The sequence below is a fragment of the Rhipicephalus microplus genome, chromosome X (genome assembly GCF_043290135.1).
Source record: "Rhipicephalus microplus isolate Deutch F79 chromosome X, USDA_Rmic, whole genome shotgun sequence".
NCBI classification, from domain to species: Eukaryota; Metazoa; Arthropoda; class Arachnida; order Ixodida; family Ixodidae; genus Rhipicephalus; species Rhipicephalus microplus.
Genome location: NC_134710.1, coordinates 41070988 through 41215166, shown reverse-complemented (window position 1 = coordinate 41215166; position 144179 = coordinate 41070988). Strand labels below are relative to the sequence as shown.

At 43.6% G+C, this 144179-nt stretch overlaps 2 protein-coding genes across 4 annotated transcripts in view; both read left to right on the top strand.

Annotated features, from left to right (window-relative positions):
• Slik (Sterile20-like kinase) overlaps positions 1-57937 on the top strand; it is a 127809-nt gene extending 69872 nt beyond the window's left edge. For 2 of the 3 annotated variants that reach the window (XM_037426854.2, XM_037426853.2), the window contains exons 14-21: positions 18040-18163; positions 33800-33928; positions 36084-36227; positions 36298-36427; positions 41560-41882; positions 45549-45674; positions 47206-47319; positions 56169-57937. In XM_037426854.2, the coding sequence (XP_037282751.2) occupies positions 18040-18163; positions 33800-33928; positions 36084-36227; positions 36298-36427; positions 41560-41882; positions 45549-45674; positions 47206-47319; positions 56169-56324 (1246 nt within the window). In that variant the 3' untranslated portion in view covers positions 56325-57937. The remainder of the gene's footprint in view (positions 1-18039; positions 18164-33799; positions 33929-36083; positions 36228-36297; positions 36428-41559; positions 41883-45548; positions 45675-47205; positions 47320-56168) is intronic. The other variant, XM_075876285.1, reaches the window with a different exon arrangement.
• A 22875-nt stretch (positions 57938-80812) lies between these two features.
• Got1 (Glutamate oxaloacetate transaminase 1) lies at positions 80813-136088 on the top strand. Its single transcript, XM_037426852.2, has 9 exons — positions 80813-81076; positions 84975-85156; positions 89511-89619; positions 96442-96554; positions 111914-112018; positions 116258-116408; positions 117647-117812; positions 132537-132679; positions 135436-136088. Exons 1-9 carry the CDS (start codon positions 80968-80970, stop codon positions 135579-135581), a joined length of 1224 nt encoding a protein of 407 aa, XP_037282749.1. The 5' UTR covers positions 80813-80967; the 3' UTR covers positions 135582-136088.
• The last annotated feature ends 8091 nt before the right edge of the window (positions 136089-144179 follow it).

Genomic DNA, 144179 nt, shown 5'->3' with positions numbered 1-144179 from the left:
TTGGAGCCTTGAAATTGATGAGCAAGTGCACGAGTTCGGTCTGCCACATCAACAACTCAATCTGGACAAGCCGGAAAACTGCTTTATTATAGGACGAATAGCGGATTACGCGCGCACATTCGTCGCACATAGGTTTCACCGAACTGGTAAGCGGCATAGTTGGCAGACGAGCCCAAGGCGACCGCATCAGCTCGCAAGTGTGTCTCTGCCGAAAACATGCAGCGGGCATTGAAAAAAAAACGCCATTTAGGTGACGCAAAACAGAAGGACTATATGCCTGGTGCCTACTGAGAAAGCTGAATTTGCAAATCATTGTAAATAAACAGCTTTTCTATGCTACTGTCTGCCCAAAATGGACTTGTTGTGTTTTTGCATGATTTCTCAGAATTCACATTTTGCTGCAGTTGCAAACTTGTCTAAAATATATCTCTGCCTCCAGAGCAGCTAGGACTTTCATTTTTGTTGTGACATGTACCTAAATCTTATTCACACCTACACAATGGTAGGTGTGAATGTTTGATTAAGATCTTCAAAAATTTAATTTTTGCCAGAAATTGGGGTGTAAAGTAGGCGTGTCTGCAACACTTAAGTGCAAGGTGGAACAGACCTTCCTAAAGTTATCAAATCAAAAAAAGCACTCCTATCGTTGTGTAGCTTATGTTCATTAGTATACAGGCATGTGCCAATGGTAGCTCTGCAATACAAATTTTCTGTCTCATTATACCGGCAAACAATAGTTAATTTTAGGATATCTCAAAAACTAATTGGTTTAGAGGAACAGTAATTGCATTTTTGAAATCAGCATCAAAAACTCAATCACAAACGCATGAAAATATCTGACATTTCGTCTCAAGTACAGTGTCCCTCCTTAAGCAACTAGTTCCCACCACCACTTTTGTTTTCATGAAATGGGTAAGCTTTCTATTTTATCTTAATTGTCTGCATCACCCAGTACAGTTTAGACCGCTTATAACATGAGTCGCGAATATCCGCACTATAAGCGACACCGCACTAGAACCAAAACAACCATTTTCAAGGGCCGCACTTGCGCAACATGTTGAGCATACACTATTGCGTGTCTGAAAGTCTAAACATGGGATGCGTGGTGCTTACAACCATTTCAATTCACGAATGTTAAAAAAAAAAAGGTTTCACCCCCAAAGACATGCGTTGCCTCCGAAATTAAATCGAAAGGGGGTGCGGGGGGGTCTAACAAAAGAAAGCAGAATTGCGGAAATTCACCGACCACCTCTCGAACCACCTCGATTATGTGCATGACACAGCAACTATGTCGAACCACGTTTGGAATTTCACGCACTGAAAGGCACGAAGCATTTGATTTCATGGACGCGCACCCGATTTCAAGACGTCGCAATCGAATCGCGAACCACCATTCAAGCGTTACACATGCTATCCTCGTTTTCATTAACGATATATATCCCTTTACGTCAAGTACAGCCACCGCAGAGTTTCGTTGATTCTTTGCCGAACCGCAACTTAGATAGCACGCGACCTCTACAGAAACACAACGAACACCGCTTTGGCCGAGCGTGCCGTTCGTTATGCTGTTGTGGGAAGTTTGTGCAAGACATGAAGATCTGGTGCAGAAAAGATCGCACTCAATCACTAAACCAAGAACAGCGTGCGTGATACGAAGTTCGCGTTCGTGCCCGGGAGATCAACAACGAAAACCTGCCAATCTTACACAAGACAGTGCTCTGGCAGCAAAGGCCAAAGCTCAGGTCATAAAGCCGGAAGAGGTTTTAAATTTACAGGCAAGTTAGCAAACGCGATATTTGTGGCAAACTCGATAACGACGATGCTTTTCCTAATAGGAAACTGTTAAGCGCAGTTGATAAGTACGGGATCGCACGTGCCAAGTTGAGTTGGGCACGGCCAGAGTCACGCTAGTGGCGCTAATGCACTGTAGTCACGTCGACACTGATACAAAGGCTTATCCGTCGCCGAGGCAACCACCCAGCCACCCTCCTTCCATACTCAACGGGCACGAGCAGTGTGCCGCGGTCTTCTTTTTTTTTTCCGCACTTTATTCACTATGTGTACCCTCCTCCTCCGAAACAACCTTGTCTTTCTCTCCGCAGCAGGGCACCTACTATGCCTCCTTTATGACACATATCCACTACCGCGTTTGTCCCAACAATTTTCCTGCACCTTCTTTATAAACGGTCTTTCATCTTGGGGGACTGCACAATAATTGGCATGCGTATGCATGGGGTTCTATGGGAGGGTGAACGGGAGTCGAAAAAGACCGCATTGTAACCGATTCTTCACTATAAGCGGTTATGTTATAGCTGGTCTACTCTGTATATAGCAGCACCCTTTTGGCACATCGAAATACGTGTTTATCACTCGATTTTGTTGTGGGTAAAGTAGTAATTGACTCAGTGTAGTAGTACTTATCTCAAGTCTGTATTGAAGCTTTACTGTCATTACACTAATGCACCTGAAGCGCAAGTCATGCAGGAGAACTCTTCATTCATCTGTTATACACCGTTTAAATTACTAATATTGTCGTACTTTGGCAACAAGAATAGGCCAGCCAGACGCTTTGAATTGTGAAATGGCTCCCAATTTTCCAAACATCCAAATTGATTCCCTCTTGAACATTACCAATCATTTTCAAGGGCATACTAGCTAGCGATAAATTTATTTGAGAAATTTATGCTTACAGCGTGAATTTCTAGGGGTATAGCATTTGATTCTATAGCATTTGATTGGCAAACACAATAGGTAGCTTTCACCATGGTTGACAGCATGGTGAGAGCTATCAATCAGAATATAAAATGCTCTCCAGACCAAGACATGTTTAGTAGAATATCAACGAATGGAAATATATTAGCTTGTGTGAATATTTAAATGCTTCAAATATTGGGCAAATATTACTCGGGGTTCGTACAGGTCCTTGAAATCATTGAAAACCCTTGAATTTCAAAAATGCATTTCCAAGGCCCTTGAAAGTCCTGGCATTTTTTGCCATGCTTGAAGATCCTTGGAATGTCCTGAGCAGTGCACTTTCATATCGATATCGCAACCTTTTAAATGTGGTACATCAGTGTGTGAACCTGTCTAACTCCAGATTTCTGAAGCAGTAATGCGTCGTGGGTGCACATGATCCCACTTTGCAAAGGTGCATGTGAAAAAAAAGTTGTTTCTGGTGAGGGTGACACAGTGAATGTGATAGCAAGAAATTCGAATGTCACACAAAGAAGGGCAAGCAACCTCATACATGCAATGCACCGCCCAAGGGCAAAGGACGCACGAAATGAAAGCTCATAGGAGTGCTAATGAACGACTGTCATAGCTCGACACTGGAAGCGTTCTGCTTAAAGAAAGCAAGAATGATGCTAGAGAAGAACACACATGTATCCACAGGATGAGTGTAAATTAACCACTGTCCCAGTTGTTACTTTTTAGTTGTTGAGCAACGTGCCACGAGTGTCAACTGTTCACAAGCTGACACTCTTGATGGAATGATTCCATCAAATTTCAAGGCTATAGCAAGCACCGTGTGTGTTTAAGAATATGTTTTAAGTCACTTCCCAAGTGTACCTAAATGCTCATTCTCCTAATTGAGACCTACTGCGAGCACCCCCAACACTGACTTAGCTCTACAGGAAGGGCAACAAAAGTCCTAGGGATGTCACACCAGATCTGTAGTCAGCTGAGTGACCTCTGGGCTTCCCCCGCAGGGGCGCCTGCGCGAGTAGGCGTTTGGTGTGTAGCGACACCACGGACCCGAGCTAACGGGGGAGTTTTGACTCCCTCCCACGCCTAGCCGTGCGTGGCTTTGCCGTGTCCGGGGAAAAGGGGATCCTGGGGGTTGAGCCAATGCTGGGTGATTGGACCTTTAGGGCCCCCCAGTGGCAGCAACCCACCCCTTTGGCCCCGGCTTCACGTAGACGGCACCCCTGGGCTGACCCATCCAGGGGAAACCGGCAGTCGCCTTTTCCTGTCTCTCCCTCTCTTCATCTTCGTCTTTCCCTCTCACTTTCAATCTTTCCTATTCTCTCCTCTCTTCAATTTACTTCTGTTTTTCCTGGCGGCAAGGGTTAACCTTGTGTGGCTATCCAAACTAGGGTAAACCGTATTGGGTTATAGTAACTGCGTACTGCTGGCGTTGCGCAGACGTGCCCACATGCTCTGCCACGTCCCCTTGTTGGACTCCGTGGTGGGTGGTAGGCGCTGTTACCGAAAAATACACATTTTCCCATGGGATCCTCGACCCCCTCTCTAACTGATCGTGCCTCGAAAAGGGTACGCACCGACGCAACTTCACTACTTTGGCCCAAAAACAGAGAAACTTTCCCAAAATATCATGTCCTCCACTGCGAACAATCATCTACAAAAGCTAGAGCAATCTCACCCTTCCTTGTGGCCAAGTGCTTGAGAGAGACCATTGGAACTGGTTATAAGGCTACAAAGATGGCAAGTGGAGATCTGCTTCTCGAATTAAAGGACAAGGAACAGTACAATAAACTCTCGCACCTTGTAGCCTTTGGTAACATCCCCGTCTCTGTGAGCGCACATCGTACCATGAATACAGTGAAGGGCGTGGTATCGGACGAAGATTTGATGACACTGAGTGAAGAAGAGCTTCTTGATGGATGGAAGGACCAAGGTATAATACATGTCCAGCGCATCAAAATCAGACGCAACATCAACGAAATAGCAACAAAGCACTTAATACTCACCTTCAACTCAACCACTTTACCTGAGACTCTCGAAACTGGCTATATAAAACTCCATGTCCGACCCTTCATTCCAAACCCGAGGTGTTGTTTCAAATGCCAGCGATTTGGTCAAGCATCCCAGAGCTGCCGAGGGCAGCTGATCTGTGCTAAGTGTGGCACAACCGGCCACAATGCTGATGAATGTAGTCATGGTGAGGTCCTCTGTGCTAACTGCGAAGGTAGTCACCCCGCATACTCCAGAGCATGCCCAGCCTGGAAAAAAGAAAAAAATAATAACTATAAAACTAAAAGAAAATATCACATTCAGGGAAGCAAGACAACGGATGTCGTTAACATTGGCACTAAAAACACCTTTCGCCGAAGTGGTGCAACGAGGGGCGGCACCACAAAGGCCCTTGGCATTTGCCCGGACCTCGCCTAGCGTGCCGAGGTCAATGCCACAAGCCCCTACGGCGGGAGCAGCCAGCACTGCCTTGCCCACATTCAGCCTGTCCATACCAGTGACCTCTACAAGCTCTGGCAGCAGCCAGGGCAATCACGAGGCCAAGGGGGCTTTATCGGCCCCCAGCTCGGTGGGGACAAAGACTTCGTCGATCGAGGCGAAGTCTAAGCGACGCACAGATCACTCTGCAGAGCGGGCATCCAGTGCCTCGCAAGAGGCTATGGACACCAGTTCAAGCCAAACGGCGCAGGAAGCGCCGAAGGAGCGGCGACCTTCTCTCGACCGCCCCAAAAAAGACAGAACGCCAATTACAGGGCCCGACAAAGGCCCTGTAAAATGAGCTAATCTCCGTCTTTTCTGCACACAGCACTTCTTCCTTTTTTTTTCTTCCACTATGGACAACATCATACAGTGGATCGTGAAGGGAATACTTAGAAATTTAAACGACGTCCAGAAACTTCTGAGTAAGTTCAACGCGAAAGTGCTATGTGTACAAGAAGCGCACTTAATTCCTAAGCACAAGAACTTCCTACAGCAATATATTATTTTCCGAAAAGACCGGGAGGATGCTGTCGTACCATCTGGCGGTGTGGCCATTATAGCTGATCGAAGTATAGCATGCCAGCGTTTGAAGCTCCAAACGGCCCTTGAGGCAGTGGCCATTCGAGCTGTACTTTTTAATAAACTCATTACCATATGTTCTGTGTACATACCACCGCATCAACAGCTACACAGACGTGATCTAGAATCATTAATAGATGAAGTCCCAGAGCCGTTTCTGGTTCTAGGTGATTTTAATGCACACAATGTCCTGTGGGGTGATGCTCACTGTGATGCGCGAGGACGTCTCATTGAGCAGCTTCTTTTCTCTTCTAGTTTGTCTTTTAAATATAAAGGAGCCTACGTATTTTAGCCTTGCAAACAACACGTACTCCTCCATAGATCTTAGCATTTCATCACCGTCCCTTTTACCTGTTTTTAAGTGGAACATTCTTAAAAACCCTTATGGGAGTGACCACTTCCCAATCATCCTGAGTGCGCCGAACAAAGATCAACTACCCCCGCAGGTTCCTCGATGGAAGATTGACTCAGCTGATTGGGAAGGGTATAGCACTCTTACACATATGACATGGACTGAGCTGTCTGCGCTGACCATTGATGACGCTGTCACGTATTTTACAGCTTTTATACTTGATGCCGCATCTAAATGTATTGCCAAAACGAGCGGTATGTCTTCTAAACGGCGAGCCCTATGGTGGAACGACGCATGCAGGAAACCACGGACCACTCAGAACAAAGCATGGGCGTTGCTTCGCGATTCCCCTACAGCTGAAAACCTGGAAAATTTCAAGTGGGTCAAATTGCAGGCAAGGAGAACGCGTCAACAAGCTAGACGAGAGAGCTGGACAAAGTTTATATCGAGTATCAACTCATACACAGATGAGGGAAAAGTGTGGAATAAGGTAAAGAAAATTAAGGGCCAACAAACGTATTGCCTTCCACTAGTAAATAGCCTCGGGGAAAGCTTGGAGGGTCAAGACAACTTTCTTGGCACACATTTCGAACACATATCGAGCTCCTCACACTACTCCGAATCCTTTCAGAATTACAAGGCACGAATAGAAAAACAAAAGTTAGAAAGAAAATCCACAAGAAATGAGGCATATAATGAACCATTCTGCTTAACAGAACTGCGAACAGCACTCTGCTGCTGTAATACATCTACCCCAGGTTCTGACAATGTAATGTACGCGATGCTGAAGGAACTACCCTCCGAAACTAAAGAAACCCTCCTCTCTCTTTATAATCGCATATGGTTTTCAGGTGTGATCCCCTCCTCCTGGAAGGAGACTGTTATAATTCCAATTTTGAAGCAGGGGAAGGATCCCTCTACTGTATCAAGTTACAGACCTATAGCGTTAACAAGCTGCCTCTGCAAACTATTTGAAAAAATGATCAATTGGCGCTTACTCCACTACTTAGAAACAAATTGCTCGACCCATACCAATGCGGGTTTAGAGAGGGCCGATCTACCACCGACCATCTTATACGTATCGAGGCACACATACGTGAGGCTTTTGTTCATAATCAGTTTTTCTTATCTGTGTTCCTCGACATGGAGAAGGCCTACGATACTACGTGGAGATTTGGAATATCGAGAGACCTTTCACACATAGGTATACACGGTAATATGTTCAGTGTCATTGAAAGCTATCTGTCTGATCGTACATTCCGCGTTAGAGTGAGCAATGTTCTGTCCCGAACATTTGTACAGGAAACCGGAGTGCCACAGGGTGGGGTGCTCAGCTGTACGCTCTTTATTATAAAAATGAATTCTCTCCGTCTGTACATCCCACGTAATATCTTTTATTCAACATATGTCGACGATGTGCAGATAGGTTTTAAATCGTGTTCTCTTGGGATCTGTGAGCGACAGGTTCAGCTTGCCCTTAACAAGGTATCCAAATGGGCTGATGAAAACGGGTTCAAACTGAACCCACAGAAAAGCACCTGTGTCCTTTTTTCTAGAAAAAGAGACTTGCACCCTGACCCTGAAGTGGTCGTTAAGGGTGAGCGTCTACCCGTAAACACAGAACATGAGTCCCTAGGTATAATTTTAGATGCGAAGTTAACCTTTGTACCGCACATAAAACATATTAAAAATAAATGCTTGAATACAATGAATATCCTAAAGGTGCTGTCACGAACAACATGGGGCAGTGACAGAAAGTGCCTCATGAATCTGTATAGAAGCCTTATACGCTCACGCCTTGAGTATGGGGCAATAGTCTATCACTCTGCCACGCCAAGCGTTCTGAAAATGTTGGACCCTGTTCATCATCAAGGCATCTGCCTGTCCACAGGCGCCTTTAGAAACAAGCCCAGTTGAAAGCCTTTATGTGGAATCGGACGAGTGGTCACTCCATCTGCAAAGAACATATTCTTCCTTCATATATTTCCTTAAAGTAAATGCGAACAGTGAGCAACCCGCATATTCCACTATCAACGACCTGTCCAGCTCTCAACTTTTTTGCAATCGGCCCACAATGGCACGCCCTTTCTCGCGTGTTAGAGACCTAGCTGAAGAAACAGATGTCCCACTGCTTGAATACCACCTCAGCCCCCCTGCTCTGCGGCTCCCGCCAGGGCAGTGGCAGGTTATAGACTGTGACACATCTTTCGTAGCTGTCACAAAGCATGCCTCCCCCATACACATTCAGATGTATTTCTTAGAGCTGCAACATAAATACGACTGTCCAGAATATTATACTGATGCATCCAAGTCCCATACTGGCGTGTCCTATACGGTGATCGGCCCATCCTTCTCGGATGCCGGCGTTCTGTTCACCAACACAAGCATTTTTACAGCCGAAGCTTACGCGTTATTTGTAGCCGTTAAACACATCAAAGAATTGAATTCGCCAAGGGTAGTTATATACACAGACTCCCTGAGTGTCGTAAAAGCGTTGAAAAATCTAAAAAAACACAGAAACCCTATAATTATATCCCTTTATTCAATACTCTGTGCGGCCTATGCTTCCAAGCAACATATCGTCGTGTGCTGGGTGCCAGGACACCGCGAGATCGAAGAAAATGTGTTGGCCGACCAGCTCACCAGGTCAATTACCGGAAGCACTGCTAACTCTTCAGTTGCTGTCCCTATAATGGACCTAAAACCAACCATACAAAAAAAGCTCAGGGCTTACTGTCAGAAGTTATGGGATCTACAAACTCATAACAAGTTACACTTGATTAAACCATACCTCAATAACTGGCCACCCATGTCGAAAACACGCCGTACAGAGGTCAGTCTCTGTCAGCTTAGAATAGGACACACACACCTTTTGTCCGGTGGTGACCCACCCAGCTGTCGCAGATGTGGCCTTCCACTTACCGTACTCCACATACTCCTTGAATGCTCTGAGCTAGAGGCTTACCGGAAAAAACATTTTCCACTAGCGTACAAGGAACACCATACCCCTTCACCCAGCTACGTTTATTGGTCGTGAACCTCTTTTTAAATATAATGCATTGAATTCATTCATAAAGGAAGTAAATACTTTCCATGTTATCTACTCAAGTGATCGGTAGCACGGCCTCTGAAAGGAGGCTGCTGCTGCGGATGCTACATCCAAAAGAGCACCTGTCTCCCGGCCATTGGGACCAAGGGCGCTGGCGAGAAATCGGTGTTAATATAACGCTCATATTTTATAATGTCATGATAACTAAAGACTCATTCTCGCCAGGCATGCTTCACTTCACTCTCATTATTTTAATAAATATATGCCTTATGCATCTTTACAGCGCAGAATTTTGGGCCCTTTTACAGCCATTTACCATAACCATTGCTCTCATCCGATATCATTTCCTGGCGCTCTTTGGCCATCAATGGCCCTTGCGCCATTAAACAACATATATCATCATCATCACCTCTGGGCTTCCGCCCCATTCATACTGGCAAAGTATCACGGCTGCTGCAAGTAATGGCGAGTTTGTTCTGCAGGTGCTTGTGTGGCACATGTGTGCGATAGCTGACAATACTCAGCATGACGCGTGCAAAGCTTTGTGATCACGTGACTAAGTCAGCTACACTGCTATGTACCTGCACAACTCAGTCCCCCCAAACATGAACTGAAAGTTATCCATATCAAAAAGGCAACAAATTATACAGCGACAATTAAATGAATCTGGGGCGTGTATCGTGTTTATTGGCGCTCTAATTAAAGCTTGCAGGAAGGGAGCGCGCAAGCCACAAATATTGTGGCACGACCCCTTTAAGGCCTGACTGCACATGTGCGTTGAGGCCCATCAGCGCGTAACTTTCCGGCATGACATCGTGCCCTCTCTCTATGGAGAGGGTGCGAGAAGTTATTAAGACTACGCTCTTTTTTTATAAATGTGTATCTATATATTGTAAGTGCAATAAAATTGGTCATCTTTGAACATTTTAGAGAAAAATTCCAACTTCGCAAGCCGCTTTGAGTCTTTGAAAAACTTGCAACAGGTCCTGGAAAGTCCTTGAATATCCTTGAATTTTTGTCTTGGAAACCTGTACGAACCCCGATTACGGTATTTGAATTCACATGGATTCAAATTTAAATAATTGACAATTTTGAACTATTTGAATAATTTGAAATAAATTACAGTTAAACCTGGATATAACGAAATTGACAAAATCCTGGAAAAATTGGTTATAAAGAGGATTTCATCACGTGCAGGTTTTGTATGACAATTTGAAAAATAAACACACAAAATAGACAAAAGGGGAACTGAAGGCAGAGCTAACCCAAAACACTAATTTAGCAGTAAAAGATTATGTTATTATTGCGATAGTAATTGTATAGACACTCTCGGCGGGCTTTTGCTATCGCTACCATGTTCCGTAACAAGTCTAAATTGATAATATGTCCCAGTGCATTGTTACTTTCACGAGCGGGTAAAAGTGCGCGAGTGCTGCTGAAGCAAGGATCAAATGAGCAGGCCCATCTCTATCGCCCGGAGGGCCCATACGATAACATCCCCCTGCATGTTAGAACTGCGGTGGAATGCTCAAACAGAAAGGAAACCACCCGTCAGTGCACTTTCAAAGTGAAGAGACTGTGTGAAAAGAGCACTTCCTCCCGGAGCAATCGTATTTGCTTACGCCAGAATTTTGTAGGAGTTGCACGATATAGGATCCGAAAGGCTTGGCTGCCAGCCTTACTTTGTAGAACATTACAATTTGTTGTTAATGCAGTCATTGCATTGCAGTCGAAGCACTGCCATGTTGGTGCCAGAGCTAATCAACTAATCGCGAAGGTTACAGTCCTGCAAGCTAGTGGCGTGGCACAAGGAAGGTGGAAGCGCATTACAAAGTGATTGACTTCCGAAGATCCGTCGTCATCGTAGCCTCTGAGAGTTTCCATCAGTGCCTAATCTGACGTCCCCTCGGTATAGTGACGACACGGTTGTCTGCATTAAATAAAAGAAAAAAAAGCGGAGAGCTGAACGTCGTCAGGGGCCACATCATGTACTCGCTGTGAAATCATGCATGCGTGAACGGCATGTAAAACGAAAAGCGACCGACACGGATACTACGAGAAACCATTCGCAGGGGTGGAACAGCTGCCCCATTGTGGGCCAAACTGGCTTACCTGCTGTCATCCTGTGCCCAACCACACCTGCTGCGCTAAACTTGCCTATCAGCGCCATACTGCGCTGTAGCACCAGAATTTAGCCACAAAGTGCGAAAGCCATGAAGCGCCGTGCCCAGAAACAAGGCTGAAACTTTGTCTTCTTGGTTTCATCGAAACGGTCACATTTCGTACAGGCTGTGATCGCTCCAGAAGCAGCCGTGAACTTTGACCCTAAGGGCATGGTCGCGGTAGCTACATGCGTGCCATCACGGCAGGCATCAGGGCAAAAGCTTGTGAACCCTTCTACGTGCTACACTATCAATGTGAAGAGACTGCGAGAAGAGCATTTCTCCCTGGCACGGCCGTATTCTCTTACACCAGTGTTTTGTAAGGTTACATGATATCAGATTTAAAGAGTTGGCAGCCAGCTTTACATTTTCTTGCTATCCTTTTATTGCTTCACTATTCTGTTGAACCTATGTTGTTTTTTTTAACATGATGGCAATGTTTGAAAAAGAAACGAAGGAAGGCAGTAACAGTGCTCGAAGGTAGTGTCAGGTTCCCGAAACAGCCTAGGAAAGACTAGTGCACATCACTGCTCATCGAGCGTATGCACGTATTCTCATTTCATTTGGCCGCTGTGCTCGCACTTATCGAGTCGGCGGCTGACGCTCACACGTTCAGGTTAGAAAATAACATGGGCGGCTGTACATAATTAAAAATTATGGACCATCTCCTCCAAGGGGACCCTGATGGTATGTGAAGCGGCAGCGGTGCACAGGGCGTTGACCCCGTTGAAACGGGCATCGACGCGGGTGCTAGAAGAACGGTTTGAAGCAAAACTCGGTGTAGCGTTTTCTCCAATAAACGTTTGTTCGAAATGCAAAGACATAGGAGGTGAGTTGGGTTTTGTGTAAGTTTCGTAAACAAGTAGACAGATCTAGTTACGCGTCTGCAGCAGCCGTACAAATGCAGCCTCCCATTGCAAATGGCCGGCAGGCTGCATCTGGATGGCTGCTGGGGATGCGCCACTAAATCTGTCTAGTATTTCCACCCGAGGTAGAGGAGAGGGTGAAGCCAGAGAGAAGTGTGGTGCGAGTGGGCGGAGGGGCCCGCAGCTCCTGCGGGTGAAGGAGGCAGTGACATCAACGCGCAGCTGTGATTTGCCCATACTTGGCACCGCTCCAACACGTGCGGCCAAGGTGTTCAAACGTACATACGGGACAGCGTTACACAGGCTAGTCTAAGAGCTGTTTCCCATCTAAAAAGTCGCTATTGCACCACAAGGGTAAAATAATGAGTGCGATAACAGCAAAATTTTAACGTCGTATGAAATGAGGCTTGCAGCTAGCACTTTTGGATGCGATCTCACGTAACTGCAAAACGCTGGTGTATGAGAATACGGCCCCTTCAAGGAGAACACCTTTCATACAGTCTATTCGTGATGAGAATGTAGCACATACAAGTGTATGCGAGTCGCCCACTGATGGCTGCCGAGCTTGCGTGCACGCCAGCGATCAAAGCCACACCCTTAGAGGCAAAGTTCATAGTTCTTGATCGAGCGACACCTGGCTCCTTCCTCCCTTTCTTTTTTTTTTTTGTGTTCTTCGAAGACAGGTGGAAGTGCTTCCTCTCAGATTCGACCTCGGGTCTCCCTGGCAGGGGAATAGGATGTTATGGGGTATCGGATGCGATGGGCCAAATGGTTTTATCTCTGCTTCATCCGCGTTTGTCGCCCCTGCTTGTGCACTTTTACCAGCGAATAGAGCATACGATGCGTGAGGGTATGTTATCAATTTGGACTTTATACAGATCACAGCAACAGCAAAAAAAAAAAAATGCTCCTACCTCCCCAAAGAGAATCGTGAGTAAGTTCGAATGCATTTCATAATGTCCATAACTGCGTTTTGCACGTAGAACCCAGTGTTAGAAGAATAATGTTTTCTTTTTTTTTTTTTTACGCCATGCAGCCAATAGCGCCGTTCGCCGCACGTGGCATTTTTCTGTCGTGATAAACGCGGTAAGCGTTTCCTGCTTCAATAGCTAGCGTGCACGGTTAAAAAATACTATGAAGTGAACAAAACAAACAGCATTCTCGTCTAGGCGTTGGCGTTTCACAATGGGGTCTCAAGCACACATTTCAGGATGTTCTTGAGAGGTGCCCAGCCAGTGAACGGTCAAGAGTGAGGCGCGAGCAGATGGGAAAGTGGTGTGCATGGAGGAGAGAGAAGGAGCAGCGAAGCAATGTACCTACCCTCTCCTACACTCTCGCACCACATGCTCCGGTTGCTGAGGGCGAGGATAAATGCAAGCTTCCGCAGCTGTTGCTATGGGAGAGGGCGGTGGATGGATCCTGATGGACGCCTGACATAGCTCGACTAAAAGATGCATTTGCATTTAAACCCATCTGGAGTGTCCATATAATTTTTTTTATAATAATGAGGATATTGCACAATTTAGCTGAGTGTTTGAAAAATGCAACATTGAACAAATGATGCTTCACAATTAAAGTGTTTTGAACAAGGCTAAATCTGTTGTGAATGCTCTTACTGCTCTGAACTTGCTCAAAAAGGCCCTTGTGGCTACTCTAAGCCTGCTCCAAAACATTTTTTGGCTATTCCAAGCCTGCCACAAAAAAACACTTCTGCCTGTTCCCAGGACTGCTCCCAAATCTATGTGCCCTGTCCCACTCCTTCTATTTGGTAAAGCGCCCTCCATATGCAGCGCGGCCTCACATGTAACCCCAACTAAAAGCGGGGCACTGCCAACGCAAAATTAGTTTTTCTCTGTATTTTGTTTTGTTATGTTTGTTTGACCGGAGGGGGCTCGTGGACATCCGCGCATGCACCCGTGGCGGCAAGAACGGCGACAACGCCGGCTCGTGAGGCAGTGGCTCACCTTGTGCACACCTGTGCACAATAACAAGCGCTTGCTCTTAAGTGGAAGTCATCGAGGCTACGAGAACACCTTGTGCTTTGGCGGTGGCAGGACAACCGCGGAAAAGGATGCATGGTCGTGCCAGAATGACAAAATCTGTGGCAACATTCCTGATTTTCCCTGGCAAAAATTCGTTATATGAAGAATGTCTCCCGCTGTTACTTTGTGGCTTAGAGGTCGCAAATACATGAGCTTTTATGGGGTAAGGGTGGGGAATAGAAAGACTTTGTTATATGGAGCCCCGCCACGGTGGTCTAGTGGCTAAGGTACTCGGCTGCTGACCCGCAGGTCGCGGGTTCAAATCACGGCTGCGGCGACTGCATTTCCGATAGAGGCGGAAATGTCGTAGGCCCATGTGCTCAGATTTGGGTGCACGTTAAAGAACCCCAGGTGGTCAAAATTTCCGGAGCCCTCCACTACGGCGTCTCTCATAATCATATGGTGGTTTTCGGACGTTAAACCCCACATATCAATCAATCAATCAAAAAACAGCACCTTGTGATGTCTGGAGCAGCTTGAATTGTATACATAGTAACATCCTGTGCAGCTGCTGAAAATGCAGCCGCCGCATTGCAGCTGCAGCTGCAATGCGGCGGCTGCATTTCCTATAGAGGCGGAAAAGTTTTAAGCCTGTGTGCTCAGGTTTGGGTGCACGTTAAAGAACCCCAGGTGGTCGAAATCTCCGGAGCCTTCCACTACGGTGTGTCTCATAATGATATGGTGGTTCTGGGATGTTGAACCCCACAAATCAATCATCAATTGTTTGTTATATGGAGGTTCGGAATAAGTAGGTTTAACTGTAATAAATGTGTATTAGTCCACTTGTAACCCCTGTAAAGGTGGTTTCGCTGCTGTGAAAGGGTGCTAAGCAGTGAAAACACCTATTTATTGAAAATTCACATTGCCACGAAGCCCCACTTCAAACCTAAATCAACATATTAACCTCACATTGATTAATCATTTTTGATGTTTAGAAGCTTGTTATATCGGCTGATATACTCTAAGTATAGAAAATATTAAAACCTAACATGTTTTACAGGTTATCACGTGTATTCTATTAAAAGATAAATCCTACTACTATTGAACGTTGTTTCCACTTCTCTTAAACAAAATAAAAATGGCATTTGCGCAGGCCTTGTTTCAATTTTAAAAAATGTATATATTGTGCAGGTGAGTTAGGTCATGACAAATATGCCCATCTTTATTTATAACATGCCGTGATGCTACCATTGCTCCAAACTGTGCCAAATTGCCCTGGCTGCTACATCCTGCTCATTTCCTTAAAATTCAGTGTGTGCACGAGGCCTGCATCAAAGGGTATTTTCTTGCTTTCAGAAACAAAACTAAGTACTTGTGGTTCTTTTATTGAAAGCGAGGTTGGGGTGGACTCTGCGTATAACACAGTGCGAGCCTAGTTGAAGTGAGCAAAAAGTCGCTGTTGCAATATGTTCAATGTCCGATTTCATGGACTACCTTGGGACCACAAAATCATCTGAAAAGATAAATTCGTTGTGTTTTTATCCTGCTGAAGCAGTCAGATCACCACAGCCACAGCCAAAATAATTTCAGTGCCTCCTAGTAAACTTATCAGGTATTTTGGTGCACGGCCAAGCTCTCGTCAATGCGTTCGGGACGTGCCATAAACTCCTTAACCACGAGCCAATCAACAATACCACATTGGCATCTTGTGATAAGTGCTTGTAATGAGGTTCTTCAGAATAGATAGACTGATGAGAGCATATTGTGTCGGGGACAGCAACGCGTCTAATAAAAATGGCGAGGCTGTTTTCTTTTTTTTTTTTTCACTTTATGAAGACACGTACAAAAAAAAACGCACAACAAGGACATTATATGAGGACACAACACGTTATACCATGAAAACAAAACTCCAGTAGCAACACACAAGCCCAAGCTGAGTCTCAACACGAGAATGTCTGACCGGCGAGTGCTTGGAACGTTTGCGAGGCACATTTGCATAGGCGCGATATAATTCTAGGATGTCGCTCCGCAGGAGTTCGGTGAAGAGCTGGGCAACACTAAAGTAGATGCGCCGACGGAGCAGGTGGGTGCCAAAGACTGAAGTTGACGAAGCCACCCAGACTTCTTTCTCCTCGAACGCGTGGACCAGAGGCCGTCGACGCTTGAGGCCAAGTTAAGCAAGCTGCTCCGACCCTTCGTCTTTGCCAGGCACTCGGGACAAAACCACTACCACGACCATAAAACTGTCTTCCTCGCTGCTGTCCGAACCAACGCCACCTTGCCAACCACGTGCGACTACACTCCACGCACTCTCCTCTCCCCCTTCTGTCGCCGCCCCTCGTTGTCTTAATCTTCGCGCTAGTTTTTCCACCACACTTCTGCCTGAAGAATTTGTTTGCTATGTCCATGTCTGCTTTTCCACGACATCACACGACACACGCACACTTCTCCTATCACAATGCTGCCGACGCCAGCAAAGCGCGAATTAAATTATGGCTGTTGCACATGGAGCATTTCGAAACAATTACTCTGCAAACAGAAAAGTGGACGACTGGTTCGAATTGTTTGTACTTACCTGATTCGTGTTTGCTCGTTAAGAATGCTAAATCTTCTCCGGCTATCTAACGAACTTTTATGGGTATCTTTAGATAGACCAAAACAATATACAATTTCTGCGAATGATCAAACAGTGCTAATACCCACTTGAAAGAATTCTATCCTCGAAGCTATTTTGGGAATTCACTTTCCTTAGTTCGTCAGAACCCTACTGATACATTTTTCAAGGGACCAGATGAAGTAAGGGTAAGTAGCCAGAAAATGCAAGAGCCGAGGAACAGAAAAAATTAACAAATATTTAGGGGTGGAGAATTTTGTATCAGTGCGTGCACTCATGCCCGTGCAGCATGAAAACATTTTAGAGCACTTGCAGTGTCACATCCTTTTAATGAATATAGTGCCATCACTGCCGACACCCGGCTAGCAATCACAAGTGGCGATACCTTTGCGAGATTGTCGCTAGGTGTATCGGCATCTCCGAGCTATAATGTAGCACTGTTTACATATTGTCGCACAACCGCAATTTCTAGTAGACAGTCAAAACGTCGCGCAAGTGAAAGTACTCCCAAAAGCTATCATCGAAAAAAAACTACTCCTGCTCTACCCATGCCTAAATTGTCACTAGTACACTCATTGGCGCTCTCTCCCCTGATCTAGTCAAGGTATGGAAAGCCGGAGCTGGGAACGATGTCATCTATAGAAATTTTAATCAATGTATGGGATTCTTTGTGAACTCAATTGTTGTAGGCATGAAAAAAAAATAAGAGCACACTTAATAGACCAACGGGACGAGTCTTATCGCTGGCTTGACCAGCTCCAGCTGCTGCGGCAAACACCAGCATCAAAGGCCTTATTCTGGTGAGCAGTTACATCATAGACACCATCTTTGCAGTACGATACTTAAAGGCTGTGCTTTTGTTGGCAGCAACCGAAAATACCTGTCACTTGCGTCTCTAATGCGCTCATTTTACGGTCAAACCAAACGAAGCCGCGAGCAAAGTCAACATGGCCGCCCTCCTCTGTGGTCACTGAACGGGCTTGGAGCACATTTCATGACATATCATACGAGAATACATTTGATCCTATGGGAGCTATGCCGGGACAGATGGAAAACGACTTAACAGCCAGGAAAATGCAACAGTCAGGAACGTAACAGTGCAGTTCGGCTGTATAGTAGCAGATCACATTTTGAACATGAATTTTTATAAAGAACCAGCATATCATGAATATAAATTGTTTTTATGTATGTTTTAAAAATATTTACTCATTATTGAGTGCCTTTCTTTGCAATTTTCAGGAAGCAAGAATTAAGGGAGCTAAAGATGCTCCAGAAGATGGAAAACAAGCAGTTCCAAGACTTGGACATGAAGGAGGAGTTCGCCAGGGAACAGCAGCAGAAGAAGTTTGATCAGGAACTAACGGTACTAGGCCACATTTTCTGTGTTAAATTAAGCATGCTCTTTCATCACCAAGTCCTGTAGCTTACCAACATATGCAGTTTGGGCCTTTGTCAGTTGTATATTATTATTTGAAGGTGTCCAAATATCTTTTCAAGTAATCATTAAACTGTCTCTGTATTGAAGTTTAATGCCTCGCAAATTGATTGGCACAAACATTTTTTGCATTTGTTAAGAACTAGCAGAGTCACAAGAATTTGTTTCGTGCTCAACTTTTTCATTACTGCGCAAAAATGGTTGTTTTTCATCTCGATAATATCGTTTTTGCAAATTGTAAAAGTACTCCAGCATGCATTGCAGCATTCTAAACTTTGCACTATAAAATTCTCTTTCCAAAAAGTGTATGTTGTAGAGCAACAAAAATATTTTAGAATGAATAAAAAAGTGAAAAGTGTAGAATTTTTGGTCACAAGCTGGTAAACAGTGCAATAAAAACACTATATGGGCAAAAATAATCAAAACAAAGAAAATTCAAAATATACGTTTTGTAGATAAATGACCCAAGGAATAGCATAAAAAAAAATGTTGTACAAAAATGTTTCTCTTCACATAGACAAAAAAAATCAGAACCGAGGTGCTGCTTCGTTGCTCGTGCCCTGCGATGAAGCATTGCATGGTTTTTTGTGAGACACAAGTGCACTTGTACACTTTTTCTCAGTAAATTTTTGTTGTGTTGTGATAACAGTCTCCTGGTGTTGCAGTAGAGGTAGATGAATGCCCATGATGTGAATAATCCTTCTATAAATGAGGTGCCCAATGAACTTCGCTACTTCATTTAGCGTCACTACTTTCCATGAGCCACCTTACACCGCATAGGTTGGCGTTCCAATATGTGCATCCATGCGTGTGTGTTTTTTTATTATTTTTGTGCATATCATATTAAAGAAAGGACAGTATCAGCGGAGCTCTAAAACATTTTGACTGTTTCTTAGTCAGGGCCAAGATGTGCACCAGGAGCCGTCTAGTTAGGAGAAGCTCTGCAGACAGCGCCAGCACACTGCACCCCAGCGAAGTGTAGACCAAGCACGTAACCAGAGTAGCTATAAGATTGTGCGCAAAGGTCAGAAACTATACGCACTTGTGGTGGAGGAACCTACTTGAGGATGTAAACAAAACAAACCCATGAACGGCTGTGGATGTATCAGGCTTACGCAAAACATCGCCATAAAACTTGAAGCTAAGGTGCTGTCATCTTCGAACTCTAAGCTCGTCGTCACTCAATTCAGGTGAGGTTGAATACAGTTTCGGGCAGCGCATGTGTTTTTCAGTGCTGATGCGCACCCATGCGCGCGTGACGACGGCATCATAGGAGTGACTAGTGACACGAAATGCGACCCTGTATCTAATATAACAATGCAAGCAAAACCAAAGCTGCTGGAAACTGTCATAGAAGGCCACCTCAGCACTTAAAGCACGTGGCGGATCTTCACAAATATTTTTTGTAGAACAAATTTTTCTTGACTCATGGGAACAGCTTTCTATTGAAGATATGGCATAAATTTCTGGCTATCATTGCTGCTCAGCATAGTTAAATTGCAAAGCTAACTCTTTAGTTTGATATTTGGCTTGCAAAGGTTCTTTTCATTACAGAACTTTGATGTTACTGTACCATAATCACGAGGTGCACACACTTTTGTCAAGTTCGCCAGCCTAGTGCACTTTTCCAACAATACACGCAGATTGGTTCACGCAAAGGTCTGTCAAAAATCACTGTGTTGCCGAAACGGGCAAATTAAAATTGATTCTGAAAGTTCAGTGTCTGGAATAACTACTAGAAAGTGCTGGCTGCACAAGAAACAAATTTAACGTGCGAGAATCGATGATCCTAAAGAGTCGATCACTGATGATCGACTTCGATAGGCGTGGTATCGAAAGAGTCAAGTTTTTTTTTTTCTTTCATCCAGACGAGCGCATTGAAAGCTATACAGAGAGGGAAGGGAGGACGTGGAAGATATATACTGTTTGGGCTTTGACAAGTAGCTACAATAGTGCATGTCACGAAACATGTTTGCTCACTCATCAGTTTGAATGCGCCAGCTGGTCGCATCAAAGATGTACAGCCATGACAGAGAAATATTGGCACCAGCGACCATTCTGGCCAATGGTCACTTGTGATAATCTTTTTCTGTGGTCACAGTGCCTGCAGCACGAAACTCTCATTAATTTGTGCATATTTTGGCGTACTTCTGTTGATCTGCTTTTTGCAAAGTGCCGTGACACATGAGCACTTTCCCTAGAGGTAAAGTCACGAAACGCCTCTTTATCAAGGGTGCCGCCTTTGTTCTGGCAGGCCCCGCCGCGGTGGTCTAGTGGCTAAGGTACTCGGCTGCTGACCCGCAGGGCGCGGGTTCAAATCCCGGCTGCGGAGGCTGCATTTCCGATGGAGGCGGAAATGTTGTAGGCCCGTGTGCTCAGATTTGGGTGCACGTTAAAGAACCCCAGGTGGTCGAAATTTCCGGAGCCCTCCACTACGGCGTCTCTCATAATCATATGGTGGTTTTGGGACGTTAAACCCCACATATCTATCTATCTTTGTTCTGGCAGTACTGGTTGTTCCGGCACCTGCATAAACTAAAGTTATGTAAATATTTAAGCTTTGTAATATTTTCTAATAGCATTCGCTACTCTATTTTATTCGCACAGGAATTTTACTATTCAAAGCTCACATTCAAACTTCCAAAAAATACCGTATTTACTTGCGTATTGAACCCACCTTTTTTTTTCCCCCAGGAAGGTCAACGCCTATAAATGGGGAGGGTTCATTATGCGAGAGAAACAAAAAAGTGAAAAAAGTTTGTGGAGATCTGAGGCGTGCCCGCGACCATTTCGCGGGCATTCCGCCACACGGCCACACCCTTTTGCTTTTCTGCTCTGTTAACACCACGTGGCGATAGATGGCGCCACGTGCGGGCACGGCACGCGGTACGCGCGCGCCGAGGGAGCGGTCTCTTTTCCGTGGTCGGCGCCGGGTAAGCACTTGTTTTTCTTCGTCCGCGTCCCCTTTGGGACTCGCGGTCTGTAGCCTGCCTGGGGTGGCCTTGGGCACCCCGGCAGGCGTGTTTACTTGAGTGCTGGCTTCGGTAGCGTACGCTAAGCCCAGACCGGTGCCTAGTGCTTGAAGTGGTCGTACCACAACGAGCCGCACTTGCCGTAGGCCTACGCGTACGAGGTTTGCCCTAACACTCGCGACCAGGCCCATTGGCCATCGTGAGAGTGCGCAGCATAGCCGCGAGGGACCTTTTCCCGACCGGCGTGTCAAAGCTCGCCATTGCCAGCTGCGACGTGCTCGCGGTTTTCCCCTTATTGTGAACATCCGCGTGCGGGTGCCTTTGCTACCCGCGTCCCGGGAGCGGACGTTGTACAGTTGTGCGGGGTGCCGCCAGAGGCAATAAAGTGTTGTGTACTTTTGCATTAGAACACTGTCTAATTGCCGCGCCGCGCTAAACGCCTTATTAGTTGAGCGCGCGCGGAGCGGTGCGCTACACGCAAGTGAACGGAGTAGCGGCCCTGTGGCTCGCTAAGCGTGAACCCGCGGTGATCGTCCGCTGCAGTTAGTAGCGGGGCCACCATACTAGCGCCCAACGCGGTATCAAAGGCTCATTAAGCTTTTGATTAGTCTTAGCCGAGTCAGCCCGCCTTTGCGAATCAGACTCGCCGCGTTTACCCGCGTTATGTCTGCTCCGCGTGAGTTCTGTCCGCTGACGCTTTTAGCAGATACCGCATTGCTCGAGAACAGGGCCAGTGCCCCCCTTGAGCATCACAATCGCGCACCCTCGCTTGTCACAAGCCCCAGTCGGGATGACACGAGGCGCTACGTATCAGCTCCCACTGGAGAGGTAGCGTGTTTTGGGTCCGGGGCCATAGCCCAACCCGAACAGTGCACAAGGGCAAATTGGACTACTACTGCTCCCTTTGGAATGCATGGCAGTTCCATGTCACAGCGCTCCGAAACGACTCTCAGTGGAGCTTCCGGAGCGCAAATCGGCACCGCGGCCTCAGCCGTTGCCGAATTTTGCCCGCTGACTGCTACGCAACCTGGCAGCCAAGTTAGTAGCGGCGCCACCATACTGGCGCCCAACGCGGTATCAAAGGCTCATTAAGCCTTTGGTTAGTCTTAGCAAGCCAGTTCGCCTGCGCGATTCGGGCTCGTCGCAACATGTCTGCTCCGTGGCATGCCGCGTTGCACAAAGAGGCCACCGCCTCTATCGACGGGCGCCCTTCGGCGCTCGCCTGTATCGTCACCCCTTTTTGTGGTGAATACACTCCTACGTGGTAGCTGACGCGCTATCTCGTGCTCCAGTGTCGACCAGGAGCCTGGATCCCGGTGCGACAACCGCTAGCGGTGCCTTTGCGCAAGCAAGCGGCGCGGGCGAAACGGCGGCGGAGCCGCCGAGTCGAGAAAAGGGTGAGTGCGGCGACGAGCAAACCCTTTCCACGGGCCAGGCAAGCAGCGCGCCGCGAAGCGGGCGAGAGGGGGAGCGAAAGGGAAGCGAACCCATAACGCCAATGCGAGCGGAGGCGATGGCTGCAGTCCTGAGTGGGAACGATACCAAGCTCCCCTTTGGGAGAATGGGAATCGCTTTCAGCAGACAAGAGTTACTGAAGGCCCAGCAAGATGATCCGTTTTGTCGCGAGTTTAGCGACGGTCTCAGGGAGACGGAGTGCCGAGACGCTGCTGGTAGTGCGGCGGGCGCAGGGGGACGGGAACCGGCGTGTGTAGCTGGGTCCCCTGCGGATACATACTTGCTGGACCATGATGGACTCCTGCTGAAGTACATAGCCACCGATGAGGAGTCAGTGGACCCGTTTAAAGTGGTTGTGCCCAAAAGTCTGAGAGGCGCACTGTTGCGAGCCTCTCAGGACAAGCCCATTGCCGGTCACCTGCGTGGCTCTAAAGTTTTTGCGAAACTGAGCAAGGTTGTGACTTGGCTTGGCATGAAGCGTGACATTTTTCGCTATTGCCGTTCCTGCCACGTCTGTCAAACGGTGAAATCAAGGGGTGGCAAGCCGCCCGGCTTGATGAAACCGATTGTCAGTGAGCGTCCGTGGCAAGTAGCCACCTGCGATCTAATGGGGCCGTTCCCCAGGAGTAAGCAGGGGTTCATACATCTGATGGTAGTTGTTGATCATTTTTCCAAATGGGTGGAGCTGTTTTCGCTGCGGTGCTAGAGAGGCTACAGGAAGTGTTTTGTCGGTTCGGCTTTCCGAAAAGATTGATCACGGACAATGCTTCGTATTTCACTGCTCGGGTGTTTGGTGATACGTGCCGCTCCCTAGGAATAGATCACTGCACCACTTCGCCCTACCATCCCCAGTCCAATTTGACAGAGCGAACCAATCGTACGCTGAAACCGATGTTGGCGGCCTTTGCCGAAAGTCAAAGGGACTGGGCAGACCATTTGAGTGAACTCGCGTTTGCAATCCGAACCTCCGAGAGTCGCTCTACTGGTTTCTCTCCTGCCTTCCTTAAATTCGGAAGGGAGTTGGCAAATCTGGTGACCAGTTCCACACTTCGGGACAGGCTTTGTCGAGCTCTCAGTAGAGCGAGGCAGAGTTTGGCATCGGCCAGGGCCGAGCAAAAGGCCCAGTACGACCGAAAACGTCGCAATCTTTCATTTAAGGTAGGTGACCTCGTCCTGAAGCGCAACCACGCTCTTAGCGATGCGAGCAAGGGTTTCTCAACTTCGCTCGCTCCGAAGTGGCTTGGTCCGTACCGAGTAGAGAAAGCTTGGACTCCACTCGCGTACTTGCTGGAAGACCCGCTGTCGGGAAAACTCGGCCGTGCCCACATCGCAGACCTGAAAGCCTTTGCGTAGAGGTCTGACGAGCCTGCGCCAGCGCCCAGTGGCTCTTCGCGCAAGCAACGGCGCACACCCGGCGCGGCGGACCGCATTCGGACCACGCACCGGTATAATCTGAGGAAGCGGTCACCTTAGTGATTTAGCGCCGGACGGCGGGCTTATTTCCGCAACCGAAGGCCCTCATTTTTACTGTCTAGTCTCAGTTAGCTAACTTCTTTACAGCCAGTGCTTGCAAAGAAGTCTGTTCCGCCAAGTTACTGCTGCTGATTGTCATTTGAGTGTTGTTGTTTACTTGATGTTTTTTCTCTGTTTTCTTTTTTTTTTTTTCTTCTCGCTGGAGGAGGGGATTGTGAATTGGTGCTTTAGCGTGGGGAGAGGGACAAAGTACACTCTGCGCTTCCTTTGCGGTGCGCGTTTGGAGAGACCCGACCATCGGAGGTGTGTGTGCGTGCGTGTGGCAACAACTTAAAAAGTCACCGACCCCTACACCACCTTGCACTCTGGAGGTGTTCGGAGACCTGCGGTCGTTAGGCAGCCCGGTTGCGCCCTGCTCCCGACCGTCGCTGATAAGCTCTGCTCGCCTTTCTATCACGGCTACTGCACGAGGCCAGCCGTCGCAGACGCTGTGCACGACTCGACCAACGCCGCAGGACGCCTCGCAGCCAGTGGATTTGGCGACCATTATTCCAGCAAAAGGGCTGGCTGTCGCAGCGAGGTCCATCCGAACCTCCACCGAGGCGGCGTTCGTCGGACTCGCAGGCCTGTCGTCAAGATCGAGGAGATGAAGGTGAGCCCTTTCCTCGCATGAGGGCCTCAACCAGAACTTTCGCCTTGCACTCTCGCATCCACGCAGTCACCCAAGTCAAACATTATGTGACGCTTCCCCTCCGAGCCGTGGACGCGCTCTTGCGTGAGCATCATGAACTCCCGTTACCCCTCTTCCGCGGAACCATTGTATTTCTCAAGTGTATTCTTGTGTTGTTTTATTTTTTTTCTTCAGCAGCAGTTGCAGAGTGAGGCTGAGGCTAGCTGTTGCCCATTGCATGACGCCTTTGCATGCATGGGCGACGACTGGCTGCCTTTGCAGACCGGTATATAGGGTGAATTAAGGAGAGGAGGATGTGGGGATCTGAGGCGCGCCCGCGACCATTTCGCGGGCATTCCGCCACACGGCCACACCCTTTTGCTTTCCTGCTCTGTTAACACCACGTGGCGATAGATGGCGCCACGTGCGGGCACGGCACGCGGTACGCGCGCGTCGAGGGAGCGGTCTCTTTTCCGTGGTCGGCGCCGGGTAAGCACGTGTTTTCCTTCGTCCGCGTCCCCTTTGGGACTCGCGGACTGTAGCCTGCCTGGTGTGGCCTTGGGCACCCCGGCAGGCGTGTTTACTTGATTGCTGGCTTCGGTAGCGTACGCTAAGCCCAGAGCGGTGCCTAGTGCTTGAAGTGGTCGTACCACAACGAGCCGCACTTGCCGTAGGCCTACGTGTACGAGGTTTGCCCTAACACTCGCGACCAGGCCCATTGGCCATCGTGAGAGTGCGCAGCGTAGCCGCGGGGGACCTTTTCCCGACCGGCGTGTCAAACTCGCCATTGCCAGCTGCGACGTGCTCGCGGTTTTCCCCTTATTGTGAACGTCCGCGTGTGGGTGCCTTTGCTACCCGCGTCCCGGGAGCGGACGTTGTACTGTTGTGCGGGGTGCCGCCAGAGGCAATAAAGTGTTGTGTACTTTTGCATTAGAACACTGTCTAATTGCCGTGCCGCGCTAAACGCCTTATTAGTTGAGCGCGCACGGAGCGGTGCGCTACACGCGAGTGAACGGAGTAGCGGCCCTGTGGCTCGCTAAGCGTGAACCCGCGGTGATCGTCCACTCCAGTTAGTAGCGGGGCCACCATAAGTTATAACAGCAAAAACTTGTATGATGGCATTAAAAACTTCCTGTCCAACCGCTGCTAGCCTTCTATTTCAGTGGTGGGACTACACAGCCTCTTAGAGAACTTTGCTCTCTACAAGGGTAAACTTGGCCTGCGAAAAGCGCGAAAAACTTTTTTTGTAGCACAGAACTGTACACCCACGACCTGCACCGCACGTGCCGAGACACCTATCGCAAGGAAGCTGAAAGCAAACTCGCTATTACAGGCCAACGCAAACGGATCAACCCTGAAAGTGTCATCCGGCCGGTCAGTTCCCATGCTCCAGCCCATGCTCGACCAACTTTAAGGAAGCAGACTGGTCTTTGGGACCAAAAGTGACAAAAAAATTCATTTCTTAAAATTGCCATATTAGGTTTCTGCAAGATTTTTCCATCTCTCTGCAAATTTTCATACACTACGAAGTGGTAATTTTTTTGTAATGTCATTCTAACTGTCCATATCCTTAGTGCTGTTAACACGCAGAACCTGCGAAAAAATGGGGAACAGACTTCGAGGCTTCTTTGTAATTTGCCGGCACATGTGTTGGAAGCTCTGCTACGAATTTATGAGCACCTTCATGAGGATTGCAAAACATGCGCACCATGATTGTTGCTTTTTCAAGAAGCTATGTGTTTTCAATTTTTTCCATTTTTCTCGAAAAAGTAAATTGACCACTGTTGAATTTTGAGGCCTCAATATCTCTGTAGCTAGGGCAGGTACAACGATAATTTTTTTTTGCAATGGAAAACCTCTATGTGTGTATGCAAGTATGGGAGTAAAATTTAGAGCACAAGCATTTTTAGTTAATTACTCATCAAATTTGTAACACAACCCCATCTGGTTTATAAAATTGATGGATCATTTTGCTTTAAAATAACCAAGAAAGACCTAAAAACAAAAAAAAAAACTCTTGCAGGCTTTCAACCTATAGTGATAAGTCTATGTGGGCATATCCTAAGTATCACTTTTAATTCAGCACTTTTTTTTCTATGGTGGCTTTAAGCATTAGGAAGTGAACTTAAGTTATCTCAGGAACAAGATGAGTTACAGGAAAACTAATTAAACATTTGAAATCAGAAGAAAAACTGCATAGTCTTGTGCAGTTTGATCAATATCACTGAATAAATAAAGAAATGTCTAAGACCAGTCTGCCCCCCTTAAGTTTAAAACTGTTGATGTTGCTAATGTACTGGCCGATCTTCAACATAAGTTCAGTGTCAGATAGGGGCGCATCCACGTTGTGGGTGCACGTCGCGATGGGCGCAGCTGGTTTTTTTTTTTTTTTTTTTTTTTTTTTTTTTTTTTCACGCCATTATGCTTGCGTGGTGCTATAAGCAGGTTTTTTCTCCATTCGACAGATGGCGCCCGGCTGCTAAATGCGCAACTTCTATAGTTCGAGTGACGTCATTCGCACCCACGTTGCTCACAGCTGTTTAGCATAGTTGTTAAACTATGTTTTGACTTTTATTGCATTGTTATTTTGTGATATATTGGCATGATTTAACATTGTTTCAGTCGTCAACTGCACTGGCAATCGCACCAAAATAAAACGCTGAGATACTACATAAAAAACGGATTTTTATTTTCAAGGACCAAGTTGGGGGGTGGGTTCATTAGGCGAGTGGGTTCACTACTTGAGTAAGTCTGGTTTATACAATTGTTTCATTTGCTTAAAATTGAATCTCAGCACATTTAAATTACCCAATTTTTATTGCAAACTTTGATTTATAGAAAGGTTAACTGCTGTCACCATGCCCTACAATTTTAGAGGAAGTAGCTTGATCACTGCGCTCAAATTTGAGACTGCAGTGTAAAAGTGTGAAGCATAGCACCTGCATGTATTGTACTCAATCAAATAATCATTATGCAGGAGAAAAAAGTAAAGGAAGTTATAACAGCAAAAACTCAACACAGATTCGGGTTGCTTCACAAGTAGTATGGCAGCTTGTGGCTGGTTTAGGTTTTGCTTGCTCGCAACGTTATCACGTTTATAAAAACATACACATAAAAATATGAATAAAGAGTGAAAAACATTTTGACTGTTTAGTGCACATTTTTGTGTCTTATTAAAATTTTTTTAGAACTAGACATTTGCAGCTGCTGGGTCGCGTCACGAACATCATGTTTCCTTAGAAAACGGGTGTGCTGAAAAGGGGGCGCTGTCTAAGAAAAGGAAAGCATTTTGGTAACGCGAACAACAACTGTAATGTTGTTCCTACGACCTCCAGCAACTGTTTTAGTCTCATAATAAATAAAGCAGTATGTATTTCAGGAAGGCAAGTGATAAAACCACCAGTTAACAGTACTATTTTTTTGGCGCGGCAGCAGGCACGCACTTTGGTTTTGTAGTTTCCACAGTGCTGTCAAGAAAAGTTGTCGCCGAGTAGAGACAGCTAGCAGTGCATGTTCATTTTCATGCAGTGGACAGTGCACTGTTACCAGGTCTACTGGTTATCGTGCAGAAGTTTTTTTTTTTCCCCAGTTTTGCTATCTTTTGCACTGCATTTTAATGCAAAGGTTTAGAAAGAGACGTCTTTGTTTGGCATCTGCAGAAGCAGTGTGCAGAAAACGTGTGACCTCTCCCCGTGTACGTATAACGAAGCCAACTGCTGCAGAAATCACTCGTAGTACCTCGTTTAAAATTTTATATTGCCTGTATAATTACTGTATTTACTCGCATAATTAACACCCTCACATAATGAACGCACCCCTAACTTCAATAGTCAAAATTTAGATATTTTTTTCCCCCGCGTAATAAACTCACCCTATACATTCATCCTCTGCAGTCCTGCAAAATGACACCCGGCACCTCCTTGGCCATTGGATCTCTTTTGTTTTTTAACATTACGCCTACCCACCTTGGCTCACTCCCTCCCTCCCCCCCTTCACCCGCTGCCACTCGCTGTATTGTTTTTCTTTTCATCTGTGCACGACACGTTCCCAGTCTTTTTTAATTATATCTATGCACCAACAGTGGGATTCACGAGGGAGTAATGAGAGTGTAGAGACATCATAGCTGACAAGCACACTGTGAGAGAAGGTCACGAAACTGCTTGTGCTAACCAACGGTCATTTCCTGCAAATACGAAACTTCAAGGCTCAACCATATGCACACAATTTTCTAGCGACAACAGCGTTTGCTGTCGCCACGGCTGACACGAAGTGCTATTCGTCGCCATCGCGTGCTAGCTTTCTTGCTTGTCACCCAAAAAAAATTGCTTGTCACCCAAAAAAGATTGCAACTATTTCTGCAACATGGTAGCGCCTTCAATTTTCGTTCCAAATGCAATTTGTTCTTTGCGCTTGTTATCCGCACGTGCTTTTAGTTAATCTTTTTATTGGCAGTTTGTTCTGATGTTTCGGTGCTAGCTTGATGCAACGTCAACGGCGGCAGTGCAGCGGTCATGCGAGATTGCAGCAAAGTTGGCAAAGTGCGTTTTAGAGCATGCTCCTGGGCACCCCTCAAGATCACAGCAGGTACTACTGTTGCTGTTAAACGATTGCGAGAAAAGATAGCCGTGAAACGCTTTTATGGCATGCACGGGCGGTGCGGGGGACAGCTTGCAGAAGATAGCGCCACCAACCACCGAAGATGAGTGAAGTGCTACAAGGAAGCTGTAAGGCTAAGCGACTTAGCTTGAAAAATTGAATTGCTGCACAAACTTGAAGAAAAAAACAAGAGAGACAGGAAAGAGCGCAGACTACCAACTGTTTTATAAACAGTTGGTAGTCTGCGCTCTTTCCTGTCTCTCTTGTTTTTTTTCTTCAAGTTTGTGCAGCAATTCAATTTTTCAACAGTTGGTAGTCTGCGCTCTTTCCTGTCTCTCTTGTTTTTTTCTTCAAGTTTGTGCAGCAATTCAATTTTTCAAGTATGAACCAACTAGTCTGCAAAAAAGTATTGCTTCGACTTAGCTTTTTTTTGCATTGCCGCATTTCTTGCTCTTGAAAAAGTGTTCATAAAATCTTCCACGCATAATAAACACTCCCCCAACTTTGCTCTTATGTTTCGAGAAAAAAAGTGCGTTCAGTATGTGAGTAAATACGGTATTACGAACTTAGACTAAGGAATTCGTATGGGGGCTGAGCATTCTAAAAATTCTCACATAATTTTTCTTGTCCATTAAAGTGTCTTATGTGCCACATTATAATTTTTCTTGTCCATTAAAGCGTCTTTTATGTGCACTTTCTTGATTTTCTTTATAGTTATTTGCATTCTACAGTTAATGTGGAGCAATATGAGCCATTAATGGCTCAGAACCATAAAGGCTTAGCGGAATAAAATGTTTGTCCAAAGTGAACGATACTTGACTCATTGTCATGGCATAAAGCGAAAACTATGAAACCTACTATAAAACTTAACTGCAGCAAAAAATTTTATTGCCCTAGCCTACAGATCACGGCCACTCAATGAAAACCGCATAGTGCGGCCTGCTGCATGAAGTGGACATCGTATGGCGCGCCTAGTGCTCAGACTTGTCGTCGCGACGCCACCAGTAGGGGAGACTCTAGGGCATCCAAAAGTTAGAGTAGCGGATTGCGGCTTGACAGCGAAACTGCTATGTGCTTGTTAGTTTTGAAAGGGTTGCAATTAACTTGCCATAACGTTAACTATATTGGTAATCGTCCTATCGACAACGCTCAACTTATTTTCACCACGCTGCTCCAAAATGTCCAGCCAGCCTCAAAATTTTTTGAGGTGCACTAGTTTCGGTGAAAAATGCAGGCCACGTTGGCCACCTGCAGTTTGCGCCATCCGTCAAAGTGTGCAGACCTCAACTATAGTGCCTAGAATGTACCTAAAATATGACCACATAAAGTAACAATGTGCGCACCCATCGGTCTGTTGACCGCAGCGGATACCTATCGGAAAGACAGCGGAACTTTAAAGACAAAAATGCATTGCTGTAGCCACCACCGCTTCGTGGGAAATGTAAATTTCCTAGCCTGGAACCGCGGCTATGGCTTGTTAAGAACTAAAGCTGGAAGCGTGTGCCGTGTTTTCCTCGCGCGAACAAGCTCGACGTGCTGGGAACGCCGGCGTTGCCAGTGACCATGTTGATTGCCTTAGCAGTCACACATAAAACTTTTTTTTTTTGTCTTGTTTTCAAGTTGTGACATTCCGGCTACGGCCCTGGCAATTGATATCCATTACCGTAGCCAGAATAAGAATGGGGTGGAGCACATTTGGCAAGTGCTCTCAAATCATGACAGGTAGATTGCCACTATCCCTCAAGAGGAAGGTGTATAACAGCTGTATCTTGCCGGTACTTAGCTATGGAGCAGAAACCTGGAGACTTACAAAGAGGAGCACATTTGGCAAGCGCTCTCAAGTCATGACAGGTAGATTGCCACTATCCCTCAAGAGGAAGGTGTATAACAGCTGTATCTCGCCGGTACTTAGCTATGGAGCAGAAACCTGAAGACTTACAAAGAGGGTTCAGCTTAAACTGAGGACGACGCAGCGAGCAATGGAAATAAAAATGGTAGGTGTAACCTCAAGAGACAAGAAGAGAGCAGAGTGGATTAGGGAACAAACGGGGGTTAAGGATATCATAGTTGAAATCAAGAAGAGAAAATGGACATGGGCGGGGCATGTAGCACGTAGACAGGATAACCGCTGGTCATTAAGGGTAACTAACTGGATCCCCAGAGGAGGCATGCGGGTTAGGGGAGACAAGGTTAGGTGGGCAGATGAGATTAAGAAGTTTGCAGGTATGAATTGGCAGCAGCGAGCACAGGACCGGGTTAACTGGCGGAACATGGGAGAGGCCTTTGTCCTGCAGTGGACGTAGTCAGGCTGATGATGATGATGGTGACCATCGCCAGGCCAACGGGTGCGCGCCGTTGTTATGTTACCTTGTGGAACGTGCTTTGCAAGGGGGCCAAAGTGGCACCAACCGCCCGGTGAAAGAAGAAAAAAAAGGTGGGAAGGGGGGGGGGGATGGGGGAGTAGGTGCAGTGGTTAGAAAATTTCTTGGCTTTGGTTCTAAGCCGTGCAGAGAATGCTGCAGCCACCTTTCCCGCAGTACACTGGTGCTTAGTGGAAAAGTGTATTGAGATTTGGAAGGGGCTGTTAGCGCTATTTACGAAACACAGCAAATTTTGCTAGGTTACTCATGCATTTGTACGCCGCATAATTCTGAGTACTGGCATAATAACTGACATCTAAATAAGCTACTGGCAACCATATGTAGCAGGGTATAATGTTTCTGCTTCACTAAAATAAAAAACTGAATTGTGTGCCATTTTTTTTTCCTCGTCACCTCTACTTCTCGGTTTTACAAATCTCCCAAATTTCAAGGTCGCAAGCTTGGCAGATCCATATTTAAATTCGCAGAGCCTGTCAGATGATTTAACAGGCGCAGTGAATGCTAATATGAACTTCATCACTGTTTGCTCAGTGAGGTGGTTCAAAATACTACTTTCATTGAAATAGCAGTGCTCATATTCACAGTGCATGATTTAGATGATGTTGAATTGTTTATACATACTTTTTTTAATGTAAGCCTTCTTATTTATACTGCTCCAAATTTGATATCTCACGATTGAAAAAATGTATGAATTTTTCTCCTTAACGTGCTTCAAATTGTATTTTGGCTGTTGCACCACTGACCATAGATACAAGCATTGTGAAAATCAGGGCAATGTAATTATAGTGGGGCTTCTTCATCGAGAAACTGTGGAATTGTTTTCTAATGAACGCGGCAGTCTTATCTCCTTGCGCAGCACCATTGAGCACCTTCATAGAACGACAATATCAATGTTATTTTCATAAAACTGTGCACGCTTCTCGGAGTCGTCCACTTTTTCTTAAAGGGCCTGCAGTCATACGAGAGTGATTTTCACTTGGAATCAGTGTGTTTCTTCATATATATATATATATATATATATAAAAGCTTCGTCAAATGTACTTTGACATCATGCATCTGAAAATTATGCCCAGTTTGGATTCGTTGGGCATGTCGTGACTTTAGCGCTGTCACTTGACAAGCCGTTCTGGCTAGTGACAGGCCTGTTTTCTGAAGCAGCATTACCCGAGCACCCGGCAAGCGACAGCGCATTATCATCTTCCATTTCCAAGCGTGGCCGCTTCTTCATCGGAGTAGGCGTGCTCATGTAGCTTGGATAGCCGGGAAACACAGTCGGCATGGCTGTTGGCAAAAGTACCCTCAACTTCACGGTCTTCTTTGTAGTCCTGCTCCGTAATATGCCAGCTGCACACTAGGGACCTGTCATTCGGCTGCCATACTGTTCCCTTCCCACCGGATCCTTCACAGGAAATATTTCACAGCCATGTTGCCCTGCGTTCTGCGTTACTAGGAAACTTGTGGTAGCCTATTTGCAAATCCTTTGACGCATTCGTAGAACACAACGGCACACAACAGTTACACAGCATTCTGCCTGAAGCAGAAAATATCCCACATCCGCAAACTCTCTTGAGTGGTGCTCAATTCGAGCGAGTCATGTGAAGAAAAACAACCGCTATCTCGACCTGCCCACTGAATACACATTCCTTCCCACCCGCAAGTGCTCTCCCCTACTACTGGGCGCCCTCCTAGCGAGATGCGGCGACAACTGTCAACTCCGCTTCCACGCTCATGCCTATTACCTGAGTCTAGACGCGGCAGGCTGCACCGTGTGTTTTTCATCGAGCAGCTGTGCTTCAGATTATCGCAACTTTTTTTTTTTTTTTTTCAGATCGCATCTTCTTTTAATAGCTACAAACTATATGATGATCACACCCCTGAATTTTCGCATCAAAAGTTTTACAACTGTTGCAAGACTTTCAGCAGAGGCTCCAGGAGAACCTGCTATACAGTTTCAACTTTAGACTGTTGCTATTCCTATAAATTAGTTCAATTTGAATCTATTTTTTTTTATTTCCAGACTCTTCTGCGAGATTACGACAATGACTTAGAAGCACTGAATCGTACTCAGAAGCAGCAGGTGGAAAAGGCTGAACAGCAACAGGACTTGGACTTGAAATATGCCTCTAGGCGCATTCGCACTGAACAGGTATGACTTTCATGAGCCTGTAAGAAGCAAGGAAGGACGACTCTTTTTCTTTTTATCCGTCATTTTGGTAGTAGGTGCAAGCAGGCCATTTTTAAACGTTTGAGGGTCGAATTTTTTTGCCAAATCTAACTCCCCAGGGTCAATTTTATTTATTGCTAATTTAAATTCTTCAGACGAACTAGAGTAAAACCTCATTAATTGAAAGCCTCTAGGACTGTAAGAAATCTGCAAATTAAGCAGGTTTTCAAATTAACAGTGCATACAAAAATGGAATATAAGGAATTTTAAATTATTCAAAGTATTCAGAGATAGTTGTTGGCTGTGCTGGTTAGTTGGCAGCTTCAAAGGTTTGTTTTCCAGCAATGCCTGGTCCCTGTTTTGCCACAGACACGAGGGAACAGTGGGCACTGCAGTCACTGCTGAAACAAAGAAAAAAATAGTTTAGCAGATCCCACATACCTTGGGAATTGATGTTATACGAAGCATGCGCATGGAAGGTGACCTTGTTGTAATTTTTTTATTGAGTGAAACATTATGAAGTGGCGCTAAAGATATGTGCAAATGCACACAGGGACACACGTCCCAATGGTGAAACTAAAAATAAAATTACTTCATTCTATATGCACACCCAGGCATTGTACAGGACGTAGAAGTAGTTTGCAAGATCATATGCAGTAACTGTAGAATGATTAAAGCTCTCATTCACCTAGATTTAAAAAAACAAGAAGACAAATAATGAACTACCGGTGAGAGGGCAAAAAACAGGAATTCAGAGTTTCGCTTCAGAATAAATTTGATATTAGCGTTGACACATTGAACGATAAACTTACTAGTATCATCAAAGAGTCTGCAATGGAAGTCGGAGGTACAGTCACTGTACAGGATACTGGCAAACTAGCTCGGAGACAAAAAATCTTAAGAGACGACGAACCATGAAAGCCTCAAATGCAACCAACAAAATAGAGGTAGTGGAGCTTTCAAAGTTAATTAATCGGCGTAAGGCAGCCGATGTCAGAAGGTTAACATGGAGAGAATTGAGGAGGCTGTAAAAAGCGGCAGAAGCCTAAAAGTTACAAAGGCAGACTTGTGCATAGGCGAAAATCATATGTATGCATTGAGGAACAAGGAAGGCAATGTCATAACTAATATGGATAGGATAGTCAAGGTGGCAGAGGAGTTCTACAGAGAGCTGTACAGAAGCCAAAATAACCACGATGAAATGGTGAGAAACAATAATAGTCCAGAGGAAATCGACATCTTACCAGTAACTACAGGGGAAGTAAGAAAAGTCTTAGAAGGAATGGAAGGAGGCAAAGCCGGTGAGGATGAGATAACTACGAACCTCCTGAAAGATGGTTGAAAAATTGTGTTAAAAAAATTGGCCATTTCTATACGAAGTGTCTCTTGATGGGAAGGGTACCAGAATCTTGGAAGAACGCCAACATCGTCTTAATCCATGAGAAAGGAGACGTCATGGATTTGAAAATATACAGGCTGACCAGCTTACTGTCTGTTGTCTACAAACTATTTACAAAAATAATAGCTAATAGAATTAAGGTGACATTAGAGTTCAATCAACCAAAGGACCACGCAGGATTTCGTACAGGCTACTCCACAATAGAACATATTCATACTATCAATCAGGTAATAGAGAAATGCGCGGAAAAAAAGGAACCCCTGTACATAGACTTCATAGATTACGAGAAGGCGTTTGACTCAGTCGAGACATCAGCAGTAATGCAGGCATTATGGAATCAGGGCACCGAAGAACTCTACATAAACTTAGTGGAAGAAATCTACAGTGGTTCCACAGCCACCATAGTTCTCCATAAATAAAAAGAGAGCCAGGAAAGGGAGGTGGGGAGCGGCCGCAGAGAAGACAATACACATTGCAAAACAGTTCCGGCATGCCTATATTTAGGACTTGATTCGGGCTTTGCATTTGGCATGGCCCACCTGACAAAAACATGGCCGGGGTGGGCTCGGGCTTTTAGGCTACCCAAAGCCTGCTCACACCTCTAATTGAAGTACTGGAAATGACCGTGAAGTTGGATTTCAGCGGATGGCAAAGAACTGCATTTGCTCAACATTGATCTCGAGTTCCGCACTTTAAGCATGTGAAATATTGTTAATTTCTGCAACCTGCATTTTGCAGGAACGAGAGCTAAAAGCATTCAGAGAGAGCTTGAAGAATGAAGCAAAGCTTTTGAAACAAGAAGTTGAGCTCATGCCAAAGGAAAAGCGAAAGGACATGTTTAGGGTTCGCAAGGAAAAGATGGATTTGGATCAAGCTGAAAAGGTAAATTTTACATTATTCTGCTTGAATTCTCTGCAGTCAGAAACATAATTCTTGTTCTCTCCACGTGTAGGAGAGACTTTTTGTGGAGAAACTGAATGAGCAGCATGAATTATCCATGAAGAGGCTGAGCGACAGCCATCGAGAGAAGATTGCTCTTCTTGAGAAACAGTTCCTACAGCAAAAGCAGCAACTACTTCGAGGTTAGTAGTTTTTACTGGTAGTGATCGTATCATGCATAAAGTTCAGCATTGTCTACAATTCCTTTCATTCAACATCTAGATTGAATCAGCATTTCTCATAATCATATGGTGATTTTGGGACTGTAAACCCCGCATATCCATGAATCAGTTCTATTTGCCGTTTTTAAAACTCATTGGTTTTCTTTAGAGTAGTCCTCTACATTCTTGAAATGTAGAGCTATGCAAATCATTTGCTGGCTCCCTATTTGTAGTATTCATTGTATTCCATTGTAAATAATGGCAGTTTGCTAATGAAGGCCACCTGTGCCTGAACCATACTCAAGTGCAAGTCTTGTATAAGCAAAATGTTTGTGTTAATGAAATACAATCGAACTCTTCTATAAGAGACGCTGAAATAAGAGACAAATGGGTATAAGAAACACCAGTGTGCCTACATTAAAGTACAAGTTCGTAAGAAAGTGCATACGAGGTACCTTGTTTATAAGAGACATCTCGTATAACAGACAAGAACAGCTGCCCGGAGCATGCCTCTTATAAAACGATCTAACTGTATTCCTCTAAGCTAGTTGTATGAACACTTACCTCCCTGCCTGTCATAACTCCCATGCTTTCCATGCATTCACCCTCCTTGATAGAGAGATATGTTGAAGCTTCATCATTGCAGTTCCCCCTGCCCCCCATTTTTTCTTTCTCTTAGTCTCTTTTTCATAGTGTGGAAACAAAGTCAGCTTTGCGTGCAAACCTATTGCTGTTTTTTTCTGTAATGAAGTCTCAATGTGCAAATCGATGCAAAATTTAACTGCTAGGGGGCTCTGACATTCACACATAAGAAGTGCGGGCAGGCTGTCCAATACAGTCGGGCTAAGTGCGAGTTGCAATGCACTGACTGTAGTTACACTGGTGCCAAGCCTTTACAGTGTCATCGACAAAGACTGAATTGGTTCAAAAAAAAAAAAAGAACTGCAGAAGACAAGCAGATTGGGTGAGTTGGTGAGGTTTCATGATAAAAATATGAAAGAGAATTTAAACAGATATAAAAAACACAAAGTGCTGTTTGGTATTTTTATTATGGTTCAGAAAATCGCACTAGCTGAGAGAGTTTAATTCACCAATATTTTTCTATGTAGGTGTCGATTTGCAGCGTTGGCACAATTTTGAGCCCAGTCAGCATGTTGCAACTCATATTAAGCATGACTGTACATGTGCCAGCTTCTTATTGTTTAGTTAGGCTGCAGTTACGGTCTAATTCTAGGGTCGCAACAGTGCTGCTTTATGTGTTCTAAAGGAACGGATGAGTTGGGAAGGGCCGAGGTTCTTATATCTTCATCGTGCTTGCCCACCTTTTCCCTTCATAAGGTAGTCAAGAAAATTATGAAATCAGTAAGCATTATCTTGATAGAATGAAATCTTATTTACTTGGTGACAATTCTGCTGAGTAGACTGCAACTAATGGGCGTTTATGTCCATGTAAAAGACAGAGGTTTCTCTTATCTTCATAGCGCTTGCCCACGTTTTCCCTTCACAAGGTAATCAAGAAAATAACATTGTTTGGGTGATGAAATAAGACTATTTACTTGATGTCCATTATCATCACTCTTAGGCAGCATTTATTGAATTAGGTAACAGGACACGAACTGCCCCTTATGGTCAATAACAAATTTGGTGCCCAATATTTATGAAATGTTGCAACAGCCGTGCATAGGGTGGTGGCCCATGCGACAATAGCCACTCGCTATTACATCCTGTAGTGTGTGTGATTCTCCAGGATGTCGAGAACATGCGATGTGAATTGTTGCTGCTAGCTGAACAAGTCGTCATGTTTATTGCATAATTCATTACGGTAGTTATAGCGCGAGAACAGAATGACGACAAAGAGACAAGAAGGACACGAGCGCTCGTGTCCTTCTTGTCTCTTTGTCGTCATTCTGTTCTCGCGCTCTAAATACCGTCATGTCATACCCACTAGCCCAAACTGCCACACTTCTAAGTTGCATAATTCAGTTCCGTTACATGGTTATAAGAGTACAGCAGGAGGGCCCAAAGTTTCGGAGAAACTGGCAGGGTGACCTCCTATGGCAACATGTTACGCAAGTATATAAGTAAAGTTATGTATAGTTTCAAACTGCATTTGTAATCAAATCATGTAATTGTTGTTACGGTATGCAAACTCGCCCTTTGCATTCACCATCGTGTAGTGGCAATGATAATGACTAATCCTGGTTCAAGCAGTGGAACTGAAAACAATGGACAAGGAGAGAACAGACAAGGCTAGACTAACTGAAATTTTATTTCTGTGCACGCAGGTAAAGTAACCAAACACTTAAAGTCACTAACAGATACCCAGCATTAAATGGTGTTAAAGGGGCACTGAAATACTTTTTCAAGTAACTATGGAACGGATACACTAAAAAAACTTATTGCCTCACGAATTTAACGCCACAGAAATTATAAGAATACGTCCAGTACGAGTGAAGTTGGAGTGACTTGTCACAGGCTGCAATCGCATTCTCCCTTCTCTTGTCATGACGAAAGCGCTGGAAGCTAAACAGGGAGGGATGGTATGGGCAAAGAAAATACGTAACGCACGTATCGTGACCTTGAACACTTTTTCTTCTTTTTTCTTTGAATACGCAGCTATTTCAGGGTGATGGCGCGTGCACGCGTGGACAAGCTGCGGCTTCCCGCGGCGAGCTTGCAATGACCGAGCACGCCATGTTCAAATCAGCCAATGGCTGATGGATGGTCTTCTACAAGTGATTTTTGAGTTTCCTCGGTCATCCGTCAAGAGAAAAGAAAGCAATTTCCAGCGGACTTTGATAGTTTATTCTGAATTCTAGGACATGTGCCGCGCTATAATATTTGCCTCGCGTGTTCGCGGGAGCTTCTACTACCGATCGGCAGCGTTTTTTGACCATGCTCAAAAAGTGTTGCAGGGCCCCTTTAATGTTATTATAAACAGATTTTTACCTGCTTAAAGGATATGACAGTTCCTTCTTTGTGAGAACCACTGGCACACGTGCATGCCTCTTTGATTGCTTCCGTTATCTCCCGTCAGCCCTTTTTGCTATAATGAAAACTTGCTCGAGATGCGCCCGCCACGTACATTCTCTGTAATTGCCTATCAGTTGTTAACATGGTGCCGTTGTCTTCAGGGAGACAGCATATTCCCTTGTCATCTTATTAAGGCATCCTGTTTGGCTGATATAAGCCCCATGAAAACAGCATTATATCATGCATCTGGGCCAATACCTAAAGCATGCATCAAACCTCTGTAACTCCATTGGTTTGTGACAGATTGAAGAAAGTTTTGCAGCAAATAATTCATGAGGCAGTGAAAACTAATAGTGCGGAGGTAATTCAGTGTTCAATGATTACTTTGAAAAGTGGTTCAGAACATTTTTAAGGGCCTTTAAATCACCAAAGGTCAGAACTTGCTATAGTTACTTGAATCTAGGCCGACCCCGATTCTAAGCAGACCCCAAAACATTCGAGGACTAGGGGAAAAAAAACTTGCCACGAATGTAGGCCAAACCAAACAGTGAAAACAATGTTCACAAAGTGTTGTGGGAGGCTGGTTTGCGCTGCTACAACCCCGACCTTCAGGAGGCTATCGTGAGGTGGGCTGAGGTGGTAGAAGAGGCCTACCGCGTTTAGGATCCCTCGCCTTCTAATATGGGATAAATAAAGTTGTTTCCCTTTCTCTTCACGAAGATAAAACAGAGCAGTTGGTTCATGATGCAGACAACTCGAGAAACATACAGCCGCTAGTCCTGTTGTGTGTGTCTCTTTGTTGTCGTTTTTTTTTTTTTTTTTTCCGCGCTGCTTTTAGTTATTTGATTATAAAGATGCCACGCTCATTCCGAGTCGTCATCACCGCTTCTCTTTTCGCTGCCTTCTTTGTCCCTGTCTTCAAGCAGTGCGTGTTCTTTGGTGCCGTCAAGCGCAATGGATATGCCACGCTTCTTAAATGAGCGCATAATCAAAGTTCCAGAGATGTAGTCCCACGCTGCAGCCCCTCCAATGACGCACATTTCTTTTGTCCACTCCCAAGTCCCACCCAGCTTGAAAGTTGGACAACGACTCCTCAACTAGTACAACTTTCCCTTTATAGGTGGCACTATAATGATACCGACTGTTTGGCGCCATTGAGCTATGCCATGCACAGACTACTCGGAGCGCGACTCGAAATGACAAATGGTTCGCCTCAACACTCGCCACAAAAATCAAAATAGCAACCTCACGTTTGTACTTGAGCCAGGTGTTGGCTCAGCTATTAACGACTACCATACAGTCTAGGTGGTGCTAGTTGTACACCACTTTTCTCAATGAAAAATGGCGCATTTTTCAAAATCCTCAAATCTAACGTGACCCTGAAATTTTATACAAAGAAATTTTTTTTAATGGGCCTAGATTCAATTAAATACGGTAGTTGTCATGTTGTACTTCTGTTTGAGGCTGCAATGAACTCGTAGCCTGGAGAATTTTTCTAAACAGTGGTGTAATAGTGGAGTTACATACGTATAATGATACAAACGAGGCCCTCAATTGTTACGCTTTTTTCTTCGCTATGCTCCTTTCGTCAAGTCGGGTCTTCTCCTGGGCAAGCGCACGTGCTTGCGAACACATGAACAGGTTCTTTTTGTGGATGACATCAGCAAATAAGAATGTTGACATCACGGTCAATGCTGAAAATTACCAAAAAGCTTGGAAATAAAAAACTATCGTTTCTTGAAATTCGGGGGGTGACCATGGCACGTAGAGCTGCTGCCTTTGCCATTGCTGATCATGACGGCTTTCTGAACTTGATAACTGTTAAATTGAAATGTTAAAAAATTATTTAGGGTGTTTAGGGGCCCTTGAAGTATTGACCTGAGTTAGCTAGAGCACCGAGTGTGTATGTGTGTGTATGTGTGTGTGTGTGCATATGTGTGCGTGCATGCGTGTGGAGGGCACTTTAGGTGTGCACATACACATACGTGTGCAAACAAATGCAAGGCTTGTTACTTTTCCAAGATGGCTTGAGCGGTTTATTTGGTTTATTTTACTTTTGATTTATTTACGAATTTAGCCAAAGTGAATATATCAGATATGATGTTCTACAACATATCTTTTGATAACCACCTTTCCTACAGCACGGGAAGCGGCCCTTTGGGAGCTTGAAGAAAGGCACTTGCACGAGAAACACCAGCTAGCTAAGAAGCAACTCAAGGATTGCTTCTTTCTCCAACGGCATCAGATGCTCATTCGGCACGAAAAAGAGTTAGAGCAGGTCAAGCGGCTCAACTTGCGACGGGAGGATGAGCTGCTGAAGCGCCAAGCCCTTGAACGCCGTCAACTACCCAAGCGCATTCGCTCCGAGATGAAGACACGCGAGCTCATGTTCAAAGAAAGCCTCCGTATCAGTCTTCATGGTGGTCCGGACTCTCCAGATGAGGACAAAGACAGACTGCGCAAGGTACTTGACTGTTAGACAGTGTCTGTGGCTTTCTGGTTCTGCAAATTGCAAGTAAATAGAAACTGTAAAAAAATTCTAATTTTTTTGGCCATTACATTTCAATTATAGTTTTATAAACTTCGTGCTAGTGGACGAATTTCATTAGTGTTGCTGTGCCACTGCTGCCGCAAAGCATGCTGGTAGTGTAAAAGAACCCTGCTACTACGTTCCTCATTGCTGCATATTTCTAACTATTGTGTCATTTTTCGCCAGTCTCATAGGATCTCATGTATTAGAAACCCTGCTGTTACATTGTAATCATAGCATTGTTTTACGGTCTCTTTTAAAATGTATCAGGTGTGCCCTACTGTAGTAGTTGTCATTAGCATGTTAAAGGGCAGTTTTTGTAGGAAGCATTGTTATTAGTACCACGGAAAATTATTTTACAATGGGATGCACTCATTGTAGAATCCCATTGCATTGCATCCATTCCCATCCCATTGCAGAATCTACAAAGATTCTACAATGGAATGCACCCCCAATTCCCTCTGCATTTGTTTCCTTGAGCCAAAGTACTGTGGAATCATTACAGTAGCATGCCCACTGAATATGCTTCCTAATAATGTGTAAAATCAATTTTAAAAATTTATATATATAATATATAAGGGAGGTTCAAGGTCTCAAGTATTCTTTACATCTAATCTATTTTAGAGTGAGCCCGGAATTGAAAACCATACAGGGAATCCTTCAACCAAGGACACCCAAGAAAAATGAGGGTATGAAAAGTAGATTGCAATAAACAATCAGACAGTGTTAGAGAAAACTGCTTACAAGGGCCCTCTTCACATTGGTGATTCATAATTCACTCTTTTTGGTGGGTCTCACCCCCTACAAATGGTCAATGGCAATGCGAATGAGTTGCCAGCAATGATGAAGTGCAGCAGTGACAAAGGAGCTGTAAATGTGTGTGTCTTGCCCTAGTCTGTATAGGATAAGTCCTCTGCATAGCTGAGCATGTTACCTGTACTTCCTACTTTGCTGGTAATCCACAGCTTGTTCAAGGGCTCAATGAGCTAGCTGATGTGGATGAATCTAGTGTGTGCTGTCTTCCCATGTTCCTATTGCTGGAGTATGTGTTATCTCGAACTTTTGAAACCACTAACAAGTGTGAGGCAGTGCAATGAATTTTCTAGCTTTCTTTCATGGCATTCAGCTTGCCATCATTGTGGCAATGAGTGTTTGCAGTTAAGTGAGATCTGTTTGTATTTGTCTGTGCTTGGTTGGGAACTGTTTATTAACTCTAAGGGAATGTTTGCTGTGGTATACAAGGCGCCCCAGCTAACTCCAGCCAGAGTTCAAATATATGATGACGCACTTTATGACGGCATAACCAATTGCACGCTGCTGACTATTGCATGGAGTATGTTGCACTATATTTTGTGTTCTACCTATTGCATTGTGGGGAAATTTGAGAGCCATAGTTTAGGGGGTAGACTCATGTTAAACGCTTTTTTTTTTTATTTCTTCATCACTTTTAATGAGTCTGCCCTGGCCTGTGCAGCGTTTACTGCTTATTTCAAATATATACTTATTTTCCTTCTAAACTTGCTCTGTTCCCAAGATAACTTATCTTGACCCCCTATAGTTCGACCTATAGTTGACCACCTATAGTGATTTAACAAAAGAAAGTGCTCAATTAAAAATGATATTTGAGAAAAGGCACCATAAGCTAATGACTAAAGATTGTTATGTAGCAGCAGTTTTTTTATATTGAGGGGGGGAGGGGGTGATCAATTATTTTATAGCAGAATAAACTATGCACATTAAAACACACTTGCATTTCAGTCACAGTCATGATGATTAATTAAAAAGGCTTGTGTTCAACATCCTGCTCCCTTACTTAAATTCTATACATATTAAAGTTTTTATTGCAAAAAGAATTACGTCTGTGCCTTCTTTAGGTGCCAGTATATATAGGCCTCAAAACTGTATAGTCATAAATTTACATTCGAGAAAAGTGCAAAAAACAAATAGCACACTGCTTATTTTAAGAATAACAAGTAGAATATATGTATACTTTGCAATGCAGCCATTAATAGACACCAGGAACATAATGAGACTGCTGCTTAGCATTATAGTGGTGCTTCTTTAGTACCTTGAGACACTCTTGGCTGTGCAGCATGCTTGAGATTGAGATTCACCACTTGATGCTTGCCCTCGTCACTCAACCCTCTCATGCCTAAGAGGCTGGGTTTTGGATTGAAGTCCACCAAGATGCCTAACAAAGTTTTTCAATTACGCCCCGCCGCGGTGGTCTAGTGGCTAAGGTACTCGGCTGCTGACCCGCAGGTCGCGGGTTCAAATCCCGGCTGCGGCGGCTGCATTTCCGATGAAGGCGGAAATGTCGTAGGCCCGTGTGCTCAGATTTGGGTGCACGTTAAAAAACCCCAGGTGGTCAAAATTTCCGGAGTCCTCCACTACGGCGTCTCTCATAATCATGTGGTGGTTTTGGGACGTTGAACCCCACAAATCAATCAATCATCAAGTTTTTCAATTACCATAGTTGATCTTTATCACTGCCTCGGCATCTGCAGTTTCAACTGTAGATAGCAAAGCATGCTGTTCCTTAGATTCCAAAACGCAAAAACTGAAGCTTTCATGTATATTAATGGCATAATTCTAGGAGCTTTCTTTTTGATAAGGTGCTCAATAATTGGTATCATACACAGGGGCGGGTAAATCATAGATGCCTCAAGGTAGGCTCCCCCATTTTCGCTCTTGCATCATTGTGGCGGCACCAAGAATCTAAGTAGCAGTGATAGCTGCTCTAATTGCACTAAACTGCACCAGGAGGTGAAACCTGCTACATCCTGCTGCATTTTAGCAAAAAGTTCATTATTTGTACCAAGACATCATTTTTGCATTCTTTCAATGAGAAAGGTGACTGCAGTCGAAATTCATTGGGTTACCACTATAATTTGAGTGGTCATCGCAACACGCTGAGAAATGTTGTGTAGGTTAAGTACTGGTTGCTGGGTGCAAGCCTTCCAGACAATTTCAACTTGCCCATATTGCGAAACTCAACTGCATTAGATTTCAACTTGCCCATTCTGAAAAACTTACTTTTTTTAGTTTTCTATTACTACCTAGACCATACTGGGAGATAACATTATTGAGTTCAGTGAAGTAGTTTTGAACTGTTGTGGATACAGTCGTAAAAAAGTAGTCATGACCTAGTTGTTCTTGGACGGCAGTGTTACTTGACCGACCGTATTGGTCACAGTTGATGACAAGGTGAGGAGGAAGAGCAGCTTGCGCAAGTACGTGGAAGCGGATAAACAGGTATAGTAGTTGACGACACGGCGAACACGTGAGAGGCCATACAATGCCGAAACGAATGGCTTGAGAGAAAAGATCGGTTCTTGTCATTTGTGGGGCATCTGCGGCTCGTTGCTACATTTGGCATCGCTGATAACGACGGCATTTTGAACTTGATGTATGTGTTTACTTAAAATGTTAAGAAATCATTAGAGGTAATTTAGGATCCCATTAAAGTGTCCTTTTGTGGTTTAGCTCATAGTCCTGCCTGAAGGCAAAGTACTACATTATAAAGTCTTCATGGAGTGTCATAAGAGTTCAGTTGGTATTTTCAGCAAAAGTAATGCAGAATTTTGCTCGTGCCATCAGTTTCAGGAGGCAGAAAAGAAGAGATACAAGGCTGAGCACCAGCGCCAGGAACTCAAGCACAGACGCCAGCTTGAAGAGCTGAAAGCTGCTGCTGATGCGACCATCAAAGAACTGGAACAGCTGCAGGTAGGCATTTCAGAATGTAGCTTCGGTTATGGTGTAAATGCTGGTCTGCCTAGTGCCTCTTTTATGGTGTCTCATGTGCTACGAAATACTTTTCTTTGTTCTGACAGTACCAGTTTGATGGCATAGCATAAGCATGGCATTAAATAATGGATGAATCCTCATACTATACTTAACTAGTGATAATTAATAATTATATCTAGGGTTTAATGTCCCAAAACCACCATACGATTATAAGAGACACCGTAGTGGAGGTCTTGCAAATTTTAACCATGTGGTGATCTTTAAATGTGCACCTAAATTGAAGTATACAGGCTTCAAGCATTTTCGCCGCAATCGAAAATGTGGCCACTGCGGCCAGGATATCATCCTGAAACCTGCGGGTCAGCAGTCGAGCACTGTAATCACTAGACCACCGTGGAAGTACTATACTTAAACTTAACTAAGCCTTGACCGGGTAAAAATTAAAGGCAAGGAAAGAAAACAATGTTGTTTCGTAATCTGGAATATGTTCAGAAGTGCTGTATCGTGCAGAAGACTATGTAAATGTTTCTTTGCACGGTCTCATTTTCTACAATGTTTATGGTGCGCTCCTAAGTAGTAATAAAGGAGAGTAATAAGTCAAGCTAAATTTTAATTAAACTAGGCTTCTCTATCAATACTTCTTAAGGGGTAAGTTGGTTCATGATGACTTTTGAAGTAACATCGCAAACACGCAACCATGCCACAAGTGTGCATGTGTGTGTGTTGTTGTTCAAAAATCGTAAGCTTTTCGGTAACAAGTTCTTCCATCAGAGAAAGAAAAATTTCAAAAGTTGTGGCATCTGTTTTTGGCTACAGTAACTCTGTTGTCACATTGGCAGTAGCCATAGTATAGAAGCAAAATAACACTATACATAAATTTTGCATAGCAATAGCATCATATCTTCGCATATGCTGTTCAAATTAAGCTGCAGCAGTGGCCCTTTGGTGGTTATTTCCTATTTTCTATATAAATGATTGACAGCCATATAGGCATATCGAAAATGCAAAATTCGTGAACCAGGGATGTTACTCCACTACTGTGTTAAATTTTTTGTAAATGGGGGCATAAATTTAGGGGAAGTTGGAAGTTTCTCGAAATAAAAAAAAATTATTCCTTTGAGCTTTCATCTTCTACTTACTTTGTGCGTCTTTTGGATTTAAAAAGTTGTAGGTGGACAATCTGTTGGTTTAGCTCAACCTACTTTCCTTTTGTTTTTCTATTAAGCGTGAGGACACATTCTTTTTCGGGCAAAAAAAAAAAAAGAGCGGACAATCCATCTTCTGAAGATACTGTAGTGATACATAGGTGTGCAAGGTTTGTTGCCTGAAAGACAGTTAAATTGAATGCAGTTTGGGCTTTTGTGTGGCAACATGGTTATTTAAAGTTCGTGTCAACATGTAAAATGAAATAATTCATTGACTACCTTTAGTTTGAGTTGGTGTACTGGTGCTCTGACAAGCAGGGACAAAGTACTATCATGTATTTGCTTTTTTTTCTCTCTCTTCCAAGAATGAGAAGCGCAAAATGCTTATGGAGCATGAGACCCAGAAACTAAAGCAGCTGGATGACGAGCACGGCAGTGAGTTGCGCGAGTGGAAGGCCAACTTGAAACCACGAAAGCAGGTAAACTATTATGTTTATTAGCACAATCACTGAGGAAATGCTGCAAGACTTTCCTGCTACTGCATTGATTTCATGTATTCTGATAGAGAAACGGGAAGGCAAGCAGCAGTACTACCTTCACAAAGCCAGTGCAGTGGAATATAGGTAGATGGAAATATTTTAAACAGAAGGCACTGACTACGGGGACTGCCCGTCAGTGCAGTGTTATCATAAATGTGAGGGGGCCCGTGAGCATGGGGATATCATTAAACCGAGGGAATCAATCAGCACAGCAATGTCATATAATTTACGGGGCCTAAAGCTATAAGTGAGTGAGCCCATTACCATAATTGGTAAATCGTTTTAGATGTTACCGCCATGCGGCTTTGGTGGCGTAGTAGGTGACACACTGTTAGAGAAGCTGTATTGCTGCAAGTCGGCAGTTCGAATAGCGTTTTGTCAACTTTTTTTTTTAATTTCTCTCTCTCTCTCGCTCCAGGGTAATGCATCATTATTCACCTTACTGCTTTGAAGAAGTAATTTTTTTTAAAGAAAATCACGTCTGCGGCGGTTGTTAAACAGCCCTATCGTTCGGATTTGTGGGATCTCGAAATGAGTTCCCGCCCTCGAAACACACGGACACAGCAGACGTCGTCGAAGCAACAAAACAAAACACATTTATTGAACTACTTTTAGGCCACCGATATCGCCAGTCGAATCAAATACATCACTAGTGATCAACGCGCTAAACACATATTTTCCAATGCACTCAATATAACATAAGAACAAACAAGGCAACGCAAAGGCGACATGTTGCCAATGTTCAACTCACCGCCAAGGACCCACATGGTACCGCCTACGGTCGCCGCACCCCGTGGGACCCCATCAGAAGACAACCATCAATGCCAGCCGCCACGCGGCAAAGAGCTCCGCTCACGTCTTATGTGCCGCCAGCCAGCCTCGCCGCCAGGCATCACTGCTGGCTCTACCGCACTAATCATGATGATGATGGGGATAAGTGACACGCTCACGAGAATGCCACCTACCTCTCGGCGGTTGTGAACCATAAACGCAGCTTATCTGCGGAGCAAGTGTGCACCACGAGGCACAAACAACCTTGCAGGGGGTGATAGCACCCCACAGCCCCACCGCGGTGGTCTAGTGGCTAAGGTACTCGGCTGCTGACCCGCAGGTCGCGGAATCGAATCCCGGCTGCGGCGGCTGCATTTTTCAATGAAAGCGAAAATGCTGGGGGCTCATGTGCTCAGATTTGGGTGCACGTTAAAGAACCCCGAGTGGTCGAAATTTCCGGAGCCCTCCACTACAGCGTCTCTCATAATCAATCATATGGTGGTTTTCGGAAGTTAAACTACACAAATCAATCAACTAAGGACACATTTTGCAGTAAAAAGGTCTAGGCCCATTGTCTGCTGTCACACGGAACCGCCAGCTAAATTTGAGGTTGTTTACTATGTATTTGTGAAGTTGAGGTTTTGATGGAAGCCCATCTGGTCAGTAAATGAAATGATATAGTTACGAAAGAACACCCACCATGAAAAAAAAAAACACGAAAAAAGTCATTTCAGCTTCTCTGGCGGGAGCCTTGCTCACAATGAAAGCGAGGACGAGTGAAGCAATGCTTATGAGGGCTTTAAAAATTATGATATTTGTATGTGCCTTGTCTTTGTTATGAAAACATTAGAGTTCCAAGCTTAATTCCTGTAATTGCTACAGCAAAACAGAATTGAATATTATCTAAAAGCGCCTGCTTTTGGTCACTACACACAAGCGAAGAAAAAATACAAGCGCTGGGTAGCTTTTTTTTACTGTGGCATCCCTAACGGCCACTGCTAGCTCTATATTAAACTGAGGTGGCACTTTCGTGGCCAGAAAAGTTAAGGGACTAAGCTATTATGTTTACACTGCGAAAACTGGCACCCTAAATTTTATGAAAATACTGCATTGATGGGTCCGTCAAATTAGCCTGTGCCTAAACAGAATTTCCACTTGAATGGAACAACTGCATCTAATTTGGTTGTTTTCATATTTGTGAGCTGTGTTTCTTTACATCTTCCTCATTAAACAAAAATTCTTCTTGAATGGAGCATTGCAAGTTTGCACCCGTACAAATAGGTGTCTTCTGGTCCCTTCAGGTTCTCTTGTACAAGTGACAAAGTGCAAGGTATTGACTTGAAAAAGTTCATGAAAGTGAAGCTTCTGTCAAACTTCGCTACACCGAAAAATTCACAATTCCCCGTCAGCAATTCATAGGAGTCAATGCATAAATATTGTCGCCACAACGAACACTTTTTCTTCTGTCATCCATCTTCAACCAAGTTTTACAATGCAATTCCAGGCTCAGATACTTATTGCTATGTAGTAAACTCAATCTTTAACATTTCAATGCATTTTCAGAGTCTGAAAATGCGTCAACGAAGTCTAAAACACGTGTTAGCACCACCGGAAACCGCCGCTGTTCAGCAAGCATGGGCGCCGGACGCCATTGCTCGATAGCGATGGCAATAAGACTGCCCTGCTTTTGCCACTGGCTTGCTTTTGAGCCGCAGACGATCCGAAGCTGAAGCTCAGTTGCTCAGTTCATGGTTTGCTTCACGCAGCTGCTGGGTGCAACCGCGTAAACAATGCCTTTTCGGATTCTGATGTTTATCATTATGTTCGCGCTTGGCGAGTACGGTTACTAATCAGAGTGGCTGTTCCTCCGCATTATCAACAAAATCAGCTAGCCGCGAGTGATGGATGATAGGAATGGCATAGAATAAGGCAAAAGTTGCTGCTACACGATACGCTGCCTCCATCTCGGCGTTGTCGGATACACTTTGACGGTGGACAGCTGCTGGTGTAAATGTGTTAATGCAACTGTTTGGCTCGTTCATGAAGGCGGTTTCAGGCGTTGTTTTAGCGTGCTTTTCTCCATGGCCTCGTTATGCCTGGCTTAGAATCACGTCTTGACGCTGCTGGGAAAGAATAGGAAGCAGCGGACACTTTTTGAATTTTGAGAATAAACATACCTTTGTTTTGCTCGCTCGGATCGGCTATATTTTTTCGATTTCACTACAATGAAATTTTCGCTTCAATGAAATTTTTTCTGCACCTCGTTAGTTTTGTTGTTACAGGGTTCGAATGTATTTGCATGTGAGAAAACTGATAACAGTAAAAACACTTTCTGCAGCATTGCAAAATAGTTTGTGCGCATTCACAGTAGCATAAAAGATTGAGTAATAATTAGCAAGTTGTCTTTATACTGCACTTATTCTGTGATTGGCCCGCTGAAGCTGTGGGTAGGGGTTTTTCGACATTGTTATCAGGGTAGAATTAAGTGTTTGCACCATGATTTTCCAGAAAGGAACGATTAAAAGAAACACATCTTATGAGCCACCTTTAAAGCTTGCCCCTTTTTTATGTTTCTCATAAAAAATCGGTGTTCCCTGTGCTTATTTCAGTACAGTAGAATCTCGATGATACAATCACAGTTGATTCGAACGTTGTGATGATGAGAATGTTGAGTTTGCTTCGAATGAACTACATTATAGAAAATAAGCCTTGATTCGGTGTTATACAAATGGTTTCCCTAGCTGCCGTGGCTGATACTAACACACGATTGACCACCGCACGAGAACAGTGCAACACGGCTTGTCCGTGGGAGAAAGTTCCGTTGACACTTGGCCTCAAAGGGAGTGCACGCAGCAAAACTCGCGGAAATTTCCCTCTCTTCGCTGCCTAAGTGGCCGGAAAGCTATGCCGCAAGGCCCACGCGAAAAAATTTGTCCGAGACCAATTTTTCCGCCACACGATAGCAGATCGCTTTTTTGCTTCACGGCTTTGGTTGCACCACAAAACCTACATCGACTGCACTAGCTCTCAAACCACACGATGTAAGCAACAAGATGGCAGCAAAGGTGTTGGTGGTGGCTTGCGTTGGCGCAGTCGCGAACTACCTGCGCAGCATGACAAAGCTCTCGGCCTGGTTTGGATTACAATCACTGCGAACACCAGAAGTAGAAGGTGCAGCAGCAGCAAGTCTGCATGCCCTAGCGTGCCTCGCTTTTGCACTGCCGGCTGAATCCCTCGTCGCCGCTGCATCCGCTTGTGTTGTTTCTGCTGGCACATCTCCCGAAACAATGTTTGTATGGGTGTAAACGTGCATGCATAACCAGAACTCTGTACGTATCTTAATGCTCAGGAAACGGGCAAAATGGAATGAATTCTCAAGCGGCAGAGGCGCCGCAGTGGCATGTATGCGAGGCGCAGAATGAATGTGAACATTCTCGACGAGTGCGGACGTGGTTTTGTGGCCGCTCTGGTAGTCTTGCATGTACTCTCCTGTGTGAATTATCCTGGGCCTATTTTTTTCTGTGTCGGCATTACGGCGCGTTTTTCTAGTCGCTCATGCGGCGAAGCGAGTGAAATTCCAATAAGGTTTGCCGCTTCCTCTTCCTTTACTGCCAAGTGTTAATGTGCTTTAAGTGCCAGCAGCATGAGTGAGGAAACTGTGGCACTTTATCGGCAGGCGGTAAAAGAAGAAATGTTCAAAAGAACATCATGGACTTTTTTTTTCAGCAAGAAGTAATTGACCCCAATAAAGTTCTTGTTCAACTTCATGATCAGCTTTAAATTGTTTATGGTTCATACGAATTCGGGATGGTACGAATATTTTGCGTGCCCCCTTTGAATTCATATCATCGAGATTCTACTGTAGTACAGTAAAAGCTTGTTCCTTTTGACCTTCAGTAATTTGGAAAATTAGATAATTTGGATCTGTTCAGATAACTTGGATCTGTTTCCTGATTCCATCCAGCATATGTATTGTTTAATGGCATGATACTTGTTAATTCAGTCATGTGCAGCTACAATCAGTTAATTTGGATAAGGCTCAGAGCGCAATGTACTCGAAGTGCCCCAAATTTTTTATCTGAAAGAGCACAGCGCTCGCAGACAACCGAAACAAGGCAACACTGTCCACATAGCTATCTTCATCAGTTAAAGACCGCAGTTTCGTCTTTGGTCATTAACTGTTGTTTCCTCCACAGTGGGCATGGCGATCAGTTTCATTTTGGCTCGGTGTTATGTAAACACACGACGAAACTCAAGACATGGCAGAATAACGTTTCGGCCATTGTCCACATGCTGGCTTAAAACTCACCTGCAACATTGGGATGGACAAACTATCTGCTGCCAGCTGTATTACTGGCAAAAAAAATTATTACATGCACATGGTGGCGTTACGTGAGAAAGGAGGGGTGCAGAGCACATTGCGGATGAAATAAATAAGACATATGGGGTCTTGCACCACAGTCACACTGTGAAGAAATTCGCTGGCTGACTAGAATTGTGTATCCAATAGGCTTGTGCGAATATTCGAATGCTTTTTCCTAATGTTTTTTTTTGCTTATTTTATTTTCAATTTAAAAACTCGTTACACTGACTTATATGCTCTAAGTATAGCAAATTTTAAAACATAGCATATTTTACTGGATGTCACTAGGACTGTACTGAAAGTAAAGTCCTGCTACTATACAAAGTTGTTGCCACTTCCTTTGATGCAAAAAAGTTGCCATTGCACAGGCCTTGTTTAAATTTTAAAAAATATTGTGCAGGTTAGTTTGGTCATGACAAATATGCCCCCTTTTTGTTTATAATATGCAGTATATATACCTTTCGAACTTATTCGACCAAAATCACTAGTATTCGCTTCGAACCTAAAATTCACTATTCGCACAGGCCTAGTATCCATGTATCCTCGCCTTCTAGTGGTGCCATTGCAGAAAAAATGGCGCCATCTCGGCTTAGCCCATGTGCCATGGTGAAGCCCGCTTGTAGTACACCGGAGTGCCATGCTGAAAAAAATGTGTTTTTTTTTTTTTTTAATTTGTTCATTTATACTGCAGGCCAAAATGCTGGCCCATCCAAGAGGGGCAATGCAGTGACAACATAATGAAAGGATACAGACAATGCAAGAAAAATATATATATAAACCTGAACTGTACATAAAACTAATGCAATCTACAACTACATTGCTTAACAAGAAATGCTTGCTTTGGCACAATAATGGAAATGACTTTTTGTCTAAAAATTCATACAAAAACATTAGTGAACCAAGGCATGACACAATAAAGAAAAAATGACCAAAGTTTCACTTTGATATTGAACAAAGACGGGGCACTCAGCATAACGAAAGTTAACCTTGAGGGGAGATGCAAGTAAAAAAATGCAAGTTTTTTCAAAAATTACATAATTTTTGTTTTTATTTGCTTTTGTAAGTTTGGTTTCTCAACTTTCCCTACAAAAAACAAATCTTGAAGATTGTAATTAAAAAGACTGTCTACTGTCCTTCACTGCTTTTCTGCTTAGGGATGCAATAAGAAGCGTACTATCTAAAGTGTCTAATCTTGCGGGAATTTCTCTGGAAAGTGCATAGAAAATTTTAAAACAGAATTTTGCTGAGTTCAGTTTCCTTTCATCGGTGGTATGAATGTCCAAAACACTGATCGGTGGAGGCAATGACAATTGCAATGCCAGTAAAAGTCAAAAACTGAAACTGCATGTGGTCATTGCAGGCTTCATCGAGTTTTGTTTATTTATAAAACAAGTACTTTGTGGTCATTTAAGTCACGCACACACTTTTTGTTGTTCTTATTAACAGCGGCGGAGACTGTGCTCGCGTTTCTTTGCCCTTTGCATGCAGGCAAGTGAACACACCGCCGGCAGAACCACTAGGCGCCTGTTTAAACGCGTGAGAAAAAAAGCAAAAATTAGTCTTTGGCGCAGCCTAAAGCCGCCTCAAGTACATAAAGTACCATTTCAGGTTATGCATGTTTGTTTTTAAGCAAACTAAGTCTGCCTGCTAGGATTTCTTGTCCTGCCAGTAGATTTCACCACGTTGCTGTTGGGTGGCGCTAGCGGTAATTTTTCGTTGAATTTCAACATCAAGTTAAAATTGTAATTCCTTTTTTATGGGACAAAAGCATACTCGTCGCGATGTGATGAAAGATCTTCTCATTAGTGCCACAATTGAAAAAAAAATTTTCGAGTGGTAGACAGCTTCTTTAAAGTCGAAGTAGAGCAAAACCGCTTTTAAAGAGCGTAAGGTGGCTACTAAAAACTAAAGAGAGCTCATTTTCTAGAGCCCCCTGGAAATTTTCACCTGGCTACTTCACATTGCATTTCTCATGAAGAGTGCACTAAAGCGACATGCTGAAAATAACAAATATTGCCAAGCTCTTATGATCGAAAAAAACGATTTAATAAACATATCTTTGCCGCATAGTTGAGCTTTGACTTCTACCTTTAAAGGGGCCCTGCAACACTTTTTGACCATGGTCAGAAAACGCTACCGATCGGTAGTAGAGGCTCCAGACAACAAGCGAGCCAAATATTATAGCACAGTGCGCGGCCTGGAATTCACAATAAATAAAGTCAGCTAAAAATTGCTTCCTCTTTTCTCGACAAATCACGTTATATGCCCAAAAATCACAGTTTGACCCATCTGTCAGCCATTGCTGATTTGAACAAGGCGCGCTCACTCGTTACAGAGATCGCCACGGGAGGCGGCTACTTGTCCGCGCGTGCTTGCGCGATTACACTGAAAAAGTTGCGCATTCTAAGATAATAAAAAAAGAAAGTGCTCAAGGTCGCGAAGCCCGCGTGACGTTTTTCTGTGCGCCTGCCATCCCTCCCTGCTTAGCTTCCAGTGCTTTCGTTAGGACAAGAGAAGAGAGAATGCAATCGCAGCATGCAATAAACCTTTGTAACTTCACTTGCACTGGATGGATTCTTAAAATTTTTGCGGCTTTGAATTCGTAAGGCAATAAGCTCTTCCGGTGAATTCATTCCATGGTTACTTGAAAAAGTGTTTTAGGGCCCCTTTAAAATGGGTTTTCTCAGGATCCATTTTCAGAAAACTTCTGGAGATTAGATATAATGTTTTTGGTATTTCTGATAGCCAGATCAGGATAAAATTTTGTTTAGATATTCTTCAACATATGAAGGGGCAAGTATATCCTGAAAATTTGATATCGCCTGTATAATTAATACAAACCTAATGTAAACAATTAGTATTGCCTGAGAATTGGCATGAAAAGTTGCTCCAAAATAAACTACACTTTACACATTGTCAAACTGTGCAACTTGATATGAAACAAATTACATATTTAAAATAAGCATTAAAAGCATATGTATACGGCAAAAAAGTTTCATTGCCCTAGCCTAGAGATTAACTGAATTTTTTAAACTCATGTCTCGATGACTATAATAGTTTCAATAACTGCCTAAGGTTTGTCCTAAATTTTGCGGAAAATGCTTTTTCAGCTCTTTTGAAAAGCTCTAGATTTAATTACATGAAGAGGAAGGGAATTCCATTCGGTTGAGGTGCACAAATAAAAGCTGTTCATGCGGGATTGTTTTAGCAAAAATTTGTGTTAGGGAGAAGTTTTGTCTGTGCCTAGTTTATGCTTTTAGAGGAGTTACATAACAGGGTAACTGAAGCCTTTTTTCTGTTTTGTGATGTTATGTAGGAACTGGATACTACTAATTTTATGCCTATGTTTGAGCAAATTGATTTAAATCGTTAGCATTAGTAACGATGAGGAATTCTGTCTTTTATATTTTCCAAAATAAATCTTATCAAGGCCTGTTAGTAATAAATTGAGGGATGCGAGCATCCCAGCAACATAAACCACTTTTTGGTCACAACTATCCTGTTGCCATCTCACCATTTTCAGTCTGCTACAGGGTCCACCTTTCGGTTATGTATCATCAAAAGGGGACTGTTGCTGAGGGTTTTACTATTCACTTGACAGTGCCATACACATTCTAATATACATCTTCCTTGCACTTCTGAATTGTAACTACAGAAACTGGAGGAAGACTTTGCACGCCAGTGCGAAGAACAGGAGCGCTTCTATGGCACAAGTACGTTCCTCAATGAATATGCCAACATGGATCGGGAACAAGTGACACTACAAGGACCTCCACGAACTTTAGACACTTCATATCATCCAAGCTACTGAATTTAGGATCTTGATATGCACTACAAAGGTCTAACACTGGCAGTATTGTTTTTCTCATTGCTTCTAGGGATATTTTTTGAAACCAACGCCTGTCAGTAATACGAGTTGTTTGCTGTTGTGGTGTATGCCTGAGGGCATTTGTTCTCTGGGAACCTTTCCAGGAGTCGTTATAGTTGTTTCATGCAGGAGAAATGCTCTACATCGCCATAGTCAAGAACAGGTGGCGAAATGCCAGGAAGACTCTTAACGTGTCAGGCACATTGCAATGTGAGCTACTGTATTGTCAGCTGCTTATATGTGGTAATGAAGTGTACGAATTACGTTGAATAGATATCATCTCATGCTTTCCTTTTCTTTTTCTTTTTAAGTGCTTAGCTCAACCCAATGAGAAATCTTCGAAGCTGATTTTGTGACATAGTTACAAGCAGCTTCATACTGTACTGTACATTTTGCCTGCGTCTTGTTGTTTTACTAGTAAAGGGGTCTGAAGACTTCATCGCAGAAGATTTCTAACTTTATTTTATTGCACGAAGGTACTGTATGACAGTGCTTTGTGGTGCAATGGCTCAAAAGTGCCTCACTTTTTGAAACTTATTACCAGTGTCCTTTTTTTTTTCTTTTTCAGCAATTTTATGTAGTACTTTAATTAGACGTTCTCTGAAAGACACTGCCTTTGTTGTGTGTCACAGCCTGCAAGAAGTCCATCTTACAGGCTTTTACTTGTTAGCACTGCTCTATGGTGTGACTTAATTGGACAAGAGGCAGTTCTGCTTGATTTGTAAAGAATATCTGTAATGTTTATTGACAGTGGGCACACGTGCATTACATGTCAAAATGTCTAATTGTGCCTATGGGTAACTAATGTTGCCATCTGCAGTCATTGTTCCTGTTGCCTGATGTTGGGTGACATAGATACTGTCACATGCCTACATTTTCCAGTGTTCAAAGTATAGCCTCTTGTTTTATTGTCGCTGTGTACAGAATGCAGACGCCATCTGTTGCGTGTCAGTGAAGCATTAACAATGTGTAACTGTTCCTGTGAACTGGAAGAACCAGTGCTGTGCATGCTGGCAACCATGCTTTGCTACTTCAGACTCCTTTGTATTGTCTCAAGAACCAACACAACTGTAAGCAGTGATAAAAGACCAAGATGGCCAAGCCTTCCAGTAGTGCAGATTCAGTGTGTTGGTTGAGTGTTTGATAGCTTGGCATGGTTGTGTGTGATAGAAAAAAAAAAGAGTGAATGTAGCTCATTTTCTAATGCGTATAGGGTTTGCTGTTAACCATAATAAGCACTTAGCATGCCATACCAGATTTGCATAGGTGCCATCTACAACATACTGTGAAGGTGGCTTTTACAGTACTTATGTGCATATGAAATAGATGGGCTGCAGAGATCTTCCTTTGCTTGTGCCAGTTGTCAAGGTCACATTTCCAAAAGTGCTTTGTTGAAACTGGCGTAGTTAGCAGTTCCAACGTATTGTACATAGTTTGGTACACTTAAAATCTGTAGACTAATTTTCATACCATTTCAAAAAAGAGTGTGGTATACTTTTAGTACACAATATTTTCAGAAGCTTGCTAAGCATAATAAAGCTTTGACATGTTTTGAATGCTTTTTTTGCGTGTTGACACCCGCCACAGTAGTCTAGAGGTTATGGTGCTCGACTGCTCACCCGAAGGCCGGGGTCGCGTTTTTGATGGAGGCAAAAAATGCTTGAGGCCCATGCACTTGAATTCAGGTGCACATTCAGGCGGTCGAAATTCCTGGAGCCCTCCACCACGACGTCCCTGATATTCATATTGTGGTTTTCCGAACTTAACCCTCTATTGCATGGCATCCCATATTTGGCACATGCCATTTACCTTTTTTTTTTGCGGGTGTGGGCTGCCCATTTGAGAATGTGACGCCGTTGGAGTAATTCTGATAGTTATGCGCATTTGTGATGGGCAAGTAATTCTATAGCTCTTGAGCAATAAGCAAAACAAAAGCAAGTGCATTTTTGGGATGGGACGTGCAACTCGGAGGGGGTAAACACGAGAAATTGATAATTCTTTTGTGAACATTTTCACTTCACAAAGATAGAAAAATATTTTGGCATACCTTATGATCTCAAATTCAAGCTCATTATTAGTATTCAGAAGTTCTTCCACAACTACACCAGAGAACCCGAAATTGGTGTGTGTCAAATTTGGCACAGTATGAACTTGAAAGACAAAATTAGTATCGTGGTGCCATCTGTCCAGTAAAATACAAAACAAATATATGTAATGCGTAGCCTTCAAGCTTCGGATATTCAATTTCCTCCACGACTGCAGCTCAGCACCGCTAACTAGCATTTACCTTGTTGCAGATAGTAGGAAATTGCACGGGAGGGGATATAGGTGTTATGCAGTGAAGGTGTAGCACGGCAGCGCAATGAATGCATCCACGTTATCACGGGTCCCTCTATCACAAGGTAGAATGTTGTTGCTCGGTATGGAGAGGGCGAATAGTCTACCAAACTTCCGCCTGAAAAGCAAGACGGAACTGAAATGTAAAGAACATGGTGCTTGAGAGCAATTCACAACCACGATAGATATAGAGTTATCTTGTGTGTGTTTGTACGATAATCACCCCGTGAAATTTCTGTCTAGTTTTGTTGGGAGGAATTCAGTCCAAAAGACAAAGCGCTGGTTTACCTTAACCATAGAGCTTCGTTAAAATGTTTGCCCCAGCGCAGTAAAGGTCTACACCAGACACATGGGCGGAGTCGACCTGCTGGACTCACTGCTTTGACTTTACCGCATGCACATCATGTCAAAGTAGTGCTATCAGGAAGAAAAAGTCCAAGAAACGCATATGCTAGACTTATCAGTAGTAGCAGCTGTACAGGCGGGTGTAGGAGCAGCTTGGGAAGAAAGAAGTACTACTGCTGGCTCAATTCAAGGGAGATAAGAGAGAGAGAGATAGAGAGGAAAGGCAGGGACGTTAACCAATAAATTGTAAAATGCCTTACCTCTCACAACAAGTGCCTACCCAAAAAGCGTTTAGAAAGGCTTTCCAGAGAAGACACCGAATTCCATGTTCAAGATAAAAAAGCACGGAGACTGGCTGCACCAATGCCCACTAATGACGCCCGATTTGACCAAGCCGGCCACTGGCCAGAATTGAATGAGAAAAGACAAAGATTTAAGTGGCCGTCTTGCACAGAGAAATAGTAAGATCCAGGAAGTGCAACAATTACTATATGTGCCTGAATGCAGAACAGCTACTTAATTTTATTCCACAAATCGCACTAAAGAAACCACCTTCTATGATGGTATGTTTTTCGCGCATGGCAGCTAGAATGCTCCCCCACCTTCATGGTGTGCCATATTTGGCACAAAGCTATATCTTCATAATACAGAAATTTTTACTCTAAAACTTTTTGTACACGTTTAGGTTCATTCAATCAATAATAAAAGCTAAAAAATATTATAAATGACATTTTATAATTTATGCAAAAAGGGGTTAAACCCAAACTATATGATTATTATTATTATTACTATATTTGTATATGCTTTACAAAGCGTTATATACACTACTATGTCAGATCATATTTGTCAGTTAACTGGTATTAGTGTCAAACATGACACATAAAAGCTTCTAGCTTAGCATTGCCAAGAAATGTGGCCATAACGCAGACTGGCACTTGCAACTTATTTTCGTTTGAAAAAAGACAAACCAGCATCAAAACACGGCATTTTAAAAATCATCTGCAAATGCGACCTTACTGAAAAATTGGAGCATAAACAAGTCGGAGAGGTCTGAAGCAGGAGGAGGTGTGCAAGCCGTTTGCTCACTCATGCAGGTGGGGCCTGGAACTCGTTTCCCCCACAATACAGTTGTGTGGCAGCACGTGACAGCTGCTGATCTTTTTAGGGGGGAAGCTCCTTAAGCCGTGGGTCGTGCTCCGCAATGTATGTAGTAGTAGTAGTAGTAGGTAGTCGCCTCCATGGCCGAACTATATAAAGGAGCAGCACGAGTACACTTTTTTTTTAATTGTGGAGGAAACCCACGTATGATCATAAATAAAAAGATACTTGTTTCTGATGAAATAACCTACAGAGACAAAATTCGGTGGCTTAATATCAAATAAAATCTGCCTTGAATTTGATGCTTACTAGATGCTTACGACGTTTTTTGCTGGGGTCGCAACAGAATTCATGGAGGTTTCGAGGGGTCTCCGTCAGGGCTGCCCACTATCACCGTTACTATATCCTATTGTATGTGTCCGGACTTGAGCGAGCGATAGAGAGGTCTTCTCTTGGCTTCAGCCTGAAATACAGTATTACCGGTATTGACGAAGATCGCAAGATACTGGGACTAGCGTTTGCAGATGAGATGGTTTTAATGACAGAAAATCATCGAGACATGCAGGCACTACTCAACATCTGTGCAGCGGAAGTCGAAAAGCTGAGACTTTGCTATAACGCCAAGAAGACGACTGTAGTACAGCTGGTGGGTGTGACACTGGGAAATGAAACCCTGACACTGCCTGGACAGGTGCTGGGGTTTCCTCATCGTAAAAATACCTTGGAGTGACGCTCTGTGGAGGAGGCGACATTTATAGGGAACATGAGGAAATAGTGAGACGGGTGACCCTGCGGGCACAGTGTGTTCTCCGGCGCAGAAGCGTATGGGGATCGATTCAACAGATATCTCCTAGTTCGTGACATGTGGAAGCTTGTGCGTGTGCTGGCACTGACTTTCTGCAGCACCGTTGTCTGCCTGTCTTATGCGACCAGGGAATGGCTGGAACGACGGCAGCGAGAGCTCGGTCGCACTGCTTTGGGATCGCATTGGGCAGTAGCTATTGAGGCTGTTCAAGGAGACCTCAGGTGGTCTACCTTCGAGACACGGGAGGCGGCGAGCAAACTGACCTACTGTGGCCACTTGCCTTTTCCGCGGGAAGAGCGACTTAATTTCCCGACAGGTCCTTGACTACCTCTCAGCGATGTGTATGCGCACCAACTGGACAAACCGCATATACCGCCTTGAAAAGAAATATGCATGGCTCTTCACGGCACCTATACAGGCGAACACATAGCAGAAATATGTGAAGAATGTGCGCGACCGTGTCCAGGAGAAGGTAGAGGAGCTGTGGCTGCAGGGGATGGGGGGGCAAGAGCTCTATGACCATATATGGACAACACACGCGGACTATTGGTGTGGTGTCCATATTTGACAATAGCCTTGGAAACAGCCTGCTCTTCGAGGCGCTAGCTGGGGCACCTTGGAGCGCCAGCGGACTATTGACAGTGATCATCGGGATGTGATGTGTAGAGTCTGTGAGTGTGCGGACGAAACAATCGAACGCACTGTGGTGGAGTGCAAGGAAATCGAACCCCAACGTAGAGGAGACAATCCGTTGCATGTGGCGCTGGGTTTCGAGGATGAACGTAGGGATATTAACAAAGGAGCGGTGGAGTGCGCTAAGCGGCGTTTGGAAAGATGGGGAATGTTATCTCTTCAGAGGACGATGATAGTTATAGCGCGAGAACAAAACGACGACACAGAGACAAGAAGGACACGAAAGACACGAGCGCTAACTTTCAACTGAGTTTATTGCGCAGAGCACGAAAATATATAGAGGAGACAGTGACCATGTGATAAAAACCATATGGCACAAGAGCAGAACATGAGTAAGAAAAACAAAAACAAACAACACATAAACAAAGGCACTGAAAAACAGCAAAGAAAAAACCTAGAAGAAAACGAAACAGAAAGGTAAAAATAAAATAACTACCTGCCCGCACCGAAACCTTCGAGGAACCTGCGTTCCTTTTCGGACAAAGCCACGGAAGGCTTGCTAATACTAGGCACCTGTTCGCGTGCCATCTGCGCAGCCTCGACAATGACCCGGGTGCTTACATCTCTGCGTTTGTACAGCGTCGCTATGTCCTCGAAGAGGGGAACACAATTGCAATCAGTGCAGTGCTGGGCAAGAAACCATCTTTCCCGTTTCTAACATTGTTCGCGTGCTCTCTCAGCCGATCGTTCAGACACCTTCCGGTCGTTCCGACATAACAAGCACCACATGAAAGGGGGTCCTATAGACGACTTCCCGGGAGCAGGCCGCATACCTGTTTCGATGTTGAACTCTGCATGCATTCTGTTGATGATTTCGTTTTCAGGGGGTTCGTAGATTTGGTGAGGCTGATTAATTTGAACGGTGCCGAGAACGGGACACGAACTCCAACACGTTTTCCGATTTTTTTTTTAGCCTATGTGATATCTGGTGTATGTATGGAATCACGGCTATCCTTTCACGGTCTGTATCCGTGTTGCTCAGATTCTGTCGCGTCCTCTGCTCCGCAGGATCACGCCTATTTAAAGCATTCTCAAGGCAGGTTCGTGCTATGCCTCGCTTAACTATCTTACTGTGAGCAGAAGAAAAGGGAAGTGCGCCCACAATATCTCTGCGAGCTTCAAAGCTCAAGTTTCCCGCCTTAAGGCTTCAGGTTTCCCCGAGGCGTTTATCGCGTCTGTTGCTGAGACGATCCTGCGGACTAATAAGGCAGAGCAGAGGACGCGACAGAATCTGAGCAACACGGATACAGAACGTGAAAGGATAGCCGTGATTCCATACATACACCAGATGCACCAGATGCACCAGAGCGGGCATCAAGGCACCCTAGTTCACTCCACTGCCCCCTTCTAGTACACTGTAGCCGCGTGGGGTTCGTTTTGAGTCGTCGGCGCACGCCGAGATAGAAGGTACGTTCGATTCGCCTGCACCACGTGAACCAGTTCACAAGGTGCTGCACCTTACCATTCGTTTCAGCGGTGCAGCATTGACAACCGCTGAACCCTGCCATTTGTTTAGAAAGGTGCAGAAGAAGTGCAGCACCGGTTCACAATTTTCCTGCACCTCCTTCGCTGACGGTGCCGGCTTGGTGCGGGCGCGCGTGCAGCTAAGCAGACGACGCAGCACTTTAGAAGTAGGTGCCATACCCGCCTCTACAAATGCGGTGTATTTTGCCAAGGTGTTTGCGCCTCATAAACTGTCCGCATGTGCGTTTCGCCATAGGTCGGTGTTTGCTGAATGGTGTAAATTAACCGAAAAGAAATAAGGCCAACACCTTGTCGGCACATCGTCATTTGTTTCGGGTGTCGTGCTGTGCCTGCACCGCTGAACTCACGCTGCACAATTTCTGAACTTCGCGTGCACAGCCGTGAACCGGTTCCGACCGGTGCAGGTGAATCGAACGGACCTAGAGAATCAAGTGGTTTGCCGTGAGCTTGACACGAAAACAGTCCCTGCAGTTTTAAAATTTGATGCCACAGTGTTCTCCGTGAAGTCTCAATGCACGTGGAGGTATCGGCAACTGTAACTTTTAGGACTTGTGCAATAAAGGTCTAATTTTACAAGCAAGACATTTATTTTCTCGAAAGCGAAAAACAACATAAAAAACAAACAACACATGATTTAAGGTTGAAAAAAACTCAAGATATATGAAACTCAGCTAAAGCAAGTGAATAAGGCAACTAAAGAAAGCAGTAAATATACGATGATGCAATGGGCATACACACACATGACATTTAATTTGATTGGCAAACATAAATACAGTCACAAACCAGTTCACGAAAAAAATTCATTTCTGCGTATGTGAAACACAGCCAGACAGGGACATGGCAGTTGTTAATGGAAGATTTATAGCAATGTGAACAAGACAATAGTAAAATCATAAGAAACAACAGAGTGGGACTTAAAATAAGACCTTCTTCACTGAGTTTAACACTATGACAATTAAATTAAGTCATACGTCTCAACTTCAAGAACTTCATTTCTCTCTCTCATTTTTTTTATTGGACGCATTTTCTCCAGCAACGAGAAAATATATTCCAGTCAGTGTAAAGAGTCTACTTATCTGGTTTGTCACTTCCTGTTTGTGGTGTTCACGGCCGACCATATTGAACCTCATCACAGACAGCAAGAGATCAGGTCTGTTATGCTGTCACTTTTCAACTTGTTGAAACTGAAGTAATAGGTGAATGAACCTTCCATAGAGCATTGACCAGGTCTCGCCCCGCCACGACGGTGGACTAGTGGCTAAGGTACTCGGCTGCTGACCCGCAGGTCGCGGGATCAAATCCCGGCATTGGCGGCTGCATTTCCGATGCAGGGGGAAATGTTGTAGGCCCGTGTGCTCAGATTTGGGTACACGTTAAAAAACCCCAGGTGGTCAAAATTTTCGGAGCCCTTCACTACGGTGTCCCTCATAATTATATGGTGGTTTAGGGACGTTAAACCCCACAAATCAATCAATCAGGTCTGTGAAGGACTCGGACGGGTACAGAAGGCATGATTCTGCAGGAAGCAAGCTTGAATTTTCAGAGTGAAGCAACAACCTGCTACATTCGTTGCACTTCGTCTTCTTCACCATCTTCCGAGCCACATAGCCGCTGACGTAATAAGTAATCCGGGAGCCACATTTCCGTCCATTGAGATAAGTGTGGTCAGGCAGGGCTTCACAAGCAACTATAATTTCACGAACCTCATTGAGGCGCTCCGCACCTAGCAACTCGTCCAGCTTATTCTGCAATGTTATTGAATTATTGTGGATGCCCAAACATAAAAGGCTACTCGGAACCTCGGAACTCCAGAACGTATGTTTCCACTGGAGGATGACTGTGCCAAACTGTAAAAACTGAGGCGATTCACATAGATCGAAAATTGTGTGGGTGAAGGGTGATAATACGAGCCAGACATTTGCTTCAGAATTCCAAAAAAAAAAAAATTTAAGTGCGTCTTGGCCGAGGCGAGACGTCATCAAGTATTTATGGCCCAAGGTTTTCGTGACATAGTGCCGGATAGAAAGGGTGCTGGTTAGAGTGACGCGGAGTCCTTCGGCATTTCATTCACTCAGGAACCCACCGTCCTTAGGCACAGCTTTTTTCACAAGTTGCTAAGAACCCGTTGGTAACATGCTTGTAGCAACGAACGATGAATCTTTCGTCGAAATGAGCTTCGCACACAACGAAGTTCTTTTCCAGTGGTTTGTCAGCGCGAGAAATTGTACGCTCCCAGGCCTTGAGCTGTTGATCATCGGCGGGAGCAGATAAGACAGATGCTTTCTTCCCTTGTTTGCGGGTCAAAGCATATCCCGCAATGCATCCGGGTGCAAAACAGTGTCTTTGCTGTTTACTCAACACTGTTGCGTGTTCACATTGGCACGTATATTGATCCCGAATAAGTCCATGTAGGCAAAGAGCAGACGTTGTGGCTTGGGAGCACACGAGCAAGCGATTAAAAGTACCGTGCAAGGGGCTAGCAAGCGCTCTCGACCGATCACGGTGGCGACTTGCACTCCTCAGCGGAATGAAATACCAGCACGCCTCCTTTCAAGGCGCCGCCGGGACGATGCTGACACCTCTCCTTCTAGCCACCATAGCCGGGTTTTGGTGGCTAGAAGGGAGGAAATCAATTTTTTATGAACTGGTTTGTGACTGTATCTATGTTTGCCAATGAAATCTAAATGTCATGTGTGTATGTATTCCCAATATATCATCGTATATTCATTGTTCCCTTTAGTAGCCTCATTCATTTGCTTTAGCAGAGTTTGTTTTATATTGCAGTTTTCTTCATCCTAATGCATATGCTGTGTTTATTTTCATGTTGTTTCTCGCTTTCGAGAAAATAAATGTCTTGCTGGTAAAATTAACCTTGATTGTGAAAGTCATAAAAGTAATGGTTGCCGATACCTTTAAGTGCATTAAGACTTCACGGAGAACACTGTGGCATCAAATTTGAAAACTGCACCAACTTTGTTTTAGCGTCAAGCTCGCGGCAAGTAACTTGATTCTCTATCTTCTAAGCTTCGTAGCTGATATACTACGAAGTGAATTGAAAACACTAGTTTTCAGTGCCAATACACGCTTTGCAGCGTGCCGCCAGAATTGTGACAGGTAGACTTTGTTACAATCCGCAGGGTAGCGTGAAATATTTGCAACGAAAAACAACTGATACGTGCGAGGAGGGGCATCTCGAAAACGACTGCAGCGCTGCCGCATCCGGATGAATTCTCGCGCGCTCTCCGGCGCGCCGATGCTGACACCTTTCCTGCTAGCCACCATAGCCGGGAAAAATCATCGGCGGTGGCGCACGGCCCCTTTTCATCAGCGGCGGCAGCGCCGGCGGCGTGGAAACCGAAACAAGTTCAAAAAGTTCATTACTGCGTCTTTTTTTTTTTTTGCATAATGCGCTAAAATTCAGAGCTTTTAGCACTAACTGCAGAAAATGCCACATGACATTACTAGAAGATAATGGGCAATTGTTTCGTAAATGCTTTGTTATTGAGCATGCATACTGCAAATGTGAAAAAATGGGGTGAGAGGGGGTACTTATCTCAAGTGGCGTACAGTACATTATTAAATTTCGGGGAAGTTTTGACCACCCGTTTAGCGTTCGTCAAATAGCGATTACTGTGGCCGGGATTGAACACGCATCAGAACACCATGCCACCGCGCTACGTATGTTGAATGTGTGTTTATTTCTTCCACAAATGTGAAGCATTCTTTTTTTTTTTTGGTACTGTGTTTGAATATGTTTCACAAGATTCATGGCGGCAACCTGCTGGCATATCAATTCAAAGAACGACAAACCCAGCCTTGAAGGACGTGCGCACACAACAGAATTTAACACGCAAGCTTGGACGTCAGTATTTCGAATGAAGCAACACGGTTCAAAAGGAAAACCAAAACGCACATGGGCTACACGTGATGCAGCTAGTACAGATGAAAACACTGGGCACAACACAATCACATAATTAATAACTAACACGTGCCAATGTGCTGTAAAATCTATTAAGATTTAACGCAGAGCATGATACATTCTATATTACGTTTCTATGAAAAGATTATCAGCGTCTTTTTGTGATAACGCTATAAGGTACACGATGAGGACCATGTTTTTTTGTTTACATTTTATATACTTGAGTTACCCTATCGTATATCATGCCATTTGATATATGCTCCCATCAGTTTCCTCTCGCATTTATATCATTGCTTGGTATTGTTAAAAACTGAGCAACCGCACACTCTGCAGTCGAGCAGGCGAGTCTCCTCCACTGACGTGACGGACATTTCAGGTTCTTTGAGCGTCCCGCCTGGCCTATGCACAATCTACCGCAATACAAGGAATGGCTAACATCCCTGTCCTTCCCTTCTTCTTCCTTCTACAACGAGGAAACGGTATGCGATACGTATGACATCTGACAAAATAGTGAGCCTTAAATGTACATTTCCTTTCTCACATTTGCCAGTAATTAGGTTGATCGATTAGATTGTCAGTAGTGCCAGCTCCTTGATTTGCGGTTTTTAATGATCTCAAAAAATTTCCAAAGCAACATGGTGCCGATCATTCGGCAACTTTTTTCACGCTATGAGAAATTGCGTACTACCGCTCACCTACTGTACCCACTTTCACGCGTACCTGAAGTTCCATCTGTTTCTTTTTTAACTTCCTTTTCGTTTCAACTCAATCCTGCGGCCTTACAATGGGTGACTCAAACGCTGCAGCTTTTCAACAAAGGCTCTCCAAGTGCCGCCTGATTCCCTCCGCGATTGTAAGTATGCCTGACCCCCTAAAAATGCACATTCTTTCTACTAAAAGTCCTTCAGAGCAAAAAAAAAGGGGGGGGGGGGAACAGGAGGTTACAAAACAGTACTTTATATATTGCCTGTGTCAGATGAGACTTTCCAGCTTTTCTTCTTGTTTTTTGTTTCTTAAAGTGGAGTAGCTGTGGAATCGGACACCTGTACTTGTCGATAGAACGTGTTGTTGGGACCAGCCCCAAGCAACACCTTTTTTAGGAGGTGTTGCCCCGAGTCGCGGAAAAAGCAGTGAGCCCTTTCCTCTTCCTCCTAATACAAAGAACAGGTCGTGGGAGGGCTGTGGACCTGCTGATGGCCGTCCAATTATGTGCTCCTGACTCAGAAAGTGGGGCGCTATGCAGCCCGACGAGACACCGTGCTCGACGAAAACCACTGCAATAGTTCCCAGCCACAACGGCTTGAGGAGAATGGTGTCACGGTGGATGATAACCAGCCCCGATAATTGAGCGTGGCGAGCGGCGGTCCTTTTCTTGCTCCATTGCACGAGCGTGAGACCTATGCCCCAGCCCTTCTCACATCAAGAAAGGGACACGTTAAACTGTAGTGGCAATGCCTAGTAAAAAACGTCGACCTGCAGGCGGGCGTGGGCTCAATGGAGACATCTTCGTCCGGTTATGGTGGCTCGTTGACTAAAAACAAAAGGTTCGCATCACATATGTCACGTTGCCTTTTTTATTATATTAATAGGCTTTGAAACTTTCATATTAAATGTTAATTCTTAATTCCTTTTTTATGGCACCCTGATTTGAAATCAGGGGCGTGCAGCTATACAGCCTTTGCAGCGCAGACGTACGTCACTTTCGACATTCCTTCTGAAGTGGCCGTGTCTACAAAGGTCAGAAGAACCGATCAGCTTCAATGACAGACGCTCCTGAGATCTTCAGCACCACGTGACTACAGCACCGCCGCTACAGTCACCCTCCGGAGAATCGTTCGAGATGCGATGCGGCCAGAGAACCATTGTTAATATGCAGAGAACACCTACCACTTTCATCTGCCGTTGCCCATCCTTGCACAAGGGCATTTTAGATGGGCCGTAAATGGAAGCAAAACCATATAATGCAACAAGTTTTTATTGATTGTGAATGCTGATGTGCAGTAAATTAAGTGGGGAAAGTATAAAAAAATATCAAAAATTATTTTTTAATCGTCGTCAGAAGTTTTCCTTGCATGCACTTTTCTTGAAGTTAGCGCGATTATACCTTTTGAGTGAAAAGTGATATAGATGTAACTTTTGGCAGTTTTATAAAAAAGCATATTGAGAAAGTGGTGATGAATTTTCACTTCTCTGCTTTTTGTCCTTTGTGAAATAAAGGCCTTCAAAGTAGGCAGAAAAATTTTTATGTTAAATTTGAGAACTTTTACAACAAAATCTACATTACGCAGACACTCGAAATGTAATTGAGCGTAAGGACCAGTACGCCTATATGTAGCCAAATAAATTTGAGGTACCAATATTAATATATTTTGTGTAATTATTTCATCAGCAAATTCGAAAAACACAGCAGAGCAGATAATTAAACGTAGCACTCCACATCTCCGTCATTATTCATTTACTGCGCTTCGAAGAAAATTTTTATGTCGAAACAAATTGCGAATCTCTTCTTTACACAGATTAGGCAGCAATATATAAAAATTTCAATGAAATTCAGGAGGTCGACCAGCCATGCATGCTGTGTTCAATCTTATATACGTGGAATCAATCAGCTTACGCCAGCTGCGTCGAGCGGACGAATGTGTAGACTAAAACTGTCGGGGCCTGCACGAATCCAATTAACCCCACCTTTCTGCGTTGCAACCAAGTATTCTGCCGCATAGCCACCATCCACGCCGGCACAAGCGCTACATATCAGCTTTCCGCTTCTGGTGTTGATGATATCTATGTCGCTGTTGGCTTCGTTATGCAGCAGTAAACATTTGACTGTTCATCATGTCTGCGTACATTTTTTACATATACAACATCTACCTTTCATTACCTTTCAAAAAATACAACACCTACCTTTCATTAACAGCGATACTCAAGACACGTGTGACCCTTCGAAGTTTCGAAATCGGTGCTCCACGACACGAGATCTGTACCATGCATGATCGCAACACATATCGCCCTCCTTGGCGCAACTACGTTGCTCTGTGAGCGCATATATCACGTACAATACCCACAACAGCCACGGATCGCATTACCTTGAGGATGACATAACGCCGTTCCAATTCTCTCATTAATGCTTCATCCCTTACGCCAGGCACATCATGCCAAAGAGATTAATTACTCTAATGCAGAATGCGGCGCGCGCACGAGGCGGGCCTACAGAACAGATACACATACATCAAGAACGACACACTGTTGGCTAAACACCGCTGAATCGTCGACCAATGCAGCTTGAATTGAAATCTCCATCCAAGTCCACAGATGTGGTGCTGCTTAATCTTACAAACTAACAAATGCAGACACATTTTGTTTGTTACTGTGACATCCATTCTCAGTGTGCAGTAATACCTTGGTTATAAAACGCAAACCTTTATTCAAAAGTATACCTAATATTTATTATCAACGCGCAACAAGTTATGTTGAATCCTTGAATCGCGCTTTGAATCCCTGATGTGCACAGCCCCTTTTTTTCTCACAGAATCTACAGGGGTAATTTGGATCTGGGGAAGGTTTGGGGGTGGTGTGGTAAAAAAAAAGTGGCTCCTACGCCGCACGAAAGTGACGTCACTTTAAAAATTATTATCTAAAGCTATTTAAATGATATTACAAGTATTTTGAGTACCGGGGGCGCCATGGGCGCTGCGGCTACGAAAGGTAAACAGAGCGAGATGGTAGCTGCCTTTATGCGATATGTGTTGGTGGTGAAAACTCCGACAAAATCGTGGCCATGGCCTAGGCCGCCCCCAAGGAGGACCGGGGACCCTGTGTCGTCGCTGATTCATGTGATTTCTGGATGCCTAGTTGAACCTGGAGGTTGGAGCTAGTGCGGCCGTCCACCGCGCCGCAGCTTCATCTGAGTGTGTGCGCTATGAAGTTTCTCAGTATGAAGTGCAGATTATTGTGTTTGAACGTACTGCATTTTCTAGATTGCAATGCCAAGCATGGTGTTATCAAAGGTGATATTGTCCTTGCTGCCGAGTTTCGCTTTTCGCGAACGGCAGGTCGACGATGAAATAATTGCTTTTGCACAGTGCACGTGTGACTGACCGGACGCACGTGCATGAAACCACAGTGCGTCTGCGAAATATTATTATGATAAATGAAAACAACTTTGTTGCAGTGATCTTACGAGGCCTATGATCTCCGAAGGTCAAAGCTACTGTATTGCCGGCTGTTTTGTTAAGTTCGAACACGTACGGCCGTTCTCATCCGTTGCTACGTAAATTATCCCGTGCCGTCACAGGCAGTGCGTGTTGTTCAGCAAGGCAGACAAGCTGTTTTGTAGTTAGATGGGCTAACATCGTCGGCACTTCCCTTTGGGCATCGCTTATCAAGTGCTGATCGCTTAGACCATGCTGTTGCACGTCAGTATTTTGAAGCGGCCTGCCGGTTACCTCGCCAGGTGATGGTACACTCAGCAACATAAAAAAAAAGTTTCTTGAGACTATGTTGCAGTGCTCCCTCTCTAATCGAAACTTTGATGAACGTGTAAATCAACATTCCTGACACGTGTGCCTGATAAATCGTGGAAATCAACATTCCTGACACGTGCGCCGGAGAAAGAAAGCAATGCAGGCTGCTGCGTTTGAGTTTTTCGTGTTGTTTTGCGTCTCGCCGATTAAGAGCAATAATTTGCAAAACACTTAATCATAATAAATATAGCCAATTCATCGAGAATCATCAAACGTCAAATATTAAAGGGCCTGTGGATAGGACCACCAGCAGCAGCAAGTCAGGCTGACGTGAGACCGATGAGGATGTGAAAATGTAAAAAATACTGCAATAAGGCTCGAACCACCGACCTCGCCAGTATTTATTGTGGTGTTTCAACCTACTGCGCCGCAGCTGCCAAACGGTTCGGAGCGATTAACAAGAGGGTTTTGTATTCTTGTCATGCTGGACCTAACTAACATTTTTTTTTTACTTTTACGTTTCGACGTAACTTTTACTGCTTCTATCATTACGTCTAGACGTACCGCTAAACACTCCGACTATTCAAACAAAGCGCCTAACTGAAAAAGTGCATGACGTCATTTTCGTGCGGCGCAGCAGCCTTTTCTGTGTTGGGGTGGCTCGTGCGCCGCATAGTCTCTGCCTTTTTTTTTTTTCCTTTTTGGCAGCGTTTCCTGCGCCGCCCGGCGCAGCAGCCAGCACCACACAAAAGTGGCTCGTGCGCCACACATAAGTAACGTCACTTAAAAATTAAGCAGAGACTTCCGCGCGGCGCACGAGCCATCGCCAGTGGTGTGCGCCGAGGTGGTTTCGACCAGAGGCGGCGTGGAGGTCGTTCCGAGTCGGCGGCGGCGGCTTCGTCGGCGCACGCCGGGCAAAATGATCGACGGCGGCGCATGGCCACTTTTCGTCGGTTGCGGCGTCTTGAAAACCGAAACTACAATAAAAAAAACTACTTTACTGTGTTTTCTCCGCTTATTTAGCTGATATTTACTACTTTTAACAGTAATGCCCGAGAGAGCAGCTTGGAGACGCAACACGACTGGCAAACGTTCCGCAAATGTTTGCTTTTGAGCATACATATTGAATATGTTCTTTCAGCGTGCCCTGTTTGTTCACATAGCTAACGCTATCACAAGAAATTTTATTTCTTTCTACTCTCACAGCGATGTTGTTATATCTGGTAGGTATTATTTCTTATTGACTTACACTTTGTATTGTTTTTTTTTCTTTCAAGTAACTGGTAATCTTTTATTTATTATCAAATGTACCACTTGCCTCTGTAATACCATCTGGTCTTGAGGCTACTATTAAATAAATGATTAATGGAGAAGCCTCTTTTCAATGGGTAAGTGTAGCTCGCTGTCTTGTCTTCGTGTGGAATGTACTGGTCTTTTTTAACTAACAGACAGGTGGGAAACTTATGTAGGTCACAATGGCATATAGTGATTAATGAAACACACGAGAAGGGCGCTCATTCGTCTCCCATGTAGGGACTCTACTCAGGAACTTATGATGCAAGTTCTACAACACAACGAATACAAAAAGAGCGACATGATTATAAGACTACATGTGCTTTTTTCTTTGTTTTCATTTTCAAAGACTCCATTCTTGTAAGACGCGAGGAGGTGCAGGTGGGCGGTGGAGTGGAGAGCAGTGCTTGAGTCTCGTTTATTTGTGAGACCCCTTTTTATCTACATACCAGCCTATACTCCCTCCCCCTTTCTTTCTCTTAAAAGGAGTACTGAAACGAAACAAAATTTTGAAAGCGAGAAAACCTGTCGACTAGATTTGTGTAGATACACACATCATGTATGAAATGTAAACAAATATTGTCACCCAGAACGTATTCAAAATTAATTTTGAATCGTGTGTCGCCCTACGGCATACTAATTATGCCTTCGTCATTCGGGCAAACAAACAACTACCCCTCACATCACGAGTTTTGTGTTGGCTGTTCCTGGCGAACCATTTCAACGCAAAGAGGGGCATGCTTGTACGGGAATACAAAAGCTGGTGTTAGAGCTTCAGAGGTCTTTTTTGAAGGAGTCATGCATATTAAAAACGCCGGAGAGGGGATCACAGGACAGGAGCACCCACAAAACCTCGTTGAAAAGACTTGTTGACATGGTGATTCATGTGCACGTGGTTTTGTGCATCCACCTAGCCAGTTAGTTTTGCACGAAAACACAGGATTCCTTTCCTCTATGCGAGAAACCCTCTGGGTCTCGCCTTACTCGGTGCTCTGTGGTACCAAGAATTCAACAATTACCATTGCGCGCTTCAGCAAACGAGCTTTCCAGCCCTGAGTTGCAAAAAAAACGACATTTTTGCGTAAGTGTTTGCTCATAGAGTCCAAAAAATAGCAGCGATTTGTGACGCGCACCAGACTTATCTCCTATCACAGTGTGTTGGGGACGGGGAGGATTTGCGTAATGTACGACTCGAAGTGGGGATGGTCGTAAATGAAATGGCTGCCGCAAAGACTTTAGCAACGCTTCATCGCGCAAAAGATCCTCTCCTTTCATCTTGCTGTGCTATCTCCATGCCTTCTCATGACCCCCCGCTAAGCTTTGTTTTGTGCCAGCCAGCTGTGGGTGAGGCGAGTTTTAGCTAATCTCCCAAGCCTCCCAGATCATTTACTGCAGGCTTCCCTTGAAAAGCAACCATACATGTACAAAAATGTTCGAAATCACCTTTCTCTGGCAAGAATAAAGAAATCTGAACAAACGTGAAAACTCCAATCAAAATAACCAATCATCTAATCACCATTCGTCACCACAGCGGGGGAAGGGAGAAAATAAAACGTGACCTCGGCAACAACGGTTATTTACAAAGGCGTTTATTCGCACAGCCCTCCGTAAAAAAAGGGGGGGGGGGGATGTGACAACAACCGCGCCGCAACAACGCCAAGTGTCAATCCCCTACATCGTGGGGGCCAGAGAAGTTAAAAAGACAGGAGTCGATGTAGCCACAAGCTTTCCACCACCATCAGCAGTTTCATCCGCTAGTCCAAAGACCTTCCACCTGCGGGAAGAGCCCAAGGCTTCGTGTGCAGGATCGCCTGCGCCGGCTAATTCCAGAACATCCATGAAAAATGTGAATGAATGTGTGTGCTCGAATGGAAGGAAAATGGCACTACCTTCTGCAGCCCTTGCAGGAGCACGGCTCAGTGCGTGGGGAGGGGGGGTGAGGGGAGCTGGAAAAGAGAGATTTCAAGTAGGTAGAAGGAGAAGGTTTGGAAGAATCTGACGGCCACGGCTGGTAGAGAAAAAGCGGTTAGACGCCGATGGCAGGGCAGTCCGAGTCATAAGACTTGGAAGTGTGGGGCTGCAGAAGACATCAAGTGGTCCCACAGCTTGAAAAAAAAATGTGGCAGCACAGGAATGACTTCTCTAAATTGAACATTGAACGAAGCCCAGAGGCAGAACATTATAAGCGGGTTGGCCACCATAAAAGTCCAGACAGTGCGGTGATTTTATAAACAGAAAGAAACCTTCTCCAGCGGCTCCTTTTTCAATCCTGGCACAGTCAGCCGACAGCGGGAGACAACAACCGCACCACTGGGGAGAGTGCCCTCCCTCCACTTCCAAGGCTTGCAACGAGTTGGGGCACACATCTCGGGCCTTCTCATCCCTCAAGTAAAAGCCGATCAGGCTTCAAAGCATTGGGTTTCTTAATATAAATATTGGCTGGAGTTTTCTCTTTCTTTCTTCCATTTTTCTTTTATCTCAACCAAGCCGACTTCTACGGAATGCTCACCTTTTGAATAATACAGATATCTGTGCTGCACGCCCTAAACCCGGAGAGTAGAGCTCGTTGCTGCGTTTTTTAGCCTGTCTGCATTCCTTGGGGCGTACAAAGAACGCAAAAGCTCAGGTATGAGTGACTGGAGCTTGGGAAAAGCTCACGTGGTCAAGCTTTTCGCAGAATGGACTGGGCGAACACAATGATGGGTGAGGAACCACCGAAATTGCTTCCACATGTCAAACCTGGCTGTGAATGGAAAGAAGCTTGAGTAAGGGAAAAAATAAAAATAAAAAAAACAGGCGCTGCTATGCTGTGTCGATACAGAGTCCTGAACTGCAGGCGTGCTGGCAAAATGTTTAGAGGCTCCTAAAGTTCTCAGGGGGTCACAAAATCTTGGACATCATTACAGTTTGAAGGAATTTGTTTTTTCCAGTGACTAAGCGTCGCACAGGGTAGAAGCAGTGTGTTAATTCCTGTCCCCTTCCAGCTTGGAATCCACTCGGAAAGCTTTGAACGTATCACATGGCTGGAAATTATATAAAAGCTGAAACCATATGTTGTCGCTACATTAAAAAAAACTTTAAATTCGTCGAGATGTAAAATTTTTAGCGCAAAACAATACATCGAAAGGGCATTCAAAAGCACCCGTCCCGTCTCTATCGTTCTTGTGAATATTTTGTTTTGCGCTCCGTAATCTTCAAATCACCACATTTATGAATACAATAACGGAAGCGGCGTCTGAGGACAAGCAGTTCAGTGCAGGAGAGAGCGTAGGGGCGCTCGATGCTCGCGAATCGTGCTGCTCTGTTGCCTTGGAAGCTGCATGATTTATGAAGGTGGAATACATTGCTCATTCTCCTTTGGTTTAGGGACATGATTATAGATAAAACTCAATGTAAATCACGATGTTTCGTAATGAAATTCCCGGGAGTTGCACATGAGCCAGAACATGCTGCACAACCAACTTTAATTCCCTCTCAAAGCCATGTTCAATTATTCCGAACAGATGTGAATTAGACTAGATACATAATAATGAAGTTACGGATAATTATTCAGTTTTTCCTCTCGTTATTCTCGCAATCGGATATTCGTTCTTCTCTGAGAAAATATCATACAAGTTTCGTAGCATGCATGAGCATAAATTGCTCAATAAACTTTGTCAGAGTCTGCGAACGGTGTACTCTATAAATTCATTACCTATTAGCAGTTAATTTAAAGCCAGTGCAATGCGTAAAATCAGTATTACATCACCAAAAATTATGAGTTTTTTAGGAGATACTCCTAACGTCTAGTTGGAAATTTTAACTTAAAATTGTGAAATCACGCCGGCGTGAACGGCAATGGCTCCGTGACCAAATACACTGCAAACAAATTTACAAATAACTGTGCACTTTGGAAATAGGCAGTATACATTAGCTTCTTAGTCATGTTAGCATTTTATAATGTTAAAATCTCATCTCAGTGATGCATTTTATGTTGCCGTATCATTCCGGGCATTTAAGTTGAGGTTGTCATTTTTATTCGAAGATATGAGCAAGTGGTTTTTATCAAGGACCTTCACTATAACGAGTGACAAGGATGAGGGAATTGAGGCAGATTTACAATTTGGAAAATTGATTCTGTGGCTTTTCAAGCCGGCACATAAAAAATTACAGGGCACGCCATTAAATGAGACTATAAATTTTAGTAACCATAGATCAGCAAAATAAAAAAGAAGCCCTCGTTAAGTATTTTTTTTCCGCATAGGTCTCAGAAGGACCCAGACTAATCATAATTTTGCTGAATCAGACTAGGAACTCTCTTGAACTCAGACTCACCATGGTAAAACTCAGCTGGGCTCACCCGGACTTAGACTTACCTAAGTATAACTCGGCCGGACACACTCAGACACCGTCTCACGCCTCAATCTGAGTCTTTTAATTCCTCTGATAGACTCATCAGTGACTTTGCCGACTTATAATGGGAACACATCTGTCGTTCACGTCGCACGTTGATGAATACCTTTTGTGTGCGTTTATGATGGTGAACTATGGAAGAAGGGTGGTTGCTATGCCTACATTATGATAATAGGGATGATATTTACCGATCTACGCAAAAAGAAATCAATGAAAAACATGAATGCAGCATAGGAACCAGAAAAGACAAGTGCCGGACTTAAAACTAAATGTTAATAAAGAAAGCGCCTACGAAAATTAAGCAGAAGCACATGCTTAAAAGGCTATTTAAAAACAGTTACAGTTAACCATACATTTTTTTTCAACAAATGTCTCAAGGTGGTGGTATGAGGCAGCCAATGCCCATGGAACACCTAAATATTAACACCAGGTTTATCTGTGAGGAAAGCTGGGAGATCAATCACACATGACACATATCGCTCGTTTTTTATTTCGAAGGATTCACAAGTATCGCGTTAAATTTTTTTTTTGCCTATGACATTCGGTGATTTGAAAGAAATTCCTTTGTCATGCAGCCATGTCTGCAGAGATCAGACTGGTTGAGGCGTAGTGTGAACATCCTTCAGGCACAAAACTGACCTCTTCGCTAGTCTCATGCGTCCCCAATATATCAGTGTCATCGGCAAAGGAAGAAATAGATTGAACATGAAGATTTTGAAATCTTAAAAAAACAAAAAGATCAATGTGCAACGCATGTTGTTACGAAGGCGTGCCGCCGACGAGGTTACGAAGGGCGCCACCGGCCGCGTCGACAGCGTGGAGACTTGAAGCAACGAGAGGCTTCTCTGACACATAGGTTTACTACTGGTAAAGCACCGCTGGGCTTTTTTTTATAGGCAGCGGGTTGACCTTTTGAGTCACCAACGTCAGACCAGAAGCGCCGCTGACCGTAATATCAGAATCCTCCAACGGGGACTCGCCGCTGCGCGTGGTTGCACCCAAGGACGATGATAGTTATAGCGCGAGAACAAAACGACGACACAGAGACAAGAAGGACACGAAAGACACGAAATTGTCTCTGTGTCGTCGTTTTGTTCTAGCGCTATAACTATCGGCATGCCATACCAACTAGCCCAAGCACTTCTAAGTTGCACCCAAGGACGAGGGATGTAGCCACGCATTGCGTAAGACTCGCCAAACTGGAAGGCGCCGATTGCTTCATCGGGCTCGTGGGCTCAGGGAGCTCGCTGTGCGTTTCGTGACAGACTGACGCCGCCGCTTGATGACGTCGTTGAGTTGATTGCGTCAGGCGGGCTCGAGCGCTGGCCTTGACACAGATTGCCTTTGCAGATTCATTGACGTTCAGTGTGGACTCCCAGGCGTAACAATGTATAAGTGATGCTTCAGTTGTCTTTAAAGCTAGATAAGGGATTCGCCCCGCCGCGGCGGTCTAGTGGCTAAGGTACTCGGGTGCTGACCCGCAGGTCGCGGGATCAAATCCCGGCTGCGGCGGCTGCATTTCCGATGGAGGCGGAAATGTTGTAGGCCCGTGTGCTCAGATTAAGGTGCACCTTAAAGAACCCCAAATGGTCGAAATTTCCGGAGCCCTCTACTACGGCGTCTCTCATAATCATATGGTGGTTTTGGGACGTTAAACCCCACATATCAAATCAAATCAATCAATTAGATAAGGGATTCGCGTTGCTAAATAGCGGATGCACGTGGCGTTGATCACGGAAGTTTGCTTTTTGTACCATGTTGACGCGCTTCTTGCCTTTGTAGTGTTAGGTGTGCAGCTGTGGAACGCCTCAGCCTATTTTTCATGAATTCGCTTCTGTTACATGGGTTTGTCGACTTTCCGCCATAAACATTCCGCTTGATGCCCTGTCAGGTTGAGCTCCTTACAGTTTGTTCTTCCAAAAATATTATAAACCAACTCGCCGAGCAAGGTACGTACGCGGTGTCCTTTTTGAAACAAGGTTGTGACAAATCGGCATCTATAGATAGTTGAATTAAGTTCGAGATAAAAACTGGTGAACGAAACGCAGGTTACTTGATTCGATAGCGTAGCGTGGCGCACTGCACGGTGTGCAGGACAAAGCACGTTGAAAATACAAGCGCACGCTTCAGTGTTTCGTCCGCATTCATCTTCTGTGAGTTATTTCACAGTTTACACAAACTTAATTTATGGTGATCACCGTTTCGTTCAATATTGTTGATCTTGCTCAACCTGTCGATACAGTGGAGATCGTTTCTGTTTGATAGAGCATTTCGTCTATTAATTTTCATTTTACCTTTCTTTGTTCATTAAAGGCCATGCATGTAGGCCAGTTTCTTAGCTGTTTTTTTTTTTCTTTCTCGTAAATATGCTCTAAACAGCTAGCCCTACCTCAGTTATAACAATATCTTCAATACACATCGCGCTTCTACCTTGCCCTCCCGCGGTTCTGGCCCCCACCCTTCGCATTTGAACCGCCTTTGTTCTTCGACTCCGTTGCACAATCATAATTATGAATATTCCAGTACCGACTTTCCCCACCTTTCATCATTGTTCAAAGCCCACCTCACATATTACATATTCTCGTCAGGTGGAATATGTCTACAGTCATCGCCAAACACCACCGTTGGCGTCGTCACTGAACGGGATTCACTGAAATATAGTGAACTCAAAAGCATCTTCAAATTCACGTTTAAAATAATCCAACATTATTAAGAGCACTCGAAAAGTGATTTTTTTTTATAGTCCACCTATTTAAATTGAAATGGCAGGTTAACCAATTTTGATGCATTTGCGAAGTGAACAAAATTAAGGCCAGACTGGTGACAGAAGATACAAAATAAACGTAGGCAAGCTGAAAAAAAAAAAAACTTATTTAAATGGCACGTCGACAAAACACGTCCGCAGCGGCGGCGGCGCGCCGACCCCTCGGCGCACACCTCTAGCCGGAGCACACCGTACCACTGTGTCGTCACTTTTCGGCGCCCTATAAAGTAACTTTTGAGCTGCTGAGATACAAGGCTTTCGAGATTGGCACTTGTAGTTGCTGCGCCAGTCGTAAAACGTGTAAAAATTAGATAAAAAGTAAAAAAATGCAGCAATATTCTTTGAACGTTATTATTTTTTTCAACAGCGCAACTGCTTACTCTCGTGGCTCATGCAGCTAAGTGTTCGTTAAGGGACTCGCTCGCTGATAACGCGGTTCTAACCCCCACCCTTCAGGGCCGCCTCGTTTGTTTTTTCACTAGTTAGTGTGATAGATAGGCAGGGGTACGGATTGATCAAATGAATAGGGATGTGCTTTTTTATCCCTTCTGTAGTTAAAACAATAAGCTAGCAGACAATCTGGGTCTCTGTTCTGCGATAGGAATTGTACGAGCTGTACTTCGCTAAAGCAGAATTATTTATCACAATATTTGATTTATATGTGTTGGATTTGATTAGCCTTACAGATACTTTTATATTCATTTGTGTTATGTGACTTTTTTACTTAAATTGTGTACAAAAGTCGGCAGTGCAATTTCAAATTACGCGCGCTAGGTGCACCGTTCGATGGTGGCGTTAACTGGTGGCGCCATCGCAAAAGTGACCACCACCGTCCCATTGGTTTGGTGGGAAAACGGTACACTCGGTACACTGCCGCATTCTCGTACCTGGTTCCGCTTTCAAGGTGCCCTTACGCGTTGAATTGCAGCTGAGCAGACCGATTGCATCACCACTCTCGTATCTACGCTGCTACTTGGGATTTGTGCGCCGGCAAAATGTCTCGTTTTTCGTGTGTTGAAGCTGCTCCACCCGTTGAAATATTTGCTCTTATGCGAGCATATCGCGCTGATGCATTTGCTCAAAAAGTGGATCTCGGTGTGGGAGGTAGGCTGCTAAATATCATTTCCCCGGCGCGTTACCTATCATCCTTTCCTTCAGTTTGCCCTTTAAGCGAAATCTGTGCAGTGTAATAAACATATTCGTGCAAGAATGTATTTGTGTAGTCGTCGTAGAGCACGATGATCAATGACATATTACTGCCGATGGAACGAAACATGGCAATTTTGGCTTGCTGGGTTGCTCCTTTGTTTGCTTAACTGACTTCAGAGGCTAGCGTTAGCATCTGTAAATTTTATGTCATTATCCTTCGGATCTGTTTTGTTTCTTGTATGTTGTATCTCCGGGATACATGTAGTACCTAACTTTTAATTGTGCGCCTTCGTGTGCGCTAGTAAATTAATCCGAAAGTTATTCAAGCTGCGTTAATCACTGAGTACCGCAAGTAGAATTTTATCTGTTAATGGCACTCATTTAATAAATAACTTAGTTTAACATGCGTTATGCTTTAACCTCGCTTGCAGACAGTCAGCTACTACATAGAGTGGTCTATAAAATGATACGGTGTTACAGCCTTCCTTAAATTTGTCTCACATTGGCCTGTGCTGTTTTTGTTTTTGTTTTTTTCACAGTCGTATAACAAAATTGTATCCCCTCACTTTGACAATTTCATTCCAGCACTACAAAGAATAAATGCCCGAGTTTGCCTCCCTCCGGCATTTATGTTTTTAATTTAAAAAAATACAAATGAAGCACCAGTATGTTTGTGAAAGGCTTGCTAAGTTTTTGATCTTTATTGCCTACTTTTGTATTTGTTGCATTATGTGTTTTTTATCAGAATTGTTTTTATATTGAGTGAAAAGTTTTCAAATGATGTGTTACCTCTAATGGGCTACTGCTGGTCAACCTTGTATTATTGTTTTGCTTAATCACTTCATGCTACCTCTACACACACTGTAGCTTCTTAGTTGTTGAGGTTAGATTGGGTTGTTTTGCCAGTTACCTCATTTCTAAAGCTTGACACATTCACTCTTGTCATTCTCCTCTGTGTAAGTGCTCGATACTGGTCTCTTATGGTAAATAATTGAAGTGAAATGGAAAACTTAAATGTGCATATCATTTCAGCATAAGGTTAGCTCTACTAGAAATATAACTTATACACAAGTTGGTTATGGCTGACAGAAAAAGTAAAGTGAACTCACAATCGAATGTTTGTTCAAAAGTAAGCAAGGTTAAGACTTGAGGTATAATGCTTGCCAAGAAGTCATTCAGACTCACAAATTAATTGGAAGATGTTTATGTGTACATCTTTCATAGGATTTCTTTTGTCCTTATTTACCAATGGAGGTGAGCAAAACCAAGGCAGCCAACTTTTATGTCACATCTGTTGTAATGCAGTTCAGTTACCAAGTTTAGCAAAGTGTTTATACAAGTCATGTGGTTTTTATCGCATTTTCAGCAGCTTGTGGTGTACCATAAGTAGCATTCCAAGTTCACATTTTTGTGCGAATATTTAGGGTTAGACGTGACAACATTCTATTTATTATTTTTTTCTTTTTGCAACCTCCTTTGATTTTTGATCTCTGTAAAACAAAATTGAAAAAAAAAGCCACTTATAATACGGGAAGGACACAGTAATAAATATGACCATCACTGAGGAAGTGTGCTGACCTGATTCCCCTCATTTTTAATGAATAATAATCATCATATACTCAGGAATTCCAGTGCATAACAAAGGTGTCTCCCTTAGCACTTTCTTTACCTTTAAACTCTATTGGTTGTGTTTTATTTCTTGGCCACAATTTACCTACCATGGTAGTTTACAGCATTTATTGCACATCCACCATGGTAGTTTTGCAGTTAAGGTGTTGTGCTGCTCAGCTTGAGGAGCACGGGTTCAATTCCTGGCCATACCTGCTGAATTTTGATGGCTTTTAAGGGCAAAAACTCTTTTTCTTTTAAATTTAGGTGTACAATACAGAAACCAATGTAATGGAGATAGATCAGTCCCTCACTATTGCATGCCATCATTGTTATATCTCGGTTTTGGCATGTAAAATTTCAGAATTTGTATATATTTTCATTACTACATATGATGCAACATTTCCAGATGTTTTAATTGCAGCCTGTTCTGAATTGGGTCTGGTGGTGTTTAGCGGAACACAAGTAGGTCTGTCAGCCACAATGTTGGCAAAGTGCTTGCATCTGCAGAATAATGAGGTTCAAGTTTATTGTGCGGTGGACATAGGAGGCAGCGGTAGAGTACAATATAACCCCTTTGTGAGAGACATGCACGAAGAAGCAGTTCTTTTACTTTATATGATGGGTCTCTCATAAGCAGGGCACCATGCTATCATAATCTGCTCAATCCATATTTTGATGTAAGTACACTCCAATCAAATATTGACACAAGAATCCTACAACCATTTGCAACATGTTTATTATAACCATTTGTTTTTATACTATGCACTTCATTGGTTAGGTTGCTGCACAGAGTACACAATCCATGTTTTCTCCAGCTCAACTCGCACACTACTTGGCTATTCTCTCACATCATTGTTAATTGGCACAATGGCTTGTGGGCACCAGCCGAGGTGCAGCTGACTGCTTTGATTGCAAATTTCATGTTGATTTGCCATTAATTGGACACAGTAAAAAAGGAAGTGCCTGCAGTGCACTCTGTTTGTACTTGATCCTTGCAGACAGATGCAATGCTTGATGTATTGCTGCAAGAGGAATGGGCTTGGAGTAGAAATAATGGAAGAGCACACCATGTGCTTTTCATTTTTCTCAGCAAGACAGATGCCCACATGTGTAGCTGAAATTTTACCTTTGAAAAGGTTGAAGTGCTCCTTTATAACTCATTCCATTCCCATTTCAAGCAGATGTCTACGTTTTAAAGCTGATTGACCCGCTGGGTGTTTGCTCAAGTTGTTCTCTACAGTGAGTGCATGCGCCTGTCATTTCCCTTTGATTCCATAATGTCTGCTACTACGAACCGGTGGCTGTGCAGCTAACGTTGCAGTATTAGTTAGAAGTGAGACTGTTGACTGATACGGAAGAATAACCTGACCCCTACAACCAGCTGTCTTCTACATCCAGCATCTGTTGCAAAAGAAATATTATGAATGGGATAGATAGGGTGGGAAACCATGTGGGTGAACAGTGTCTGTTAAAACCAATTGTCTATTACATCATTGTCTATTGTAAAAGGGTTCCACTGTACTACACCATATTGGCCAAGCTCTGTGGCAATAGGTGAGTGTGTTTTCGGTCATCCAGGGAGCCTTCGTGGTGTTATGTCCAACGAGAGGTCCTCTGACAGCCATGTAATTTGGGCTTGTGAGCCAACATGAGAATGCCTGCTCAGGGTAAGACTTTAAGAATAGAGGGAATACGTTAACACCCATGCACAACATTCAAGACAACATGCATCTTGAGAAGTGATGGGAAGGTCATTGACACAGAAGCTCACGTTTGTTAGTTTGACAAGGCTTACCATAATTGGTGTTTTCTAAGTTGCAAAAATAAATACTGCATTGCTACTAAATTGTGCATGTTAAACCTTGCTTATTTCAGAGTGGTAATAATTTTCAATTTCATGTAAATGTAATTTTTACAGGATTACTTATTGGGTGCCCTCTGCTCGTACGGTGCTAGCAAGTATAAGCTTGGACAATTTTCGTTCTGAAATATGTGCCTGTGGAGAAGTGCCTTTGATGTGATGATACATGTCTGTAAAGGATAATTTGGCTATATGATTAAGGCTGCAGACATCACGGCATTCGGGATGCCTTGACTTCTATATTGTGTTCGTGCTTTCTAGCTCAGTCTATTTAACATGCATACCTCCCACTTAGCTCAGCTCTCTGTGCTAGGTGGCATTTATTTTAGTTGAGCCAACTATTCTAGGCTCTAATTGTGTCATGCCCTTTTATACTTCAAGCTTACAGAACCGAGGAAGCCAAGCCATGGGTTCTACCTGTTGTACGTAAAGTTGAAAAAGAAATGGCTGAGGATTCTTCACTTAACCATGAATACCTTGGTCAACTTGGTTTGGATGACTTCAGCAAGGCAGCAGTTGGCATGCTGTTGGGCAATGAAAATCAAGCCATCAAAGACGGTCGAGTAATTGCCATTTAAGCACTTGTGTAATGCTTTCATAGGGTTAAACATTTCTAAATAGTAGTTCCAAAACTTAAAAGTATATGTATAAATAAAAGTCATATCATAATTCATAATTGCTGTATCACGATTGATGCCAGAGCTTCTACCCAATAGAATAGAATTTACAATATAAGCAGTGCAAATACATGCACATTAAATACAAACAGTTTAAAAAAAGTAATGAAGCTGCAAGAAAGGTTCTTGTTCTGTATAGTAGATGCAATCTATTGTGCTAGAAGACTCTCCTGATCAAGTGGACCAATTGCTTCTGATAGTATTTACACTTACGTAAGTGTGGTACTTTCTGGAAGTGTGCAACATAGAAAACATGAATTTTCTTAAACAATTTAGCTATTGGATTATGACTGAAAGTTGGGCCAGTTGGTGATACATTATGGGCAAAAGAAGCGTGCAGACGGATGGGACGAAAATAAGGTAATACAGCAAAAGCACTCACTCTCAAGTTGGAAGTATTAGAATATACAGATCATTTATACATGTACGATAAACCTAATGAGTTCAGTAATGTAAGTTCAGCAAGTTGGTGTTAGTTCATATTTACTTGTGAAGCAGAACATGGCGACAAAGCATGAAAGGAACGAAAAAGATGTTCTGTGCTTTATCTTCGTGCGCTGCTTATGAAGCAAACACAATGAACATGTGCAGAGGAGCTGATGATAGGGATTGCAATGATGCAAATAGAAAGAATTCACGCTGAGAGTACTGTACAGGCAGGACAGGGTTTAAGGATTTCTATAGTTTTAAGTGATCTTTCTTATGCTTAAGTGATTTGTATAGTCCAACAAATCCCACTTGAGAGTCGGTGCTCGTGTTATATTACCTTATCTTTGTCCGTGTGTCTGCACACTGTTTTTGCCCATACTATTAGACCATGTGCGCAAAACTGTATTGTTTGGGAAGTCACATCACTATTATTAAAATGCATACTATATCATTCTTTGTTTTTAGGCTGTTACAATAGGATGATGTGTGTCTTGTGATACAGTGACACCGAAAAAGAAATTTGAGCTGCATTGTGGTAAAAGTAGAGTTCAAGAAGTTCATTTTTTTAACTATAGAGCGTGGAAGGCTTTCGTATTGAAAAAAAAAAGGCACATGTGAAAAAAAAGAGAATGGATTGAGGGCCCACTTTTTTTTAGACACAATTAAATTACATTAACTCACAATAAAGCTATAGAAGGATAGAGGGTGTCATTTGTTGTGTTTTACTGAAATGTTCTGATTATGGAATAAAGGGAAAATAATGCGGGCCAGAAGAACTAGCTGCCAGTGTGAACTGAACCATTTTTTTAGGCATGCAGTGCTCTACCAACTGAACTGTGGCTAGATTCGTGTCCTCTTCCAACTTTCTTGGTTATTACTGTATGTGTGCTTTAGGAATGCGAATCAATGCCAGCCATAGTGAATGTGGTAATTAAGGAAGTTTTTGGAAATACAGTGTTTTTCAGTTGTTTGTTCTTTGTTTTAGACAATAGAGGTTTTTTAATAAACATTCCATCACGGCAAGGAGCTCGCCATTTTCGCAAATGAACTTTACGCTCGGGCCGAGAAACTGTGCCACAGGTAAAGTTACAATCAAATTATTAACAAAAACTTCACTTTTAATATATAAATTGAGGGCCGCTGTTTATTTTAAAGAGCTGTATGGTGTGACAAGTTGTGGCTCTTTAATTAAAAGAAAAAAAAAGAGAGTAATGACACAATAATCACCGAAATTTAAGGCCCAGTCTTGGTGATGCCGAAAGTGAGTGTAGCGGGGCCGCGCAGAAAATCAGTCAGTGGTGTTGCGTCATGCCGGAAACTCGTGTGACATACTTTGAAAAAGAATGAGTTGGAGCAGAATATGCTCAGAATAAAGGGCAAGTCATCTAAAATACCCGATCGGACTAAGCCTTGCGTTTGGTGTTTAATGCTTATCTGTTTCTATGTTGAACTCGAAATAAGTGCAAAAAAACTTGTTTGCTCATTTGCAAGAAGTAGCGCTGGAATGGCTGCTGCCATTTTTGGGACGACGTACACAATCTGTTTCAGTGAGTAATTAGGTTGACAAGGAAGACGTTTGTACCCATTTTGTGTCTACTATTGATTAGCAGGAAAAAAGAAGCCATTTTTCTCATTTTTCAATCACTGAGCCCTGACTACCTAATTTGATGCCCCATTAATAATCCGAAAATCTTTGCATCACTGGCTCAATTTTTTATTTGTGGTCTTCTGAGGTCCCAACGAGGACAAAACACACAAAATATTTACCCGACCAAAATAAAAAATCCAGGGATGAAAGGGTAAAACTTTGATTATTATCTCAAATTAGGTGTTTTTTTTTTTTAATTGAAAAAAATAGTCCTGCCATGAATTGTCATGCCCTGCTACCTTTCAATATCGAAGGCTTCCAAGGTAGTAATGAAAATTATTCACGAGTTCTTGTTTGCTCATTTGAATGTGGCTTTAGGTGTGCCAATGTAAAAAAAAAAAAAAAACCCCAGTGCATGGGTGATTTCATCTGAAGTGGGTCAGGTGTTCTGGGATCTACAGCTCACCTCAGTAGGGAAAGTCATGATCCTAGCAATCTTTTTGTATGAAAAATTTGATATTAAGAGAGCACTTAACCAAAACTATGGCATACGGTATAATTTATTATCAGTTACTGCTACCATTCATTGCTGTAAAACATTATTTTTTTTTATAATCTGAAGATGGCACTCTTTCCCAAGCATTTGGCAATCTCTTTCATGTTACTTTTAGACGTGATAAAAAAACACAGAATGCAGTAATTTGAACATTTTGTAAAGTACAGCACTTTCTTGGGGAATATATTTACAACTTTGGTTTTACAAGCAGTTATCGTAAATTCATTTGGAAGGTTCCGCAGCACAAGCAAGAGGTATTGGTGAGCTAGTTAGTTGCTTATTATAATTTCAGCTGATTTTAAAATGTGCCTCTTCATCCCTTGTCCTTGACAATCTCAACAATAAACCTTCACTTGTAGTATGGCCCCCATGTTTATTTGTTGTTCACCTGTCTCAGCAGTAGTGCCATCGTTGAAACAGTCGAGAACAAGAATTACTATATGGCAAGTGCCATGCCGTGAGGTTGCAACTTGTGCATTTGCAGTAATGCTGTTTCAACATGCATTATCTAAGGCCTTTCATGTCGAGCAAGGGCATGCACTGACAGGTGTCTGCACAAAGAAAAGGTGTGACATGCTCATACTCACTTTGTCATTTGCATAAGCTTGAAACAGTGTAAAATATCTAATGGAAATAGATTACTCTACTCGGTCTTGCATTTAAGGAGAGATGTTACTCGTAAACTTCACGTTTTTTTTTTCAAAATTACATATTCTGTGTTATTACTTGCTTTCACAAGTTAAGCTTCTTTTTCATGACCAAGAAGGAACAAAGTTGTAATTAAACTTGGAGTAGGTTAAAATAGCTTTTGAAGAGCACAAGGGGGCTATAAAAACTAAATAGAGCTCATTGTCTAGCATTCCTTGGAAATTGTCACCTGGCTGCTTCTCATTGCATTTCACCTGAGGACTTCATCGAAGCCATATGCTCAAAATAACCATGATTCCCAAGCCCTCATGATTGAAGAAATTATTTTAAAAATATTTTTGCCACATAGAAGAGCTTTCATTTCTACATTTAAGGCGTGTTTTTTTCAAGATCTAATTTTGAGTAACTTCTTTAGTTCGGACATCATGTTTTTGGTACTTCTGATGGCCATCAGGTGGAACTTCTGCCCACATATTCCGTAACATGCGAAGAGTTAAATTATCTCCTTAAAACTTGATACCTCGTATATAATTATTATGAACTCAAAGTTAGCAATTATTATGGGCTGAGCATTATAAGACTTTTCAATCAAAGTTTTATTGTTAATTGAATTGTCTTACACTAACTTTTTTGTTAGTTACTTGCATGTGCAGTTAATGTCAAGCAGTATGAGCCAACAATGGCTCATAAGGGTGTCCAAAAAGAGCTATATTTCACACATTGTCATGGTACAAAACGGAAACTATGCAAATTACTATAAAACCTTGACATATTCAAAATCACCATAAGAACCTGTGTTTCATTTCAAGAATTTCATTACCCCAGAGTACAGATGTAAGAAACTTTTTTTTTTTTTTCAAGTAGCATTAGAAAACTTTGGAAAAATAAGGCTTGTGGTGTTTTTTTGGTGGTGGTAATTCCATCATTATATTCAATACACTTTTGCTGTCAGCGACTGAAATATTCAGTGGATAAAATTTTTCAGACCTCATGCCCCTCCCCTTTTTTTTTCTCCCTAGGCAGTTGGTGTTCAGTGCCTCAGTGGAACTGGCTCCTTGCGGATTGGTGCAGATTTGTTATGCAAGCATGCAAAATTTACGACAGTCTACATGTCAACGCCTACCTGGCGTGAGTGTGTCTTTCGCTGTTTACTCACGTAGTATTAAGTGCTGGATTGGTGTACAAGTATGTAGCTTTCATACAGCTGAGGTAGTGAAATAAAATTTTGGTGTTAGTTGTTCTAGCACAGGTTACCTATTCAATGGATTTGTTTTTGGAACTGTACAAACTGGTTCATTTTATTTCTTCATGTCGCACAGTATTATCACATAAGGTGAGGGTACATTTTGTCACTGCAGCAATATTCTCATGTGAAACGGGCAAATTTTCTGTAGAAGTTGTAGTAATTTCGATAACTGTGATGTAGGAAACTTTTTATTTATCTACAGCCGTGTAAAAAAAAAAGGTAACATTTTGGGTGGAATGGCAGGTCCTTACAGAATAACTCATACAAAGTAGAATATGTATTGATGGGAAACTGTATGGCTTCTGGTTAAAACCTAGGTAAAATATCAAATAGAATAGTGATAAGGTGGTAATAAAATAGCAAAAGTAAAGTGTAGGCAAACTCTAATATGCGCTTCCAAGAGTACTACATATTACATATCTTCAAACTCTATAGTCATGGTACTTTACAAAGCCTCACTTTATAATATGTGCATCAAATAAAAAAAAATAAAGCTGCTTTTAGCGCAAGCAGCCCAAAGTGCATACAGAATATTGAGCATGACTGTGCTTGTGGAGTAGGGTGGCTTGTGAATACGTGTAATGATAATCGCATCATATTGCCGATACTTGGAACATTTTGAGCAGTCACTAGCCAATTTGTGGTAATCTCTCCAAATGCTGTAAACTATAGGAATAAAAATGAAAAAAAAATGGAAGCGCTGTCTGTTTCCAGAGAAGCAATAGCAGTTGCCTGGTATTCCATGACAAATGCAGAGAAGGCTGAATGTGAAGAACTGCAATGTCAAATGAGAAAAAAAAAATTCCAAAAATTGCATATCCCAGTGCATGAGAAAAGGCTGCATTTGTGAATATATAAATTTTTTTTTCCCAACCCTGCCTGGCCTTTGTCAGAGTACTTGGCCGCGCCAAGGTCAAAATGCTAGGGGAAAAAACTATATGTGTTCTGTTCTTTCTTTTCTCTGCTATATTTTCTGTGGGTCTTGTGGACTTTCTTGCTGTTATACATTAAAAACTTCTGCAATGCTCTTTTTGGTTTTACTATATCTTCACTTCATATGTTTGTGTCCAACGAAGAAATGGGCCCTATGATCGATTTTCCTCCATTCTATACACCAGGGGCACGCACTTAGTTTATATTATCGCTGCCGTACATTTGAAACAAGTGTTAGTAGTTGGCATGACAAATAGCACAGACTGTAATAGTATAAGGAGAGTACAAAAGTTGTGTTCTGCTGTTTTTTTTCTTAATTTTATATTATGCAGATTTTTCGTAAAAATTATGACTGCCGTACTGCATCTATTTTCACATGCATACCATATATCGAGGCGGAAGTACTTTGCCACAACTAAAATAGTGCTGATGACATTAACAAAAAAAAAGGTTAGCCCAGCTTGCACTAAGTCACTCTAGGTTTGGTCCCTGTAGAACTAGAGAACACCTGGCTGGTGCTAGTTTGGCTATTCTTTTGCCCTCTCATCTGCCTCTTGCTCACCCTTTGCAATGCTCTACTGTACATGGCTATGCTTACTCCCCTTTTTATTTTTTTACTCTGTTTTTTTTTTATCTTTTTCTCGCTCTGCCTGTTTCTTTGTTCCGTCTTCTTCTGTGTTTGTTCCCTTCATTTCCCTCTTTATTCTTTTCCTCTTATTTTCTCTTTGTAGTCCTTCTCTAGCCTTCTATCTTTCTTTGCTCTTTTTTTTTCTTTCTATTTTTTCTCTCTCTGTACTCATTTTCCATTTCTCTTTTCCCTTCTCAACCTTTTCCTCACCCTTACTACCCTTTCCCACCTCTTGACATACAATACTCAAGGCTAAACGGTATTGCGATACAAGATACTATTGATATACAAGAGTATTGTGATAGTATCTTAGATATACTTATGTGTATCAGTAGTTCTGTATCAGGATACATTTAAAATATGTAAACCTATCTCAGTAAGGAAATCCATCGATTGTTCAGGACACAGGTATCTCGTTACTTTTTTGTCGGTAATGAGCTGCCTTCTTTTTGAAAGGGGAAAAGAAGACTGTTTTGTGCTAAATCATGCGAAGGTGGGCTACTGATTGGTGACACTGGAGTGGCACTGATGAGTTCCCCAGATGCACATAATGGCACATGTGGTCGAAGCAGGCTACGCCACTGATGGCAAAGCAATGGAAGCAGTGTTGTCGGCCCTTTAGATGACAATTGCGGTCGCCGTGGCGGGCAAAGTCCCTGATTTTTAGGAGTGTGAAAATATTCAAGACACCAAATATTGCTCTAATAGCGTGTTTAGTTCAATGTACACTGGAATTTTACTATTCAAACTATTCCGATTTCCAGAAAATGAATGCAGTCAACATCCGAATGGCAGTGACCCCTTCAGTCTTTCAATATGCTTCTCCCAATCGCATTCTTGTATTTTGGCAAAGCTACCTTTCAGTCTCTGCTGCAGTCGAAAATGTATTTACTCAAGAAAATGCTGGTTCGAACTTAGAGATAGTAGATGTGGCAGAGGTGTGGTCTCAAGTAATGCTGTTTTGGACTTGAAATTCTGGCAGAAAGTCCAAAAAACTAGACATCAAAGATTTTTGGCATCAAAAATTTCAGATTTTCTTTATGTATCGATGCCTACAAGGCACGAGTGTTGAAGATTGGGCGAGTTGGTTCGTCGTACTTGAACTGGTATAGCGCATTACGGGGAAGAAGAAATGGCCGAGCAGACCGACACAAGAGGACAGAGCGCGGATAGCGCTCTGTCCTCTTGTGTCGGTCTGCTCGGCCATTTCTTCTTCCCCGTAATGCGCTATACCAGTTCAAGCCTACAAGGCAGTTTTGGAACCCCAAATTCGAAGGTAGCAAACCTCTTTCTGCCACATTGATTGAGCTTCCAAAGGAGTGTAAAGTGGTGGAGCGACTGAGGAAATGTGGTGTTTTGTGTGAAATTTAGTTAGTAGTTGTAATTAGCAAGTAACTGAATATTCACTCAGTCATGTTTCATTTTGACTTAAAACAGTGAAGTCATAGACTGCAAGTGTGTGTGCATTAGTTCTTGGTTGCATTCATTTTGATCAAAGAAAATTAATACCTTGGATGTTGGTTCAGGAACGCTGCATGCCAATCGACCTGTCAAACTTCATAGTGTGTTCACTAAAGAGATGGGCTGTAGTCATATGCTGTACACTGAGGTTATGTCTAGACATACTGACTCTGCAGAAGGTTCCATTCGTTTAATAAGCCATCATGTATCCTGCTCTCTTTTGGCCACAAGTTGACACAACCTACATAAACAAGTTGCTTACACAAATGTAGCCGACGCTGCTGAAGTGGTTATATTACTGGGGATCAGTAGTGATTCGAGCTATATGCATTAAATCCAAGTTACAGTGTGCTGAAACATTATTCGCAATATCATGCACCACTCAATCAATGTCATTGATAAGCATCAGCACTCCTGAAAAAAAAAGTATTCTAGTATCTGTATTCCAGAATACTTTTTCACCTTTTTTGCGAATATATCTCTGAATATGCCATTGTGTCCAACACAACTGTGTGTCAGTATCTGAATTTTAGGCTTTCAGCATGCTTATTTCAATATCAGTATTCCGGAACACTTTTCTGACCTTGACTATAATATATAAGGCTATGCTGTGCTCTGCTAGTGTGCCTTGGATAGTCAAGTGATTACGATGCTCACCTTCACATTGTCGGGACACGTGTTCAAGTCCCACTTCTCCTATCAACTTTTTTCGCCATGACTTTCTCAGTTTTTCTTCCTCTCTCTCTGTACTCATTCTGTTGCCCATAAAAGTTGTTGCATGCCATGCTGGACAAATCGGCACAAGTGGTCTGGGAGCAAAGAAGAGGACGAAGAGAACGCATGCCAGTTCATTTCATAATGAATATAATTTTGTATCTTTGACATTAGGAAAACCTCAAACATAACAGCTGTGCTGTATGTTCAATTTGTTAATTAGTTTTTAATTAAGGCAACTGCCTCATCAAGCATGAAATTTGAGCATCAGTGTCTCACATCAACAGCATCAGCGTCCTGCGGCATTGGAAACAGGTGATGAAAAGAAGTCATCATCATGGGATGGCATCACCTTATGACGTTATCTATGACGTCACAAATCACTGAAATTTATGATGTCATTATAATGTCACAGTGATGTCATAGTGACATGATGACATCGTCACATCACGTTTTAGCTTCATACAAATTGGTCTGGTCGTGGAGGCAATGTAAAACCAGGTGAGGTATCTTGGATTTTTGAGGCAGTGCAAAACCACATTAGAGACAAAAAGCTTTTAGAGAGCAGGATCTATACATTTACTGGAAAGAAAAAGAAGATGGCTCTCACCTTCGAGTCATCTTAAAGGGCCCCTAAGCCACCCAAAGGTCGAAGCTTGGTCGTGGTGTTGCAGTTGTGCACGAGTATACAGCGAACACATTGCTCTGAAGATGTTTTGAAACAGTGTCGTAATAGTGCACTCATTTGATGAGTGTCGTAAAGTTGCACTCATTTGATGATGTTAAAGACGGCCTCACTCGTTTCATTCTTTTCTTTGCTTATTGGCTGATCTCTTTTCCTGGCCAAGTGTTCCTTCTGACTATGTGAGGAGGATGAGCAGCAAGTGCGCGCACATGCAAGTGGACAAGCAAATTTTATAGTTGACGAGCAAATGACATGTTGATGTCGTGGCAAGCATTGAGGGGACAAGGAGTGTTTAAAGATGCAGAGAAGAGAAGGGATTGTTTCTCGAAATTTGGGAGGTGCCTGCAGCTTTTAGTGCTGCCTTGTTTGGCATTGTTGATCATGACTGCATTTTGAATTCAATGTGTCCGTTTACTTGAAAAGTTTGAAAAATTATCAGAGGTGGTTCAGCGGCCCTTTAAGTGAATTGTATGTGATCTTGTGAGCTTTTGACTTGAGGGCAGTGTTTATGTAAAAAAGTTGTAGTTCGTGTCAGTCTATGGCATACGCATTTTTTAGAAATGATGAAAGTCGCATGTAAATCAAGATATTCATCATTGAACTTCAAGATTGAAATCGAAACTGATCATGCATAGTGGGCTGCCAGAGTGTGCAGACAGTGTGCTGCCTGTCTGTTACATCAAACTTGAACTATCTGTGATAAGGAGGTGACGAAATTTGAATGAAGGTGCGTGGTGGTCATATCTTTGTGTAGAAAACGGGCATATTATCTCACTTGCACCAGCGTATGATCTTACTTTTGCAGGCGGTGTATGTTGCTTAACAGTGTCCTTCTAGCTGTGTGCAAGAAAACCATTACATCAACTTCTTGCTCTGCGAAGCATAAAGCCAAGGGGTAGCCACTGCGGCACTTCTTGCAAATAGGTGAAATAGTTTTGCATATTTGTCTATATGAATTAAGAAAGAAACAGATGAGCACTACATATCACACCTATGGAGTAAATTATCTACTTGTGTATTTCAGAATGCTTGTCAGTTTTCCTGGTCATGTTCTGCTTCTGTGCACCTTGATTCAAATTGTTCCACTTCTTTATCATGTGTAGTTTCGATCTTGCATAAAATATAGGCTGCATTTCCTACCTGCTGGTAGTGATTAGTTTCGGTATTACCCTTAAAATTCCATGATGAATATCTCAAATTATGTGGAACATTCGCAATTTATAAAAAGGTGGGCATGCAATAAATTGGCATGCACTACAACTTTTTAATATAAATAAATGTCCTGAAATAAATAATGAAAACTTTAATTAGTGGGCCTTTGTTAATCTTATCAATGTCATTTTAACTGTGGCAATGTACCTCTGCCTTGGCATCAATTATGTGTGAGAAAACAACTGGAGCATGACTGTCATAGAATTTTTGTGAAAAAATCATTATTGTCTGAGAAAACATTCAGTATAAAGTACAACAGAACTCTGATAGAGCATCAAAACAAAAATAGAAATGCCAACACTCATTGGGAAAGCTGAACCATAAGCAGTGCACAGACTTGTACAGCAGTTTGCGTTTCATCATGAAATGGTGGTCAGCTGCTCCATTTTTCGTACTGAATTGCCTGCCCACATTGACATCGTGTGCTCCATTTCTCAACCATCAAGCTGAGGTATGGTCACGATGCACAATCGCCAACACATCATGATTCGGCTTGCAATAGTACTCTTTAAAGCGTAGAAAGTACTTTCATTTTTCTTCATTCTTCTTTGCAAGCAACTGGACATGGGGGCAGGTGCTTCACAAAGGCTGCAAGTGGCCATGTGGTTAATTTTCTTTTTTTTAATTTCAAGAAACATTCTCTGAAATATTGAAGATTTATACTTCCATAAATATTATTTTTTGACTACTGGTGTGTCAATAATGTGTTCTCGGTAAGAGTAAATTTTTCTCATTAAAGCTGTGCGAATTCTCCAGGATATGGTGGTAAAGGGTGATTGAAATCTGAATTTCCTATAACCACACTACTGAGCCAAAATGGCTCTTTGACAAAGGGGCTATACCTTTATATAAAGGTAGTGAAATCTTGTGTCATTTACTTTTTATTTTTATACAATAGCCATGAGGTATAGTTCTTAGTGATACTCATGTTAGGTTGTTATGCTGCCTATTATTGTGACTCAAATATTAAAATTTCAGCAGTAATTGCTTAGCCTTGTACTGATTACTACTGTATTTGGTCATCCTTATGCTGTTGTAGTACAGGGATAATTGTTTTCTTTTTTCCTTTAGCTAATCATGCCCTAGTATTCAAGCATGCTGGCTTTCAAAATCTCAAGTACTACCGCTATTGGGATGCCAAGAATCGTTGTCTTGACTTTGATGCCATGATAGAAGATCTGCAGGTACAGTTTCACTAGCTGCTTGTTTCTTCATTGTTTGAATACAAGTGTTTGATATGCTTAGCTTCAACCTAAGGCTAGATCACATATATGTAGCAGTAGCACGATTTTTTTATTTTAAAATTATTCAACACAAGCTCAAATTTAGCTGGTAAGCTGGAGTTCTTTGATGCTAACTTAAAGGATACCTTAAAAATTTAGCATTTTTAAAATTTTTGTTTCATGAAAAGAGGTCTCTTTTGTATTGGACTGGTTTCTTTGTAATTTTCGGGCTATATCAGCTTTCTTAATGGTTGTAAGAGTTCTAATGTTTTAAACCATGCCATATCTAAGGTAATTAGAAGATAAATCGCCTTTAAAGAAAACTTTGCTTGAAAATATTTTCTCCGTGATTTCTTTGAGCAATACACACAATGTTCAGCAGTCCTGACTAATAGTACTTTTATATCATTTTTTATTCTCTCTTTTCACCGCTATTATTGTGACATGGATTTATTTGTACCTATTATGGAGTCTTGGTTTGGAAGACCTTTATTAGGCCCGAAGAACCGGCAGCCGACAGCTGAGATGATCGGACCAAGATGATGATGCTACGTGACAACGATGAGGATGCATGAGCAACACATGATAATGATGATAATGTACAGATGAAGAGGATTGGTATACTAAATGCCCACACTAATTCCCCCCACGTGAAAGCGGCCAGCCTGGCCGCGGCAAGTCAAGGGGACAAAGAACGTCGCATAAAGGGCTTCATACGGGAGACATGGACGACCTCAGTAGTTCGATAACGGCGATCAGCTGGGGCTACAAGTGGCGTCACGCGATAATTCACTGGTGAAGTTTCTTCAAGAACTGTGTACGGCCCGATAAACCGTGGCTGGAATTTGTCGCACAAACCAGGTGTGCGAATAGGCGTCAAAAGAAGCACTTCGTCTCCAGGTTGAAAGGATACAGCACGATGGGATTCATCATAAACCAGCTTTCTGTCTTGCTGTCGGGCTTCAGTGTTTATACGAGCACGTTGGCGGCTCTCTGCGAGCCGTAAAATGTACTCCTCTGAAGAGGATGGAGATGAATTCACATGGCAGGTAAAGAAAGAGACGTCCAGGAGAGAAGTAGGGGAGCGTCCATAAACTAGGTAAAATGGTGAGTAGCCGGTTGTCCGCTGAATAGCCGTATTGTAGGCGAAAGTGACGAATGGTAGGACTACATCCCAGTTCTTGTGGTCTGGTTGAATGTAGGCGGCGATCATGTCAGAAAGAGTGCGGTGAAATCGCTCAGTGAGGCCGTTAGTTTGGGGATAATAACTAGAGGCAGTCTTGTGAGTTGTGCCAGAAGCGCGAAGAAGTTCGTTCACTAGTTGTGAAAGGAAGGCCCTTCCACGGTCACTGAGCAATACACGTGGAGCACCATGACGCAGTATAATGGCTCGGAGGATGAAATCGGCAATTTCAGAAGCTGAACCGGTAGTGACGGATGCCGTCTCGGCGTAGCGCGTCAAATGGTCAACGGCTGTTACTATCCATCGGTTTCCAGCAGCACTGACTGGAAGGGGGCCATAAAGATCGATGCCTACAACTTCGAAGGGTGTGGCTGGGCACGGAAGAGGCTGTAGTGTACCGGCTGGAGCAGATGTGGGTAGTTTTCTAGATTGACAGGTAGTGCAGAACCCAACGTACCGAGCTACACTAGTGGTAATACCTGGCCAATAAAACCGACTTCGAAGGCGATCGTAGGTTTTGTGATAACCAAGGTGACCTGCCGTCGGATGGTCATGAAGTGCTCTAAGGACTTCGGACCGAAGCGATCGGGGTAGAACGGGAACTCAGCGCTGGCCGTCAGGATGGTAAATTTTGCGGTACAGCACCGAGTTGTCCAGCTTAAACTGCGAGAGTTGGCGACGGAGCCTCGCATTAGGTGGACGGGAACTGCCAGTGAGGTAGCCTATAATACGTCGACAGTATGGGTCAGCCAGCTGTCGAGAAGAAAAATCGTGCGGGTCGTCCGAAGGCAGCTGGTCCATAGAGGCGAGAGAGGAAACCGCCGTAGACGTGGTCTCCGAGGGCGTGTTGTGCAAAGTGAGTGCGGAAACGCTGAGGGGAGCCGCTGGTAGTGGGCAGCGAGAGAGAGCATCGGCGTCGCTATGCTTTCTGCCACACTTGTATACGATGTCAAAATCATATTCTTGTAGGCGTAGAATCCAGCGGCCGAGGCGTCCCGACAAGTTCTTGAGTGTCGAAAGCCAACATAAAGCATGGTGGTCGGTCACGATGGTGAAATGGCGGCCATGAAGATAGGGACGAAATTTCTGTACTGACCAAACGATGGCGAGGCACTCCTTCTCGGTGATCGTGTAGTTCCTCTCGGCTGCGGAGATGACGCGGCTGGCGTACGCAACGACTCGCTCTCGCGAAGAGTTGTCGCGCTGGAGGAGCACGGCTCCTAAACCGTGGCCGCTAGCGTCTGTATGGAGGAAGGTCGGTGCACCATCGTGAAAGTGAGAAAGTACAGGATCGGTCGTGAGGGCACTCTTCAATTTGTCGAAAGCCGATTCACATTCCTGAGACCACTGAAAGGGCGTACCAGAAGCAAGTAGCTTATGTAGTGGTGCGGCTATGGAGGCAAAGTTTTGTATGAATCGCCGAAAGTAAGAGGCGAGACCAAGGAAACTTCGCAAATCTTTCGGCTTGTCAGGGCGAGGGAATCGAAGCACCGCAGCAGTTTTCTCAGGGTCTGGACGAATTCCGTCCTTGCTCACAACATGACCGAGGACCTTGATAGATCTGCTGGCGAAATGGCACTTCTTGGTGTTAATTTGAAGACCAGCGCCCGCAAGGCAAGTCAGGACCTCGTCCAAGCGTTGCAGATGTTGAGGAAACGTCGATGAAAATACAACAATGTCATCGAGGTAACATAGGCAAGTCTTCCATTTCAGGCCACGCAGTACGGTGTCAATCAAGCGCTCAAAAGTTGCGGGCGCATTGCATAGACCAAACGGCATAACATTGAATTCGTATAGGCCGTCCGGCGTTGCAAACGCAGTTTTTTCTTTGTCCTCTTCGTGCATGGGGATTTGCCAATAGCCGGAACGCAAGTCGAGGCTTGAAAAGAATTCAGCACCTTGTAAAGAATCGAGGGCGTCGTCGATACGTGGCATGGGGTATACATCCTTCCTAGTGATCTTATTGAGTGCTCGGTAATCGACGCAAAATCGTACGGAACCGTCTTTTTTACGCACCAGAACCACTGGAGACGACCAAGGACTGGTTGAGGGTCGGATTATCTCCCGTTGCAGCATATCGTCTACGTTTTCCTCAATGATTTTTCGTTCGGCTAGGGAGACGCGGTACGGACGACGATGCACAATGGATGTTCCGTCGGTCTGAATACGATGTGCTGTAGCAGTTGTCTGACCCAGGCTGGATGAATGAACGTCAAAAGAGTTTGCATGCTTTTGCAACAAATCAAGCAGCTGCTGCTTCTGCGAGTCTGTCAAGTCCTTGTTGATGGCTGCTGTAAAGGCCGAGGAAGCAGCATGATCTCCAGGATGGCCTTTAGAGGAGGCAGGGGTAAGAGGCACGACGCACACAGGCTCCAGATCGGCAACGCAGGCGACAGTAGTGCCCCGCGGCAGTAAAAGTTTATCTGGTGTGGTGTTCGTAGCAGCGAGGACAGCTGATCCATCGTTGAGCGAGCCACACCTGATGCGAGAGCTATGCCTTTATTAAGGCAACGGGGCGATGGAGTTACCAAAATGTCACCAGAGTCGACGTCGTTGGACAAAACTGTGACTAATTGATGTTCGTTCGGGGGTAACTCGATGTCTACAGCAGCGATGAGTCGAAGTGGCCTGTAGGTTTCGTCACTAAGCAAGTGGTCTGTGTCAGTAAGATGGACGACACGTTGTGCACAACAAATAGCCGCGGAAGCAGACGAAGGAAAGTCCCAGCCTAAAATGAGTTCGTGGGAGCACGGGGATAGCACAGCGAATTGTATGTGATGAAGAATGTCGTCGATTAGCACACGGGCAGTACAGAGAGCGGAAGGGCGTATCATCGTTCCCTGGGCTGTAACCAGTGTTGGTCCATCATAAGGCGTCGTGACTTTTCGAAGACGGGTACACAAATCAGCACGAATAATAGAAAACTCAGCCCCAGTGTCCACCAAAGCATCAACGTCTACTCCCTCAACTGAGACTGCAATCATATTGTAAGGGCGCGCTGGAGGAATTGGAGTACTGTGTAGGAATGCAGTTTGTCCTCCAAAAACTGCATTGCTTAGTTTTCCGGACGCCGATCAGAAGCGAGGGAAGCAGGCTGAAGAGGAGAAGAGGAGCGGCGGTAGGGCGATGGTGAACGGCGTCTGGTTGATCGAAGACTACTGCGCAGTTCACCGGATGCTGGCGGAGATGGAGACCGACGCGGCGGTGACGAATAACGACGGCCCTGGTACAAGGCTCCTGCGATATAGTCTCGTTCGCGTATGTCGTACCCTCGGCGCTCATCTTGCTGGCGCTTGCGGCAAAAGCGTGAAATGTGACCACGATAGCCGCAATAATAGCACGTAGGGCGAGTCAATCGATAAGGAGGGTGGTAGCTTGTGTTAGATGCACCGGGAGAGAGAGCAGTGAGAGGGACAGATGATGGCTCAGGCGGTGGTGATGCAAAGCTCGTGGGAAAGCTTCTGGGAGGTGCGGCAGCAACCGACGCGTACGTTCGTGGTGGCGACGTCGAGCTGACGGTGCCAGATGGTGCGGCGACGGCATGCGAGAACGATGGGAGAGTACGATCGACAGTGGGCTACAGGTGGGCCATATGGGTCATGGACGTAAGCTCCTCCCTGATGACATCCCGCAATGACGTTGAAGAAGGCTGAATGGTACATACTGAAGGTAGTGTGAATCTCATTGATTCTAATTCTTCGCGTATTATCACCCTTATCGTTTCTCGTAGGTTTGGATCAGTCGTAATACGGGCCGCGTCACTGTCCGGTTGTAGGCGCATCGACTCAAGTTCTTCGAGGCGCTGACAGGTTGTCGCAACGTCAGCAACGGTAGCCGGATTCTGGATTGCAAGGGCATTGAATGCGACGGGTCCAATGCCCTTAAGAAGCTGGCGTACCTTGTCTGACTCTGTCATTGGGGTGTCAACCCGTCGGCAAAGTGAAAGGACATCCTCGATGTAGGATGTATACGACTCCCCGATGTGCTGTTTCCGAGTCGCAAGAGCTTTCTTTGCGAGAGCTGAACGGACAGCCGGTGTGCCAAAGACATGGCGAAGCTGATCTTTGAAGGCTGACCAGTCGGGGATGTCCATGAAGTGGTTAAGGAACCACGTCTTCGCGACACCCGTGAGGTAGAATGACACGTAAGCGAGTTTGTAGGTGTTATCCCACCGGTTAGCAGCGCCGACCCGTTCGAAATCGTCCAGCCATTCCTCCACATCTTCCCCGCGCATACCAGCGAAGGGATGGGGCTCACGCTGGAGGCTGTTAATGACGTGAAAAGGCGCGGCACGCGGTGGCGGAGTGGGAACGGCTGCAGCACCGACCTCTTCTTGGTGCGACATATTTCCGGACACCTGGCCCAAGCGGCGACCTGAACGTAGCTCCAGGGGGTAGAGTGGTCGAGAGGATGGCAGGGGATCCAACAGCACGCTCCACCACGTATGGAGTCTTGGTTTGGAAGATTTTTATTAGGCCCGAATAACCGGCAGCCGACAGCTGAGATGATCAGACCAAGATGATGATGCTACGTGACAACGATGAGGATGCATGAGCAACACATGATAATGATGATAATGTACAGATGAAGAGGATTGGTATATTAAATGCCCACACTATAAACACTTTTCTTGCTGGGCCTGAGAAAATGAATCAATTTACTTGGTAATTTTTCAGCATATTGTTAAGCACTTAGATAAGTGTTCAACAGTTTGGTTTCCAAGGCACAAGACATGCATTTTGTATGTTAAGGAACAAAATGTGCATTTTGTAATCGGGTTTTTTTACTATCGTTGCCTCCAGTAGTTGCAAATTATTCTTTTCATGCTTTTTGAGATGCTTTTCTGCTTTAAATTTGTTCATAACACCTATCGTTAACCTAAATGTGATGAGCAGGAGTCAAAAGAATTGTAGCTGCGGCCAACATTTTGACAAGGGCCTTGGGGAAGATTGCTGCCCTCGTTGAAACTCGGCTTTTAGAGACATTCATTCCTTCACTGCTCATGACTTCAAGCCTTCATCTTCTTGTGAACTTCTATTGGGGTGTTGCACTTTTCTATGAAGAAACCTAGGGGCTTCATATATACTATATATTAATCTATAATCTATATAACTTGTCTTTAAAATATATAACTTGTCTTTTCGACATGGATTCCTTGGCATCTGCTGTGAAGGCACAGCAGATTGCTAATTGGTAGCTGCAATTAAGCTAAAATTTTCTTTGCCTACAGACTGAAGTTTTTCAACATTCATACAAAGCCATCATTCATATAGCTTTTGGTAAATGGCTGGTGTTTGATAGCTTTTGGTAAATGGCTGGTGTTTGATTGCAAAGCATATATTGATTTTATAAGTGAATGAATGATCACATATTCCCAGGTTCAAGTCAGGTGCATAAATGACTGTAAAAATTATTTTAAATTCAAAACTAAATAGCTTTCATTTGCACCATCTACACAGCCATAGGGATACTGTGTATCTCTGTAGCTGTAGTACTTATGCTTGCAGAAGTGAATTTTATGTATTTTTGAGAGCTTGGTTCTTAAAAACCTGTAAGCTAATTTTGATTACCTGTAACTGTGAAGTAGTTGCTAAAATTATATTGCAATCAGTTCGTTCAATATCTTTATTGCTGAGGATACTATTCTAAAGAAGCAAATAAATGCAATTCAATTAAATTCCGCTTCATTTCAAATAAATTAAATAAGAGAAAGAAAGGTACACCCATTTTCATGCTTTTTTTTATAATTTCTGTGCATTGCCTGAGAACACATACCAATATCACTGGGAACTGGGCTTATCAGGGTGCTTGCATTAGCGCATGTGACAATGTAATTGTAAACTTGATCATAGGCTCATTTTTAATGTCCTTTACTTGTAGAGTTTACTTGTAAAGAAAGACATTTTATGAGGAAGCTTTGTCTTGGAAGCTTCTGTACAATACACAGGAATAGAGAAATATTTTGCTGTGTAATAATTACTCCTGTGTTTAATTTTATATACTCAGAGTATTTCTATTGTTTACAAGAGATTCTTTTAACAGGAAAGAGTTTTATGCTGGGGTCCACCACGGCTACGTGACGTATGTCCGTCACGAATATGACGTAAAATATTTACTAACTGTAGCATTGATATATGGCAGAGGCAGGAGCACGAGTGAAAGAAAAGAAGGAAGAGTGTTGTTGCTGCTCGCGCTCACTCCGCTTGACAGCTGGTCGGCTTTACCTCTGCGTTTCCCCCAATAAAAGTGTCTTCGGCTCACTGCTAAAGACGTACTAACAAGTGGTGGAGGTGCTGATCGATTTCCCATCCTGGAACTCCGCAACCGACCTCTACCTTCACCGTCAACGATGTCCACCGACGTTGCACCGCAGACCATTCCTACATCTCCACCTGCCCGCTGTCCCGGTGTCCCCAGAGAACGAGACCCAGCCATCTCCAGCGGCACTGATGAGCAGGATGTCGAGGACTGGCTCTCTTCGTACGAGAAAGTAAGTGTCAATAATAGGTGGTACAAAAAGGACAAACTTGGCCTCATCTACTTTTACCTGAGAGGAGTAGCGGAGCTCTGGTTCAACAACCATGAAGCGGAGCTTACCCGCTGGGCCACATTGAAGATCACCTTTGCGGATCACCTTTGTGTTTGGCCGACCCAACGTTGCACAAGCTCCGCGCAGGACAGCGCTTGCGAGATCGCGCCCAACTGTCTTGAGAGGGTTGCACGTCCTACATCAAAGACGTTGTGGGCTTCTGCCGTCGCTACAATCCCGACATGTCCGAAACAGCCAAGGTCAAACATTATGAAGGACATCGAAGATGATGCCTTCCACATTCTGGTAGCGAAAGACCCGCGAACAGTTGTGAAAGTTATTCACCACTGCTAAAACTACGATGAGTTGCTAACACAGTACATTTCAACGCGACGCCCTACTTTTGACGTAATGACCACGTCACCATTGATCGTTGGTGCAATTTCACCGGAACAGACGGTATTAACGCCGCAAATCCAACAGTTGTCAGTTGTCTTTTGCGCCCTTCCTTCCCAGCAATACTCACAGGCTGACCTCGTCGCTGCGCCAGATCATCGAAGAGCAAGTCTGCGAGGCACTCCCGCCCACGTACCAGCCACCGCCTGTGTCCGTTCCCCTGACTTACGCTGACGTAGCGCGAGGGCTGACACATGCGCCGTCAAACGTCGTCGACTCTGCCCACCAAATGAACGCCTTTTTCGCCATCCTTCAACGCTTCCCAACAATCCTTGGCGCACACCGGATAACAGACCCATCTGCTACTACTGTCGTCTGCCTGTCCATGTTGAGTGGTTCTGTCGCCGGTGCGTCCCTCATCCAGGTACCTTCGATGAAACCTACAGCTACGCCCACAAGATGCTACTTCGGATACCCCTCCACCGAGCTGCCGCACCTTCAGCCAGCACCGATCGCCCTCCCCACGCCGACGTTCGCCTTCACCGATGCTTTGGCGTGCACCACCTGCCCAAAGGGAAAACTGACCATCGCAGTTCCAGAGGCAAGAACTGCACCACCGTCAAACTCTACAAGGCCTCGTCCTCTACCCACTAACGAAATAACTGTTTTTATTGAAGGTGTTGCTTTTCAAGCATTAATCGATACTGGAGCTGCCGTGTCTGTATTGAGTGAAGCAATGTGTCGCAGGTTAAAGAAAGTTACGATTCCGCTTTCTGGCTTCTCTCTGCGTACGGCAACTGCACATCAAGTAAACCCTTTTATGACGTGCACGGCTCGGCTACTCATCCAGGACGTTCTGTACGTAGTTGAATTCATGGTTTCTTCATACCGCTCGCATGATGTGATATTAGGCTGGGACTTCCTTTCCACACATCATGCCGTTGTTGATTGTGTCCGGGCCGAACTGGAATTATCATCACTCGCCGACGCCGATTCTAACAAGCCTTTCTTTTCTCGTGTTGTCGTCGCTACAGACACGGATATCCCACCTATGTCTTCGGTTATTGTGCCGATCTCCTGCGACCATGCTGCTTTTTCGAACGTCATGTTCACGCCGTCTGAAGACTTCGCGTCTCGAAAAAACGTTCTTATACCTTTTGCACTTCTGATGGTCGAAAACACTTCCGCAACCATTTACGCCACAAATCTCCTTTCAGTGCCAGCCAGACTATTCAGCAGAATGCATTGGCCGTTTTGAGGACATTGATTGTGTTTGCCCCTGTCAACTGCTCGATCGCGCAACAAGCCTTCAGATCGTCAGGGTTACTTCCGGTCCTACGTCCACCACATCTTCCCTGGACGCCTTTCTTCCATCGATTGATTTGGACCTTCCTGTTGTCCAATGAACCCAACTCTTGACATTTCTCGACCGCTTCCGGACGTCTTTCGACGTCAAGCAAACCAATTTGGGCCGAACATCTGCAATTGTTCATCGTATAGACACCGACGCCCGCGCACCATTGCATCAGCGTCCATACCGGGTCTCTCACTCTGAACGCCAAGTTATTGACGATCAAGTGTCTGATATGCTCAAACGTGGCGTCATACAGCCGTCCAACAGTCCGTGGGCCTCCCCAGTGGTACTGGTCAAAAAGAAGGACGGGAGCATCTGATTTTGTGTTGATTACAGGCGCCTTAACAAGATCATGCGCAAAGATGTTTATCGGCTGCACAGAATTGACGATGCTCTCAACTGTTTGCAAGGAGCAGAGTTCTTTTCCTCGCTGGATCTTCAATCAGAATACTGGCAAGTACCCATGGATGAATCTGACTGCACCAAGACTGCGTTTGTAACTCCGGACAGCTTGTACGAGTTTAACGTGATGCCGTTCTGTCTCTGAAACGCTCCTGCCACCTTCGAGCGTCTGATGGACAACATACTTCGAGGCCCCAAATGGTAGACGTGTCTTTGCTATCTGGACGACGTCGTCGTTTTTTTCAAAAGACTTTGGTACCCATCATCTGCGCCTCGCAAGTGTCCTGCAATGTCTCACACATGCTGGTCTCCAACTAAATTTGAAAAAGTGCCATTTTGCCGCCCGGAAGCTCATCATCTTAGGGCATGTTGTCAGCAAGGATGATGTTCTACCTGAGACTGCGAAACTCCGTGCCGTCGCCCAGTTTCCTTAGCCATCGACACTAAAGAAACTACGGAACTTTATCGGCTTATGTTCATATTTTCGTCGATTTGTCCGTAATTTCGCATACATAATAGCCCCTTTAACACGGCTACTTTCTGAGAGTGAAGGAATTTCGGCATGGTCTTCTACTTGCGATGACGCATTTGCGAAACTATGTCATTTGCTGACATTTCCACCGATTCTCCGTCACTTTGACCCAGATTCCCCCAACGAAATCCACACCGACGCTAGTGGAGTCGGCCTTGGCGCTATTCTTGCTCAACGCAAGTCTGGCTTCGACGAGTACGTGGTTTCTTATGCCAGTCGCACTCTTACTTGGGCTGAAGAGAATTATTTGGTCACAGAAAAGGAATGTCTGGCCATCGTTTGGGCAATCACAAAATTTCGACCCTAGATCTATGGCCGTTCATTTTGTTGTGACTGATCACCACGCCCTCTTCTGGTTATCGTCACTGAAAGACCCGTCTGGCTTGTTGGGCATTGCGTCTCCAAGACTATGATATCCGTGTCATCTACAGGTCAGGCCGCCGACATTCAGATGCCGATGCTCTTTCCCGCTCTCCACTTCCCCATGAACATGGAAGTGCGTCTGTTTTCAGTGTCGATGCTGCGGCACCTTAGTTCACTGACATGCACTCCGAGCAGCGTCAAGACGCTTGGATAGTCTCTATGATAGAGGTACTGTCTCAGCCACCCCAAGACCCCAGGTGGTCTAAATTTCCGGAGCCCTCCACTACGGCGTCTCTCATAATCATAGAGTGGTTTTGGGACGATAAACCCCACATATCAATCAATCAGCCACCCCAAGGTACCGCCAATCGTTCGCTACGACGTACAGCTCGACATTTCGCCATCCGCGATGGACTCCTGTACCGTCACAACTACCTTTCCGACGCCGCATGTAGTTGCTTGTGATTCCTCGCCACCTACATGCTGCTATTTGCAACTCCTTTCACGCGGATCCTCAATGCTACCACGCCGGTGTGATGAAAATGTATGCACGCCTGCGGCTACGGTACTATTGGCGCAGAATGTACCGATTTGTCCGACAGTACGTACGTTCGTGTTCCAAATATCAGCACCGAAAGAGCCCACCGAACATAGCCAATGGAGAACTGCAACCGTTGCCTTGCCCATCCCGACCTTTTGACCGCATCGGAATTCACTTGTACGGTCCCCTTCCCTACACTCCTGACGGGAACCGCTGGGTGGTTGTCGCTACCGATCACTTGACACGCTATGCTGAAACTGCTGCGCTGCTAGAAGCCGCATCATGTGAAGTTGGCTTGTTTATCCTTCACAATCTTGTTCTTCGCCATGGTGCGCCTCATAAGTTACTCAGCCACCGCGGACTACGTTTCTTTCCGAAGCCGTACAAGCCCTTCTTCGTGAATGCAACGTTGTGCATCGGACAACTAGCGCGTACCATCCGCAAACGAATGGAATGACCGAACGGTTTAATTTCACACTGGGCGACATGCTGTCTATGTACGTGTCCGCTGACCACACCAACTGGGACCGCATACTCCCCTTTGTTACTTACGCTTACAATAGCGCCACTCAGTCTACGACAGGATTCTCTCCGTTCTTTCTCCTTTATGGGCGCGAACCTTCCTCATTCCTGGACACAATTCTTTTGTACCGTCCGGACGCTTCAGAATCCACTACTCTATCCGAAGTCGCCACCTATGTGGAAGATTGCAGGCAACTCGCACGTTCCTTAACCGCACAAGATCAAGCGTACCAGAAGGACCGTCACGATGAAAACCTGCCCCCCCAGTCATATTCGCCTGGCACGTTGGTATGGCTTCGCGTTCCCTCATCTGCTCCTGGTGTTTTAGTAATCAGTAGTGAGATGGCGTGCGTGGGGCGCGTGCTCTAAAGGTCGTCATGTTGGGCCACCCCGCACATCGCTGTGCATGCACGCCTCCACACGGCGTAGTCAAAGTGCGTATGGATGTTCTCCAGCGTGGTGGCTCATTCGCGCTTATTTCGGGATGCTGGTGCTTTGTACTTCCTGTGCTGCCACCACAAGTTCGCTTTGGAATTACAGTAGTTATAGAGAGCACGAACATCAATTCACTGGCTGCTGCGGCTGCGTTTGCGAAAGGAGCGCGCTGCTCGCACATAAAGTAAGAGTTGTGAGAGTTGTTTACCCATGCTTGTCCTGTGTATGTTCATTTTGCGCGTGTTTTCTGCTATTGGTGGACACTGGAAGTTTCCAGCTGCTCGACGTTCTTCACGGTACATTGCAATTTGCTACCGCAGCATTCATTCCTTTGCCCTTGTGGCAAAACAATGCACAATGAATGCCCAACTACCTTTGCGAGGACACGTTTCACTTTTCGTGTTATGCCGATTCCTAAAAAGAGGGATCAACTGCATTTTCGATATACAGCATAATATTTTTGTAAAAATAGTAGATGAAAGCAATAAATTTCGAAAATGTTTTCCAAGTTAAAGTCTTTAATGGTCTGCAATAAAAATGTCAGAACTCCATAAACTATGTCTCATGGAGAAACAATTTACAGGGGACAAACCAAATACTATATGAGTTTGGGAGTAGAACTTCAGTAAAACCTCCATGATTTCACATTTTTATGGTAACACTGATTTTGTAGTATGCCACATTTGTAGACATCATAGTTCAACGTATACAGTCTACAGTATTTTAATGTACTTCGTTGATTCAGGCTCTTGTACTTGTCAACTTCGTGCTTCAACTTTTAGGCAATTATTATTTTAAAGATTTGGTGCCTAAGTGATTGTGTCGCTTTCTCTCACTAATGCAACAGGTTTCATTAAAATCAGTATGGTGAGAGCATTTATTTTGAGTGGTCGTATCGAAGGCGCTCTTAGCTTATTTGGGCAAAAAGCATCACCCAGACCTTAATAAGTTAACAGCTTCGTTTCGTAAAGCAAATATTGCCACCCACACGTAGTGGGTCGACAGCAAGAGCGGCTTTCAATCTGAAGGAAAAAGAGGATCGCGTGCTTCTTCTGACTCGAGAGCCAGCCACGACTGACGCATTATCTTAGAGCTAGCTACTTGGTTGTCTAATAAACCCCCAGTACTTGAGATTCATTGTGACAATATAAGTGAAACTGCTCCATCTCATGGTACTGAAATGGAAGCTGTGAGATTTCTTTCATTTTCTAATGGTTTCAGTGATACTCTACTAAGCCATAAATTAGAAAGTGACTGGCTTGTATTTACGAAAGACAGGTAATGTTGACACTGATCCACCTATTGCATTCTTGGTCTGCAGATAAAAAAAGAGCACTAATCGAACAAATTTTATTTGTGTTTATTAACTATAGTTTTATTATATATATTAAGATTAGGTGCAAGCAACACTTTTATCTTGTTTTGTTTTCAGGGATCTGAAAAGTGTGTATTGTTTTCAATTCAGTGTGCCAGTAGTTTATGTTCTGCAAATGATTAATGATTTCAGTAATATATGATAAACTTGTTATATCAAAGAACATTTGAATTTTGCTTTGGTTATTTTGACAAACTGGCAAGTTTTACAAATACTTATACAATGCTAATGTTATTTTTCCACTGCAAGTTTTCTGTACTGTTTCGTGAATAGTTATACAAAAACACTTGATAATGTGGATTCATCGTAAAAAACAGCGTGGTTATACGAGAGCAGAACGACAAGAGGACATGGCGCTTTTGTCCTTCTTTGCTCGCATAATCGTGCTGTTGTTTACGATGAAGACATGCCAAGATGCTCTAGTTTTTACCCCTTTACTGATAATGTGGCTTTTGTGTTACAATTCAGATAATAGTCAGAGTCGTAAGTAAATGCTACTCATATTTTTTTTCAAATAATTTAGCAAGTAATAATTAGTGCTTATGCATAGTACAGGTATATTTTTAGATATGTTTTTTTTTATATTATGCCTCGTAGGATGAAGGAAGATGATCAACTTGATCAAGCTAGAATTACACATGTAGTGTGCATAAGTGTTCTTGCTTATAAATTTTAGACATGCTTACAGAAAGGAGTGACGGTGCAAGCATGATATAGTGAGAGCCACATTTGGGGTGCACGTAAATTATATTAGTCAGCAAACTCATTAATGAGTCAGCTCACTCGGACTCTTAAGTGAGCCGGGAATCTGAGTCTGAATGAGTCTGAGTGAGTCCGTTTCAAAAAAAATTTTAGTGAGTCTGAGTCCGAGTCAGCTCAATATGTTTTTGGTGTCAGTCTGAGTGAGCTACACCTTTTATTGCCAGCATATGGTGCTATATATCAGCATTATATTGGCTAACATTTGTACTCAAGTCTATTCACACATATTTCAACGCACTCACGTTCATGCACCTCCTCAATGTTTATTGATCAGGGGCATGAGTTTGAAAGTGAAGGGTCCCCACAAACTCTTTCGTGGGACGTTCTTGATAGACATAGCTTGAGGGTTGCATGCTTCATAAAAATGTTTTGACAGAATTGCAATGACCGATAACTCTTAATGGAAGCTATAAGATGCATATCATAGAGCACCGATTATGTGAGATATTGGCGTTGAGAAGCATTTACAGGATGATCAGAAAAGCTAATTTTAGTTTAGCGGATGCATGATTCGACTCACTCCTGCTCACTCAGACTTAGATTAAGCCATGAGTTTGAGTCAGTCCGATGGATAAAGTTTAGTGAGTCGAAGTCCGAACGAGTTCTCTTGATGAAAACTTCAGTGAGTCTTAGTTCAAGTGAGATCTCAGAGCAAAATGTATTTCTTGAGTGAATCTCAGTGAGTTCCAATTTTTTTTGCCCACCTGTACATAAAGATGAACACTAGCACATGATTTTCATCATCATTCTTTCTTAGCCATATCATGGGAAGTTTACATTTGTGGGTGCTATTGTGTTTCCGAAAGGTCTGTAGAGACTTAATTGTGTTGCTTAAGTGTGTCTGTGTGTGTGTATGTGTGGTTTATTTTTTTTCTGTTTTAGAACATCTGTATATAAAATTTGATGGTGTTTTTTAATACATGCAGAATGCACCACAAGACTCTGTTGTAGTGCTGCATGCCTGTGCTCACAACCCAACCGGCATTGATCCCACACAGGATCAGTGGATGAAGATTGCTGAAGTCATTAAGGTTTGGCACTTTTATGGTTGACTTCTGTATCATATTAGCAGAGGCAGTCAAGTTGAACATACTTTGATCATACAAGTAGCAGTTATTGTAAAAGTTTAAGTGTTGCTCTAAATTTGTTTGTGGAACATGCCTTGGTGTTTAAATCACTGTTGTCGCAATTTGCAGCCCAAGTGTAGGTACATAGTTTGATGAGAGCAAGAAAATTTGTCTTCATTATCTGTAGATTACAAATATATATTGCTAGACATAAAATTTATTTCTCCTTTTTACCCGGTACTGTGTCTGACTGCACATGCCTCTGTTTGCCAGGATATAGGTTTGCCACTGTAGGAAGTTTTTATGTTTGACACTTGGATGTTGGATGCCGTTTCATCACCAATGTGGGCTTTCAAAACATCTGAGCATCACATATGCTGTCTCTGTTGTTCAGCTTTAAATTTAGTCAATTGTAGCTTATGTTTGTCCATTAGTTTTTATTTCTATTACAGTTAAGCCTGAATATAACAAAATTGACAAATTCTCAGAAAAATTTGTTATAAAGAAAATTTCGTTATAAGCAGGTCTGACAAAAAGTTCTGTAAATAAATGCACAAATTAAACAGAAGGGGAACTGAAGGCAGAGCTCACCCAAAACACTTATTTAGCGGTAAAAAACTGCATTAATATTGGGATAGCAATTATATGGACACTCTTTATGAGTTTTTCCCATCGTCACCATATTCTGTAACAAGTCGTAACTTTTACGAGCGGGTACATGTGCGTGAGTGCTGCTGAAGCCGAGATCAAATGAGCCGGCCCATCTCTATCGCCTGAAGGGTGCACAAGAGATACCCTCGCGTGTTAGACCTGCCGTCGAATTCTCAAACAGAAAGGAAGCCACCCGTCTTGAACAAGCATGAAAAGACGCGGCGGGGGTTGCTCGAATGGCAACAGTGAACTTCGATTTTAGGCGCACGGTCACAATTGCTGGCGTGTGTGCTATTTTGGCAAGCATCAGTGCACTTCCAATGCGAAGAGACTGCGTGAAGAGAGCACTTCTTCCTGGAGCAGCTGTATTTGCTTACACCAGCATTTTGTCGGAGTTCTGCAATATCAAATTTAAAAGAGTTGACTGCCAGCCTTACTTTGTATTATATTACAATTTGTTGTTATCGCATTCACTGTACTGCCTTTAACGCGCTGTTGTGTTGCCAGAGCTAATCGGCAAATCGCAAATGCTACGGTCCCACAAACTCATGGCGCGGTACAAGACTGCAAAGTGCGTGGTGAGTCAACCTCTGTAGACCCGTTGTCATCACCGTAGTCTCAGAAAGTTTCCATCAGTGCTTAACCTGACATCTCCCCCAGTCAAAAAAGTTAACATGGTCCAATTAGAAAAATACCAATTGGCCACAATTGGTTTGCAACCCATTGGAATTTCACCATTATTTGGAAACGTACCAATTACGTCCATTCGCTAAACCAGTTCAGATCCAGTTAATTACAACCATTTGGACTGAACTGATGGCTAATTGGTTGACCAGCTGATGTAGGCTGGAGTCCAAATGATGACATTATTATTCTCGTATTAATTGCAATAGCACTTATATGAACACTCCGGCTGGATTTTGCCACTGGCGTCATCATCACTCACCATATATATATAAAAGACCTCCGGCATGGGGAATCGCACTTGGAACCTCTTCATTGTGACTGCGAGGCATTAATTACTGAGCCACTGAGGAGCACACCCTTCAACGTGCAAACAGCAAGCTATTTATATCTACCACTTACTGCTAGTGATGGGCATGAGGGGGACTATCGTGTTTTCAGAATTACCAGCAAGGTGGCGCAATGGTGTGCACCCTCCTCTCCTATGCGTACTTTGCCTCGCGGAGAAGAGTGGGTGGTTGTAAAGCCCCTTTACGCACACCCGCGTGCCCTTATCTTGTGGTTGGGAGCATCTTATATCTTAAGCTTTCGCGGGAACGATTCTGTTGTAGTTACCGGGTGCACAAACAAAGGTCACTGCAATCTTTGCACAGTCTCAATATGCCAAAAGAGCACACTTCTCTGACACAGTGAAGTAATAATTGTGACACTTATTTGCATTCAGCTGTACCTGTGAGTACGTTTCGTGCATTATTTGTGCGTGAGAAACGCGGGGCACGTTTCAATCTGCTTGCCATTCTGTGTGTGAGCTTCCAATTTTTTCTATCGCGTTCATTACTTAGCCTTTGCGGCAAAGCTGTGACTTTTTTTTTTTGTGAACACCAAGCTAAGGGTGTGATTAAGAGAGAAGCCAGACGTAGATGGCCAGATGGACGGACCGACGGATGGATGGACGGGTGGATGGACTTAATTCATAAATGAGTTGCAGTTCCAAATGTATTGCCGACTGCGTTGGATATGTACAAAGATAATGTGTCTACTGATGCTGTTTTATCATGTTGCAGTATATTTTGAACCAGCTGGACAATCTTATGTAAATTAAATGCCCAATCTGTAACTTATTGGTATCATAGCAGCCTGCGATAAATATTGACATCAATTGCGAATGTCATTTTATATAGGCATGTAGACCTGGAATGCAAGATCGCAATGACATTCGTTTTGAATGTCATTCGCTGAGAATGACATTACACGAGCCATGTGACAGGGGCATGAATGCACTACTATATCAATGGCATTTAATATGACCCACTGGCAAGCACAGCATTCAGCACTGTGTGTGTTTTATGGGGTCTTGAAACCAGCGGTGCTCATCATGGACAGTCACGCTGTCGAGCACGCCAACACATACACATTTATTGAACAGCTTTTACAATGGCGAGCTCGCCAGCTGAATCTAACAAATAACTAGTAACATGCTAAATAACCAAATATAATGCCAATACAATACACAGACAGCATAACACATGTTGTGTAATGCAAATGCGGTATCGCCGATGTCCAGCTTGCCTCAAGAGACTGCTGTAATCGAGCTACGGCATCTCGCTCCTGGAACCTTTGGGCAGCTGACCATCACCGACCACATCAAAGCCCATAAGACCGACAGAAGTCATGCTCGAGTGCCCGGTGTTAGGAATTTGCTGTGCCGCGATGGTAGCGGTGGCGAAGAGCGGCGAGCCGTCGAGCGGACTTCGCTGAAGCCTTTGCCCTAAGGCGAAGCAGGGAGGCAATCCATTTTGAAAACAGTAACAAGAAGGAGCGTTTACTGTAGCAGGTTGTCGTTTTTATACAGAGCCGGCCAGCACGACAATGTCAGCTGGGCAAATCCTCTAACATGGGGCCGGCACGGCCTTAAATAACGTCCTTGGTCCATTCTCTCAGACCAGTTCTCTGGCTCGGAGGGGGAGACGTAGCCATACCTGGAACTGCCAGGTGGTTCGGCAGTGGAAGCGACATTATCCCCGGAACTGCACGGTTCTTCTGCACGAAAGGCGGCGCTGGGAGTGGGGGAGACAGTTCGTCGGAACAGCGCTTGATCTCGTGAGACGTGCTTTTGAACGAGGAAAATGTCTGTGGCACAACACCGGATAACCTTGCTTTTGCCAAGCGGCACTACTGGTGCCACTATGCGGCCGCAGTGCCTTCTCTCACACGGCGGAAAACGAACTAAGACTAATCCGCCAAATGCACGTGTGCCATGAGGCAAAAACAACTTTACAAGGGTTATTGTAACTCCCCTACAGTTTCTGTGTCAATTTTTTGCCCTGTCCTCAATGCACTTTACCAGTGGCAGTTATAAATGGCACGCTTTTTACTTCATCAAAGTGCCTTTGTGATCATTTATTTTTTGGGATACGAGATTTTGCTGATGGTGGTCTTGTCAAATTATTTAACATTATTGTATATGGGAGCAGTCACAATGTTTATCCCAGTTTACGGGAGGTTAATAATTGTGGGTTCAAATACTAACGTAATATGCCGACGCTATACGACTGTTTACCACTAATTTTCATCTGTCTCTTCTGAATGCATCCTTTACCCTGTTTTTATCGTTACAGACAGTTTATTTACTAACTGTTGTTTTTTGTTTACCGATTGTGTCTCCTAAATCTAAGCTCTTTGAGATCTTTAATACTGTTGCTTCTTCTCTTCTTCCTCTCTGCCTATTTTCAATTTCTTTGTTTTTGTCCATTTCCTGACTATGCACCTGGTATGGTCTCCTGATTTCATTGTCTTGTAGCATTGCCACTGAATATGTGAAAGTAGATGATAACGATCAAGCATAGACTTTTACCATCTATTTTACAGGCCAAAAAGCTGTTTCCATTTTTTGACTGTGCTTACCAAGGATTTGCCTCTGGAAGTCTGGAAAAAGACAGCTGGGCTATTCGCTACTTTGTCTCTCAGGGATTTGAACTCATCTGTGCGCAATCGTTTGCCAAGAATTTCGGCTTGTACAGTGAGTATATACTGACCTTTTACATGTTTCTGTTTGCCAAGCGTAGATATTATTCTGTTTTATAGCATTGCAAGCATTGCATTTTACGATGCTTGAGGTGCTATGAGGTGTAATTTTAGGTGTTATTGATTTAAGAAAATTGCAGCTGCAGAAGGATCAGTACAAGAAAATGTGTACTCCACATGTGTGGTACTTTTAGCCAATACACTATTCATGGCAACGAATTTAGTATTGCATACTGGGAGGCACAGTTTCTCACCTTCTGTATTACGCCCATTTGTAACTATAAATTAACACCTTTTCTAACCTTCCACATATTCAGAGTGTCAAGAAATCCTCAAAAATAAAGAAAATAAAATATTTGCTTGGTGCCTTCATAATTATTTCTTTTGTAGCTGCGTGCATTCAAAACGATCAGAGGGATCAGTTACAGTAGCAAATTTAAAAATAAGAATAATTAAATTTTTAATTAATAGAAACAGGCACCTAGGTCCAGTGTGAGAATCGTAGTCGTTCCTGTGAAGATCCCATGGCCAGTTTGAAGTTTTGATAAAGCAGCTTTGGTAATCATTGCCGAGTAATTAAATTAGAGTGTATTTGCTGTTGAAACCAGAGCCAAAGTGCCGATTAGTGCTACTAATAGACAACTGGAATGATGTCATTGTTTACAACGATGATTGCAATGGTGTTAGTTATTCTGTACTTATTAACACATGATCGGTGGTTGATGTGACGCTGCTCGCTCATTCTGAACCCCAGAGTATGCATTTCTACATTTTAGTTTCGATGATGAACTTGCTCAGATTTATTACTCTGCTAAAATTATAAGTGGCTGGCTTTTTAAAAATCACTAAGCATCAAATGACTTTTCTCAAGAAGGTCTCCAACTCTCCCATTTGACATGACCGCTTGTCTCCACTAAATAGAGAGTTCATTAATTTAATCTTTGCACTAAATAATGTCACCATTTTTTCTAAAATGTCTGCCACCAAAATAATAATGATAATAAATACAATGGTAGCGAGCAAATATAGCATTTTTCTTGTTTCTTGAAACACATTTCTTGAAACACCCAGTATACAATAAAAGGTTCGGATATGTGAATTTGTGGTTTTAATTATATTACAGCTGAGTAGATACATTGGTAGTGAGTATATGGACAGTTGCCACGTAAGGCTAGGGTGTGTAACATGTGTCTTTACTTTTATCGGGACATCCTCACATATCTTGCTTTTCAGATGAACGAATCGGCAACCTCTTGCTTGTTATTGATGACAAGGAAGCCCTAACGAATGTCCTAGCTCAAGTAACATTGCTTGTGCGGGGGAACTATTCGAACCCTCCCAATCATGGTGCCCGCATTGTCTCCAGGGTTCTCAACACACCGGAATATTTTGAGGAATGGTGAGCATAGGAACTTACGGTACATTGCTTTACACTTTTGTGCTGTAAATACATTAAGCAAGTACAGTTAAGCATTGAACAGGTGTTATTATGCACTTCAGCAAGCTATGTTTACCTAGTTGTTTCAGATTAACAAAATTTTGTATTTCTAGATAAAGCAAACTTACTCTGAAGCTCAACTGGTGTGCTAAAGAGAAAAAAAGAAAGGTGCAAACTTCACCCTTACTAATACTTAGAACCGGGCTGCGGCAGCTGCATTTTCGTTGGTGGTAACGCAAGAGGCCCATTTACTTAAGTTCATGTTAAAGAACCACAGGTGGTCAAAATTTCCGAAGTCCTCCACTAGAGCGTCTGTCGTAATCATATTGTGGTTTTGTGATGTTAAACCCAAAGAGTTATTATAAATAAACATTTAGTATGTGAGGACTGAAACTAGGTGTAAGAAGGAATAATCTGTGTTCTTTATGCCAAAATTGTGCACATAATTACAGCTGGAACAAAGCACCTAATGATTCATATGGGGGTTTAACGTCCCAAAACCACCATATGATTATGAGAGACGCCGTAGTGGAGGGCTCCTGAAATTTTGACCACCTGGTGTTCTTTAACGTGCACCCAAATCTGAGCACATGGACCTACAACATTTCTGCCTCCATCGGAAAGGCAGCCGCCGCAGCCGGGATTCGATCCTGCTACCTGAGGGTGAGCAGCCAAGTACCTTAGCCACTAGACCACCGCAGCGGGGCAAACAAAGCACCTATTGTGGGTATGTAACAGTTTATGTGTTTAGGCTGACAGTAAATACAGCTGAGCTTTTGCCTGAAAGCTTGTGTGAACATTAAAAGGACCTCTTACCTGATCATGGCATTATAAAAGAAGTGTTCATTTCATAAACCTAGTTATACACAATCAACAAGAAGCACAGTTTTCCTGTCTGAACTTATCTCATGAATAATGTTAATTTTCTGAGCTTATGTGGCAACTAAAGTTAACAGAGAGGTTGTTTAAAAATGAATGTTTCTTTAAATTGAAGTACAGTGAAACCTCGTTAAACCTCTGTTGGCCGGAGCTCGCAAAAAGTACGTACTAAACAGTGGTACTGCTTAACCGAAATAGCGTCAGGTCGCTCACTTACCTGTCAAAAAAAGAAACCTTCAGGGAGTGCGATGAAAGAACAAAAAACGTGCAGTAATTTATCAACTTCACGTGACAAAGTCTGTAATCTTGATTTGACTACGTGGCGGCCTATCAGCAACGACAGCGACCTCAAACACACTTATGCTGTGAACCAGCTTTTCCGCCAGCCCCCTCTTCTCGGCAAATACCCACATGACGCTGACGCAATGTGCGGCTTCGGCCACTGTTGGACCTGGATCACCCGTGTTGTCGCTTTCCATGTCGTCCTCATCACTATGATTTGGCGACAACCGAGGCAACAATGGCTTCGTCGGACATGTCCGAAGATGTCTGCACATCGCTGTCTGCGTCCCCGAAGTCGGGGAAGGAAATGCCTTTCATAACGCCCTGCCGCTCCAGCACTTCAGCTAGCAGAGTTTTGCAAGCTTCGTCTACGATGTCCGAAGTCTGGTCGATGGTGTCACTGGCGTCATCTGCGTCGCCCGCACACACACTGAAGCCAGCACGCTTGAAGCAATTTTGAACTGTCGTTGCTTCAACCTGCCGCCATGAGTATTCCAGCAGGTGAATCGCGCCAATCAGGTCGATGGAGAATAATTTGCCACATTCAGTGGCGAGAAGAAATCTGCGCAGCAGATTCTTCTTGTAGAGCTGTTTTACAGCTCGAATGATGCCTTGGTTCAAGGGCTGGGCAATCGCTGTTGTGTTTGGTGGCAGAAATGCCAACTTCACAGCCGTCAGGTTGTCCAGGGCGACGTGTGCCGAAGCGTTGTCTAAAATAATAACAACTCTTCTGTTCTTAGCCGCAAAATGACGATCGATGAGGCGCACTTACTCTTCAAAGAGTTTTGCTGTCATCCATGCTTTGGTGTTGCTGCGATAGATGACTCCTGATGGAAACCGGGCGCCTTTGAAACATCTAGGCTTCGCCGACTTTCCAATCACGAGAAGCGGAGTTTTGTCGGTTCCAGTCATGTTTACGCAAAACGCCACTGATATTCTGTCTTTTGCATGCTTGCCGCTGGGGCACATCTCGCCTTTGAACACGAGCGTTTTGTCTGGTAGCAGTTTAAAGAATATCGCCGATTCATCCATATTAAAGATGTGATCAGGTGCGTAGTCTTCCAAGATGTTCTTCAGCTGACCATTTTGCCACTGCTCTGCACCATCCACGTCAGCAGCAGCACCTTCTCCTGAAACGGTCCTTGTGGTAATGCCGTGCCTCGCCTTAAATTGGGCCAGCCAGCCATTGCTGCACATGAAGTTGTCATGGTTGAGCTGCGAGGCAAAAACCAGGGCCTTCTCCACGAGCAGGGGTACGCTGATAGGCAGATTTTTTGACCGTGCAGCTTTTAGCCACTTCACCAGCGCCTCCTCTACATCCGAAAACGCCGAACCGCGTAGCCGGCACCTTTTCGCAGTTGCAGCAGCACTGCCAATCAACTTCTCTCTGGAATTCCAAATTCCACACACCATGGTTAACGGCAGGTCCTTTTTGCGTGCCAGCGCGAATTTTTTCGTGCCACTTTCAATAGCACGAATTATGTCCAATTTCTCCTCTATTTTCAGCACCCGATGCTTTTGTCCTAGCTTCGGCATGACGCAAGTACGTAGCAGCAGAAGCACACATACACAACACGTGAAAAACGACGCGAGAGCTGTACGGCATGGATCAACCAGAGAACACCTATGCTTGGCGCCAAAGGAACAAAGAAAGCAAAGCACCATCGCGTGGACAACACCAGAAGCCTAGCCGGCCGAGTGCTTCTTGTTGCAGAAAAATCCAAGAGATGGCGCTCACCAACACAGCCGCCATCATCATCAACACAAACATGCGAGGCGTGTTTCGATCTCTGGGGCTTGCTGTTCTGTCGGGACGCCCAGTGGGGGACGACATGCCGCGGCGAGTGCGCAACGAAAAATGGAAAAACCACTTATTAACCGATACATACACAATAAGCTGGTACGGCTTATGCGGATACAAAATGCATTATGTTCAATGGCCGCCGAAACGGGCATTTGACTGCACTACTTTTAAAACGAAACTACTGTTTACGTGGGTACGGTTTAACGACGTTTCACTGTAACTTCTTTGTGTTTTGGCAACGTATCATTCACAATGTGGGCATGTGAACAGCACTACGATGCAGTTCAATAATCCATTCTGCTTTGTCGTCCAGGTTACGGCATGGATTCATTTCACCGCCGTACCAATATCTCTAGCGATAAGCGACACCAACGGGCTGTCGTGCCATCTGAACGATATGAAAGTATCAGCCTGCCCGTGTGACAGCGACGTGTCTACGGTCATCCCTCTACCAAATGAAGGAATCGTATCAACGACAACATCATCGATGGCTGCCTATATGAAGAGCTGGCGGAATCCCGGCGCCTTTAGTGGGCGTGTGAACAGCACTACAATGCAGTTCACTAATCCATTCTGCTTTGTCGTCCAGGTTACGGCATGGATTCATTTCACCGCCGTACCGATATCTCCAGCGATAAGCGACACCAACGGGCTGTCGTGCCATCTCAACGATATGAAAGTATCAGCCTGCCCGTGCGACAGCGACGTGTCTACGGTCATCCCTCTACCAAACGAAGGAATCGGATCGACAACAACATAATCGACGGCTGCCTATATAAAGAGCTGGCGGAATCCCAGTGCCTTTAGTGGGCGTGTGAACAGCACTACGATGCAGTTCACTAATCCATTCTGCTTTGTCGTCCAGGTTAGTTCGGTTACATCTTTGTAGGCTAAAAAGTCGAATAACGTTTGTTTGTTGCTGTTCCCATGCCCGGGAGTTTTGTTTTCTGTTTCTCATGAGTGCTTTGACGTTGTAACTCAATTACTTATGTTGTCCGGTGATGTTGAGCTCAATCCCGGACCTAACACTAGAGCACAAGTGCAAAGTCCTCTTACTGATTCACAGACTAAGAAGTTTAATCATATGTTCATGATGTTACAAACTGTAAACACGCGTACCGAAAAAATGGAGAGGGACCAGACAGATCTAATCAAATCTGTTGATGAGCTTAAAAAAACACAGGCGAGTTTTCAAGAAAACCTTACTGTTTTAGACAAACGATTAACTGAATTAGAGCGCAAAACGTTCGCTATTGAGAAAGTCCAGGAAGAGATACAGCGTCTTCGCCAATCGATTAGCCATATTAGCAGCGAAAACGATCAACTGCGTGCTCGGCAAGGTGAGCTCGAGGATATGCAGCGGCGAGACAACCTCTTATTCTTTGGGCTGCCTGATGCACAGCCAGAGTCCTGGGCCCAGACAGAAGAAAAGCTGATGAATGTGTTTTCATCCAGATTAGAAATAGCACCCTCTGAAATACTAATCGAACGAGCACACAGGCTTGGCGGTTATCATCCCAGTAAGTGCCGACCAATCATTGCCAAATTTTCTTCCTTCAAGCTCAAGCAGCAAATACTTCTGAGTAGTTCGAAGCTGAAGGAAGTAAATGTTGCCGTTAGTGAAGACTATTCGCCAGCTACTCGCCTTGCCAGAAAGAAACTGGGTGAATTTGGCAAAACTCAATCCTCAAGATTTAAGCTTCGCTTTAACACACTGTACGTAAATAGAAAGTGCTGCATCTACAACCCCTCTGATGATTGCGTGCGTGAAATCTCCGAATCCTTTAAGTCATCAGTCAAATCTTCACATCTCTCGCATGAGTTGCCGCATGCATCTGTGCACAACACCGAATAGCGCTACGCGAGGGGAAGTGGATCAAAGCTACCAGTCGCAAATCAACTTTCGTTTCTTTTCACAAATATTTGAAGCCTAATTCCAAAACGTGACGATCTCTGCTCTGTTATCGATGCTTCTAACGCCGACATAATCTGCCTTTCTGAAGCCTGGTTGTCTGCGCAGGTTGATAACAGTGAATTATTTGATTGCAAAAAACACTACAACATTTACCGTTGTGACAGAGGTGTTCGGTGTGGAGGCGGTGTGCTTATCGGTGTTTCAGATACGGTTTCGTCTTTTCCAATTCATTTTAGTAGTGCTCTGGAACTTGTTTTGGTTGAAATACAAACGTGTTCCAAGAAGTTGATATTGGGCGCTTGTTATCGACCACCATCCTGTTCATCCACTTTTGTTGACGAGCTTCATGATGTCATTTCCACGCTAACAATACGGTATTCGAATATTTTGCTCATTTTACTAGGCGATTTCAATTTTCCGAGTATAGTTTGGTCAAACGTGCATTCCACTTGTCATCCTTTCTCCGGAGCGGGAGACGCGTTTTTGAATTTGTGCAACGATTTTAACTTGTCCCAGCTAATAACACAGGCAACAAGAATTACGTCTATCACATCTAACATCTTAGATTTAGTGCTCACCACTGCGCCTGATTTTTTCCATTTCATATCCTACTTGCAGGGGCTGAGCGACCACTTGCTGCTTCATTTTTCTTTCACCTGCACAGTACCTCGCAGTAGGAACCACAAAAAATATATCAGGGACTATAAGCGTGCAGATTTTGATGCTATTAATGATCTTTCAGCTTTTTTAAGTGATTACATGCACAACTTTTATGATCGCTTCGTTAATACTAACTGGACTTTATTCAAAGAAAAGGTTCTATCACTCATAGAAAATATGTGCCACGCATAGTCATCACATCTAACCTGCAATCACCATGGTTCAGTCAATCGCTTAAACGACTACGCACTAAGAAAAAACGCATTTTCAGCTCTGCAAAGGTAACTGGCACTCAAGAACGTTGGAGTGATTATCAGGCCGTAGCTACGGAATACAAACAAGCCCTAAAAGATGCTAAGGATTCATTTTTCAATACTACATTACCATCTCTTCTAATTACCAACCCTAAGCAATTTTGGAATGTAGTGAACAAAAGAGACAATTCCTCAATCACCCTTAAAGATGCAAACAATCGCATAATCAAACTTCATGAATCCGCAAATGTTCTAAACTCTGTATTTGTTTCTGCTTTTTCACAAAATGTATGTTCCGTAACTCCCACATATGCCAGTTTGAATTTCTTAACAATGGACCCCATTGTCTTTGATGCTGCCGGTATAGAAAAAAATCATAAAAAATCTAAAAGTTTCATCATCATGTGGTGTTGATGGCATCAATTCAAAGTTTTTAATTAGTACTAAAGTGTACAGTGCCATCATTCTCACTAATATATTTCAGCAATCGCTTCATACCGGTTGCATTCCGGAAGACTGGAAGGTAGGGAAGGTGATTCCCTTGCACAAGTCTGGGGATAGGCATTCTCCATATAATTATCGACCAATCTCACTCATATGTATTTCATGTAAAGTTATGGAACATGTTATTTTCTCTTATCTCGCATCTTTCCTACAGTCAAACTCCTTTTTTACAGATCACCAGCATGGATTTCGCAAGTCATTTTCATGTGAAACACAACTTTTGACATTCACACATGACCTAAATTCCATTCTTGACAGGGGTTCCATTGTCGACTGCATATTCCTAGACTTCTCAAAAGCGTTCGACAAGGTTTCTCATCAACTGCTTCTTTTAAAACTCAGCAAACTTAACATTGATCCGAACGTTCTTCAATGGCTTCACTCTTTTCTCACTGATCGTTCCCAATTTGTCACTGTGAATAAATCCTCACCCATCACATCTGCAGTTGAATCGGGCGTGCCTCAAGGCTCTGTGCTGGGACCTTTGCTTTTCCTCATCCACATAAACGACTTACCTGATAATCTATGTTCATCAATAAACCTGTTCGCTGACGACTGTGTTATATACCGTGTTAATAACAGCGACTCTGACGTCTACCTTCTTCAATCAGATATAAACCATGTTCGTGACTGGACTAACACGTGGAACATGGAGTTAAACACTAACAAATGCAAGCACATGCGCGTTTCACGTCGCGATACAACATTGCCCTCCTATCATCTTAATAATACTAACCTAGAACCTGTGTCATGTTAGAAATATCTAGGCGTACTCATCACTTCTGATCTTTCCTGGAAGATGCATGTAACACATGTAACCAATAATGCTAATCACACGCTGGGCTTTATACGCTGTAATTTTCATCTTTCTTCCTTTTCAGTAAAATTACTTCTGTATAAATCATTAGTATGTTCCAAAATGGAATATGCTGCATCTGTGTGGGACCCCAGCCAGTCGGGCTGCTAATTTCATTCTTTCCAACTATCATCGCACCTCCAGCGTCACTTCCATGAAAACAACTTTATCATTACCTCTGCTCTCACAACATAGAGAAATATCTCGCCTCTGCCTGTTTCACAAGATATATAACCACAATTCAGTCCTTAAGAATAAATTGATAACCCCTTCTTCTTACGTATCCGCTCGCACCGACCATCGTCATAAGGTTGGCATTCCCACATGCCACACCAACCATTTTTACAATTCATTCATCCCCCGTACGTCAGCAAGTTGGAATCACCTTCCCCGATCTGTAGTCGAGATGTCTAATACCTCTATGTTTAAGGCTGCTATAACTAACCTGTCACCATAATTTTTAGGAATATAGTATTTTCATTGTTCAGTAGACCTGTTAAGCTTTGTAGTTCTTTAATACCTGTTTTTGTTCTTATAATGTGCATTATTTCTTGTTGGTTTCCTTCACTGATCCATGTAACCACCAATTTTCCGCTTTTTCATTATGTTGTGTAACCCACTCCCCTCTGTAATGCCCTCGGGCGCTGAGGGTATTGAAATAAATAAATAAATAAATAAATCAGTGATCAATTTTCAATCCAGATAGCATAGGACACAAGCCTATGAGCCATATGATGAATCTGGACGAAAACAGTTCGACATACAGCAAAAGAAAATTGCCTACTGAAACTGCAATTCCTTTAAGATCAGCAAGAAAACAGTGTTACACGGTTGGCAGGAAGAACAATGTAGAAAATTGTTCACATGATGGCAGCCTCAAGATGTTATTATGCTGGTGTGCAAATGCAGCTAGATATCTAAAAAGAGGCCGTATCTCGCTAGTCGACGTGCTGCTACTTAAGAATGTGTAAACAGAATTTTCAGTGGGGCCAAGTAAGGAACCTTTCAAGAGAAACATTCGTACTTACATGGGTTGATGACCTGAAACCTGTTTGCTGACAATATCTCTAAAAATAACAGTTGTAGATTACTGCCCTTTATACACTGTAAGTCAAATCTCGTTATAGTGAACCTCAGATTCATGATTTTTAAAGATTAAAAGACTTTTTCGAAAATTCACCTCCAAATGCCCGTTAGTTTAATGTAAAAATATTTCATTACTGCGAACTTCAGAATACCAAATGTTTCAGAATAACATATTGAATTTTACGGCCCTTATATTTTTAGAACACTTCAAAATAACAAATACTGATTTGAAAAAGTTATTAGTAGCTGTGGAAACAAAGCCCAGCTATGTATGTGCCACTGTCATCGTCATCATCATCAGAACACCTTGTATCTTTTTATGCATCTGCCCTATTCAAATGTGTGATAACTCTGTGTTAAGGTCCCTGGTTCAATTTTGGGTTTCGGCACCATGTGGTGGACCTTGAGGTCCGCCGGTTACCAGGCTGTTGTGCAAGAACGAGAGGCCGCACGTCTGAAAGGAACTCGTTTAATGTAACAACAGAATTGATGGCTTCGCGCCCTTAGCGAGTGGCAGCTCATTAGGAGCACTAACGATGATGAACATCTTCTGCTAAGTGGGTGAAGACGGAGGTCCAGTGCCCAGCAGATGGCGTCACTCGACTTCCACATGTAGGGTGACGTCCACATGTGTATAACATCAGAATAGGACGGTTGACTTTTGATTAGCCGACAGATAAAAAGAATAAGAGCACTTTTCATAAGTTCTTCTGCTCTAGTCGAGTGAAACCACAGATAAACTTAACCTGGCTGAGCAAATGGCTTGCTTGCTAAAAGGATGTCAAGTTGTCGAGGAAGAGTCTTTAGGCATTTCTGGTGGTGTTCAGTCACTTGAGGTTTGTCAGCTGAGAAATTGTTTGATGACATCGGCTCTTTCTTCCGTTTTTTCTTGCATCTCGTCAGGCATACTGTGATTGGCACAACTTTGATGTAAGAACTGAAGTACTTGGTCGATTTAGTGGTGAATTTGAGCTGACAGCATGAGTATACGTCGTGACTGCGCTAGGGTTGTGCCACTCGTTCGTAATGACCAAAGTATTCCGACCACCTTGAAGAATCGCTGATCAATTTTCGTGTATGCCACCAGGGTGCTCTGTGATATACTTTATCAGTTGATGTGCATCTTGCTCATAAGTCAGTCGCATTCTCTTTGTCTGTGCGACGACGCCGCGTGAAATCCCTGCTGGCATGTTGATTTTCGCCATCCGGTTTCTGACAAGGGCCTTCCTTGTTCAGCGTTCGATGAGTCATGTACTTGTGGAATCCGTCTGCTGATACCTTCCCATGTACATAAGATTGATTGTTTGGTTCTTCAAGTGACTGCGGTTATTATTAAACTTTTTCTTCAAAGTTTTAATGTCGAATTTTATAGCAGCCATCAACTTTCGTGTGATTTCTATAGTAATGTTCCCACTTGAGTTCTGCTGCCCAACATGTAATCCTCATTAGCTCTGGCACGTAGGCTTGTCGAATTTTCAATTACTGCGAGAATTTCCAACACATTGTGTCTTTCGAAGCAGGTTTGAAGTACTACGGCACTTGAGCAGTGGGTGATTTTTCCTGAGAGAGGTAGTGGACCGTGCACAGTCCATCTCAGTTTAGTGTGCACAGCCTTTAGATCTTGCCATTTGCTTCACATGCTTCTCACCTCCCCAGTCTCAAAATGCCAGCAGCAGTCAGAACCCACGAATAATGAAACGGAGTTCCCATTGTTTCCTTTTAGACGAAGGGTTGGCGTGTACGATCCAGTTTGCTCCATTTTCTACGTAAATTTTTTGCCGGGAATTGGATTGTGCTCTCCGCAAATAGCCTCCACTTCCAAAGCTTCAATTTTTATGGCTTTGCCCGTCTTTGCTGGGAAAAGGAGTACACGTACTCTTCTAATCATTTTCCCCATCCTGTGACCGCCTAATACTCCAATGGTGACTGTTTCTTCTTGCAACATTTGACAGTCTAAACGTCGAGATACTTTCATGGTGATGAAGCTCCGCTTACTTCCTTCGTCGAAGAGTACCCTGTAGTTCTTTGACGACATGTCCAGCTATTCTGGTCTTTAATGTTGTATTGCAGGGCTCGCTTGTTTGGAGTGAAGGGTGACTGTTGTCGTAGGTGTGTAAATTACACTTTTCTAGAAGTCTGGATCACACATGGAGGTAACATGACGTCAGGAGCATCCATCGCATTTCTTTCTTTTTCTGCGGTCTCTTGCCATGTGACCTTAGACATTCATACCATCGCCCTGCTTTGGTGAGAATCATCTTCTTGTCTGCCAAACTCACTTCGTTTTCGTAGACTTCAGTGTGATGCTTCGAAGACTTGCAAAACACGCATGGATCAGGTTTCCCTAGAACACTTTGTCGTGATGCTGCTGCTGATGACAAGATATGACGTCTTCCTCATTGTGACATCTCTGCAGCTTTCTGATCGACCACTGGCCTTTCCGGTTGCGCATATAACGCCAGAGTTTCTCTGCAGTGAAGCTGATGTTTGAGAAAGCCCTGAAGATCCTGCAGCTCTTTCTCACTTTTGGTCGTTCTGCCTTGTGGGTCTCTTTATGCTTGCATCGTGGATGGCGCGGTGATCGTTGTTATTGACGATCACCGCGCCATCTCCTGCAGCATTGAGCAGTAGGTAGAGGGGCTGGTACCAAGCGCTCTCAGACTCCTCACATGAACTTGTACATCGCTGTGCAGTTCTTTAAGTTCATTTCTGCTTGAAGACGAGAAAACTGGCCAGAGATCTAACAGGCTTCGGAGATGTTGCTGTGCGATAGTCTTCTCAAGCGTGTCTTGAGGATGTTCACTGTATCTTCATAGCACTCTGCCAGTGTTTGAAGTCCAGATATGGCTGAAGTGGCAAGTCCAGTGACAAGAGTGCTCAAATAATTAAACTTGTCGGCAGCACTGAGGTTGTCATTGTTGTGCACTGTCGTCAAGAACTGCGTCCAAAATTGATGCCACTGCTGTCAGCTGCCATCGAATTTTTATAGTTCTAGTTGCGGCAGTCGCAATGGGACACCAACGAAAACTTTTGTTATCGGGCGCGAGACTTGGGACGTGTGTTCATTCTGAATAGCAAAGTGAAGCTTTGCTATTCAGAACAAACAGCGTGACAGAACGTCACCGTGACAATCTTGTCCCCGTAACTGCTCGCGTCTATCATTTCTGTCTCAATCAGCTCATCGGGTGTCTCATCTAGGATTCTGTCATCGATCTTTATTCACTGATCGTACATCGCCTAATTCAGTCGATTAAAATGCTGACCTGTAACGATGACAGCTCTTGTTTAAGTAGGAGGCCTTTCGCTTCTTGTACAATGACATCCAGTTGCTAGCAAAGGCACTTGTGTCGTTGGAGTAGCCATGGCATGGTTCTATGGGCAGCCGAGAACTCTTCGCCAAAGGCTCAGGGGTCATCGCACAACACCTTGAACTGTGAGGTTGGCGTTATTCCGTAGATCCCATGAGATTTTGGCACCATGTGGTGGACCTGGAGGTCCACCAGCTACCAGGCTGTCGTGCAGGAACGAGAGACGGCCCACCCGAAAGGAACACTCTTTTAGAAAACAAGGAAAAGGAACTGATGGCTTCGTGCCCTCGAGCAAGCGGCAGCTCGTGAGGAACACTGATGGTGATGATGAATGTCGTCTGCTAGGCTGATGAAGACGAACTTCCGATGGCGATCATCTTCTATTGTACATGTTTTTCACGTGAGGGTTCGTGGCATTGCCTTTGTTTTGTTGGTATCGGGCAGCTCTGCCTGCCCATTTGTCACATGGCTGTTTTCTCACTTTTGGATTGTTAGTAGTTGTAAGTTCATGATCGGCTTTGAAAGCAGCATGAAAGGAATGCAGTGACTGTCAAAAATGTGATGCGAGGGACCTATGGGATGGAGTCACTGAATATTACTTGTTCATGCATCCCTATCGTTTGAACACTACGCACATTGCGATGATGAAGTATGCTTGTTGAATGAGCTGACGACCGATAAGATGCTTACCGTTTGTCATGATAAGGAAACAATGACTAGGATGACTAGGGGGAAAGCACTGCTGAAGGTAGCTCGAAAGAATGAACGTTAAAAAGCGGTACCTAACACGGAAGCTTCAAAGTGCTTAAGAAGAATGCACACTCTTAAAAGTACGTCGTGCTGCAGTCGAGCTGCATCCATCAGGCAAAGATGGCGCTCTCCTCAAATAAACGTGCTCTAGCTTAATCCGTAATATTTCGTGTTTGTTTTTTGGCGCTTATTAGAGCATAATGGGATCGCAGATATATGCCCAGAAAAAGTAATGGACTCGCATGCTTGCATTTCAAGATTTTTCGTGCACAAATTTTTAATATTTTCACTACAACTTTTTAAGATAACAAATTATCTTTAGCAGTTCCTTGAGATTTGTTGTATCGAGATTTCACTGTATATAGGCACCCATAATTACTGTGTCCCACCATTTGCTCTTCAGCACAACCATTGCCCCATTGTGTGACTGAACAATGAGTGTCATTCATGTAAAATTTGGCAAATTGGTTTTTCAATCATTGGTAGACATCAGCACTTTCTTTTTTCTTTTAAAGACAGGTCTGTGAGGAGGGTACAACAACATCTCGCCACTTAAATTTTCAGAATAGTTCTTCAGCATTATGTGCCACCACTTAGAACACTCTCACTTGGCCCACTTCCAAAATTTACTTTGCCCAATTCGAGCACGTCCAAGTTATCACGTTATCTGATATGAAGGACTAGCTGTAAACCTTAAACATGAAAGAAGGGAAGGCATGCAAACTGAAACAGGATGAGAGAACTAGTGAACACTGATGACTTTCTGTTATTCTAAGAAGCTTTTGTTGCAAGGTCACATAACCAAAGATAACGTTAGGCAATATAATGTGACATTTACTGGGGCCTATCAAAAGTTCTCAGGCCGCGCTACCATAGAAATACACGAGATAGTGGCTTTGGAGCTTTTAATAGACCCTGTATTTGAAACTAAAACAAGTGTAGGTATAGGCGATTCACACATACACACCAAGTCTCTGTAGCTTCTTTGGTGCATGGTGATACATGCTATACTCTGTTCCAGAAGTTCCAGGCAGCACTGTGGAAGCTACAGGCCTTCTCAACCAATCAGGAGGGCAAGCACATCTAAGTGTATCCTTCCGCGCCCTGTCGTCTGCTAGCGACGTGCGCTGCAGCAAAAGCGGCAAAAGCGTCTCGGGACACTGTGCAACTGCGCAGGGAGATGAGCTGTAATTGTCAAAGCGTTTAAATATTCTCCTCGGCACCGTAAAAGCACTCGTCTTCGGGATACTTGCACATAGACATTTGAGGGATAGGGTTCAGTGGCTCATGTTTTGGTGGAAAGTGCCCCACTAGCCAAATTGAATATGAAAGCTCCACGCTTTATCAGATTTCGCATACGCATGCCTATGGGCATGTGAAGTGCCGCTCGCGTTCGATACAAAATGATGGCTCTATTCTTGGTGCTTATCGTGCCTCGCCGTGCGTATCATGCTCTGCTGCCCACTTGTACAGTGCATGCTCGCTGACGTTGGTGAATGCAGCCGTTCTTTTAATGAGAGAGCTCATGCTTACATTTCTGCCACCCTCCTTACGCAGTGTCCCAAACACATTTAGAGCCAAGTGCTTCGCTCCCTTGTCGTAAAAACTGATCCGGGAACGATATCGCACAGGTGAATTAGGCGCTGCCATTTTGACAGGAGTGACCAAATCTGCCACCGCGGACTAATCACAACCCAAGACTGGGTCCTCTGTGTGCTGTGGACGCTCAGGCTGTGCAGACTACTCATAAAAGTTTAGACAGTGTCTACCATTCCTTCGTACTTTATAAGTAAAAACATAACAAATATGAGCCACAACAGCGTTATTTCTTTCGTCATTTGCATGTTATAACACGTACAAGCAAGAACTCTTTCTTCAGTATTATGGAGCCACAAAAATTGTTTTCTACAGAAAATGCAACAAAATCGTCATACAAATCCCAGCTACAACACACACAGAAGCCTTCAAGTAAAAATCTCCCGATGAGAGCACTTGCAAAAGTCACGAGGACAAACAACGGGCTACGTATATGGGGCATTGCATCTCGCTTTGCAACAACCTGTGTTCGAGGGTCGTGTAGCCTTGACTCTGCTGCACAGAACTTTTGGAACAGAGTATAAAAAATTATCATCACTGTGACACATGTTTAAGATTTACCTTGCTAGTGTCGACGGAGGCTGCTGTGTTACCTAGGCAAATCAGATATGCATAGTGTGCATAATGAGCTGAAACTAGATGGGGGTAATGGGAAAAGGAAAAGGTGTTTTTTTTTTTTTTTTTTGTGATCTCTGTTCATTTGAGGGTGTGCTAAATTAGTTTGCTTGGTTGGTTTACTTTTGTGGATTTCATTTATATCTTATATGTCAAGTGCCGGTGTCCTTTTGCAGGAAAGGTCACATTCAGACCATGGCCAACCGAATAATTTCAATGCGAAAAGCCCTTCAAGATAAGCTACATGAACTAGGAACACCAGGAAGCTGGGAGCACATCACTAAACAGATTGGCATGTTCTCGTACACTGGTCTAAACCGTAAGTATAAACGTCTGAACAATCATTTGTAGGGAGAGTGCAGCAAGAATTGCTGGCTTGTTTCTGTCTACCACGCAAAAAAATTTTTTCAATTGTGGTGACAACAATCATCTATTTGTCCAGTAAAAAAAGGAATTATATTTTCAATTTAGCTCTGAAAGTCATGGAAGTATGACCATGAGCATTGCCCAACAGGTTCAGTCTATTGGCAGGAACAAAAAACTCGCACATAGGTTTATTTTGCTTGAAAACAAACAGATAAGTGCACGCTGGCGAGTAATTTTAGCTTTTTTTTCATCACATGTTCAAAGAAGCACCTCCTGGCACTGCCAGTGATGCGTTTGCCTGTCTGCCTATGGGGTTGAAGCGCGAGCCATGTGAGCATGGGGTCTGTGTAGTTTCCATGTAACTTATGAAACACAAAATGCCGAAACATTACTGAAAAACTACAGGGATCTTCTGTTCTTCTGTCAAGCACATTTCATGTTCGTTTAGTTGCATGTTTGACATGAGTGGAACCACTACAGTCTGTTTCACAATACCGGCATGCCAGTGTTGCGGGAACGCACTTTTTTTTTTTCCTCGACTGGTGTGGTTTTCCAGGCTTGCTAAGAGATTAGGGTTATAATACTTTATTTGACAATTTGCTACCTCTAAACAATCATTACAGTAATTGTTTTCTTGTTTAAGAAAGCCTAATGAGGCCTAAAAAAACTGCATGTGGTTCCAGTTCACGACTTTCACGGGCAGAACAATTGTCATTGCGTGCAGTAGCCAGTGTTGTGGGCGTCCCCTCACCAATTGATGACGACAAAACATAGGTTAAAAAATTTAGAGGTTTCTTCTCGCTTTCCAGAGAAGCCGCTGCAAGATTGGACACCTCAGACAATGCTGTTTATTGCAACATAAAACAGAAAAGTGATGTCAGTTCTTTTGAAGGAGTGTGAGGGCCAGCCTCAACCCAGCTAGCACAAAAGCTATATAGACGGTTTGAAAAGACATTTGAGTGATGGTGTTCGCAATGATTCATAGCTAAGCTTGTAGCACATCATTGATGTAGATTTTCAAGGGAAGACAGAATATTGAAAAGGTAAAAAAATCACTACAACATGAAGTGCCGCTGTTTTGACAAGTCTTCAAGGCTGGAGCTGCCTACCTGAGAGTTTGCATGTGCATGTTTTTCAGCCTCTCCTCCAACCCAGGCAAGAAAGGAAAAAAGGGCAAATGCACAGACGGGGGAGAGGCAACACGCTGACCCTTCCTTCTGCTTCTCCCCCGTCTGCACACTGATTTGGTGACCCTTTTGAAGGCTAATAGAGGCATTTGCTTGTACTAAGTGCACTATTGATAAGTTCTTGAAGCTTCGTGCATACTTGATACCAGTGCTTGACCACCTCCTGGCATTGATGTCAGGTGAGAAGGTTGTTACCAGACTAAATGCGGCCTAGGCATACCAACAGTTGCATTTGGCTGACAAGGAGCCAGAGACATAAACGATAGTTACTCACTAGGGGGAACATTTTGCGTCCCCAAACTGCAGTTCTGTTTTCAAGATCACACCAGGTCCCTTACAAAATCCATGGAAACCTTGTAATTTGCTGGCACCAGGCCATCAGCTACCTCACCACCTCTGTGTCTGTGATGTTCTTGGGTGGCTTTAGGAAAAACTGGGCTGAGGGTCAGTGAGGGAAAGTGTCAGCTTGGTGTGATTTGCATGGACATCCTAGAGTTTATCATCATTGCTGAGGGTGTCCACTAGACTTCTGTCTAGATGCAAGCAGTCATGAATGCACTGAACCCCACGAACAAAGCAGAACTGCAGGCTTTCTTTGGTTTTGCCTACTTCTATGATGCGTTCTTCCTGTATAAGTCTACGGTAGCTGCTGAACAAGCATACAACATGTGCATAGAGCGGTGTACACCAAAGCATATTCAAAGGCGTTGAACTTCTGGCAATTTCTTTTAGGAGTGTAATGGAGACAAACTTACTGTGCAGACTGGGTTCATACAGTATTATATATACATTCAAACCTCGATATAATGAAGTTTGTAAAAACGGCAATTTATCAAGTTAAATTGAAACTGTGAAATGGGAATTTGACCCTTCAAGCAAAGTATAGTCACCAAAGACCTCTTTTTTGCATTGTAAATGCCCATTGTAAATGCATTGTAAATCATTGAATAATATGGCAGCACAAAGAACCATAATGTAAAAAAGAAATTTTTTCTATAATTTGAGATTCAGCGATTGTAGCTTGATGCTGCGCTGGTAAAATCCTCTTCACAGTAGCCAAATGTCACGCATGAAACCGAAAGTATCGCATGTTCAACACATCGTGGTAATATGGCATAAGCGAAGCTATTGTGGCTGTGCTACTGCTGCAGTTTGCCATCAAAACCTCAAGTGTGTTGCCCGAAGTAGGGGGAGGCCGGTGCTATCATGTTTGTCAAACCGAACTATTAGCTCTACACTTGCTTCAACGAACTTGCTATGTCACAAACAGTTGCACGCCGCAAAAGCAAAAAGTCTGCAGTTTAAAAACTTTATAAAGGGAAGGTGACATACCTAACTGCAGCACATACTACTCCTATTTATTATTTATGGGGCCGATTCTTCTAGTTTTGCGACACCCCCTCCCCCTTTTGAAGTACTTGACATTGTTTTGGATATCTATTTTGTTTAGTTGTTTCATCATTTATTGTGTCGTGGATGCTGAATTGCATAGTTTGCCATTTCTATCCATCTCTCGTTACAGAACAGCAAGTGCAGCACCTTGTGCAAGTGTATCATGTGTACCTGCCAAAAGATGGTCGTATTAGTATTTGTGGTCTGAACTCTGGCAATGTGGAATATGTTGCCAAAGCCATCCATGATGCAGTCACAAAGTTTCCCCAAAGCTAATCCACTGGTCAGCATGTTATCAAGGAATTGGACGAAGGTTGTAGGTGTACACTACCAAGCACTGGTTGTGTATAGTTTTTAGTCTTTAATTATGATTTTTAGCACATGGTTGTTATTCGATATTCAAGTTCATATCTTAAATAGAGTTTATTCTTTGAAGATCAGTTTTATTGTCACTGTTTTGAAATAGATCTGATGCTGCTAAGTGCAAAGCAGTTGTAGGCAGGAAATGGTTGTAAAGAAAAACACGTCTAGTTTTTTGTGCACTGATCATATGTGGTGCACAAGAAAGTGTTTGTTTGTGTCTGAGATAGTGAATGTTATACACTAGGCATAGTAGTTTTTTTAGTGTTTTTTGAAATGGGCTTTCCAACAATCTCCTTTATTGACTGCTGCTCATGCTTTTATTTCATTCTACCACAACAGCAGAACTGAGTGGCTAGATCTGTATTTGTTGACATGAGATGGATTTGGTCATATTATTAATAAATTTACTTAAAGTTGTAATGTCTTTGTTCTTCTTTCACATCACAAAATATGTGTTAGCATCGCTTAATATTAGACTAGTTAATTTATGGCGAACAAGCAATTGCACAAGAAGCAAAAGTTGGGCTAGTTGGTGGTTCATTCTTGGGATGTAAAAACAGTGCAAAAATAGAGACAAAGACTGAAGAAAATAGTTGCGTTCTTGTCTCTATTTTTGCACCATTTTTACATCCCTAGAAAGCAACAGCACTTTAGAAACAAAATAATGCTACTGCAATATGTTATCGGTCCAAGCTTCTTTCTTACATTAGCTTTTCAAGCACAACATTTTGCCTTTTTTTACAAAATGCATACTCTAAGAGCACAGATAACGTAAACATGTCGGTCTTTTATTTTGCAGTCATAATCATCAAGTTGTCGTAAGCATTAAATGATTCTTTCGATATAACCTTGGACCATTGCCCGGGCTTGATGAAAAAGCACATTAGGAGCTGTGAACATATCTGCCAAACCTTGTAATGACGTGTGACATGTGGAGTTTACAGACAGAGTGCTAAATGGAAATGGCCTTATTTTAAACGGAGTAATGAGGTGACCGCCAGTAGCCCTTTCCTTGCAACAGTGCGCAGGTTCCAGTGGAGCGGCTTCCACTGACTGATAGACTCCAGGCAGGATGTTTTGCTTTTTCCTACTGTAACAATGCATATTAATTGATGCACTTAACTAAACAGGCTGTAGTATTTGATGGCTGTGTCTTATATTTTAATAGGAGTTGCATGTTTCTGAGAGAAACTAACTGTCACATTCACTCACCTTTTATAAGTAAAAGCCATCACGTAGGTGAGGTAGTGGCTCCTTCAAAACAGTGGAGTTATTATTATTATTATTATTATTATTATTATTATTATTATTATTATTATTATTATTATTATTATTGGAAGTACTCTACTATAGTTCTAAATTATTTAGAGATTGCACAAAAAGGTAGATGAGGACTCCGTTAATTGGAGAGAGTGGTGATTTGGGTGGGTTGGAATTCAGTCATATATCGCTTATCACACTTGGAACATTAGAAAAAAGAGATCGCAAGGATATGCCGCACATTTTTTTTTTTTTTTTCTAAATGAAATGTACAAGACAGCTGCACTCATATACACATAGACACCCCGCGTGAACATATACTACAAGAATTCCTTACATTACAACAAACGTACAACACTTACGAAGAATTTTATACTGATGGTTCGAAGACATCTGCTTATGTCGGAAGCAGTGTGGTAGGAGCAACACACGAGCAAATAACTAGACTACCGCAGTTTGTATCCATCTACACTGCTGAGTGCTATGCGTTATGGATGGCAGTACGATACATTATAAGCTCAAAACATAAAAAAGCAGTAATATTTACAGACTCGTTAAGTGTGCTGAAAAGTCTCAATTATAAATCTCAATATGAGCCATTCATAGGCGATATTTTAAACATGCTATCCCACACACCTTATGACCACACCATACGCCTCTGTTGGGTCCCGAGTCATGTCGGGATCCCAGGCAATGAAAGGGCAAACCAACTAGCTGCAACAGCAAAAGAGATGCGCGAGTCAAAAACCAACATACCTGCCAGAGATGGGATTCAAGCTGTTCGCCGGGCCACCACCTTTCACTGGCAGCAGGAATGAAAATTACAACAAAACAACAAACTTCACCTAATTAAACCTGTTCTTGGTGAATGGAAGACCTGTCTTCATCAAGCGCGTTTTATCGAAGTAGTTATATGTCGACTACGAATAGGTCACACGCACATCACACATAATTACCTATTGGCAGGCGAAGAAGCCCCAACATGCGATAAGTGTCAGGAGCAACTAACTGTAATGCACATTTTAATAGCTTGCCCACATATGGAAACATTAAGAGAAAAACATTTCCGTATGTTTTACAGGTTAAATATTCCCTTTCATCCAATGCTACTCTTGGGCGATGACGCCCTAATACCTATAGCTGATGTGATCAGCTTTTTAAATGAAGCACAACTTCTGAACAAGGTCTAACTACAATAAACTATGCTACCGCTAGACATGGCAAAACTTGACTGATGTGACTCGTAGCACAGCCTCTTCGGAGAGGCATCTGCTGCAGCTCGAATTTACAACGAGGCACTTGCCTCCCTGCCCTTAGGCGCGCTGTACAAGAGCTGCAGCGAATCACTGTTTTAATTTACCAGTAGCCAGAAATGCCTACGGTCGAAGGCTCATAGAATTTCACGGCGCTCTCATATGGAATGCGATACCGACTGATGTGAAAGAGGCTAGAAATTTTCCATTGGCCATGAAGCATGCACTTCATGCGAACTTTCTAAATAATACGTCGGTATAGTCATTTAGTATTTTTATTATTATTATTATGATTAGTATTATTCTAGTGCTATTATTATTATGTACTATAAGTAGCTATGTTCTGCGCTATGTTTCTTTGTATAGTTCAATCATATGTTTTTTGCTTTTTTTTGTTTTAAACATTGTATCCAGGTTGATGTCCTTTGTCGCTGTGTAACCGCTTGCGCAAGTATGTAGATATGTCACACAATTGGTCCCTCTACTAGCCAGTTAGGCTATGGGACCAAACAAGTGTTTGCGAAGTTTTTTTGTTACATGGATGTGAAAGTTACAATAAAAAAAATATGGTGGGCCCCATGGGTTTTTATAGGCAGTTTTACAATAGTTGTTTGGAGATTTTAGGCTACTGCCACATTTGATACACTTGGCCCTTCCAGCAGCAGCGCCTCCTGTACTTAAAGGTGGTCGCACGGTTAGTGATATTGTAAGACAGTAGCAGGGTTGGAGTCTCGACGGCGTTTATTAGGCCAAATCGCCTGATCAACCCTTCGAACGAAGACGACGTTTTTCGTGATGAAGAAGATGAAGGTCAAACGTTGTCAATATTGTGCTTACAATATACCTATAGGTATGACTGAAGATGCACATAAAAGCTTATTGTTTACGCTCTGCTTATTCTTCAGTCTAAGTGTAGGAATTGGGTTGGGAGGTGGTGATGAACAATAAACACAATTTGTTAAACTACATGCGCCATGTGGGCTGTCACAGCAAGCACAGCTGATATGCCCACAAAGCAAATTGAACGATGGTTAATACGATGCTCAACTATTTATGGGCTTTTGGACGAGTATGGGAATTGCACTCTCTGATGCTTTGGTTTTGGTTTCGCCGTGGCCACTTATGGAAATCTGAAAGCAGTTACCAGTGGCCACTTTTTCAAAATCTGAAAGTAGCAATTTTTCACAGGAAAATTTCAGTTCTTTCGTTTGACTAGACTGCCTGTCTCCTCCTATTAATAAGTTTCCTAATTGATACTAAAGAAGTTGCTGAAAAAATGTGTGTAATATCCACGATGAAATATATATATATATATATATATATATATATATATATATATATATATATATATATATCGTATTTTCCTTACTTTTGAACGACGTAGTCAGTGACGAGCTAGGGTGTTTGACCCCCCCTCCGCTTTCGCCCAACCTTCCAGAAAGAAATACTTGGTATCCCAAACCCAGTTCTCTTTCCTGTTTCTTATCGTGATCTATATTTGACTGACAAATGCAAGGTTCGCAATGCTAGAGCACCACTAGCCCACATAAAATAGGAGTGCTCGAGTTTAGATGCCCTAATACAGAAAAACCAAGAGGAGGCTGTGTCGAACCGCAGGGCGTGCTGAGAAAAGGCTCTTCTTAGCTCCGCATTAGAAGAGCAGCTGTGGGCCGTCCAGCGAGCCAAGAAAGCTGCCCGAGCCCAAGGGTTCGTGGCCGATGCCTAGGCCGGGGTTGAGGCCTACCCAAAATCAACTTCACTGGACAATTATTAATAAAGTTCTCTCTCTCCACGCCCCTTTCGGACACTTTTTTCTTGAAAGACCTGCATAGGTTGAGCAAACGCGCTGCTTGCAACTCTGAAATAGCAGGCTCGATTACAGTGATAATGCAAAAAAAGGCACGTAGGTTAGGTGTGATTGTTGTGCGACAAGAATGGTGCATGCCTTTATTTTTAGGCACCCTCATCCACCACAAAACTTCTGCATACGATTTCCTAATGCGTTTTGCACCAATATATGTCACGCCCTAAATGCAGGGCCGGCTGAAAACTCAGTGTGGCATAGCTGCTATATAATGATCTGCAGTGGTTTACCTATTTAATATTTATAGCAATGTGAACACAAATCAAAACCTAGTAAAGAAAGAAAACCATTGGCGCATATTGGGAATTCCACTTGGTCTCAGTTGGCCCCAGTTGGTGTGACTGATTATCCAATGGGTTTGAATAAGACAGTGTGAAATGTCCAATTGGAAGGCTAACTCATTGACTCTGTTACAGTTCGTTTTCCAACACAGTGTAAAAATAGTGATTTGGTCCAACTGGTCATACCAATAGAACCTTAAGTGCACTTCAATGGGATAGCCCAATTGAAATGGACAGCACCAAATAGTGACTAGAATTAGTGTGAATTTCCTATTTGGCCACCCTACTTGAATTTGGGATAATCCAAATGATTGTGCCATTAAAACTGAGGTCAACCAGTAATGGAACATTGCTCTTCCAATGGGAATGCTTGGATATCGTTATGCGATTCCACATGGTATTAAGCATTCAATTTGACATTGTCATACAGGACTACTTGGTGATTGTTGTTGGTTCAGTTTGTACTCCAGGTTGGCCTCATTCATCAATATTAATTACATTTCATATCTAATAATAGTGTGCGGCGATGGCGTAGTGGTTAGCCCATCCGCCTCGCATGCAAAAGGCCTGTGGTTCAAATCCCGGTGCCGCGCAGTTCCCAACCGGATAAAAAAAAATCCGCGTGGTGATGGAACTGCATTAAGAGGCCGGGCGTGCGGCCTCACCGGTAACCACCGCCGGGAACGCACTCCCTCACCAAAGAAGGATTGGCCACCCTGGTGCAGTATCTGGCCACTACCTCCCACATGCATATGTCAAATAACGCACGGCCCTCAGTCCCCAGCAGCTGCGAAGCAACTGACCATGGCGGCGGTCAGATCTGCAATGCAGCAGAGGGTGCTAAGAATCTCTGGATCCGGACAGGCCGCCATTGGAACCTGAACTTGGCAACGTTTAACGCTAGAACCTTATCTAGTGAGGGAAGTCTAGCTGTACTATTCGAGGAGCTAGAGGGTGTTAAATGGGATATAATAGGGCTCAGTGAGGTTAGGAGGACAGATGAGGCCTATACGGTGCTACAGAATGAATACGTCCTTTGCTATCAAGACCAAGAGGAGGCAAACAGAAGAGAACTGGGAGTGGGGTTCCTAATTCACAGAAACATAGCTGGCAACATAGAGGAATACTATAGCATCAATGAAATGGTGGTAGGCATCGTAATTAAACTGAATAAAAGATACAAAATGAAGGTGGTACAGGCTTACGCGCTTACATCCAGCCATAATGACGCTTCAGTTGAAAGCTTCTATAAAGACGTAGAATCGGCAATGAGTAAGGTAAGAACATGGTATACTATAGTGATGGGCGACTTTAATGCAAAGGTAGGGAAGAAGCAGGCTGGAGACCAGGCAGTAAGAGATTATGGAATCGGTACTAGAAACGCCAGAGGAGAGCTACTAGTAGAATTCGCAGAACGCAATAATTTACGGATATTGAATACCTTCTACCGAAAACGAGAAAACCGCAAGTGGACACGGAGGAGCCCTAATGGCGAAAATAAGAACGAAATAGACTTTATAATGAGTGTACACCCAGGAATCGTGCAGAATGTGGAAGTGGTTGGCAAGGTACGATGCAGTGACCATAAAATGGTACGGTCACGAATTCGCCTAGAGTTGAAGAAGGAACGACAGAAACTGATACACAAGAAGCCAATCAATCAGCTAGCACTGAGAGGGAAAGTACAGGAATTCAGAGTGTCGCTTCAGAACAGGTACTCGGCTCTTAGTGAGGAAACCAACCTTAGCGTAGATACAATGAATGATAATCTGACGAGTATCATTACAGAGTGTGCAGTGGAAGTTGGAAGCTTTCCCAGGAAACGAAGAATCTATTTAAGAAGCGTCAAATCATGAAAGTCACAAGTACAACAGACAAAATAGAACTGGCAGGGCTTTCAAAGTTGATTAATAGGCGTAAGGTATGCGATGTAAGAAGGTGTAACAAGGAGAGAATTTAACACTCTCTGAAAAACGGAGGAAGCGTCAAAGCAGTGAAGAGGAAACTTGGGATAGGCAAAAATCGGATGTATGCACTAAGGGACAAAGAAGGCAAAATAATTACCAATATGGATAGGATAGTTAAAGTAGCGGAAGATTTTTACAGAGATCTGTACAGTAGCCGAGACAACCACGACCTTAATACTATAAGAACTAGCAGTGACCCAGATGACACCCCACCAGTAATGATAGAAGAAGTCAGAAAGCTTTGGAGAGCATGCAAAGAGGCAAAGCTGCTGGTGAGGATCAGGTAACATCAGATCTGCTGAAAGATGGAGGACAGATTGTGGTAGAAAAACTAGCCACCCTGTTTACGAGGTGTCTCCTGACGGGAAGAGTACCAGAGTCTTGGAAGAACGCTAACATCATCTTAATACATAAGAAAGGAGATGACAAGGACTTGAAGAATTACAGACCGATCAGCTTGCTCTCTGTAGTATACAAGCTATTTGCAAAGGTAATTGCTAACAGAGTAAAGAAAACATTAGAATTCAATCAACCAAAGGAACAAGCAAGATTTTGAACAGGCTACTCAACAATTGACCACATTCATACTATCAACCAGGTAATAGAGAAATGCTCAGAATATAACCAACCACTATACATAGCCTTCATATATTACGAGAAGGCGTTTGATTCAGTAGAAATATCAGCCGTCATGCAGACACTGCGGAATCAGGGCGTAGATGAACTATATATAAACAATCTGGAAGAAATCTACAAGGGATCAACTGCTACCATAGTGCGTCATAAAGAAAGCAACAGAATACCAATCAAGAAGGGTGTAAGGCAGGGGGGGACAATCTCCCCAATGCTACTTACCGCGTGCTTACAGGAGGTTCTTCAGACGCCTGGAATGGGAACAGTTAGGGATACGAGTTAATAGAGAGTACCTTAGCAACCTGCGCTTCGCCGACGACATTGCATTGCTGACGAATTGAAACTCATGATAACGGAGTTAGACAAGGAGAGCAGAAAGGTGGGTCTTAAAATCAATCTGCAGAAAACGAAAGTAATGTACAACAACCTCGGAAAAGAGCAGCGCTTCGAGATAGGTAATAGTGCACTTCGAGTTGTAAAAGACGATGTCTACTTAGGGCAGGTAATAACCGCAGAGCCGAACCACGAGATTGAAGTAACTAGAAGAATAAGAATGGGGTGGAGCACATTTGGCAAGCACTCTCATATTATGACAGGTAGATTGCCACTATCTCTCAAGAGGAAGGTATATAACAGCTGTATCTTACCGGTACTTAGCTACAGAGCAGAAACCTGGAGACTTACAAAGAGGGTTCAGCTTAAATTGAGGACGACGCAGCGAGCAATGGAAAGAAAAATGGTAGGTGTAACCTTAAGAGACAAGAAGAGAGCAGAGTGGATTAGGGGACAAACGGGGGGTTAAGAATATCATAGTTGAAATTCTCGTCGATTTTTCGCGCAGTTTTGTAGTTATGAATTACCAACTCGCCCTGCGTTGAGTACTCTTAACCATAAATGTTTCCTGCATCCCTGCTTGATTCTTTGCCAAGCCATACTTTTATGTATAAATGCCCCAATTCCACCCCCCATTTTGCTGCCTTCTGCTCTATTGCAATAATCCCATACGTAGTCCGGATGGCAAGGTGGTTGCTCCATGTCCATAAGATGTCTCCACAACCTCATATACCATGAGCTCCTCCTGCCTTAACTGCTCTTCTATCTCTTCCCACTCTAACCTATTCCTGCCACCATGCATGTTAATATACCCTATGTCTGATATATCTCGGCCCTTGTGCTTACGTCGATATCTTCTCCCACGACCCCGGCCATGTGGCTTGAATATTATTACCCCTTCAGAATTATCTTTGGCTACA

Coding starts and splice junctions, on each gene's coding strand:
- Got1 (XM_037426852.2), top strand. CDS start 80,968: ATGTCTCGTTTTTCGTGTGTTGAAGCTGCTCCACCCGTTGAAATATTT. Junction 81,077..84,974: donor AGTGGATCTCGGTGTGGGAG/GTAGGCTGCTAA, acceptor TTATACTTCAAG/CTTACAGAACCGAGGAAGCC. Junction 112,019..116,257: donor AGATTGCTGAAGTCATTAAG/GTTTGGCACTTT, acceptor TCTATTTTACAG/GCCAAAAAGCTGTTTCCATT.